The sequence below is a fragment of the Schistocerca serialis genome, chromosome 4 (assembly GCF_023864345.2).
Source record: "Schistocerca serialis cubense isolate TAMUIC-IGC-003099 chromosome 4, iqSchSeri2.2, whole genome shotgun sequence".
NCBI lineage: Eukaryota > Metazoa > Arthropoda > Insecta > Orthoptera > Acrididae > Schistocerca > Schistocerca serialis.
Genome location: NC_064641.1, coordinates 882,798,823 through 882,943,001, shown reverse-complemented (window position 1 = coordinate 882,943,001; position 144,179 = coordinate 882,798,823). Strand labels below are relative to the sequence as shown.

At 44.5% G+C, this 144,179-nt stretch overlaps 1 protein-coding gene across 1 annotated transcript; it reads right to left on the bottom strand.

The window, feature by feature from the left end:
* Positions 1-26,229: 26,229 nt before the first annotated feature.
* Positions 26,230-118,535, bottom strand: LOC126475026 (UDP-glucosyltransferase 2-like). Its single transcript, XM_050102567.1, has 7 exons — positions 118,452-118,535; positions 79,842-80,052; positions 72,747-72,934; positions 61,993-62,455; positions 43,374-43,596; positions 38,192-38,411; positions 26,230-26,778 (listed from the first exon to the last, which is right to left on the bottom strand). Exons 2-7 carry the CDS (start codon positions 80,031-80,033, stop codon positions 26,502-26,504), a joined length of 1,563 nt encoding a protein of 520 aa, XP_049958524.1. The 5' UTR covers positions 80,034-80,052; positions 118,452-118,535; the 3' UTR covers positions 26,230-26,501.
* Positions 118,536-144,179: the final 25,644 nt, after the last annotated feature.

Genomic DNA, 144,179 nt, shown 5'->3' with positions numbered 1-144,179 from the left:
AAAACAAGTGACAAGGATCTCAGTTAGTCATCATACAAGTACTTCAATCTTCTTACTGCTTCTGAACCGGGTATCTTCATTTTCTTTGTATATTTCCGACAACAGTCCCTCTTCTTTCGCCACTTCTGTTGAGTCCACACCAGTGCATAGCAAAAAAAAAAAAAAAAAAAAAAAAAAAAAAAAAAAAAAAAAATTACCATCAACTTCGAAATGTTTAACGTCGTTAAATAATGACTAAAAATTTATGATAATTTTATATATTTATCTCTTCGGCTTTAGGTATTTGGCCACTTGTTACTTAGTTGAGCTTTGGTGTGCATAGAGAACTGGCAGCTCAACAGCCAGCGACATAGTGAGAACAGTGTGCTGTGCGATTTCTGGCTGAGTGCGTGAAAAGTGTCTGCCTCAGTCCACAGGGAAGGAATGGAAGAACATTGCAAACGAATTCCAAACCAACGGGAATGTACCGAACTGCACAGGGGCAATCGATGGTAACCACGTACGGTTGGTGACGCCAAAAACGAGTGGGTTATTGTTTTACTATTACAAGGACTTCTTCTCCATTGTTCTTCCAGCAGTGGCCGACTCAGATTATAGATACGTTTTTGTCGATATTGGCTCGTTTGGAAAAGATTCAGGCGGAGAAGTGTCAAACAAATGGCTCCTGGTCGAGCGGTCAATGAACGTGAAATTCGATTCGCTGCTGGCATAATAAAACTACGTTGTGTTTTGCATAACTACGTATGTGAGAGACATGGGCACCAAGCTGAGGACGCATTTACTATGAAAGGATCAGAGTCTGCCACAAACATGGATGAAAGAAGTACAAATGTGTCAACAATAATAGACAGAGATGTAACTGCAAATTATATTGTAAGTGAGGCTAGTAAAGTGCTTTGATAAGACAGCAAAAAGGGCAATCATAAGCTTTTTCCTTTAAACGTACAATTTTGTTAATTTGATTGTTATTAGCGGTAGTTGTAACTCTAGGTTTTGCATTGTACCTCAGGCAAATTTAATCTGCTACTGTTGATTCTTTCTCACACCATCTAGAAATCCATTTTAGAGCAGCGCTTACTGAAAGTGGCACTTTTAATGTTCTACTTTTACTGATGCATGGCTTTCTCCAATAACCTGGTCCGCCTCCATAGCTAAGTGGCCTTCGGTCAGAGGGTTAATTACCCTCCATAATAAAAAAAAAAACCTGAGTTAATGAGTCAACGATGAGCTTGAACCAGCGTCATAGGATGTCCGCCCCGAAGAAATACAACGAACATTAACTAAAAATGCGATCAGTAAAAAAAAAAGTGGTTTGTGCGGCAGGATTCCAAGGGAGGGGTCCGGGTTCGATCCCCGTTCGGGGAGGGAATTTTTCTCCGGTCTCAGACTGGATGTTGCGGTGTCTTCATCATCTTTTCATCCTCATCTACACTCAAGCGTCAACTAAAAAAAAAAAAATTGCACCAAGTGACCGGTCTATTAGGCAGGAGGTCCTAGACACACGCTCATTTGATTTCATTTCCAATAACGTGATTGCCCAACGCGATTATGTGGCTTAATTGATCGGATGGAAAGGAATCGATATCATTACTGCCGATTCTTCACGAACCGAGAGTTGAAACAGTAACTTTAGCCACGACTTGTAAGAAACTGTAACGCATGCTGCCACCCATTCTTGTCATTGCATTTGCTGTGCATGCTTACAGTCAAATAATTAACAAGTTACATATTTGTCTTCATATCAACGTTATGTATATTAGTCACGTTTCCCTGTATCCAATCATCGATCAATAGCTCAGAAATCATATTATTGAGAATTTTCGTAAATACGAGGGTTGGAACTTTAATAGTGGCAACTACTTATTTACAGCTCGTACAAAATAGATAACGTGTTTAAAAGTTTTATTGACCTTCAAAGTAGTCACCAGCATTGTGTATAACCCGTTGCCAGCGATGTGGGAGTCGTAGGATACTCTTAGCAGTGCCAGTTGTGTTGACAGTTCGAGCGGCGCGGTCTATTGCCCGACGAATTTGTAGCAGTTCTGAAGCGAATGCCATGAAGTGTTCATTTTTGGAACACAACCTACGACCAGCTTAGAGACAGAAGTGATGACACTTTCTGCAGGACCTGACCATAATCTTGCACGACAATGCTCAAGCACGTACAGTGCAAGCTGTTACTGATTTGTTTGACTGATGGGGCTGCTAAGTGCTATACCTCCTACTGCACTCTCCAGACTTAAGCCCTCGTAAGTTGAACTCGATTTCTAAACTGAAGGAAACACTTCATGGCATTCGCTTCAGAACTGCTACAAATTCGTCGGGCAATAGACCGCGCCGCTCGAACTGTCAACACAACTGGCACTGCTAAGAGTATCCTGCGACTTACACATCGCTGGCAACGGGTTATACACAATGCTGGTGACTACTTAGAACGTCAGTAAAACTTTGAAAGACGTATCTATGTTGTACGAGCTGTAATTAAATAGTTGCCACTATTAAAGTTCCAACCCTCGTATTTTATCTATCTTTCCCTTAGATCCAATCACGTTTTAAACCTAGTTATTGGATTCCATCATAACTGCAATTCAATTAGTGTTTTTGCTAGACTGTGTCAGAAGAAGCAAGATAAGGCGATAATAAAAATTTAGTTTCTCAAAACTTTTCACTTTGATGAATTTCTAAATAAAAATGTGTTACCTATTTGGAGAAACTGTATCGCTAATTCTGTAGTAATTTCGACTGATCTTGTAACCCAGAGAATTAGTTAAGAATGAAAAGATGAAAGTAAATACCAACAGATCCTCTCTCTCTCAACTTGGCTCTGCGAAATCAAGAAGTAATTGACAGCAAATATCATGCTATGCCATATGTTTTTTGGTTTTATCTTTCTGTTCATCGATTCACATGTCCCAAATACAAGGCCTCTTCTATTCCTTCATTTTCAAAATCTTTTTGTCAGTTTTCTCAATGTTGTGTCGGCTGCTGTGGGTGTCAGCAAGGACACTAATAAGGAAGGGGAGAAGTTGAACATTAATTAATCACTTTATTTTTAAAAAGAAAATAAACGTAACTTAATTTGCTTACTGTGCCTCCTACATGCAAATACTTTTCCCTATTTCCTTTTTCCCTACTCACATAACGCAGGCTAAGTATCAGCTTCCTATTATTCACTACTGATGCTCTCGAAGTCTGCTACCGAACTGGGGCCGTCCAGAGCCCTATTCTACATTGTTCATACCGATCAGTGCAGTAGGTTAGTCTCAGTAGTAACGCCATCTTCAGTTCTTTATCCGAATTTCCTATTCAGTAAGCATCTGAGGCCTGATACCGATCAGTCCTCTGGCCGATTTTTCGACAACTATACGGAGAGGTTTTGGATTTCGGTATGGCCCTATCGCTTGGTTAGCTGTGGTTTATTTACCTATAGTTTGTTATTTTAAACATACTGAGCGGTTTTAGCTTTGGATTTAGTGATTGTGTTACTAAGGAATCACCACAGGACGCGTCCAGTTGGGAAGTGAGTCTATAATAGACTATTTTCCTTTGGTAGAAATATGGTTAGGTTAGGTTGTTACTGTGAATGATTACAACATCAAAAAAAAAAGTTTTCGGTCAATATTCTCTCAAAACACCTGTTATTTTATGTAGTTAAGAGTTTAAAGATCATTAAATATCAAGACATCGGCTCTGCTTATGTATATTACATGAGTGTTAGCTGAAATTACTAGTGACTTCGCCTACTGTTTTCCGCAAATGGTTTACTTATTAACTATCGAAACGCGTTTAAAACTTTTAAATAATAATGCAAAGGAATTTTGTGAAGCCTTATAGAGGAAACCTTCCAGAGTTTGATGGTTGGTTCAAATGGCTCTAGCACTATGGGACTTAACTTCTAAGGTCATCAGTCCCCTAGAACTTAGAACTACTTAAACCTAACTAACCTAAGGACATCACAAAAATCCATGCCCGAGGCAGGATTCGAACCTGCGACCGTAGCGGTCGCGCGTTTCCGGACTGTAGCGCCTAGAACCGCTCGGCCACCCCGGCCGGCCCAGAATTTGATGCATTTACGGCTTACACCCGCATCATTCAGCAACGTTGTCAGCCTGCGTCTCTCTCTCTGGGAATTACATAAAATAAAGCGACAGCAGGACACTAGCTGTAGTAGCGAAGTTGGTAGATGACGAATTTCGTGACTTCCACATGTTCAAGAAATGAAAGATGAAATTACTGTGTGTGAAACAACTAACAGTGACATTAATACTACTTCTTGTCACAAACGGTTCATTTATTTCGGAATACGTTGCGGTTTCCGAGACTATGGTCAGACAGGAATCTAATATCACAACGTAAGTTACTGCGAATGAGACTAGCAGCAATCGTCTTTATATTTTAGCTTGTCACATGTATTTATCTGCGAACGAATCGTTAACAACAGTAGACAAAGATGAAAGGTTCCTGCCACAATATTTTCAGACTATACTACCATGTATGAAACATTTTTATTCATCAGATGCATGTTACAAACTACAACGAACTTCTGTAGCTGCACTCGCCACACGCTCTCGAAAAGGCGATTTTTAAAATTTTGTTTTTATGAACCAAATCGTTGATGTATCATATAGGGAAGTAGGCTACTTCATCATTTGCATCACCTCTAGGAGCGAGCTACAACCACATTCTATGCGTCTTCTTATTCTTTGACACTCTCTTAAATAATTTTTCAGGCTCTTGGAGATGTGTTCCACCTATGCAACTAATTGAAGGCAGTTTATTCCGATACGCGTTTCGCTTCATTTATTTGTGAAGCATCATCATGAATAAAGGAAGCGAAACGCGTATGGCAATTAACAAACTGCCTTCAATTAGTTGGATAGACGGAACGTGCCTCCATGAATTTGAAAGGAACGACGAAAAACAGAATAAATGACGAATTTTTCGGATGTTTCTATTGATGTATTTGTACAATGTGGTACTACACTCCACTCCTAACTCATATTCCGAAACGTAAAATCCAAAACAATACGTCGATGTGAATGAGAATACAATGACATAATGTGACATTTATGACAGATTCCAGACCACAGTCAATATTCTATTGTTATCATGCATTGATGGAAGCCCGTGGTCAGCGAAATTTGAACAGTATCACTTACTCTAACCAAACTTTTCGGTACTGTGAAGAATGGCATGCCTGTGTCGGCTGCTAGCCGCCTCGAGTTCGTGCCGTTGTGGCGCTGCACTGCGCATGCCCGGATCTGAGGCAGTGTTTCGATTCGCTAGGACCCTTCGGCATCGCTTTCGAAATGCGTACTGAATAATGTTGGGTCTCTGTTTCGAAAACAAGAGCGTTCGGGCCGCTCGCGTACCGAACCGATCGGCAAAATGGCGGAAAGATACAGCATAGGGCGCCAGCGATGGGCGGCTGGATAAGTCATTGTTGACAGGGGGCAGCTGACGTTCCGCAAATACTCCGTTCGTGTGCCCCCAGCCTCACCACCGATGTTCGCTGGTCGAATGCGTCCACATTCACACTTGACAGACGACTGAAAAGCCGTTTCCTACAACGTGCTGCTTGTAAGAAATTTTGTCCAGTAGAGTGTAGTGGAACACAACCAGATTTTGCTGCCTAGCATTGCCTTAGCTCGCAGGAGGTCAAAGGTCTCCAAGCTCTCCGCTCACGCTTACATAGTCCTGTACTTTCTCGCTTTGGCGAAGGGCCTCGTTCTAGCAGTAAGGTGCGACGCATGACTGAATGTCTGTGAAGAAATAAGTGACTTACACCGAGAGTGCAGTAATTATGTGATACTCTAAAGCCGCCCATCCGCCCATTCCAAAGTGGCTTTGTCTTTTCCACTTTCCGCGCGGAGTGGCCGCGTGGTTAGAGGCGCCATATTACTAATCGTGCGGCCCCCTGGGCATGGGGTGAGTGTTGTCCTTAGCGTTAAGTTAGTTTGAGTAGGGTGTACGTCTAGGGAGCGGTGGTCTCAGCGGTTTGGTCCCTTAGGAATTCACACATATTTCAACATCTTCCCACTTTATTACGACGGTAATATAAATAAATACGATTTTTGAGTCGAAAATTAAGCATCATGTGACCTCCATTTGAAATGTATTTCATGTTCTGCTTGTGAGTAACGCAATTCCATAAGAAATACGATATTTCACTGTACTTCGTATATTCTCTGGAAGTTTGGCAAAATTATTCTCGCAGATAAAGCTGCCCATCAGCAGATGTGAGAAAGGTCTGCTATGTCATGTTGTATAGTTGTCTGAAGCCCCTCTTCACTGTATGAAGAGTGCATGTCCCTGGCTTTTAAGTGAGATTGTTTGACTGCCCTGTGAAGAAATCGACTTTTGAATATTTTATTTTGCTGTTCTTCTCTTAATATTTGACTGCAGTTACCACGTCACACTTTCTGCAGTTAGTAAACTATTTTATTTTTAGAAGGAAATTTTGATGCAGCAGTGTGCGCTAATGCGAAACTTTCTGGCAGGTTTAAATTGTGTCCGTACCGAGGCTAGAGCTTGGGCGTTTGGTAGGTAGGGGACGAGGTACTGGCGGAAGTGAAGCTGTGAGGAGAGCTCGGGCGTCGTGTTTGGGTAGCTCATTTCATTGATCACTTGCCCGCGGAAGTTCGAGTCTCGGTCCGGCACAGTGTTTTATTTTTCTCGCTGTATTTACAGATCTGGTGATATGCTTTGTCATCCTGGAGTAGCCAACATGGCTACAATTAAATATTTATACGTATCTAAATTACAAGTCAATATGAACAAGTTTTAAATTAGGTTAATATTTTGCGAGAGAGAGAGATCGCGATAATGTCTCTCTAAGTAGCTTTCGCCCTCAAAGTGGCGCCAGTTTCAGTTCTCACGCGTCTGCTTTTGTTCCTTCCGCTGCTTTAAACTTTTCTCCAAATCATTTTCGGTGAGGCAACACAAAAGACCGCCCTTTTTGCCTTTCTGCGCAGCAAAGGGATAGTGGGCAATAATCAGTTCGTCAATTGTCACTGAATGCAACACTGTTGATGAAACGTTATATCCTAAGCACATACATTTCAAAGTCGAAGAAAGGCGTGGACAAGTACGCACGGTTCTGTTGTGTTGCGGTAGTAGACCTTCTGTGACTCACACCGAAAAATTCGAAGTACTCACTTCGATATTCCCGTAGAAGTCGTTCGTCAGAAGTTTCCAGTATGCTGGGTCCATACATATATCAACAGAAACTGCACAATCTTTGCGCCTTCTCTGCGTCTTGCGAGTAAGTGTGAACTCGTTGAAAGTTAACACATATGCAGCAAGAGAGGAGGGGGGGGGGGGGGGAGAATAGGGACGAAGTATGGTTTATGGTTTGTAAGGGCAGTGCAGCACCGGTAAGTAGCTCTGACGAGATGTAGCAGCGTTAGTTTATTACCGGTCGAGTATTAATTTGTGCTGCATGAGGAAAGTTAGAATTCACCATTTCTTTAAATCTAGAGAAGATTAGGAAAGGAACAAAAACTCAAAATGTGACGAACATAATGACACTAAGGTTTGCTATTGTAGGTCATCGTGTGGTTCTATTACATACTTAGGAAATGGGAAGCTGATAAAAAGTATTATCGCTGGAAATCTGAACCGCAGCCAAATTCTGTAGGATTTATCAGTTTACTGTTGGCCTGGGAGGCATCTATCTAATATTTCACAAACCGAGTTAAGCATCCAGTTGCTAAGAAACAGAGAAAGTACATACTTCGAGATAAAAGAACAAACAAACATCATAGTACGACAAGCTTGAGAAAAATAATGAGACTGACAACATTGCGATCGATCTGGCAACGCTGTGTTGTTCTGCTTGTGTAGACCTGTGTGTTCATCTCTCTAGATGCTCAGTTCGAGAATCAGCTCCGTACAGCCATTATGTGATTTTTGAGAAGGCCATCGGGGAAGTTGTGTTTAGTTCAAATGGTTCAAATGGCTCTGAGCACTATGGGACTTAACATCTGGGGTCGTCAGTCCCCTAGAACTTAGAACTACTTAAACCTAACTAACCTAAGGACATCACACACATCCATGCCCGAGGCAGGATTCGAACTTGCGACCGTAGCGGTAGCGCGGTTCCAGACTGACGAGCCTAGAACCGCTCGGCCACACCGGCCGGCTGTGTTTAGTTGTGTGTTACGAAAATGGAGCAATCGAATTTAGAGCAAGGTTATGCAATCAAGTTTTGTGCTAAGCTTCAAAACTTGAAACAGGTCTTTGAGGAACATTCCTTATCATGAGCAATCATTTTTGGAAGGCCGAAAACACGTTGAAAATGAACTTAGCTCAGGGAGACCTACAACTTCAAAAATCTACGAAAATGTCGAACGTGTGCGTGCTCTTGTGAGATCAGACCGATGTTTAGTAGTTAAGATGATGGGTGATCTGTTAAAGATACTTTCACCGTACATCAAATTTTGACCGAAGATTTGCACATGCGACAAGTTTGTGCCAAAAAGGTGTCGAAAAACCCCACAATTGAGCAGCAGGTCACTTGAAGAAACGTGTGCTTTGATCTTCTTGAGAGGACTCCTAATGAGCACGAGCGGTTCAGTCGTGAGTTGTGTATTTTTGAGTCCGATTCTGAGGCAAAACGGAAAAGTGAGCAGTGGCTGACTGAGGCATCTCCTTGACCGAAAGAAGCTCGAATAACCAACTCAAATATCAAAATGATGTTGATTTCCTTTTTTGACATTAGGGGTATCGTGCGTGAGGAATTTGTTCCTCCAGGACAAACTATCAACCAAGCGTTTTACAAGGATGTCCCTGAAAGGCTCAGGAAGAAGGTGAATCGATGGAGACCGGAGTGGATGACAACCCCCCCATCTAACGCAGCCAATCACGGAATTTGTGACCTCAAAAGGCGTACCTGTTGTGCCACATCACCGCTAGTCACCTAATCTGAGTCTTTACGACGTTTTTCTTTTCCAGAAATTGAAAAATGTCTTAAAGCGACGTCATTTTGGGATACTGGAGAACATTCAACAGAATGTGACCGACATATTAAAGGCCCCACCAGCTGAAACTTCTCAGCGCTGCTACCAAGACTGGAAACAACGACTCCGACGATATACAGCTGCCGAAGGGAACTGCTTTGAAGGGGCAGTATTGTTGTTTGAAAAAGTAAAAACTTCGGTAGATAAAAATTCAGATTTATGTCTTTTCTCTCATATTAGTATTTTAAGAAATCGTGAATAAAATCTAAGGTTTTGATAGACGTCTAACGCTTTACTGCTGAAACAGCTGGTTTTCTTTTTAGATGGATTCGAGATATGTGAGAGTCGTCCAATAAGTAATTCACGACATATTTTTAAAAAAGCGATTAATATACGTAGACAGTCGTCCTTGTTGGTGCTCCACATTTGATGTTTGTTCTGTGCGCCGGTGAAGTTTCGAACCGTTCTGGCAGATGGCAGAGCCGTAGTACAGCGTCAAAATGGCGTCTACATACGACTCACGTTATAAGCAGCGTACTGTTATTGAATTCTTGTGCGCAGGAAAAGAAACCGTGGTGAACATCCATAAACAGTGTAAAGAAAGTTACAGCCTCAGGAAATGCAGAAACAAAGCTCCATGATCATTCACTCTCGGGACGTGCCGTCACAGCCACGTTCCAGACATGCTGAATCGTGCGGATGCCATTATTTGTGCTGACCGGCGCATCACAACTCGACAGTTGGCATTGGAAGCGCGTCTGCAATGATGGAACCCGGGTGCACACCACCAAATTGGGTTGGATGGTTCAAATGGCTCTGAGCACTATGGGACTTAACATCTATGGTGATCAGTCCCCTAGAACTTAGAACTACTTAAACCTAACTAACCTAATGACAGCACACAACAAATTGGGTTGGACATCATGGCCTCATCCACCCTACAGTCCAGACCTGGCACCCTCGGACTTCCATCTCTTTTGGCCCCTTGCAGATCCTCTGCACACTTTGAAGATGACGAGTGTGTCAGTCATGCAGTGAGAACATGGCTAAGCCTACAAGACAAGGGCTTTTACCAGCAGGGAATAGATGACCTTCCACAACGTTGGGTACGGCCGTGGGACGTGATGGTGACTACGTAGAAAAATAGGACATAGACAAGGCATATTGATGTATATAGTCACCAGATTCTGACTCTTAACAATAAATATGTTCTGACAGAAATATGTGGTGCATTACTTATTGAACTACCGTCGTAATTTAAAAACTGCTAAATACGGCACACAGCGTACGCTACAGAATGATAAAATCAAATATGGTGTCTTTTCAGTTAGTTCTCCATCAGCCAATAATCTCACAGATAACTGATATAGTTATGTATGACTGCTAAAGATTGTAGGTATCGAAACCTAATTTGGTCTGCGATAACTGATAGGCAAAATAACTTTTTCGTGTCTCTAGTCTGGACGTTTCCATAATCAAACAATGCTATCACGTAGAATACAATAATCCCTATGCGAGTCTTACTTCATTTAAATGTTGCACTTTTTCCACAATATGAAGCTGCTGTTATTACGTCAGTTTACACGTTATTAATTAAAAGTGTTCTATGGTTTAACACATTTCTGAATAGTAAATTCCTTCCAGTCACTGATAGTGCTGTTTTAATTACAGACTTACATACTAGATAACAGAACACGATTTGCTGTCCTTATTGGTTCGCTATGCTGTCGAAGTACGTCCTTTAGGGCCAAAATTAGGAACTAGTTAGTCTACCCCGTGAAGTATACGCAAAACAGAGTACTAAATAATGGAACTAGAGAAATGAAGAAAATAAACATGGTATCTTTACAAAATAAGCATCGGCCGTGAAATACGTAATGAAGAGAACCTTTGAAGCTCTGGCTGTCTTAAAAGGACGTCATTTTGGTATACTGGAGAACATTCAACAGAATGTGACCGACATCTTAAAGGCACCACCAGCTGAAGCCTCTCAGCGCTGCTGCTAAGAATGGTGGAATCTGGAAGGCACTAAACAAACCACCTACAGGCACCACAAGATAGAGAGATACTTGCAATAAATGCAGCTACCCCATAGACTCCAACCTCTTCGAATGTGCACTACTACAAACCACACTTCATATGTACACCTGACCACTGTAGGCTGCAAATTCCCTATAGAGGACCTTATGGCAGCAAAGCCAAATGCAATTGACGTCGCCAGTTTCTGGGTAAGAAATGTTTAGCTCGAACTTAAAATCACGATGTAGTTCCTATTTTTATATTCAATATACTGCCCTTTTTGGGCGTTTGTGTGACGGTAGGTCCTTTCAGACAGACGAACATGGAGGGATGCGGCGTACGCCAGATTTGGAGGACTCAGTTCTATATGATATTGAGACAATCCACCTAGCACAAGTTCCAACTCTGGTGTACGCACATTCCGCCGCTTCCCTCCACGTTTGACTGCTACGGTCGCAGGTTCGAATCCTGCCTCGGGCATGGATGTGTGTGATGTCCTTAGGTTAGTTAGGTTTAAGTAGTTCTAAGTTCTAGGGGACTGATGACCACAGATGTTAAGTCCCATAGTGCTCAGAGCCATTTGAACCATTTTGAACCTCCACGTTTGCCTGTCTGGAAGAACCCATGATCACACAAACGCCCAAAAAGGGCTGGAAACGTTGAGTGATGTTGTTGGCATCTGTGAGGGTACCTGGTTTTGTATAGCCGTACTGCCTCTTGACCGTTTCCGTCTGCTTAGTCGTACACAAACAGCATCCCGCTTGTTTCCGGCATGAATACCGGATTACTCTGCTTTCTGAACACACGCGTGTAGGACCCTTTTCCCCCATTTACAGTCCGGAGACTACACTGCAGTTTGCCGTTTCACTTCCAGTCACGAATCTGCCCCTGCAGTTACATATGAAGGGCTTATTTCAATAAAAATGGACTTGTACCACTATTGAAATAAGCCCTTCATATAAAGGGTGGGGCGGTTAAAGCTCTTTGTGGAAATATCTGGGACACTATAACAGAAATGAAAAAAGGTTCTAACAAAAGTTGTTCGTCTCGGAAGGGGACATCCAATGACACTAAATTCGAACCCCCTGCCACACCCCGATGGGTGGGATGGTGATCAGCTTTGAAATCTTCGATAGCAACCCAATTTTTATTGCGCATTCAGAGTCTGCTGCAAAATACGTAACTTTTGTATAGAACAGTTTTATTGTTGCGTGATAGATGGCGCTGTAATGGTTACAGATCAAAGTGAGTTACAAACCCTTGAAAAGTTGAAAGAACCCGTCGCTTATACTAAACCTCCAGAAACGTCACGGTCAGCAGGTGAATCCGTAGGTTGTGCTATAAGGGGCATACAGTATAACTGGCCACGCTTTCCCACCCGAGTTTTGCTGTAAGGACGCCAGTCCTTGCTTGAACTGGCTTAGTGAGCTGACACACAGGAATTCTTCCTGCCTGTTATGTGGAGGTGCTCTCGTAGTTTTGTGTCCCCTTGCAGAGTTGTAGCAGCGCCATCGGATTATGAAAGTGCAACACTACTGTCTATGTTTTGTGCAATAAAGCGGGATGAAGTTTTTTTGTGCAAATAATTTTTACACGGGATACCATTACGGTGCATTTATTTAAGGAACTTTTAAAATGAACTTCTTCACATTGATTGTAAGCTAACTATTAACGGTACGAGATCACGGTCTACCGCATAACTAGATCGAAAGGCAACCTGTTCACGACTGCCAACTATGGCGCACAGTCTGCAACTTGAGCACACACCCGCTATAGTCTGTACAAGATCGTACATCTCCGGTTATGCCAAAGTTATTGATTTATTTATTAATATCAACGTTTCCTGCCATTTTAAAATTACTGAAAGATAGTATTCATTACCCGTAGACTCCTTCTAATGTCTGAGTGGCAAAAGGGAGCTTTTGTCTGCAAATATTTATTAACAACAATTATTTGATTCGCGCCAGTATAAGTGTACTTTCCCTATGTATCTCTTTGCTGACGTCACAAGCTAGTTCTGCATCGGAACCTCATCCCACTGGCTCTGAAAGCACCAAATGGCCAACCAACTCTGCTAGGCAGCGTGGGAACACACTGCTCGCTCCTTACTCCGTACATACCGCAGTGCTGATACATTCACTTCGCGTATGCGAAATAGCAAAACTGGAAATAAAGTAAAATGCGCTCTTATCTGCAAATAAAGGGTACCTTACCAAGTGACAGGGGAATGCTCGATATGTTAACCATTATCTGCGATACAGCTTGTTCTATTGAAATAACCGTCTGTAATGAAACTTTCTGGCAGATTAAAACTGTGTGCCCAACCGAGACTCGAACTCCGGACCTTTGCCTTTCGCGGGTAAGTGCTCTACCATCTGAGCTACGGAAGCACGACTCACGCCCGGTACTCACAGCTTTACGTCTGCCAGTATCTCGTCTCCTACCTTCCAAACTTTACAGAAGCTCTCCTGCGAAACTTGCAGAACTAGCACTCCTGAAAGAATGGATATTGCGGAGACGTGGCTTAGCCACAGCCTGGGGGATGTTTCTGGAATGAAATTTTCATTCTACAGCGGAGTGTGCGCTGATATGAAACTTCCTGGCAGATTAAAACTGTGTGCCGGACCGGGACTCGAACTCGGTAGAGCAGTCGGTAGAGCACTTGCCCACGAAAGGCAAAGGTTCCGAGTTCGAGTCTCGGTCGGGCACACAGTTTTAATCTGCCAGGAAGTTTCATATCAGCGCACACTCCTCTGCAGAGTGAAAATCTCATTCTGGAACTGCATGCAATGCACAGAAGGGGAACATACGTCGCAGCCCGTGATCAGACCGTCGCTGTAGGTGCAACATGTCTAGGTGCAAGAATGTAGTAGTTCCATGGTGTCAAGAGTGACTGGCCGCACTGAAAACAGCGGACAAGGAAGTGACAGCATGAAGCGGTCACGGTTCACTTTACTGCAAACATTCAAACCACAGACATCGCTTCCTACGTGTGAACGATGTTGACGTTTGCAGAGAGAGCAGCTATCGTTGCTTCATACTTCGTGTTAACCAGGCTTGTACGAGGGGCATTCAAGTTCTAACGCCTCCGATTTTTTTTCTCCGGACTGGAAAGAGATAGAAACATGCGCATTGTTTTAAAATGAGGCCGCGTTCATTGTCAATACGTCCCGGAGATGGCAGCACCGTACAGCAGATGGAATTTTACCGCCAGCGGTGAGAATGAGAACTGTTTTAAATACTTAAAATGGCGACGTTTTCCTTACTTGGACAGCGTGCAATCATTCGTTTTCTGAATTTGCGTGGTGTGAAACCAATTGAAATTCATCGACAGTTGAAGGAGACATGTGGTGATGGAGTTATGGATGTGTCGAAAGTGCGTTCGTGGGTGCGACAGTTTAATGAAGGCAGAACATCGTGTGACAACAAACCGAAACAACCTCGGGCTCGCACAGGCCGGTCTGACGACATGATCGAGAAAGTGGAGAGAATTGTTTTGGGGGATCGCCGAATGACTGTTGAACAGATCGCCTCCAGAGTTGGCATTTCTATGGGGTCTGTGCACACAATCCTGGATGACGACCTGAAAATGCGAAAAGTGTCACCCAGGTGGGTGCCACGAATGCTGACGGACGACCACATGGCTGCCCGTGTGGCATGTTGCCGAGCAATGTTGATGCGCAATGACACCATGAATGGGACTTTCTTTTCGTCAGTTGTGACAATGGATGAGACATGGATGCCATTTTTCAATCCAGAAACAAAGCGCCAGTCAGCTCAATGGAAGCACACAGATTCACCACCACCAAAAAAATTTCGGGTAACCGCCAGTGCTGAAAAAATGATGGTGTCCGTGTTCTGGGACAGCGAGGGCGTAATCCTTACCCATTGCCTTACAAAGGGCACTACGGTAACAGGTGCAGCCTACGAAAATGTTTTGAAGAACAAATTCCTTCCTGCACTGCAACAAAAACGTCCAGGAAGGGCTGTGCGTGTGCTGTTTCACCAAGACAACGCACCCGCACATCGAGCTAACGCTACGCAACAGTTTCTTCGTGATAACAACTTTGAAGTGATTCCTCATGCTCCCTACTCACCTGACCTGGCTCCTAGTGACTTTTGGCTTTTTCCAACAATGAAAGACACTCTCCGTGGCCGCACATTCACCAGCCATGCTACTATTGCCTCAGCGATTTTCCAGTGGTCAAAACAGACTCCTAAAGAAGCCTTCGCCGCTGCCATGGAATCATGGCGTCAGCGTTGTGAAAAATGTGTACGTCTGCAGGGCGATTACGTCGAGAAGTAACACCAGTTTCATCGATTTCGGGTGAGTAGTTAATTAGAAAAAAAATCGGAGGCCTTAGAACTTTAATGCACATCGTAGGAGAAGCTCGTCGATGGAATTCGAACTTGTTCCCTCAGAGGAATGTTCCTTCTGCAACGAAGTTTTGCACCATTATCCAACTGTTTACTTCAACTGGATGTGTTCAGACAACAGGTGAATCGGCATAATAAGATACTGCTGAGCAGTGGGGAATCCCCACTGGTTAAGGCGAGTTGAGCTTCAACGCCTCTTGTGTGTCACTATTTGGTGCAGTGCGTCAGGTACCCTAATAACTATCCCATACTTCATAGACAGTAATGTGAATGTGTCGATGGACTGGATAAGGAGATCCTCATGAATGGGCTGTGCATTCGCTCAGTTTGACGCCTCCCAATTTTTTCTGTGGGGGACGCTGAAAGAGAGATGTTACATGGACATACCAACAACCCCTGCAAATATGTGGAGCGAATTATCACTGAATGTGCAAACAGCAAGGAGACACTTACAGATGTATGACCGTCTTTCAGAAATAGGGTTTCAATATGTACTGCAGCAATCGGGCACCATTTCGAACATTTGCTTCAGTACAACATGAAGATTGATGAGAGCCAAGGGGACGCACCTAAGACAAGCACCGCGATGGTGTGAGGAAAGGGGACTCACATTAAAATAACTATCCTGAAAGGAACAAACAACTAATACGTCCACATCATTGCCCCTTGGTAACGGAAAATGTAACAGTAAATGTAGTTGCTACTGCACTGATAAAGGAACCAATGACCTGTTCCAACCACTTTCCACTTTGGCTCCATCTGTGAAGGTAAATTTTACCAACAGTGTGGAAACCATAATGTGATATGGTCTCGAGAATAATGTTGGTTTGCTATAAAACAAAGATGTCGCATTACAGAAGGGCCATGAAGTAAAGTCTCCTCCTACGCACGGACTTGGGTTCAGAGTGGTATTCGTGACTCGAACTGAGCGGCGGATCGCTTATAAGACATCGCTAGTTGAACTAGATTTTTACCAGTATCAGTTGCAATGGCGTGATCGCTGCTAGGATGCCATAGAGCACAGCGAGTCGTTGTCAGCAGGTATGCCTGGGCAACGGTGTGCAAATGCTGCATTGCCAGCTGCAATCAGCAGGGCAGCCACAGCTGGCAGGGACCGCGCGCCGTGGCTGATGTACGACTGCGCCATCTAGGCTACTGGCCCGCCTCTGGTCATGGAATGGAACACGGGAAAGGATGGCACTCAAACCATGGCCGCTATAGACGCTACATGGCTGTTTTACGAGCTATTGCGAGGAAAGGGAGGTCTGGCTATCGTCCCCTAGCGGGAAAATCAGCAAGAAGATAACAAAGGGGTGTCCACAGGGCTCTGTTATGGGGCCACTCTTTTGGTACATAAATATGGAACCCCTTTTTTGGATAACTTACAGAACAGTAATGATGTGCTACAGGTCACAGCCTTCGCAGACGACCTCTTCCTGCTGGTTGGCGGTCAAAGCCACGAAGACTTAGAGCCGAAAATCGAAAGGGCTATATATCCATCCCGACTATGTGGTGCCGTGCGACAAAAATGACAATATCAACTAGCAAGTCCTCGAATTTACTACTTGAGGGACAACTCGTAAGGAACCCAACAGTAAGAATAGACGGCTCACCAGTTCTTCGGCGCCACAAGGCCCGATGTCTAGGTGTAGTCGTTGATGGGCGATGGAGCTATACATCACATATTGACACTGTAACGCAAAGAACCCTGGAAACACTTAACAGCTTGATTGGGATAGGACATACACGTTTCCACTTGCCACCAGAGTTTATAAAATTATCCATAACAGTATTCTAACATCAATCGTATGTTACGGGTCAGGAGTCTGGGCACACAGGCTCATGATGGGCATGACCACCATGGCCGTAAGAAGAGTGCAATGGAATATGTTCCTAAATTCTGCAGGGGCATATAGGACAATTCCAGGGGGAGCATTGTTAGCGCTAATGGGACTTTGTCGTCTTGAAGTAAAAATTAGAGAACAGGCAGCATGATACTGGGTGAAAAAGGAGAAAAGTGACAAAATAATTGAAATAATGGCGATTCGTGTAGGGGGCAAATCTGAAATTAAACGTACAGGGGAGGAGTTATGGCAGGAACAGTGGGATAACGACGATACATGTCGAAGAAGACACGAGCTGCTGCCAAACATCAAGGAGCGTTTGCAGCTCAAATACTTCAAGCCATCAGGAGGACTGCTACACTTTCTTACTTTACATGGACCCTACCCGGCGTCCCTATGCCGGTTTGGTTCAAAAATGGCTCTGAGCACTATGGGACTGAACTGCTGAGGTCATTAGTCCCCTAGAACTTAGAACTAGTTAAACCTAACTAACTTAAGGACATCACAAACATCCATGCCCGAGGCAGGATTCGAACCTGCGACCGTAGCGGTCTTGCGGTTCCAGACTGCAGCGCCTTTAACCGCACGGCCACTTCGGCCGGCGGATGCCGGTTTGGGAAGCGGGCTAAACCAATATGTGGCTATTGGGCTGTACAGGGCACCCCAGACCATGTGGTGTATGAGTGCCACCTCTTTGACGACGTACCAGAACAACTAAGACAACAACTACAAAACCTCGACACTTACCACCTGCTCAAGCAAGAGTGCCATTTTCAAATCCTAAATAAACTTGTTAGCGAAATGCCGAGCAAAGCTTTAAAAGAGTTTCTAAGGAAAAATCAACAATAAATAAAACCCGATTTAGACTCCGTGTGCCTATCCTGTTCCGCTGAGGCGTAGACTTGGCCAGCCGCTTCATGACTGTGATCCTCCACGTCTCGAACTAGGGGGAGGGAGCACATTCCAACCGGTCAAGACACGCACTGGAAATGACAGCCGGAATTAGAATTAGGTTAGATGTAGGATGGGATAGGATAATCCTACTAGCTTAAAACTGCAGTGATTCAAATATTTTGGGCCAACCCGGTGCCAGGGGCATGACCACTGGGATTAGGACGGTGGGCACGGCCGATAACGTAGGTTTATAACACGCTGGCACACCTGTAATGCTGCAGGTAGTGTGGATTAGTTCAGTGGATAAAGTAGCATATAGAGGAAAATACCAGCAATGAAGTATAAGTAACATAGCAATAAAAGAAACATGTATATTAAGATGCCAGTAGAATTAGTGATTTCCCTAGTAGGAGCAGAAGTAGTACTAACACTCCTGTAGTAACAAAATAAGATAAGCTGCAGTATTTGTAACATAAGTATAAATTAGGACCCACTTATGTATTAGGTGGTGGGCTAAACATTTATCATGTAGTTGATGAATAAAGAAATTAAAAAAGAGAGAAAAAAAAGAAAAAACCGTAACCCCTGGCGCCACTCGTAGGACCTGCCCCAAATACAAGATGCTGGAGCAGCGATTAATCTCTGGGATACGTTATGGTTGAGGGATCTGCGGGGTCCAGGATGCCAAAAAGAAAGTCCCCGAGCAAAAGGAGGAGAGGCGCCGCAAGGGCCAGTAAGTACAAGGAGTTCCTCGGGTTAACCACGGAAGATCGAGGCTGTTGAACGGAAACCGTGGATGTCGGTATTCAAACCGATCCCCAAAGTCTAACTGGATATTTCTCCTCCTATAGCTGGGGATATAGACCGACTGACGATCGGGAACGGCAAACAGGGTGTCTTGTGGTGGCTAACCAGTGGCAATGCAAAGGAATGAAACGCAGAACAGCCAATTACAGGACACTAAAATTAGTAGTTCTACACCAACAACCGCAGTTCAAGTCCCCCCCCCCCCCACCAGAGGGATGGTAACTAACACAGTAAGGGCACATCCCGGCATAGAGTTTTTGCAATGCAATGCGCCCGACTGCAGGAGCCAGCTGTCCTGGCCACTGCACTGCGGCATGTTGTCAGGTAGGACACAAGAACGGAAGAAAAGTCACCGTCTCGGCAATGGAGGCTGTAGAATCTCCCCGCTGACTTTGGAGCCTTGAGAGACCTTGTTAAGAAAGTATTTGAAAGACGAAACGAGACCTTAGACCTGGATGAGATTTACGCACAGTTAGCACTAACGAATCGGCGCATAGCGCTCGACTGGAAGAAGACGTGGCCTAACTGTAATGCCCACACTTACTTTCCATAAGATGGACGTAAGTGTAGGGCAACTAAATACAGACAACAGTAAACTAGTAATGCAAGAGATCCGTAAAACGGTGGAGGAGAGGAGACTGGATGTACTCTATCTACAGGAGCCATACTCCTTTGCTGGGCAGATCGCTTCACGGCAGGTAAGAAGCTTTGGTGATGAACCAAAAGCTCAGCTAGTTGTCACCAACAAAGACTGCGTATGTAAGGATAACTGATCATTTTATATCACATAAGTTGCTATGAAAAGTACAGTTCGGCCTTAGAAGTTGTTTAACAACTGAAAATGCTATATTCTCTTTTCCCTGTTAGGTACTGGATGGGTTAGACAAAAGGTTTCGAACGCTAGGCATATTTTTTTTTATTTAACTACGGCAGTTGATTGTGTTGATCATAAACTATTGTTCCAGAAGCTGGACCATTACAGAATAAAGGGTGCAGCTCACAATTGGTTCACCTCTTACTTTAACAACAGACAGCAAAAGGTCATTGTTCACATTGTAGAGAATGGCTGTGATGCGGGGTCTGAGTGGGGTAAGGATAAGTTGCGGGTGTCCCAGGGATCAGTGTTGGGGCCACTCCTCTTGCTTATTTATATAAATGATATGCCCTCTACTACTACAGGTAACTATAAAAGATTTCTGTTTGCTGATGACACTAGCTTGGTAGTAAAGGATGTTGTGTGCAACATTGGCTTGGTATCAAATAGTGCAGTTCATGACATAAGTTCATGGCTTGTAGGAAATAAATTAACACTAAATCACAGTAAGACTCAGTTTTTATAGTTTCTAACACACAATTAAACAAAAGCCGACGGTTTAATTTCACAGAATGGACATATTATTAGTGAAACTGAATAGCTCAAATTTCTAGGTGTTCAGATAGATAGTAAACTGTCGTGGAAAGCCCATGCTGAGGATCTTGTTCAAAGACTTAATGCTGCCATTTTTACTATTCGAACGGTATATGAAGTAAGTGACCGTTCGATACGAAAATTAATCTACTGTGGTTATTTTCATTCGCTTATGTCATATGGTATTATATTTTGGGATAGCTCTCCCTATTCTAAAAGGATTTTTTGGCTCAGAAACGGGCGGTTCGGGCAATAAGTGGTGTAAGTTCGTGAACCTCTTGTCGACCCCTGTTCACTACTCTGGGTATTTTGACATTGGCTTCTCTATATATGTATTCTTTACTTTCGTTTCTTGTTAACAATATCAGGTTATTCTCAAGAAAAAGCTGCTTTCACACACTTAATACTCGGCAGATATTCAAACAGCATTTGGATCGGACTTCCTAAATTCTTGTGCAGTAAGGTGGCCAGTATACTGCTGCATCCACTTTCAATAAGCTGCCACAAGAATTCAAAAATCTTACCAGTAATACAAGCGCTTTCAAATCGAAACTGAAGAGCTTCCTCATGGGTCACTCCTTCTATTGTGTTGAGGAGTTCATTCAAAAATTAAGCTGATTCTTATGTTATATTGTTAACTGCGTTTACTGAAACTTATGGCTTGATTTTTTTGGGTTCATAATCATTTTATTTTTATCTGTTATTACTTTTAGGTTGTGATTTCATGTAAAGCCCCTTTCCATGACTTTGGAGATTTGCTCCTCAATTTGGTCCTAAGGAACTTAACATGTAAACAAATAAATAAGTAAACGCGCGATATCTTTGTTACCTAAGTGGTGCCGGAAAGCCATGATGAAGACTGCTCCGAATAAGTCCACATATTTACTGCGAAAAGGCCAGCTTGTGAGAAACCCGACCGTCAGAATCGATAGCTCACCAATTCAAATGGCTCTGAGCACTTTGGGACTTAACATATAAGGTTATCAGTCCCCTAGACTTAGAGCTACTTAAACCTAACTAACCTAAGGAGATCACACACATCCATGCCCGAGGCAGGATTCGAATCTGCGACCATACCAGCAGCGCGGTTCCAGACTGTAGCGCCTAGAACCAGTCGGCCACAACGGCCGGCTCTCACCACTTCTATGGGGGTTGAGAGGCCCGATATCTGGGCGTCGTCATTGACAAGAGATGGAACTTTGCCACACATATTGAGACCGTAACTGAGAGATCGATGGAGGTACTGAACAGTCTTATTTGTATTGGAGATAAAAGATTTCGCCTTCCGGCCAATCCGATCCAACTGTATCACAACAGTATCCTCACCTCGATTGTGGGTTAAGGCTCCAGAGTCTGGACGCACAGGCTCACGAGGGACGCGCCCGCCGTGTCTGTGCAGAGAGTGCAGCAGAATATGCTGATGAGGTCAATTGGGGCATATAGAACCAGTCCAGGTGGGTCCCTGCTAGTGATAATGGGGCTCTGCCCCGTTGTCATTAAAATACGGCAACAGGCGCCCTAGTACAGGGTAAAGAGGGGGGAAATTAAAAAGACGGCAGAAATTATGGGGGTCCAGGTAGGGGATAAAATTTCGATCAGATGACAAGGGAGGGAATTATGGCAAGAGACCTTGGAGACTGACAGAACAGGACGCAGGGCATTTCAATTTTTTCCCAAGTAGCTCGGAACGACTGTAATTCACGTATTATCAACCAGGCAGATGTCTGTTGCACTTCCTCACAGGACACGGGCCCAATCCGACATACCTATGTCTGTCTGGAAAGCGTGGAAAGCGGGCGGTGCCTTCGAACAACTATGGAGCCTGAGGGAGCACATCAGACCACGTGGTCTATGAGTGCCCCCCATATGATGATGTGGCAGCCGACTTGTGGCGACAACTGAATCCGCCATCGTGGAATAGGAGGGAGATGCGTCTCAGACCAAAGGATATTGCACTATTTTATTAAAATAGTTAGTCATAGATGTAGTTTAATAGAAACAGACTTTTTGAAACTAACATTTCAGGATCCTGCAGCGATAGTAGAGTTTCTAGGGCCAACCCAGTGTCAGGGGCATACCCACTGGGGTTAGCTCGGTGGGCACAGCCACAAAAGTAGGTTTTTACTTGTGCTGGCACATCTGTTATGCTGCAGTAGTGTGTAGTATAGTAAAATAGTAGGAACGACTTGTAGTTCCCAGTAGAGCAAATAATGAACTCAGCTTGTCCATTAGAATTAAGAAACAGTACTGTATAATAAGCTACCTGCGTAATTGTAGTAAATTGTAGGACCCATTAATTAGTTTAGTGTTGGGTTGTGTTGTATGATGAACATTGTTACGAATAAAGAATTTTTTTTGAACCGCAGCCCTCCCCCCTCCTACAAGATGCTGGAGCAGCTTCTAATTTCAAGAACAGACTATGGCTGAGGGCCGGCCGCGGTGGTCTCGCGGTTAAGGCGCTCAGTCCGGAGCTGCGCGACTCCTACGGTCGCAGGTTCGAATCCTGCCTCGAGCATGGATGTGTGTGATGTCCTTAGGTTAGTTAGGTTTAAGTAGTTCTAAGTTCTAGGGGACTGATGACCACAGAAGTTAAGTCCCATAGTGCTCAGAGCCATTTGAACCATTTTTTTATGGTTGAGGACACTACCAGACCCAGGATGCCCAAAAGAAAATCCCTGAGTGAAAGAGGAAAGATGCCGCAAGAGCCAGCAAATTTAAGGAGTTTCTGAGGTTGGCCACCGAAGCTCAAACGTGTTAAGTTGAAACAGTGGATGTAGCTATCCAAACTGAGCTTCAAACTCCAACTGGAGCCCTCTTCTCTTCTCCCACAAATGGGGATACAGTCCAACAGATGACTGGGAACGGCAAACACGGCGTCCTGTGGTGGTAGGCTGGCTGTTGTGATGCAGAGAAATGAAGTACAGAATGGCCAATTTCAGGGCACTACGATCACAAGTACAAATCCAACAACTCCTGTGCAACTTGCGCGACTGGAGGGGCCGGCTGTTATGGCCACTATTTGCGGCACATGGTCCGGGCAGCTCACAAACACGGGAGGGAAGTCACCTTCTCGGCAATGGAGGCTGTAGATAGGATACTACTTTGGAGCTTTGAGGGACCTTGTCAAGAACGTTTTCTGAAAGGCGAAGTGAGTGCTGTGCGGGATGAGCGACAGGTAGTTCGGCTTTCGGCTGGGGCGATCGCGGTCTGACGACATTTCCATGGCGGCTGAGGTCTGTGGGTCAGCTCTGCACATCCTTGGCATCATGGTAGGTATGAGTGGCACTTTTGACTACTGTGGTAACCTTTTCTCTTCTCCTGCTTGCGGGGAAAGGACGCTAAAGATTGTCTGAGGAGGTATTGTGAGGGAAAGGAGGTCTAGCTGTCGTCCCCTCTTGGGGGGCGTCCGTAGGGGTCTGCCCTGCTGCCACTCTTTTGGGGTGTTGATGTGGAACCTTTACTGGAGAGTCTAAAAGGCAGTGACGATGTGCTAGATATGACAGCCTATGCAGATGACCTTCTCGCACTAGTGGGCGGCCGTAGCCGCGAGGACTTGGAACCTAAGATACAGCGAGCAATATCTCTGCTATCAGAATAGTGCTAAAAAGCTAAAATGAGGATAGTCCAAAATAAATCTACCTATTTGTTGTTACAGGGGCAGTTAATTAGAAACCCAACCATAAGGATCAGTGGCTTGCCAGTTCCTCAGCGTCGCGAGGGCTGATACCTGGCAGTCTCATGATGAGAAATGGAACTTCGCCACACACGTCGAGACAAAGACCAAGAGGTTGCTGGAAGTACTTAAACAATCTCACTGGAACTGGACATAAAACCTACCAGAGGCCTGTTGCACTTTCGCATGGGACATGGGCCCTATCCTACATACCTGTGGCCGTTTGGGAAGCGAGAATGTGTGACTGCGGAGCCTCAGAGGGCACTCCTGACCGTGTGATCTTTCAGTGCCCCATACATGACAACGTGGCAACCTCATTGAGATGTCAACTATCAAACCATGACACCAATCATCTGATAAGACATGAAAACCTTCGGGTTCCTCAACAGCTTGCCTAACGAGGTGTGGTGTCACCGCCAGACACCATACTTGCTAGGTGGTAGCCTTTAAATCGGCCGCGGTCCATTAGTATACGCCCGACCCGCGTGTCGCCACTGTCAGTAATTGCAGACCGAACGCCACCACACGGCAGGTCTAGAGAGACGTCCTGGCACTCGCCCCAGTTGTACAGCCGACTTTGTCCGAAGGGGATCACTGACAAATACGCTCTCATTTGCCGAGACGATAGTTAGCATAGCCTTCAGCTACGTCATTTGCTACGACCTAGCAAGGCGCCATAGCATTTGATATTACTATTGCTATTATACTTCTGTATCATCAAGAGCGATGTTCTACAATTATGAATTAAAGTTAAGTATTCCAGAAGCTATGTACTATTTTTGGCTACTATAATTCCCGTCATTGTTCCAGGCCTCACTGATTGTCGTGTGTAGGGGTGCAGACGTCCAGTTGTAGTGGACTGACCCGATAGCCAATCCACTAGGACGGGTAGCCGAATAGCACGCGTTAAGCTCACGCAGGATGGCGTGAGGTCTCGTACATGATTCACAATATTGTCTGTTCAGAAGACATATAGTAACTGAATGTGGCGCCTTGTTAGATCGTAGCAAATGTAACTGTCGTCTCTGTAAATGATAGCGTATGTAGACAGTGAACCATCGCTAGCAAAGGTGGCTGTACAACTGGGGCGAGTGCTAGGGAGTCTCTAGACTAGACCTGCCGTGTGGTGGCGCTCGGTCTGCAATTACTGACAGTGGCGACACGCGGGTTCGGCGTATACTAATGGACCGCGGCCGATTTAAAGGCTACCACCTAGCAAGTGTGGTGTCTGGCGGTGACATCACACGAGGTATCCGCTAAAATATGAAGGGAATACTTGAGGGATAACCAATGAAGGTAAAATTGACAAGAGAAGTTCCTAAACACTTGCCGTGTACTGCCAGGGTGCGGAATGGCTGACCGCCATTACGGTTGGAATCCTCCACGTCACGGACTAGAAGGGCGGCGCATTTTTCAGCAACGAAGGAAATTGTACTAACTTTTTAAGATAGTGAGTAATAGAGTAGTTTAGTTGAAATGGATATTTGAAAGCAGTAGCTAGTATCCCAGAGCGGGAGTCAAGTTCTTAGGGCCAGTGCAGTGCCAGTAGCACGCCCACTTGGGTTAGCTCTGTGGGCAGGGCCAAAATAATAGGCTTATAGTTTGCTGGCACACCTGTAACGCTGCAACCAGTGTACTGCAGTAGGAGAGTAGTTCAGTTGTAATTCTCAGCAGACTACGTAGCACAGTATCTTGCCCATTAGAATAAACTGTATTAGTAAAATGTTCAAATGTGTGTGAAATCTTATGGGACTTAACTGCTAAGGTCATCAGTCCCTAAGCTTACACACAACATAAATTTTCCTAAGGACAAACACACACACACACACCCATGCCCGAGGGAGGACTCGAACCTCCGCCGGGACCAGCCGCACAGTCCACGACTGCAGCGCCTTAGACCGCTTAGACAGTGAGAATACCCAACAGCTCTCATGAACAAGTAATGACTCCAGAGGACAACAGGGAATTAGTGGTTCAAATGGCGCGCGGTTCCAGACTGTAGCGCCTAGAACCGCTCGGCCGCTCCGGCCGGCTTTTAGATCCCATTGAATATTATCTGTACATCATTTCATTTTTCGTACACATTGAAAAGCGACGCCGCTGAATGAAAATTCTACATAGAAGGGATCTGTAAAGTAAATTGTCACATTCCAAAAAAATATTCTGAGAAAAATAACAATATATGGTACTGTTTGAATTTGAGGTAGGTTTAATTAAGTGATGAATCGCTGATCGCTTCGATGCATAAGGAAAAAATTTATTTGCGCATAAAGCTACTCTGTGTTTGATACTATTCTATGACTAGATTTATTTACTTCAGCGTGAACTACTGACACAGGTTTTCATATTATCACAGTGACGCGATAAATGAGAGCTCTCGGGTTTAGACCTTGTGCTATAACACACTTAAAACGCAGCATGTATACGAGAAATACACTACATGGAGCTGTAGACTGAGTCGACATCTTGATCCACTTTGGAAACTGCTCCGAATGATTGGATGAAGTTCGTTAAGAAACTTAGTGCTTCTTCACTTTTGGTGTTTTGGTGGCGAACGAAATGGCGTATCTGGCCAGAGCGTAGACGGCGTACGCGGCGGCCGCCGTCACGGCCAGCAGGAAGGCGAGCACGTCCAGCAGGAGCAGCTGGTACCAGCTGAGCTGTGAGGCTGCGCTCTGCAGGTGCGGCGCCCCGTTGTGCCGCAACAGGTACTCGATCCACCAGACGGCCCGCGGCAGAGACTCCGCCTGGTGCTCGCGGTACACCGCCGACAGCTTCTTCATGTTCTCCCGGTAGCTGCGGGCACCAACAGGCAGCCGGCTGTAACCGCTCTCAAGCGAACACCGTGATACAAGCTAAATGGACAAAGCATTGGTCGCCCCTTTAAAAGAGCATACAGGTCGCTTTGGAGAGCTAAGATGGAACAAAATTATTACCATGCGCTCAAACAGCCAACGTAAGTCGTGGCAGTTAAAATAAATCAAAAATATGGCATTTCTATGTCAAATATACCGGAGACTAGAAATCTACTCTGTAGGAATCACCATGGGTTTCCAAAAAGACGATCGTGTGAAACCCAGCTCGCGCTATTCGTCCACGAGACTCAGAGGGCCATAGACACGGGTTCCCAGGTAGATGACTTCCGCAAGGCATTCGATACAGTTCCCCACAGTCGTTTAATGAACAAAGTAAGAGCATATGGACTATCAGACCAATTCAGAACGCAGCATGTCAATGGAGAGAAGTCTTCCGAAGTAAGAGTGATTTCAGGTGTGCCGCAGGGGAATGTCGTAGGACCGTTGCTATTCACAATATACATAAATGACCTTGTGGATGACATCGGAAGTTCACTGAGGCTTTTTGCGGATGATGCTGTGGTACATCGAGGGGTTGTAACAATAGAAAATTGCACTGAAATGCAGGAGGATCTGCAGCGAATTGACGCATGGTGCAGGGAATGGCAATTGAATCTCAATGTAGACAAGTGTAATGTGCTGCGAATACATAGAAAGAAAGATACTTTATCATTTAGCTACAATACAGCAGGTCAGCAACTGGAAGCAGTTAATTCTATAAATTATCTGGGAGTAGGCATTAGGAGTGATTTAAAATGGAATGAGATCATATAAAGTTGATCGTCGGTAAAGCAGATGCCAGACTGAGATTCATTGGAATAATCCTAAGGAAATGCAATCCGAAAAGAAAGGAAGTAGGTTACAGAACACTTGTTCGCCCACTGCTTGAATACTGCTCACTGGTGTGGGATCAGTACCAGATAGGGTTGATAGAGGAGATAGAGAAGATCCAACGGAGAGCAGCGTGCTTCGTTACAGGATCATTTAGTAATCGCGAAAGCGTTATGGAGATGATAGACAAACTCCAGTGGAAGACTCTGCAGGAGAGACGCTCAGTAGCTCGGTACGGCCTTTTGTTGAAGTTTCGGGAACATACCTTCACCGAAGAGTCAAGCAGTATATTGCTCCCTCCTACGTATATCTCGCGAAGAGACCATGAGGATAAAATCAGAGAGATTAGAGCCCACACAGTGGCATATCGACAATCTTTCTGTCCACGAACAATACGAGACTGGAATAGAAGGGAGAACCGATAGAGGTACTCAAGGTACCCTCCGCCACACACCGTCAGGTGGCTTGCGGAGTATGGATGTAGATGTAGATGGTTATAATTAAAATTTCCCTGTTTAACACATTCTAACACGGAAACTAATTACCATACCCGGACCAAACTTCGTAGCATTGAAGTCTCAGTACTCTACTGCATTGACTCCTTACTTAGCTTGCATTTATCGCGAATCTCTTGCCCAACGTAAAGCCCTGAGCGACTGGAAAAAAGCGCAGGTGACACCTGTATATAACAAGGGTAGAAGGACGGATCCTCAAAATTACAGACCAATATCCTTAACATCGGTTTGTTGCAGGATTCTCGAACATATTCTCAGTTCGAATATAATGAATTTCCTTGAGACGGAGAAGTTTCTGTCCATGCATCAGCACGGCTTTAGAAAGCATCGCTCCTGCGAAACGCAACTCGCCCTTTTTTCACATGACATCTTGCGAACCATGGATGAAGGGTATCAGACGGATGCCATATTCCTTGACGTCCAGAAAGCGTTTGACTCGGTGCCCCACTGCAGACTCCTAACTAAGGTATGAGCATATGGGATTGGTTCCCAAATATGTGAGTGCTTCAAAGACTTCTCAAGTAATAGAACCCAGTACGTTGTCCTCGATGGCGAGTGTTAATCGGAGGGTATCATCTGGAGTGCCCCAGGGAAGTGTGATAGGTCCGCTGTTGTTTTCTATCTACATAAATGATCTTTTGGATAGGGTGGATAGCAATGTGCGGCTGTTTGCTGATGATGCTGTGGTGTACGGGAAGGTGTCGTCGTTGAGTGACTGTAGGAGGATACAAGATGACCTGGACAGGACTTGTGATTGGTGTAAATAATGGGAGCTAACTCTAAACATAGATACATGTAAATTAATGCAGATGAATAGGAAAAAGAATCCCGTAGTGTTTGAATACTCCATTAGTAGTGTAGCAGTTGATACAGTCGCGTCGATTAAATATTTGGGCGTAACATTGCAGAGCGATATTAAGTGAGACAAGCATGTAATGACAGTTGTGGGGAAGGCGGATAGTCTTCTTCGGTTCATTGGTAGAATTTTGGGAAGATGTGGTTCATCTGTAAAGGAGACCGCTTATAAAACACTAATACGACCTACTCTTGAGTACTGCTCGAGCGTTTGGGATCCGTATCAGGTCGGATTGAGGGAGGACATACACTCCTGGAAATGGAAAAAAGAACACATTGACACCGGTGTGTCAGACCCACCATACTTGCTCCGGACACTGCGAGAGGGCTGTACAAGCAATGATCACACGCACGGCACAGCGGACACACCAGGAACCGCGGTGTTGGCCGTCGAATGGCGCTAGCTGCGCAGCATTTGTGCACCGCCGCCGTCAGTGTCAGCCAGTTTGCCGTGGCATACGGAGCTCCAGCGCAGTCTTTAACACTGGTAGCATGCCGCGACAGCGTGGACGTGAACCGTATGTGCAGTTGACGGACTTTGAGCGAGGGCGTATAGTGGGCATGCGGGAGGCCGGGTGGACGTACCGCCGAATTGCTCAACACGTGGGGCGTGAGGTCTCCACAGTACATCGATGTTGTCGCCAGTGGTCGGCGGAAGGTGCACGTGCCCGTCGACCTGGGACCGGACCGCAGCGACGCACGGATGCACGCCAAGACCGTAGGATCCTACGCAGTGCCGTAGGGGACCGCACCGCCACTTCCCAGCAAATTAGGGACACTGTTGCTCCTGGGGTATCGGCGAGGACCATTCGCAACCGTCTCCATGAAGCTGGGCTACGGTCCCGCACACCGTTAGGCCGTCTTCCGCTCACGCCCCAACATCGTGCAGCCCGCCTCCAGTGGTGTCGCGACAGGCGTGAATGGAGGGACAAATGGAGACGTGTCGTCTTCAGCGATGAGAGTCGCTTCTGCCTTGGTGCCAATGATGGTCGTATGCGTGTTTGGCGCCGTGCAGGTGAGCGCCACAATCAGGACTGTATACGACCGAGGCACACAGGGCCAACACCCGGCATCATGGTGTGGGGAGCGATCTCCTACACTGGCCGTACACCACTGGTGATTGTCGAGGGGACACTGAATAGTGCACGGTACATCCAAACCGTCATCGAACCCATCGTTCTACCATTCCTAGACCGGCAAGGGAACTTGCTGTTCCAACAGGACAATGCACGTCCGCATGTATCCTGTGCCACCCAACGTGCTCTAGAAGGTGTAAGTCAACTACCCTGGCCAGCAAGATCTCCGGATCTGTCCCCCATTGAGCATGTTTGGGACTGGATGAAGCGTCGTCTCACGCGGTCTGCACGTCCAGCACGAACGCTGGTCCAACTGAGGCGCCAGGTAGAAATGGCATGGCAAGCCGTTCCACAGGACTACACCCAGCATCTCTACGATCGTCTCCATGGGAGAATAGCAGCCTGCATTGCTGCGAAAGGTGGATATACACTGTACTAGTGCCGACATTGTGCATGCTCTGTTGCCTGTGTCTATGTGCCTGTGGTTCTGTCAGTGTGATCATGTGATGTATCTGACCCCAGGAATGTGTCAATAAAGTTTCCCCTTCCTGGGACAATGAATTCACGGTGTTCTTATTTCAATTTCCAGGAGTGTAGAAGCAATTCAGAGGCGGGCTGCTAGATTTGTTACTGGTAGGTTTGATCATCACGCGAGTGTTACGGAAATGCTTCAGGAACTCGGGTGGGAGTCTCTGGAGGAAAGGAGGCGTTCTTTTCGTGAGTAGCTGCTGAGGAAATTTAGAGACCCAGCATTTGAGGCTGACTGCAGTACAATTTTACTGCCGCCAACTTATATTTCGCGGAAAGACCACGAAGATAAGATAAGAGAGATTAGGGCTCGTACAGAGGCATATAGGCAGTCATTTTTCCCTCGTTCTGTTTGGGAGTGCAACAGGGAGAGAAGATGCTAGTTCTAGTACGAGGTACCCTCCGCCACGCACCGTATGGTGGATTGCGGAGTATGTATGTAGATGTAGATGAACGACATGAGGAAGACAAATAATGCAAAACCAATTCGAGTGAAACACTTTTAATGTGGTCCTACGATACATCATACCATTACATACTGGTTTATTTGCTGCTACAAAAGGGGCTAAATGTGGCGCTCGCCAGTGTCCAAGAGAGTCTGAAAGCGCAGGATTGCATTCTGCATAGCAAAATGAAGCATGTCTGTAGGTATGCTGGTTACCCCTCTTGATATGCTGTGCTCCAGATTAGCACACGTGTGAATGTTCGCCTGGAAAACCCTGTCCTTCGGGTAGCTTCACAACCAGAAATCGCAGGGAGTGAGATCTCAGGTGATGGTGCCGGCCAAGTATTAGTAAATGATCGGCTGATAATCTGCTCGTTTCCAAACTTTACGAGCGATGCGCGGTGGGGCTCCATCTTGGATGAAAACTGTTGCGTTCAACGCGTCTCTGTCCTGTAGGGCGGGTATGACATGCAGTCGAAGAATATCGCAGTGACGATGGCCAGCACGTCTTTGGTCCTTGAGAACAGTCTGGTCAAAAAAGAATGGGCTAATGATGAACGCAGCCGTGAAGCCACACCGTACGGTGACAGAGGAACTTCATGCACAGTGACTGGAGACGAAGATCCCGACACTCGGTAATTCTGGCTGTTCACCTCACCCAACGAGAAAAATGAGTTTCGCCTGTCCATAGGATGGTCCAGGGCCAGCCCTCGTCGATCTTAATCCTTGCGAGAAAGTGGAGAGCAAAGGCAACAGGTCGTTCTCCGTCCTGTGGAGCAAGCTGCTGTACGATAGGGATCTTGTACGGATACCATTTGACAATGGTTCGAAGCACCTTCCATACAGTGGACCACGGGATGTTCAACTGTTGTGACACAGTACACGCACTGCCTGACAATCGCAAATTACTCACAGTGTTGTCTGCCATAGCAACAGCGATTTCGTCGGCCACCTATGATGTAACCGGTGGTCGGCCTCTTCCCGGATCTACGCCCAGTTCTCCAGTTGGTTCGAACTTCTTCACCATGCTCCGCACAGCAGCTGCAGAAAGAGGACCCTTTCGTAATCTTTTCAGCTGGCGATATTCTCGAAGTGCAGCTGCAGCATCACTGTTGTTTTGATAATAGAGCTTCACCAGTAATGCCATGCTCCTTTTGTCCAACCTCATGTTGACACGTCAACAAGTGCGCTATGACTGGTCACGTGTGTGAGACTACGAATCACGATGACTGATCACAGCACATAGTGGCCAGAGTTGGAACTGGACGGTGACGCTGTGATGCATGGAAATTATGCACTGCATACCCTGGACATTAATGCTACCAAGTTTGGTACTCGTACGGTAATTAGTTTCCATGTTATAATGCGTTAACTAGGGAAAGCTTAATTAAAACCACCCGGTAATTCGCGATACCATGGTCAGTTTACCGAAAACTGCGAACATATCTCTTCTTAGGGTTCCCAGCCTCGATCCGTAAATATGGAAAAATCGTTTTTTTGTCAGTCTGTTAGTCAGTCGGCCCGCCTGTTAAGAACCGCTTTTCTTGGGAACGGGTAGACTTATCATGTTGAAATTTATGTCACATTTGAGGTCTATGTCCGCAGCTCGTGCTCTCGCGGTGGCGTTCTCGCTTCCCGGGTTCGATTCCCGGCGCAGTTAGGGATTTTCACCTGCCCCGAGATGACTGGGTGTTTTTGAGTCGTCTTCATCATCCTCATTCATCCCCATCACGGTCGCAGGAAGGCAACAGCAAACCACCTCCACTAGGACCTTGCCTAGTACGGCGGTGCGGGTCTCCCGCATCGTCCCCTACGCTCTGTCAAGGAGTATGGGTCTTCATTTGCATTATTGAGGTCTCTATGGTCTCTAGGCGGTGTAAAAACTTTAAGCTTCTAAGTCAATGCAATCAAAAGATACGGTCATTTACGTCACATACTTTTAAATCCGTAAGCTCACTCATCGAAACGTATGAGATATTTCCCGTTGACCTAGACGCTGGATCGAAAGAGAGGAGCAGAAGATGAACTTCATCGCCGTTGGCCTCCCAGGTCTCCAGACCTCACACCTTGTGACATAATTTTGGGGTTACATAAAAGCCCGCGTTTTTATCCCCCCTTTTTCCGACACTCTTGAAAGTCTTGAGGCTGCGAATTCGATAACGAGAGACCAGCTGCTTCTTGTGTGGCAGGAAATGAGCCACCGTTTTGATATTGTCTTGTAACACATGGTGCTCACATTGAATGCATAAAAATTTGAAATTTTCTGTTTCGACGAACGTTGGAGTTGTGTTCAGCAAGACAAAAACGATAGAGCTCCTGCACAGTTTCGAGGTAGATGACGTAGAAAAATGTTTTTAACAATGGACTCTTATGGGATCCAGTTGAACGTATGTGACAGGTGCAATTGCCAGATGCGTTCAACTGGATCCCATAAGAGTCCACTGTTAAAAATATTTTTGCACGTCATCTACCTGGAAACTGTGCATGAGTTCCAGCGTTTTTGTCTTACTGTGAAACGTGTCAGCATACCATGCTCATGGTAGCATTTATTTAATTTTCGTCTTTATTTTGTCTATTTAATTATAGCTATACGTTTCTTAAAGTTGCTCAGAGATAACGTTGCCGGATGTCAATGGGCCAGTGAACCCAGAATAGCTAACTGGTGCAAATACTGTTTTTTTTAAAACTAAAAAAATAGTTAAAGAAACTGTCTAATACTTTGTGGAATTATTTGTCTAAAACTATGAAATAAAACAGATTACGAGGACCTTTAAATTATGTTCGAAATTATGCACACCAAATGAGGTAACGTTTGAGAATGTATTATTCCATTTCCTGATATTTAAAAGTTTCTCCATTGAAAAATTTTTGCCGCGCGGGATTAGCCGAGCGGTCTAAGGCGCTGCAGTCATGGACTGTGCGGCTGGTTCCGGCGGAGGTTCAAGTCCTCCCTCGAGCATGGGTGCTTAGGGACTGATGACCTTAGCAATAAAGTCCCATAAGATTTCACACACATTTGAACATGTTTTTATTTTTTTTTAAAGTTTTGAGGCTGAAAAATTGTTGACATTTCTTTCACACATACGAGCATACATGAAAAAATATGTCAAGGCCACACAACCGCAGCCTGCACGCTCAACATAATCCACCAGACAAATATTCTCTAATACTCTTTAAAATTCCAAGTTAAACATTGAGCTTTAAATTCTCAATTGGCACCTCATTTGCTGCAGTTTGTTTCTAACATCTTTAGGGGAGCACGTCGAATGTCTTTCAAATCTACTTTATTTGTTATTTTTAGACAAAGGTTTCCACAAAACATTTGATCGTTTGTTGTTTTTATTTTGTTGGTTTAAAATTTTTTCAGTAAGTATGGTCTTTTTGACACCTCATTTGCTTTCCTAGCGTCTTCTTTTCTCGAAACGCCTTGAATTTAGTACTCTATTTTAAGGAAGTCTCTTTGACAGTTAAACATCGCACCCATCCATGTTTTTGTGCGCGACACCGCTAGACCTTGAAGATATGAAATTTTTAACATCTCGCTTGCTTTCCTCGTGTCTCCTGTTCTTTAAATGGCCAAAATTTAGTACTTAATTTGAAGGAACCCTTTTGACAGTTAAATATCACACCTGACCAACTTATTATCCTCATATGTTTTTTGCAAAACCGGACCTCATATTGGCCAATTCGATACCCCGTTTGTCTATCTCCCACTTCTCATTTGAATACGAAAATTCGGACGATTTTTTTCTGAAATCATTAATTAAGTTTATCTTAATCACAATGATTACGTTCGAGCAAGTAAATCCCTTTTTGGATAATTAGACCTCACATTGGTCAATTTGATATCTCATTTGTCTATTTCTGACTCTTCGTTATGAAAACACGGACAGAAATCCATTGTATAATTTACAGGGAATCTCATTTTCGCTACGCTCAAGCCTTTGGATAAAAATGACAGTGGGAGCTGTGCAGAGTACGAGTTGCTGGAGCGTGAGGAGAAACTTGCCCCGGTTGCTTGGAAGAATTTTCGATATTAATTTATTACATTATTTAATTCATGGTGTATATTAGTCAGCGAAAGTAATCAATAATAATAATAGAGGACACGGTATGCTTATTTCTGTAGCCTTTTCGTACTTGGATCATCCTGAAGTTCGTCCCGGAAATAAATCTTCATTGTCAAGGTAAATTTCTGTTCACCATTCAAGCCGACAAATATCTTTAACCATCATCCCCATCCTCAAGATGCTCACACTGATTAGCATGGTCATAGATTTCAACGTTTTTTAATAATAACCGTGGTTATCATGATTTTAGGTACACGGATGACAGTCGATTGCTACAAACGTAAAAACACATCCTCAGTAAACAGGCCGTCGACTGCCTGCGAGTTTATCGATTTACAAAAATCGTTACGGTCAAAGGCTGAAAACCAGTCATTGACTAATAGGCCACAACAAGTAGTAACACGCGACAGTACATAGTTTTACAGTAGTGTGAGCATTCTCCTTTGATTTGTATCGTGGTAGAGACATTTCCCAAAGTTTCTTGGGAAACGCTAGGAACGTGGCTTGTATATATGTCCACTACATTATGTTCCAAGGACATCATCTCAATTTCTGCCTTAGTGCCAATGGTGGGAAAGGCCACAAAGCTATCTTCTCTGTTCATGTTCTACAGTACTGGCCATTGCAATTACTACACCAAGAAGAAATGCAGATGAAAAACGGGTATTCATTGGACAAATATATTATACTAGAACTGACATCTGATTACATTTTCACGCAATTTGGGTGCATAGACCCTGAGAAATCAGTGCCCAGAACAACCACCTCTGGCCGTAATAACGGCCTTGATACGCCTGGGCATTGAGTCAAACAGAGCTTGGATGGCATGTACAGGTAAAGCTGCCCATGCAGCTTCAACACGATACCACAGTTCATGAACAGTAGTGACTGGCGTATTGTGACGAAACATTTGCTCGGTCACCATTGACCAGATGTTTTCAATTGGTGAGAGATCTGGAGAATGTGCTGGCCAGGGCAGCAGTCGAACGTTTTCTGTATCCAGAAAGGCCCGTACAGGACCTGCAACATGCGGTCGTGCATTATCCTGCTGAAATGTAGGGTTTAGCGGGGATCTAGTGAAGGGTAGAGCCACGGGTCGCAACACATCTGAAACGTAACGTCCACTGTTCAAACTGCCGTCAGTGCGAACAATAGGTGACCGAAACGTGTAACCAATGACACCCTATACCATCACGCCGGGTGATACGCCAGTATGGCGATGACGAATTCACGCTTGCAATGTGCGTTCACCGCGATGTCGCCAAACATGGATGCGACCATCATGATGCTCTAAACAGAACCTGGATTGATCCGAAAAAAGACATTTTGCCATTCGTGGATCCAGGTTCGTCGTTGAGTACACCATCGCAGGCGCTCCTGTCTGTGATGCAGCGTCCAGGGTAACCGCAACCATGGTCTCAGGACTGATAGTCCATGCTGCTGCAAACGTCGTCGAACTGTTCGCGCAGATGGTTGTTGTCTTGCAAACGTCCCCATCTGTTGACTCAGGGATCGAGACGTGGCTGCACGATCCGTTACAGCCATGCGGATAAGATGCCTGTCATCTAGACTGCTAGTGATACGAGGCCGTTGGGATCCAGCACGGCGTTCCGTATTTCCCCTTCTGAACACACTGATTCCATATTCTGCTAACACTCATTGGATCTCGACCAACTCGAGCAGCAATGTCGCGATACGATAAACTGCAATCGCGATAGGCTACAAACCGACCTTTATCAAAGTCGGAAACGTCATGGTACGCATTTCTCCTCCTTACACGAGGCATCACAACAACGTTTCATCAGGCAACGCCGGTCAACTGCTATTTGTGCATGAGAAATCGGTTGGAAACTTTCCTCATGTCAGCACGTTGTAGGTTTGGCCACCGGCGCCAACCTCTGAGAAAGATATCATTTGCATATCACGGCATCTTCTTCCTGTCGGTTAAATTTCGCTTCTGTAGCACGTCATCTTCGTGGTGTAGCAATTTTAATGGCCACTAGTGTATCGGATTAGGGTACACGTGACCGATGTTTGTTTTTCTGTCTCGGTCTCTCTGACATCTGGCTCCTTACGACAAAAAGAATTCCTGTACACTCACCACGTACAAGGGAATCTCCCCATCGCACCCCCCTCAGATTTAGTTATGAGTTGGCACAGTGGATAGGCCTTGAAAAACTGAACACAGATCAATCGAGAAAACAGGAAGAAGTTGTGTGGAACTATGAAAAAATAAGCAAAATATACAAACTGAGTAGTCCATGTGCAAGATAGGCAACATCAAGGACAGTGTGAACCGAGGAGTGCCGTGGTCCCGTGTTTAGCGTGAGCAGCTGCGGAGTGAGAGGTCTTTGGTTCAAGTCTTCCCTCGAGTGAAAATTTTACTTTATTTATTTTCGCAAAGTTATGATCTGTCCGTTCGTTCATTGACGTCTCTGTTCACTGTAATAAGTTTAGTGTCTGTGCTTTGCGACCGCACCGCAAAAGCGTCTACTAATCGCACGGTCGCACGCTTTTGCCGTGCGGTCGCAAAGCACAGACACTAAACTTATTACAGTGAACAGAGACGTCAATGAACGAACGGACAGATCATAACTTTGCGAAAATAAATAAAGTAAAATTTTCACTCGAGGGAAGACATGAACCAAAGACCTCTCATTCCGCAGCTGCTCACGCTAACCACGGGACCACGGCACTCCTCGGCTCACACTGTCCTTGATGTTGCCTATCTTGCACATGGACTGCTCAGTTTGTATATTTTGCTTATTTTTTCATAGTTCCACACAACTTCTTGCTGTTTTTTTTATTGATCTGTGTTCAGTTTTTCAAGGCCTATCCACTGTGCCAACTTATAACTAAATCTGAGGGGGGTGCGATGGGGAGGTTCCCTTGTTAGTATCTATAGAATTTCAATACAACTAGTTTTACTGAAAACTTCGAAACTTGATAAGTGAGACTCGAACAAGTGCACTGACCCAGAGACAGCTTTCCGTCCAAAGCAAAACAAAAGAAAAACGGAAAGGGTTTTCCTTACCTTTTATCCTCGAGCACTGTCTTGATGGCTTTTAACGCAGTGTCTTTGGTGACGTGACGAAACTGCAGCTCGTAGCCGATGCCGGCGGCCACCATCTTGGCCACGTTGTGGTGCTGGTCGCCGTGGAACGGGATCCCTATCAGGGGGACGCCGTGGTAGGACGCCTCGTTGAAGCTCTGCAGGCCGCCTTGCGTGATGAAGAGCCTCACCTTCGGGTGCGCTGCAACACGCAAATCAGTCACGTTACTCCCATCACCTGTGTGAATTTATGCAACGTTGAATACGAGAAACAGCTGTAAAATCAAATTTATCCTCGTGAGCAACTAAACTACATATAGCTGCTGCAGTGTGGAGAGAGTTTGTCAGCACAGTAATGGTAAACAGTTCAATTACAAATAGCTGCTGCACTGCAGAGAGAGTTTCTGTCAGGACAGCAAATGAGGAACAGTTAAATTGCAGACGCTGCGTAGAACACAAAAAACCGTTGGACGTGACACCTGACTGAGATAACGTGAGGCCTAATGCTGACATATGGGTGGAGGACTGTTTAACAACACCACCACTTGCAAAGTAGGTTAGAAATCAGATTAATAATGTTGCTCACGCGGCATATGTTCGCTTTATCGGGCAACAACAAAGTTATTGACTGTGGATGGTATCGTCAGAATGGAAATAATGAAGTCACTGGAAAAAAAAAAAAAAGCCGCGCGGGATTGGCCGATCGGTCTTGAGCGCTGCAGTCATGGGGTGTGCGGCTGGTCCCGGCGGAGGTTCGAGTCCTCCCTCGGGCATGGGTGTGTATGTTTGTCCTTAGGATAATTTAGGTTAAATCGTGTGTAAGCTTAGAGACTGATGACCTTAGCAGTTAAGTCCCATAAGATATCACATTTTTTTTTTTTTTTGTAAAAAAATCAATAATTTTGGCACTTATCTTGCATCGATTCCCGCGTAGATTTCGTCGAAGTTGTTATGGCTCATCTGTTGATTCTAGGGTGATTCCACTTTGACTGCTAGAAGGTCCAGATCTGTATTTTAGCAATATTTGAAGACCTAACAAACGCATTTTTCAGGAAATTCTTAATGATCAAACAATCCCAGATCAGAATAACGGTATGGTAGAAATAATTTTTGACCTGGTGTTCACGATCCACATTTTTATTAAACTTCTTGTAAATTCACATATACTTCTTAATTGTCACATCATCAAGAAAACAGTTTTGTATCAATCTTCATATATTTAATTTCCACTTTAACCAAACTGTTCTTTTACAAAGCGAAATAACAACTTCACTTCTGCAGAGTGAAACAAAGACTGCTCTGTGCGCATTCGCGCCAAAACGGTTACAAGTAAGTCAAAGATTATGACAGTCTCTCAGAAATGAATAGATACAAGCACCATATCACTGTAACATATCGATACATCGGAGTACCTATACATTAATAAAACCAAATGTGTCTGTTACTTCGCAGAAAAGTAGTACGATATTACTGGTATCGAGAACTAGGGTTGGAGTGCCGTATTAGTCCCGTAAATAAAGAACAATTACAACTAGAAAGACTTGTGATGTCAGACCAGGGTATTCGAGCGTATGCTGATCGCGGTTGTCCGATGCATGGGTCCCTCTACCTGCGAGGTCATTCAGTCACCAGGGTTTACAATTGCCGCCATGTCTTGCCATAGCCGTGGGGAACTACCACTTCCGACGTGTCCATGTGGCCCCACGCAGCACCTCTGGAACTGTTCTCAGTGTTTATAGTAACGACATTCTCGTTGTATTTGTATACCTGTAGACTCTGGCCAGACATACGGGGCAGAACCTACAAAGCACTGCTAGTAACGGTTGCTGCAGTCTGCTTCAGAACGTTCTCGAAACTACAACACTGCGCAACACAGTTAGAGGGTGATCTTTTCGAAATCCCGTAGCTGTCTCCCATTATGATGCATAAGTTTGAAATTTACCTCGAAAGTGCCAAAGCCTTCTAGTCTAATGGACGACAAGCACAGCGCATTGTGACGTCACCTTCGGGCTCCGCGGCGCTTCTATCAGCAAGGTGTCGACACATGCAAAAAATTGGCCGCAGCTCAGAAGTTCACGTGATCTGTAAGGTGGGTTAATGATGTCACATTGTCACAATGTTCCTCATCAATTCAGCCCAAAGCCACCGTGGACGTGTCATACTATGGGAAGGTCGGCACACCCTCTCTTACTCACATTTCACCCCTTCTTTTGACATCTATGTGATCGAAGTCAGAACCGCGAAGCCCAGCTTTAAAATCGGTTTTCGTATGGGTGCCAGAGGAATACATTTCAGACACACAGCCTCTCAAGATCGACACGTATAGGCCTCAAAAGAGAGCCTTAAAGGGCGTCAATGAACCACCTCTTCCGCACAAATTTCGCGAAATCGCGAACAACTATGGTCCGGTGACAAAGCGCATTGTCATTCATAAAACTTCCATGGAGTTTGGGAACATGAATTTCATTAATGGCTGCAAATTGTAATCAAGTAGCCGAACATAAGCATTTCCAGTCAATGATCGGTTCAGTTGAACCAGAGGACCCAGTCCATTCCATGTAAACACCGCCCACCAGCTCGCACAGTCTCTTGTTGACAGCTTGAGTCCACGGCTTCGCGGAGTCTGCCCGACACTAGAACCCTGCCATCACCTCTTACCAGCTGAAATCAGCAATCAGAACAGGCCACGGTTTTCCAGTCGTCTAGGGTCCAACCGATATGGTAAAGAGCCCAGGACAGCGCTCAAGGCGATGTCGTGCTGTTAGCAAAGGCACTCGCGTCCGTCTTCTGCTGCCACAGCCCACCAACGCCAAATTTGATCACACTGTCTTAGCAGATGCGTTCGTCGTACGTCCCACATTGATTTCTGCGGTTCTAGGCGCTTCAAACTGGAACCTCGCGCTGCTGCTACGCTCGCAGGTTCGAATCCTGCCTCGGGCAAGAATGTGTGTGATGTCCTTAGGTTTAAGTGGTTCCAAGTTCTACGGGACTGATGGCCTCAGATGTTAAGTCCCATAGTGCTTTGAGCAATTTGAACCATTTTGATTTCTGCGGTTATTTCACGCAGTGCTGCTCGTCTGTTAGCACTCACAACTCTACGCAAATTCCGCTCCTCTCGGTCGTTAAGTGAAGGCCGTGAGCCATTGCGTTGTCCGTGGTGAGAGGAATCCCTGAAATCTGGTATCTCGGCACTCCTTGGCACTGTCATATCGATATACTGAATTCTCTAACGAATTCCTAAATGGAAAGTGCCAGTCCTCTAGTTCCAACTACCATAGCGCGTTCAGAGTCTGTGGTGCGGCCATAATCAGGTCGGATACCTGTTCACATGAATCATGTGAGTACAAATGACAGCTCCGCCGATGCACTACCCCTCTACTTTACGTGCGCGCTATTACCGCCATCTGTATATGTGCATATCGGTATCCCATTAATTCTGTCACTTTAGTGTAGTTACAGCAAAGCAGATTCGTTAAAAGACTGCGAAGAAAATATATTCAGCCACGAAATAAGTACCTTAAAAGATGCTGATTTACAAGTACACTACTGGCCATTAAAATTGCTACAACAAGAAGAAATGCAGATGATAAACGGGTATTCATTGGACAAATATATTATACTAGACTGACATGTGATTACATTTTCACGCAATTTGGGTGCATAGATCCTGAGAAATCAGTACCCACAACAACCACCTCTGGCCGTAATAACGGCCTTGATACGCCTGGCCATTGAGTCGAACAGAGCTTGGATGGCGTGTCCAGGTACAGCTGCCCATGCAGCTTCAACACGATACCATAGTTCATCAAGAGTAGTGACTGGCGTATTGTGACGAGCCAGTTGCTCGGCCACCATTGACCAGACGTTTTCAGTTGGTGAGAGATCTGGAGAATGTGCTGGCCAGGGCAGCAGTCGAACATTTTCTGTATCCAGAAAGGCCCGTACAGGGCCTACAACAAACGCTCGTGCATTATCCTGCTGAAATGTAGGGTTTTGCAGGGATCAAATGAAGGGTAGAGCTATGGGTCGTAACACATCTGAAATGTGTAACCAATGGCACCCCAAACCAACACGCCGGATGATACGCCAGTATGGCGATGACGAATACGCGCTTCCAATGTGCGTTCACCGTGATGTCGCCAAACACGGATGCTGTAAACAGAACCTGACGTTTTGCCATTCGTGCACACAGGTTCGTCGGCGAGTACACCATCGCAGGCGCTCCTGTCTGTGATGCAGTGTCAAGTGTAACCGCAGCCATGATCTCCCAGCTGATAGTCCGTGCTGCTAGAAACGTCTCGAACTGTTCGTGCAGATGGTTGTTGTCTTGAAAACGTCCCCATCTGTTAACTCCGGGATCGAGACGTGGCTGCTCGATCCGTTACAGCCATGCGGATAAGATGCCTGTCATCTCGACTGCTAGTGATACGAGGCCGTTGGGATCCAGCACGGCGTTCCGTAATACCCCCCTGAACCCACCGATTCCATATTCTGCTAACAGTCATTGGATCTCAACCAACGCGAGCAGCAGTGTCACAATACGATAAACCGCAATCGCGATAGGCTACAATCCGACCTTTATCAAAGTCACACGAGGCATCACAACAACGTTTTACCAGGCAACGCCGGTCAACTGCTGTTCGTGAATGAGAAATTGGCTGGAAACTTTCCTCATGTCAGGACGTTGTAGGTGTCGCCACTGGCGACAACATTGTGTGAATGCTCTGAGAAGCTAATCACTCGCATATCACAGCATCTTCTTCCTGTCGGTTAAATTTCGCGTCTGTAGCACGTCATATTCGTGGTGTAGCAATTGTAATGGCCAGTAGTGAAATAAAATGTAAATGTGTGACTAGAGCCTCCCGTCGGGTAGACCGTTCGCAGGTGCAAGTTTTTCGATTTTACGCCACTTCGGCGACTTGCTCGTCGACGGGGATGAAATGATGATGATTAGGACAACACGACACGCAGTCCCTGAGCGAAGAAAATCTCCGACCGAGCTGGGAATCGAACCCGGGCCCGTAGGATTGACAATCTGTCACGCTGACCACTCAGCTACCGGGGGCGGGCATTTGTAAGTACTGATTGTCAGTCTTGGATCCTTACCACGTATGAGTCATCACGGGTTGTTTTTGTGAAAAATCGAGCTGTAGAAACACCATACCTAAGACAGACTGCTGAGGCAGCCACTTGGAGGTTTTGACGTTGGCCGGGAGAACGGTCGCGTCGTCCTTCTCCCACTTCCAGAGCACCCTCTGTGGCAGCTCGGAGAAGGCGTCGAGGAAAGCCTGCCTCTTCTCTGGTGGCATCGTGCTTCCGATCACGTTGGTCCCCAGGCTGAAGTAGATAACACCCTCTTTCGCCCCGTCCAGCCACTCCTGTATATCCTGTGAACAAAGTTCATCATCTCGATTTTGTCACCTGACGCGTCGATTCAGTATTGAATAAGAGGAATTATTTGAGTAAGATCGTCTGCCGTTGATTTCATGCGATTTTTTACAGCATATATATATATACTCGTATATATATTCACAGATTTTATGTTTCTGAAACGTATTCTGCCAATAAATTGTTTTCTTACCACTAATAATTGTTTCTTGCGATGGATGTGGAAATATTTACGCGATATGTTCCCATCAGAAGATCGCAAGACTCATCTAGAACGTTCCGGAAATGAAAATAGCTCACGCCACACCCTGCTAGATCACGTTCGTTGACAGTAGTTCCAATGACGAATATTGCCTACTTCTACAGACAAGTAGCGATATTGGTGGTCACACAGCACCCTCGAACACTTCTTCAGCAAACGAAAAGGAACATAATACAATACGCTAATTTAAATTAGCGTCTGACAATTGTTAACCATTATTTGAAATTTGAAAGAATAAAATTTTGCAGAGTGTGTTTTGTTGTGCAACTGTATTGTGTTGCCAGTTGAGGTTTATGAAGAGGTTTGTATCTAGTGAGGTGGGAACAGAGAGGGTGACATTTTAGTGCCCTGTAAGTCAACATTTTCGAGATGGAACTCTCACCATGGGTACCATTCTTAATGGGACCACGTACACATGTAGCGGTTTGTCGATTGGCAGATTCGCTTTATTTTATTATGGCTTATTAGTAATGCCCAGAGTTTGTTAACATGTAAACGGTCTTTCCTTATCAGATATGCATTGTTTACAGTTACTAAAATCTCGAATATTCCGGCTATAGATATCAATCTTTAATTTTGTATTTTTCGTCATATAGATACTGTATCAACCATGAACCATGGACCTTGCCGTTGGTGGGGAGGCTTGCGTGCCTCAACGATGCAGATAGCCGTACCGTAGGTGCAACCACAACGGAGGGGTATCTGTTGAGAGGCCAGACAAACGTGTGGCTCCTGAAGAGGGGCAGCAGCCTTTGCAGTAGTTGCAGGGGCAATAGTCTGGACGATTGACTGATCTGGCCTTGTAACGATAACCAAAACGGCCTTGCTGTGATGGTACTGCGAACGGGTGAAAGCAAGGGGAAACTACGGCCGTAATTTTGCCCGAGGGCATGCAGCTTTACTGTATGGTTAAATGATGATGACGTCCTCTTGAGTAAAATACTCCGGAGGTAAAATAGTCCCCCATTCGGATCTCTGGGCGGAGACTACTCAAGAGGACGTCATTATCAGGATAAAGAAAACTGGCGTTCTACAGATCGGAGCGTGGAATATCAGATCCCTTAATCGGGCAGGTAGATTACAAAATTTAAAAAGGGAAATGGATAGGTTAAAGTTAGATATAGTGGGAATTAGCGAAGTTCGGTGGCAGGAGGAACAAGACTTTTGGTCAGGTGAATACAGGGTTATAAATACAAAATCAAATAGGGGTAATGCAGGAGTAGGTTTAATAATGAATAAAAAAATAGGAGGGCGGGTAAGCTACTACAAACAGCATTGTGAACGCATTATTGTGGCCAAGATAGACACGAAGCCCACGCCTACTACAGTAGTACAAGTTTATATGCCAACAAGCTCTGCATATGATGAAGAAATTGATGAAATGTATGATGAGATAAAAGAAATTATTTAGGCAGTGAAGGGAGACGAAAATTTAATAGTCATGGGTGACTGGAATTCCAGAGTAGGAAAAGGGAGAGAAGGAAACATAGTAGCTAAATATGGATTGGGGCTAAGAAATGAAAGAGGAAGCCGTCTGGTAGAGTTTTGCACAGAGCATAACTTAATCATAGCTAACGGTTCACGAATCATGAAAGAAGGTTGTACACATGGAAGTATCCGGTAGATATTAGAAGGTATCAAATAGATTATATAATGGAAAGACAGAGATTTAGGAACCATGTTTTAACTTGTAAGGCATTTCCAGGGGCAGATGTGGACTCTGACCACCATCTATTGGTTATGAACTGTAGATTAAAACTGAAGAAACTGCAAAAAGATGGGAATTTAAGAAGATGGGACCTGGATAAACTGAGTAACCAGAGGTTTTACAGAGTTTCAGGGAGAGCATAAGGGAACAATTGACAGGAATGGGGGAAAGAAATACAGTAGAAGAAGAATGGGTAGCTTTGAGGGATGAAGTAGTGAATGCAGCACAGGATCAAGTAGGTAAAAAGACGAGGGCTAGTAGAACTCCTTGGATAACAGAAGAAATACTGAATTTAATTGATGAAAGGAGAAAATATAAAAATGCAGTAAATGAAGCAGGCAGAAAGGAATACAAACGTCTCAAAAATGAGATCGACAGGAAGTGCAAAATGGCTAAGCAGGGATGGCTAGACGACAAATGTAAGGATGTAGAGGCTTATCTCACTAGGGGTAAGATAGATACTGCCTACAGGAAAATTAAAGAGACCTTTGGAGAAAAGAGAACCACTTGTATGAATATCAAGAGCTCAGATGGAAACCCAGTTCTAAGCAAAGAAGGTAAAGCAGAAAGGTGGTAGGAGTATATAGAGGGTCTATACAAGGGCTATGTACTTGAAGACAATATTATGGAAATGGAAGAGGATGTAGATGAAGATGAAATGGGAGGTACGATACTGCGTGAAGAGTTTGACAGAGCACTGAAAGACCTTTGTCGAAACAAGGCCCCAGAGTAGACATCATTCCATTAGAACTACTGATGGCCTTGGGAGAGCCAGTCCTGACAAAACTCTACCATCTGGTGAGCAAGATGTATGAGACAGGCGAAATTCCCTCGACTTCAAGAAGAATATAATAATTCCAATCCCAAAGAAAGCAGGTGTTGACAGATGTGAAAATTACCGAACTATCAGTTTAATAAGTCACAGCTGCAAAATACTAACACGAATTCTTTACAGACGAATGGAAAAACTGGTAGAAGCCGACCTCGGGGAAGATCAGTTTGGATTCCGTAGAAATATTGGAACACGTGAGGCAATACTGACCGTACGACTTATCTTAGAAGAAAGATTAAGGAAAGGCCAACATACGTTTCTAGCATTTGTAGACTTTTGACAATGTTGACTGGAATACTCTCTTTCAAATTCTAAAGGTGGCAGGGGTAAAATACAGGGAGCGAAAGGCTATTTACAATTTGTACAGAAACCAGATGGCAGTTATGAGAGTCGAGGGGCATGAAAGGGAAGCAGTGGTAGGGAAGGGAGTGAGACAGGGTTGTAGTCTGTCTCCTATGTTATTTAATCAGTATATTGAGCAAGCAGTAAAGAAACAAAAGAAAAGTTCAGAGTAGGTATTAAAATCAATGGAGAAGAAATAAAAAAATTGAGGTTCGCCGATGACATTGTAATTCTATCAGAGACAGCAAAGGACTTGGAAGAGCAGTTTAACGGAATGGACAGTGTCTTGAAAGGAGGATGTAAGATGAACATCAACAAAAGCAAAACGAGGATAATGGAATGTAGTCGAATTAAGTCGGGTGATGCTGAGGGTATTAGAGTAGGAAATGAGACGCTTAAAGTAGTAAAGGGGTTTTGCTTTTTGGGGAGCAAAATAACTGATGTTGGTCAAAGTAGAGAAGATATAAAATGTAGACTGGCAATGGCAGTGAAATCGTTTCTGAAGAAGAGGAATTTGTTAATATCGAGTATAGATTTAAGTGTCAGGAAGTCGTTTCTGAAACTATTTGTTTGGAGTGTAGCCATGTATGGAAGTGAAACATGGACGATAAATAGTTTGGACAAGAAGAGAATAGAAGCTTTCGAAAAGTGGTGCTACAGAAGAATGCTCAAGATTAGATGGGTAGATCACATAACTAGGCGCTACAGTCTGGAACCACGCGACCGCTACAGTCGCAGGTTCGAATCCTGACTCGGGCATGGGTGTGTGTGATGTCCTTAGGTTAGTTTGGTTTAAGTACTTCTAAGTTCTAGGGGACTGATGACCTCAAAAGTTAAGTCCCATAGTGCTCAGAGCTATTTGAACCATTTGATGAAGTATTGAATAGAATTGGGGAGAAGAGGAGTTTGTGGCACAACTTGACTAGAAGAAGGGATCGGTTGGTAGGACATATTCTGAGGCATCAAGGGATCACCAATTTAGTATTGGAGGGCAGCGTGGAGGGTAAAAATCGTAGAGGGAGACCAAGAGATGAATACACTAAGGAGATTCAGAATGATGTAGGCTGCAAGTAAGTTCTGGGAGATGAAGAAGCTTGCACAGAATAGGGTAGCATGGAGAGCTGCATCAAACCAGTCTCATGACTGAAGACCACAACAACAACAATCGTAGATTATTTTTCAAGGAATATATCATTTTTTTACGTCTGTATTTAACGTCCCTTAATGACTCAACTGATTCTTTTAATATGTAAAGAACGAACAATGGGCGTGCCTTCAGGAAAATCGCTTAAATGTTGCTCAAGAATGCATTTGTAAAAGTTAACAATAAACTGCTGGTTCATCTGATTATTCCCATTGTTGCCTCGCTTGCTGTTGTTAATTTCTACCACGTGTGGGTGTAGAAACAAAAATAAAGATACTTCGTAGGCAATACCTGTAAGAAGGATATATAACAATTTTGCACATCTTCAACGAACGAGATTTCTTGAAGAAAATTTTTAAATTTATCATCATTTTTTAATTTTAGTTCGATTCTTCTTTAAAGTTTTTCATTTCTCTAGTTAATCCTGTAATTCTGTTTACATATGTTTTATATCATATTTGCGTAATTTTACCGATATTTTCCGGTTATTTTAGTGGTAATTATACAGGTATTTTAAATCATACATAACTGACCCCTGTGGGTCAGTACATGAGATACGCCTCGTCACGGTTAGCTGAGGTTGATCCTCCGCGTTTCCACTTCACAACCACATCACCAGCAGTCGACCTGGGCAGCGTTACAAAGATGGAAATGTCTTTGATGGATCTGTTACTCGTCGGACATCGAATGACTAGTCGAAATCACTGAGCTCTCCCAATCGACCCATTCTACTGTTGACACTTATCTACTTACAAGAGGATACTCGCCGTCTCCTTCCGTACTGACAGGTCTGTCTACAGTGACTTCTAGGGGGCTGTTCCGTATTACGTAGGGTGTTGGATTCTTTTGATTAGGTAGTATATTTTACCAGTCCCGAATCTCCTCATATATTTTATCCATTTGACGGTGTGGTAGTGTTGTCGGTATTTAAGGGGAGTTGGAAAACCCTATCCTGACAATATTAAATTTAGTGACTTGGCTTCCCTGTATTTCAGGAACTACTGTAGCCATTGACATGAAACTTTTACAGAACGTTAAAGTGTATGATCTGAGTCTACTGAACCACAATAATTGCATTTCAGCCACTGCCTTCGGAAATAAATTTTTTTAATTACATGGTTAAAATTTGGTGTACTTTTTTGTACATTATCCTAAATAATTTTAATTATACGTAACATTATGTTCTTATTTTAGTTCAGTAATGTCAGAACATGCATCTTATTACTCAGTGAAAATTTGAACACTCTACTGGAAGTGGTTTCTGAAATTTAAAGAAAAATGCAACAGAAAATGTAAATTTTCAGGAACGGCTTCTTACGTTTCAAAAGACTGTAACTCAATATACGCTTAATTTTTTTTATTTTTAGTCACTCAGAAGCACCCTGCACCATACTGTACATCATCTTCTTGATCTTTTTCCAAGTTCTTTCTTCTTTTCTTCTTTCTGGACTCCTTAGTGGCCAACTGTACTCCATACTCTGCTTTATCAACCCGAACCTTGTCCATCCGTTCAAGTTCTCCACCAGAAAGTTTCTTGTCCCTCAAACTTTGTTTCAACTTCCTCAACCTGGTACCCATCCTCTTCTGGACATGACCAACACATTCCAGCCTTTTATATACAAAATTACCAATTTTACTAGATCTTGAAGTAATGCACGTAAGAATTTTAACATTTTCAACCAGTGTAGATTATATTTTTAAAAAATGAAATAAAATACTTCCCACGTCAGTTTGTAAGTGACGTATACATCATTTTATTTGGAAAATTGCAAATTTTACAATGAGATAATGTGGTAAGGTCTTATGGAACCAAACTGCTGAGGTTATCGCTTTCACACTACTTAATCTAACTTAAACTAACTTACGCTAAGGGCGACATAAACACCCATGCCCGACGGAGAACTCGAACTTCCGATGGGGGAAGCCGCACGGGCGGTGACAAGACGCCTTTCGACCGATCGGCTACCCCGCGCGGCTTGGTGGGTGAAGCACGGGATTTAAACATGGTATAACCATACATGGCATAGAAGGCTTAATCGACATCAGCAGCGTTTAACATATCCCGTAACAACCATAACTAAGAATGGGTGCATATGTTGTGATGTTGATGGTCGCAATTCAATATACCTGAATTCTGTCTGAAAGGTCACCATCAGCCACGAAGCTGCGAAGGCTACCATGAGATGTGGCCCAACCGCTGCAGCTGACTATTGCGGTCGATGTCCCTGTGCAGCTCGGAGATTGTCAACATCTCGGCCTCTTCGGTATCATCTGCGCTTGAGGTATGAGAGGGCAATGGTTATGGTGAGGCATTGTCCGTGATGGTACATTGTAGTATCAGATGTGGCTCTGGCAGGGGGTCAGCTGTGAGGTGCAGCTCGTTGGGTGGAGATGTTGCTGGGAGAGGGATGTCAGGTGCCTTGGCCTCCTTTTACAGAGTGTTGAACAATCCTGGAATGCACGTTGCTCTTGACAGCAGCAAGTGGTCCATCTTCGATGGGTGATGGTCGCACGAGACAGTCATCAAAGGATATCTGTCGTCAGTTCTCATCCCTCCACAGTGCGTGTTGCCTGCAGACATGTATCTCAGGTGGTGGGTCGCATCTCCCTCCAAAAGCAAAGGAGAGGACGGCAAAATCTTAGCATCTATTACCATTGCATCAAAAGATATTGCCAACATTGACTGCTGTCGAATGGTGTCTGTCTGTTCCACCACCAGCATGTCAGTGTTCAAATCTGTCTCCAGTGTGGGACACGATGTCTCAAGAGACAGTGTCTTCCGTCAGGCAAAGTTACTGGGCTCACTGCCACAGCATAATTGAGGGGAGGGTCGTGGCCGCACAATCCTGCGACTAATCGCCTAGTGGGAGTAGTATGAGGCGTTGTTGGAGGCTTGCTGACCTGACGTAGCCTTCCTGGTCACGTCCGGAACCGTCTGTGGCTGCCTGTCTGTCATACATTATTATTGCTAGGCAACCACCAATATATGACAGCACATGTTTAGTTAGCTCCAGCTTAATTTGCCTGACTCAATTAAGGGCGAAATACACTCCTGGAAATTGAAATAAGAACACCGTGAATTCATTGTCCCAGGAAGGAGAAACTTTATTGACACATTCCTGGGGTCAGATACATCACATGATCACACTGACAGAACCACAGGCACATAGACACAGGCAACAGAGCATGCACAATGTCGGCACTAGTACAGTGTATATCCGCCTTTCGCAGCAATGCAGGCTGCTATTCTCCCTTGGAGACGATCGTAGAGATGCTGGATGTAGTCCTGTGGAACGGCTTGCCATGCCATTTCCACCTGGCGCCTCAGTTGGACCAGCGTTCGTGCTGGACGTGCAGACCGCGTGAGACGATGCTTCATCCAGTCCCAAACATGCTCAATGGGGGACAGATCCGGAGATCTTGCTGGCCAGGGTAGTTGACTTACACCTTCTAGAGCACGTTGGGTGGCACGGGATACATGCGGACGTGCATTGTCCTGTTGGAACAGCAGGTTCCCTTGCCGGTCTAGGAATGGTAGAACGATGGGTTCGATGACGGTTTGGATGTACCGTGCACTATTCAGTGTCCCCTCGACGATCACCAGTGGTGTACGGCCAGTGTAGGAGATCGCTCCCCACACCATCATGCCAGGTGTTGGCCCTGTGTGCCTCGGTCGTATGCAGTCCTGATTGTGGCGCTCACCTGCACGGCGTCAAACACGCATACGACCATCATTGGCACCAAGGCAGAAGCGACTCTCATCGCTGAAGACGACACGTCTCCATTCGTCCCTCCATTCACGCCTGTCGCGACACCACTGGAGGCGGGCTGCACGATGTTGGGGCGTGAGCGGAAGACGGCCTAACGGTGTGCGGGACCGTAGCCCAGCTTCATGGAGACGGTTGCGAATGGTTCTCGCCGATACCCCAGGAGCAACAGTGTCCCAAATTTGCTGGGAAGTGGCGGTGCGGTCCCCTACGGCACTGCGTAGGATCCTACGGTCTTGGCGTGCATCCGTGCGTCGCTGCGGTCCGGTCCCAGGTCGACGGGCACGTGCACCTTCCGCCGACCACTGGCGACAACATCGATGTACTGTGGAGACCTCACGCCCCACGTGTTGAGCAATTCGGCGGTACGTCCACCCGGCCTCCCGCATGCCCACTATACGCCCTCGCTCAAAGTCCGTCAACTGCACATACGGTTCACGTCCACGCTGTCGCGGCATGCTACCAGTGTTAAAGACTGCGATGGAGCTCCGTATGCCACGGCAAACTGGCTGACACTGACGGCGGCGGTGCACAAATGCTGCGCAGCTAGCGCCATTCGACGGCCAACACCGCGGTTCCTGGTGTGTCCGCTGTGCCGTGCGTGTGATCATTGCTTGTACAGCCCTCTCGCAGTGTCCGGAGCAAGTATGGTGGGTCTGACACACCGGTGTCAATGTGTTGTTTTTTCCATTTCCAGGAGTGTATATTGTGAACGTATTCCATTTTTCAGCAAACTGATTGAGCCCTTTCCTGTATGGTCATAAGGCAGCAACAACAACAATATGTGGCACTTCAGAAGGAAGATCGAAGATCAGCACACAGCATTATTTGAGCCTAGCGTAACTGATGGTGACTGCTCCTACGTGTCCGTCGGCTATTTTAAGGCCGATGGCATTTCTGGACGCCATGTTATCACAGACGGTGTCACTTGTCAGTGTGAGATATACGTTACTAGTGGGGCTGTGACGAATTTATTCATGAAGAAAGGTTGCTAACAGCACGACATCGCCTGTAATGCCTCCCCTGGGCTCGGGATCGTAACAGTTGGACCCTATAAGACTCAAAAACCATGCTCTGATCAGATGAGCCCCAATTTCATTGGTAAGAGCTGATGGTAGGGTTCGAGTGTCACGCAGACTCCACGAAGCCATGGGCCCAAGTTCTCAACAAAGCACTGTGAATGCTGGTGGTGGCTCCATAATGGTGTGGGCTGTTTTTACATGGAATAGACTGGATCCTCTGGTCGAACTGAACCTATCATTGACTGGAAATGGTCATGTTTGGCTGCATGGAAACCATTTACAGCCATTCATGGACTTCACGTACCCAAACGACTATGGAATTTTTATGGATGACAATGAGTCATGCCTCCAGGTTTGAAGAACATTCTGGACAGTTCTAGCGAATGATTTGTCCACCCAGATCGACAGACATGAACCCCATCGAACATTTATGGTACATAATCGAGAGATCAATTCGTGTACAAAATCCTACGCTGGCAACACTTTCGCTGTTATGGACGGCTATAGACCTAGCATTGCTTGGTATTTCTGCAGTGGACTTCCAATGGCTAGATGGGTCCATGCCACGTCGAGTTGCTGCTTTACGTCGGGCAATAGGAGGTCCGACATGGTGTTAGGAAGTATTCCATGGCTTTCGTCAGCTCAGTGTATATTATATTAGAGAAAAATGTTTGTTTTATCGTCCCGTGCAGTCCCCAAGATTTTCTCTGTTTAAATAATTCCTCACCCTGTATAAGCGCAAGAATCAGCTCTGAGCAGGTGTCAGGCTGTTTCGAAGCATGCTGTAAGCTTTTGGGTGCTAGGGTGCGCGACCATGCTGGTAAGCTAATGACTAGCGAGGCCTGGTGGATACACGATCCTTAGGTTTTTACTGCAGTGCATGACGAAAAAAAATTCTCGGAACAGCGGCTTGGTCGTCTTGGCAAAGATGCCAAATACATTAACACGGCCACAGGAACGCTGGTATACAACTTGTTCCCATCGATGAACAAATACGCGGTCTTGGAGAGAATTCGTTTGTTGTTAATACTGTCTTCTCGAGGAACTCCTAGGATAGAACACAAGGATCCCGCGTCGAAAGTACTAAATAATCGCCCTTCTTTGGAGTAGCTGTTCCGTGTCTGCGGCGCCTGTAACGAACTGCTTAGGTTGCAAGGTGGTGTGATCTCCAGACCTTCATTTCTTACATGTTCCGTCATCACAATCGTATTCTGCACATCAAGACGCTTCATTCGAACCCAAACTCGATAAAGTCGAGTCAGTTTTGTATGAATTCATGTAAGCGATATGCAAATCTAATAAGTAAATCCCAAGTGCGCACCGGGGTTGAAAAAAGTCGAGGCTGGCGTACACAACATGACGGCCACAGGAATTTTCGTTCTAAAGAGGAAACCAGCCCGCTGGGAAGACCATCCCTTCAGAGGGTTGGGTCAACAACATACATACTTCGGCCGAAGCGACCGCCCAGAGAGAAGACAGCTTTTGCCAGAGCAAAGGGATAACGACTCCCGTGTTCGACTTAAAAGCAAATTCCGCTACATTTTGTGGGAGCACCCAGAAGACGCATTTTTTCATGGACCGATTACGTTGTATGGAGTTCTTACAGGAGAACATTATACGCCTAATGGAGATGCTACAGATTTCCGCATTGGTCAACTTAAATGAAACGTCATTCTACCATTTAAAAGAGCAACTCTGATTGGCGGAATATTTCTGACAAAAAGAGTCAGAGGAGTGAGGGAAGGCAGCGAATGATATAACCTTGCAACTTTTCCAGAAAAAGGGGCCGTTCCGTTGTTGCTCTTGGAGCGGGAACACGTAACGAGAGCGAGTGCACTCGTACGTGTATGCAAAGAGCGAGAAACAAAGTCTCTCCTCAGTATTTCACTGGGACAGCGCACCTCTGTCGTTAGCGAGTCGGAGTGACAGTCTATATTGAGTCGCTCGCGATTAAGTGTTGTTCACTGTGTTGGCCGTCACACTTATTGCGCGATGTGAACACGGACAGAGTACTAGTTAAATGCCTGCGAGCGAGTATTGAGTGCCAGCGCGGTGGACTAGTTATCTGACCAGTGTACCATGCCAATAGTTAGACTAGGGGCGGATAGGAGTCCTTGACTTCATCAAGGCGTAGGGAGAGTTTGATTGGTGAAGGTCAATCGAGATAGAAAGACACAGTTGTGCTATTTGTCAGCATCAAGTGACGCAGGCAGCAGTCATCGCAGCTCACGGTATTGTGCACTACAGCGTATGTGAGCCCCATATATCCTCCCTAACAGTACACTCCACTACATTTCTCACTCAACAGCCTTGACCGTACCTAGAAAAGTTATTCAAGTTGTGTAGGCGCGTCTCTCAGCCATTCTGCCAAGTAAATAACATTCTCAAAGAAAAGGGGGAAAAGAAACTTACCATACTTTGTAAAATAATAGCATTCCTATCCATAAGAGGCAATCTACTGTTCCGAAAAGAACCTATTATTATTTTATAAGAAAAAGTTTCACTTGACTTCTCAGAATTTTTCGATTGTTCAGTGTTTTTCTTACACTATCTAGCAATACTCCCGTACTCAAGCATTCCACTAGTTACATAAGAATATATAGAATATTTTTGTGTCTTTTCCTTACAGCGGACGACTCCAGAAGATATTTGTTGCTGAATGTTTTTCAAGCAGTTCTTGTTGGTACATTAGGAGCGTCTGTCTGACTTCTGTAGTAGTGTGAGGTGGAAACTGTTTTTTGCAGGAGCCAAAGGGTACTTGTTGGATCAATCCATTGCGCAACTTGACAAAATAAAACCCACACACTCAGAAGGTTGCCAGTCTGGTATAGGTGGATCTTGGTGGAAACTTTAAAGAAATAGTTTCTCCACTGTCGAGCAAAAAGCTTTTGTGTGACAACACTTGAGGAAAACGATGGTGGAAAAATAAGGGTTCAACTACTCGTCGACGAGTAGATTATTGGCCCACATTTTGAGTTAGACATAGGCGAGGAAAAAACTGTGCTGTATTCTTTTTATGGACTCATCACTACGTTGCTCGTAGTTGACTTAAGGAAACCACGCAAAACATACATCGGGAGGACGGTAGACTAATTTTGAACTTTACTCGTCATTAATGGGAATCTACTGACTTGACCGCTAAGCCACCTGTTTTTGATTTATTTTAGAACCCCCGTCCGGACTTGCTCGCCAATTTTGGCGGGTATTTTGCCTTTACCTCTGACCTTCACCGGCCTTTCCCACGGAAAATGAGCAGAAAAATGGTAACAAGTAGAACAGCTTCCTCGTTTCTGACAGTATATTTCTGCGAAACGCCCCTCTTTGCTACCGCACCTCCTTTATGATTAAAGATTTACTGGAAAAGTGAAATCCTTTAAATGAATTTCAGATTCTTCTGTAACTAAAATCTTCCAATCTTGCGGAAGGATACTTTTTTAACTAAATTTTAGAACGTAAAATACATCCAGGAATTAAAAATCTGTAGGAATAACGAAATTCTGCCAAAATGGAGCCATGCTTAATTTCATGGCCGTTCTTAAAAACGAACCGTCTTTACAATGCTGTTGTTTGAGAAAAGAAAACCATCACTGGGACAATGACATCCTCAAAAAAATTTAACTCTTCCTGTGTACTGAAAAAACATCATTTAACTCTTCTCCTTCCGAACAGGCCACGGAAGGTCCAACGGCACCGACCACCACAGTGTCTCCTGCAGCCTGAATGCTGATACGCAGAGGCATGAGTCAGCACACCGTTCTCCCACCTGCTGTCAGCTTTCGTGACCACAGCTGCTGCTTCTCAGTCAAGTACCTCCTCCACTTGCCTCACTAGGGAGGAGTGCACCCAGCTTGCCAACAGCGCTCTGCAGACCAAGTCGGTCGTGACATCCAAGTGCTAGCGACGCCCGACAGCACTTAACTTCGCTGATCTGGCGCGAAACGGTGTTATCACTGTGCCAAAGCCATTGGCAAAAAGAGCATTTGCTGGTAATAAAAATTCTGAAACTAAAATTTTCCTCCAAACCCCGCGTCGACTAGAGGCGTAACAATCGTTTCAACCGATGCTTTCGTTGTCCTTTTGCTCGCGTGTAGGCCAAAGGAGAGTTGGTAAATTCTGCGACATGAATATCCTGGTTGTGAACGGAATACGTAAAACTTCGTTACGTACAACTATCAGGCTTCTTATTACACTACTGCCCATTAAAATTGCTACACCAAGAACAAATGCAGATGATAAACGGGTATTCATTGGACAAATATATTATACCAGGATTAACATGTGATTACATTTTCACCCAATTTGAGTGCATAGATCCTGAGAAATCAGTACCTCTGGCCGTAATAACGGCCTCGACGGCCCTGGGCATTGCGTCAAACAGAGCTTGGATGGCGTGTACAGGTACAGCTGCCCATGCAGCTTCAACACGATACCACAGTTCATCAAGAGTAGTGACTGGCGTATTGTGACGAGCCAGTTGCTCGGCCACCATTGACCAGATGTTTTCAATTGGTGAGAGATCTGGAGAATGTGCTGGCCAGGACAGCAGTCGAACATTTTCTGTACACAGAAAGGCCCGTACAGGACCTGCAACATGCGGTCGTGCATTATCCTGCTGAAATGTAGGGTTTCGCAGGGATCGAATGAAGGGTAGAGCCACGGGTCGTAACACATCTGAAGTGTAACGTCCACTGTTCAAAGTGCCGTCAATGCGAACAAGAGGTGACCGAGACGTGTAACCCATGGCATCCCACACCATCACGCCGGGTGATACGCCAGTATGGCGATGACGAATACACGCTTCCAATGTGCGTTCACCGCGATGTCGCCAAACACGGATGCGACCATCATGATGCTGTAAACAGAACCTCGACTGATCCGAAAAAATGACGTTTTGCCATTCGTTCAGCCAGGTTCGTCGTAGGGTACACCATCGCAGGCGCTCCTGTCTGTGATGCAGCGTCAAGGGTAACCGCAGCCATGGTCTCTGAGCTGATAGTCCATGCTGCTGCAAACGTCGTCGAACTGTTCGTGCAGATGGTTGTTGTCTTGCAAATGTCCCTATCTGTTGACTCAGGGATCGAGACGTGGCTGCACGATCCGTTACAGCCATGCGGATAAGATGCCTGTCATCTCGACTGCTAGTGATACGAGGCCGTTGGGATCCAGCACGGCGTTCCGTATTACCCTCCTGAACCCACCGGCTCCATATTCTGCTAACAGTCATTGGATCTCGACCAACGCGGGCAGCAGTGTCGCGATATGATAAACCACAATCGCGTTAGGCCACAATCCGTCCTTTATCAAAGTCGGAAACGTGATGGTACGCATTTCTCCTCCTTACACGAGACATCACAGCAACGTTTCACCAGGCAACGCCGGTCAACTGCTGTTTGTGTGTGAGAAATCGGTTGGAAACTTTCCTCATGTCAGCACGTTGTAGGTGTCGCCACCGGCGCCAACCTTGTGTGAATGCTCTGAAAAGCTAATCATTTGCATACCACAGCATCTTCCGGTCGGTTAAATTTTGCGTCTTTAGCACGTCATGTTCGTGGTGTAGCAATTTTAATGGCCAATAGTGTACCTACGAAGGGCGTTCAATATGTAATGCAACATCTGTTTCCTCGGCCAATTTCGGTTGAAATAATACAGAATTTCTTTCGGGATATCATGGAATATTGCCGCTTTAGCCCCTAAAGTTCGATGAATTTCGAACGGGAGACGGCGTTATACGTATCCTTCAAAATGGCGTCCTTAACGGAGGTGCTTTTCAAGCAGAGAGCTGCCATTGAGTTTCTTTTGGCAGAAATCGAGAGCACCACAGATATTCGTAGGCACTTGCAGAATGCCTCCGAGGACCTGACAGTGAACAAAAGCTCGGCGAGTGGTTGGTCGACGCGTTTGTCATCATCGCGAGAAAACCGCGAAAATCTGTTCCATCTCCCGTGTGCCGGCCGCCTGCACAGAGCTGTGACTCCTACAGTGTTGAATACGAAGACATAGGAGGTCATCGAGAGGATACAGTCAAATAACTCGCTGTTCAACTGGCCATCTCTGTTAGTCTGTACACCCGACAGGAACTCAGAAAACTTCATTGGACTGTTCTTCCTCATCCACCCTACAGCCCGGATCTCACACCTCCCGACTTCCATCTGTTTCGTCCAATGAAGGATGCACTCCACGGGAAGCACTAGTGGATGACGGGGGGATTATTGATGCAACAAGACGTTGGTTTCGACGTCGACGATAGAGTGGTACCATGCAAGCATACAGTCCCTTCCAGTTACGTGGAATAAGGTCATCGCATTGAACGCAGATTGTGTTGAAAAATAGGGTTTTGTAACCAAAAGAGTGGAGAGAATAATACGGTCTACTGGAATTCTGAACAAAATGAAATTGCTTTCAGAAAAAAAAGTGTTGCTTTACTCACTGTATACCGTCCGTATGTTTTGAGAAACTATATAACGGTTGCAAATTAACTATTAAATCGTAACTATTAAATCGTAAGTAATAGTGTCAGAATCGTGTCACGTAACCACTTCTGCAATGATTTAGAACTCATGGATTCTGCTGATCACATCTCGGTAGAGACTGTTATTATCACTGAGGCTTATATTGTATATACTTTCTCTAGCACTTCTAATGTTATGTGAGCCTCACTGCCCTTTTTAAAACTAATTTGTGTCTGACTTTATTCTGAGAAGCTCAGTAATGTATGTAATTACCGTAAATGTAAATGTGATTCAAAAAGTACTTGAAGTGAAGTGAAGCGAAGCGCAAATGGACAGGAAGAAACTCTTTAGCGCGCAGTCCCCGCAACGATAGCATTAGAGAATCTTTGAGTATGGACTCTAAAAAGAAAAAAAGACAATTGACTTTATTAAAAAAAAAGAGGACTGTTAATCTGTATCTTGTGGAAAGAGGACGTGTTGCTAGGCCGTCGCTCAGAATGTATTGTTACATTTAATGAAAATTGATATTTTAGTGATAAAATCGAGTGAAGTATGTGTATCAGTTGCCAAACATTTATGTATACAAATTTTATGGAAGTGAAGAATAGAAATATCTTGCTTTTGGAAAAGGAAGTGAACTTCATTGTCGTTGCCGTCTATCAATCGACAGAACTGTAAGTGTACAAAGTTCACTAAAATACAGGAAAAGAAATGCATTCTCTATAGTTTTCGTTCAATAAGCAACAACCTCTCATAATTTCTTAATTACAGTAATTGGCTAATGTTCTTGTACAATAGTATGGTGCTAAACTCCACTGACCAATTTGGATGTAGCAGGACGTATAGTCTGAAGGAAGTTTGTGTGTCAAGCAATCTCCTTTTCTCACGGAAAGCAGATTGCTGTTTGATCTTACTTACTTACAATAGTGGTCCCTTAGGTATGAAAAGCTAGGAAAAATTGGGCTCAAAGCTATCCGCAATACGGCCAAGTAACCAACAGAGTCGTATTCTAAACCTTAAAGAGCAGTAACTTCCTCCAAATCGCAATACGTCAACAACTGGTGCAGAAGCTGATCATTCAAGGAGGCAGCAACTAAAATTCAGGTACCAGTTACGACTTAAAGTAAAAATCTCAATCAAAAACCGATCTCTCTCTCTCTCTCTCTCTCTCTCTCTCTCTCTCTCTCTCTCTCTCCAAACACATATACAGGGTGTTACAAAAAGGTACGGCCAAACTTTCATGAAACATTCCTCACACACAAATAAAGAAAAGATGTTATGTGGACATGTGTCCGGGAACGCTTAATTTCCATGTTAGAGCTCATTTCAGTTTCGTCAGTATGAACTGTGCTTCCTCGATTCACCGCCAGTTGCCCCAATAGAAGGAAGGGAATGTTTACTTCGGTGCTTGTGTTCACATGCGACTCATTCCTCTACAGTACTAGCATCAAGCACATCAGTACGTAGCATCAACAGGTTAGTGTTCATCACGAACGTGGGTTTGCAGTCAGTGCAATGTTTACAAATGTGGAGTTGACAGAAGCCCATTTGATGTATGGATTAGCACGGGTTAATAGCCGTGGCGCGGTACGTTTGTATCGAGACAGATTTCCAGAACGAAGGTGTCCCGACAGGAAGAGGTTCGAAGCAATTGATCGGCGTATTGGGGAGCACGGAACATTCTAGATGACTCGCGATTGGGGAAGACCTAGAACGACGAGGACACCTGCAATGGACGAGGCAATTCTTCGTGCAGTTGACCTAATGTCAGCGTCAGAGAAGTTGTTGCTGTACAAGGTAACGTTGACCACGTCACTGTATGGAGAGTGCTACGCGAGAACCAGTTGTTTCCGTACCATGTACAGCGTGTGCCGGCACTATCAGCAGCTGATTGGCCTCCACAGGTACACTTCTGCGAATGGTTCATCCAACAATGTGTCAATCCTCATTTCAGTGCAAATGTTCTCTTTACGGATGGGGCTTCATTCCAACGTGATCAAATAGTAAATTTTCGCAATCAACATGTGTGGGCTGACGAGAATCCGCACGCAATTGTGCAATCACGTCATCAACACAGATTTTCTGTGAACGTTTGGGCAGGCATTGTTGGTGATGTCTTGATTGGGCCCCATGTTCTTCCACCTACGCTCAATGGAGCACGTTATCATGATTTCATACGGGATACTCTACCTGTGCTGCTAGAACATGTGCCTTTACAAGTACGACACAACATGTGGTTCATGCACGATGGAGCTCCTGCACATTTCAGTCGAAGTGTTCGTACGCTTCTCAGCAACAGATTCGGTGACCGATGGTTTGGTAGACGCGGACCAATTCCATGGCCTCCACGCTCTCCTGACCTCAACCCTCATGACTTTCATTTATGGCGGCATTTGAAAGTTCTTGTCTACGCAACCCCGATACCAAATGTAGAGACTCTTCGTGCTCGTATTGTGGACGGCTGTGATACAATACGCCATTCTCCAGGGCTGCATCAGCGCATCAGGGATTCCATGCGACGGAGGGTGGATGCATGTATCCTCGCTAACGGAGGACATTTTGAACATTTCCTGTAACAAAGTGTTTGGAGTCACGCTTTTAACAAAGTGCTTGGAGTCACGTTGGTACGTTCTGTTGCTGTGTGTTTCCATTCCATGACTAATGTGATTAGTAATAAAATGAGCTCTAACATGGAAAGTAAGCATTTCCGGACACAAGTCCACATAACATATTTTCTTTCTTTTTGTGTGAGGAATGTTTCCTGAAAGTTTGGCCGTACCTTTTTGTAACACCCTGTATAAATATTGATATTATTATTAAAAAAGTCATTTTTATACACTGCTATGGATTTGTATGAGTCATACTGTACCTTCGGAAGAGGCTCCAGTTCCGGTTTCACATGGAGTCCAGTCAGTTCGATGAAATTTGGCAGGTTCGGCCTGGGGTAGTTTTCGATGAAATGATTGGAGAGAATCATGAAACTGAAATTTCTCTCGAGTTCATAGATGGACGGAACCTCGGGCCCAAAGTACTGCTTTTGGAGTTTGTCGTGCCGCGGCAGCACGACGTAGAACCAGACGTAGTTGAGGTAGAGCCAGAAGTAGGTGCTGTAGAGGCGCTGCCAGAAGGTCATGTGGTCGGAGTAGGGCAGCACCCAGCTGGGCAGGTAGGCCGGGTTGTCGGGGCTGCCGTGGCTCCAGTGGGTGTAGGGGTAGGCGCCCAGCGACACGAAGCCGACCAGCGGCGGCGAGCCGGCGAGGTGCTGCAGCGCGTAGAAGCACGGCGTCAGCAGGCGCTCCACGATCACCAGGTCGTACCGCTGCTTGTTGGACCTGCGACAGAGGGAAGCGTCAGCTGCGTCTCAGCCGTCCGGCGGCATCACCAAGCGAAGCTTCCACAGTATCTGATGAAAAGTGTCCTAACATTCCTCTGTAATGCGGCAGTGACTGTAAGATCTCGCGAGAGGTGGATCAGCCATTATAAAAGGAGATTACTGTGCCGTACCGCTGTAACATATACACTACTGGCCATTAAAATTGCTACACCACGATGATGACGTGCTACACACGAGAAATTTAACGGACAGGAAGAAGATGCTGTGGTATGCAAATGATTAGCTTTTCAGAGCATTCACACAAGGTTGGCTCCGGTGGCCACACCTACAACGTGCTGACATGAGGAAAGTTTCCAACCGATTTCTCATACACAAACAGCAGTAGACCGGCGTTGCCTGGTAAAACGTTGTTGTGATGCCTCGTGTAAGGAGGAGAAATACGTACCATCACGTTTCCGACTTTGATAAAGGTCGGATTGTAGACTAACGCGATTGCGGTTTACCGTATCGCGACATTGCTGCTCGCGTTTGTCGAAATCCAATGACTGTTAGCAGAATATGGAATCGGTTGGTTCAGGAGGGTAATACGGAACGCCGTGCTGGATCCCAACGGCCTCGTATCACTAGCAGTCGAGATGACAGGCATCTTATCCGCATGGCTGTAACGGATCGTGCAGCCACGTCTCGATCCCTGAGTCAACAGATGGAGACGTTTGCAAGACAACCATCTGCACGAACAGTTCGACGACGTTTGCAGCAGCATGGACTATCAGCTGGGAGACCATGGCTGCGTTTACCCTTGACTCTGCATCACAAACAGGAGCGCCTACGATGGTGTACTCAACGACGAACCTGGGTGCACGAATGGCAAAATGTCATTTTTTCGGATGAATCCAGGTTCTGTTTACAGCAGAAGTTTGTTCACACGTGAGCTAGGTTATGTCTCTAAAGGACCATTACTCACAGACTGCTCTCAACCACAATGTCTTATAACGCACGTGCCGGTTCGCTGAAATTGCATTCATTACGCTCTATATTTCAGGAAATTGTACTCTTCGTCGCCTAAGTAACATAAGGTCATGTTTCCGGAGAAACCTAGGCTGGTCAGCTTCACAGCAGGGTGGCAACTCAGGTATGAGTGAGCGCCACAATATTTGAACCTTCTCTCTCTCTCCGTTGCAAGATACATATCACAAAGGCGCCTAGCACTTTTATTTGTATCTTCTACAAATATTATAAAAGCCCCAGCCGTCCTTTTCTATCTCTATGTCATGGCTTATCTCTGGAACTAATGTAGGGATTTTGATACAGTTTTTACTAACACGTTGATTCTAGAGGAAAGTTTGTATACTATACATCACTACATATTAGAAGCAATTAGCCAGGCCTTAGTAACTTAGTGCTCCCCGTAGGAATCCTGGGTGGATTTACATACATCAAAATTTTTTTGCATCAACTCGGTTCATAGAGTTCCGGAACCTGTACAGAAAATTGGAATAGGTATCAACATAAACATCATTTCCGCCATTTTTATTGCCCAGGAAAACGGCACATAGCACGTTGTACCACCATACAGCGAGACCTTCAGAGGTGGTGGTCCAGATTGCTGTACACACTGGTAACTATAATACCCAGTAACACGTCCTCTTGCACTGATGCATGCCTGTATTCGTCGTGTCATACTACCCACAAGTTCATCCAGGCACTGTTGGTCCACATTGTGCCACTCCTCAAAGGCGATTCGGCGTGGATTCCTCAGAGTGGTGGGTGGCTCACGTCGCCCATAAACAGCCCTTTTTAATCCATCCCAGGCATGTTCGATAGGATTCATGCTCGCCACTCTAGCCGAGCGATGTCGTTATCCTGAAGGAAGTCATTCACACGATGTGCACGATGGGGGCGCGAATTGTTGTCCACCGACACCAGCGGCGTACGTCGGCCCCACATAATGCCACCCCAAAACAGCAGGGAACCTCCACCTTGATGCACTCGCAGGACTGTGTATCTAACGCGTTCAGCCTGACTGGGTTGACTCCAAACACGTCTCTGACGATTGTCTGGTTGAAGGCATATGCGACACTTATCGGTGAAGAGAACGTGATGCCAATCCTAAGCGGTCCATTCGGCATGTTGTTGGGCCCATCTGTACCGCGCTGGATTGTGTCGCGGTTGCAAAGACGGACCTCGCTATGCACGTCTGAAATTGCGCACCATGCAGTCTACTGCGCACAGTTTGAGTCGTAACACGACGTCCTGTGGCTGCACGAAAAGCATTATTCAACATGGTGGCGTTGCTGTGAGGGTTCCTCCGAGCTATAATCCGGAGGTAGCGGTCATCCACTGCAGTAGTAGCCCTTGAGCGGCCTGAGCGAGGAATGTCATCGACCAGAATGGGATTTTCGCTTTTTTGCCCAATAACATTTATCCGTTTTCGAGATAGACTATGATGGTTTAAAATCGAGCTAAATGTTACGCTTAAAATTCGTTATCACGTGAACTGAATTAGCGGAAACGGTTTGGATTCGAATAAATAAAAAATGCTTTCTTAGGATAAAACTGGAAACCAACTTCCAAAAATCTATTCTGATTCGCATTTTACGTGCAAAAAATATATGTTTGTGAGTCTTTTTACGCCCGTCACTGTTGTTTCAAATTTGCGCCGGTCGGTTCAAATTTTCTGAGAAGGTAGACAAAGATAAGTAATTAATGGTTAAGTAATTAATGGTCGTCCTCTTGTTTTGTGAAAGCTTTGTCCGTTGACTCGGTATAAGCAACATGTTTCTAAAGGCAATAAAAACACCTATACCGGATCAGTCATCGTCAAGTCAAGAAGGCGTTCTAAAGTCAAAATTATGGTACAGTAAAACTTGGGAACCACAACGAAAAATGCTCCTATCGTACCACAAAAAAATGTGAATATGTCCTGGGCAGAGTCATGGATGCAGAAGAATGGAACTAGTTTTCCGATTTACCTGGCAGGTTCAAAGACGTTTAAATCAAAACGTCTTGGTATATTCACGCTTTGTTACGAGTTAACCTCACTTCCCCAGCATAGTGAACTCTCTCAGGCCACTCCCTGTTACATGTATGGTGAGGGGTTTAAGGACACACAGACATAAATTTATGTCGTTCTAGAAAATGGGATGTATCTAAAACAGGAAGTATCAGAAAGTTGGGGTCGCATCTATAATAGTAAGTACCCCATAATGCGGATGCATGCATCCTATACTTTAATGACACGTTGTGTCGTATTGCACATCATGACAGATGCCATGTTGGATGACATGATGGCATGTGCCATTGAGCCAGATCGCTGGTCGATCAACAGCGACCGGCTTGTTATCTTTGGCACGTCCCCGGGCATGAGCATCTTTGCGTTTTCGGCTGGGGTGCGCGGGACGGCGAGAGGCAGTTGGTTTGGGGCGGCCGGTGAGAGTGGGTCGGGCGTAAGCACATGTGTGATGTCTGTTGCGCTGGGGCTGTTTGATAATCTTGAAACTCCTGCGGCGGTTACTGGTTGCCTGGAAGGAATTTCATATAAACTGTGCCAAGCCCCGCAGTAAGAGAGGGGAGTGCGGAGTTGGTGTTGGCCGAGATGTTTATACAAACACGGCGTGAGAAGCACGGCGTGGGCCTGTTGGTTGCTTCGTCCTTCTGGCAGCCACCGCAAGCGGATGTTCGGCCGGAATGTTTACAGTTTGTGGTGAGCATAGTGTGAACAAGTTCTCGTACGATGTGCTCCCAGCCTGACTCTTAGTCTGTGTTATTTGTGGGTGCCGACCCCTTGTCTGTTACTGCTTCCGGGTGTCCTGTAAGATTTCACATAAAAACTGTGTTTTTGTGGCATTCTGTGTTTCTGGCTCAGCCTCCGCCTAGAAAGGGAAAAGATTTGTGCCTCAACTGAAAGGGGGGGGGGGGGAGGTTCGATTGGACATCTTTTGGAATTCTTTAATGCTGTAATTTAAACATATAAAAAAATTGTTACTTTCAGAATAAGCGCCTGTTCCTTTGGGACACTGCAGTTCAAACAGGAATGGCGTAATGTTAATGAATATTTGTTATTCATCAAATGAAGTGTATTTAATGTCTTGCAGTTTTCTGGGGCACGCAGCTGTGTTATTGACTCATTTTGAAGTGTTCTGTCGGGTGAATGTCTGCTCCCCACTTCAGTGTATTCTTTTGAGTAGTATTGTAAGGTTTTTTGGATATTTGTCAGTGGGGTGTATTGATTCAATTTTGTTTTTCCCTTTCTTTTGAATTACGGAGAATTGTTTATTTTATCTGGTTTTTTAGCTTAACTCGCGCTTCACGCACTAAATCAGCTGATATTGAAATTTTTTTTTAATTCCTGTTTAATGTCAGGCAGATTCAAATGTAACTTCATTTATGTTATTTGAAATAAATGTGTTGGATTGACCTTAATGAATTATGTGCAATCGAAGAAAGGGACCCAATCCTTCATTAGTGCTTAACAGTGGCGTGCAGTTCGGGTTGTGAGCCCAGTGCTCGGACCAGTCATGTTGTAGGACATGACATCACGTATCATGTCATCTCGTGGAATCGGGTGTACTGCCCATGGTCTGCGACTTTCCATCACAATATTTCGACGTCGTAACCCGCTGTCGTGATCAGACGTTTCCTGCGACTGGTCGACAAGCTGACCGTGCCCCGTATTTATGCCTGGGTGGTGTCTGGTGTTCCCTAAACCGTCAGCGCCCACTGCGGCCGTTTCTGGCAACTCTATTTATCTCTAGGCGTTCCGTCTTCTGTCCGCGCCCGTTTCCGCTGTTTTCCCCGGCGGCGGCCGCGCAAACGAAATCTCTCGTGGGAAGACGCAGACCACAGCCAGTACACCCGATTCTACGAGATGACTCCGAATTACTGGGAAAGTCTAAAAAATTATCATGTTACTTTAGTTGACGCGATGCATTATGTTTGCATGACAAGAGTACTAACGAGTTAAAAAGCGCGAATACGTGAAGATTTTTTGATGTAAATGTTTGCCAGATAAGTGGAAAAGCTAGTTCCTTTCTTTTATATCCCTAATAATGCACAGGACCTATCTGCCTTTTTTGTGCTGTGACAGGAGCATTTTTATTCTGATTCACAATTGTGTTATCTTTAGTAGAGCAATAACAATAGTGTAGGTCGTCGGTCAGGATCTGAACCAGTCACTGGATATCACATGAATAACAGATCCATCAGGGACATTTCAATCCTTCTAAAGCTGCCCAAGTAGATTGTTCGTGATGTGACTGTGAAGTGAAAACACGTAGGAACAACCACAGTTAAAACAAGATCAGGTAGACCTCATGTACTGAGGACAGGGACTGTCAAGCACTGCGGTTGGCGGTTGTAAGAATCGCATGAAACCAGCACGTGTAAATAATTGCGAGGTACAGGGCGCTTCCAGCAGTCCAGCTGGCACAGTTACTGTGCGTTAAGGAGCTAAGTGTGGCACACAACGGTCAAGCACCGCCTCCTAAGCCACTTATCTCTATATTTCGTGCTAAGTGACACTTGATGTGCTTTAAACTAACATGGCACTGGGCAGTGGATGACTGGAAACTAGTCATCTGCAGTGATGAATTACATTATACCTTTTGTCAATCCGATAGAAGGGATTGGGTTCCGCAAGTACCTGGAGAACATAACCTGCTATCATGTGTAGCCCCAACAGTGAAGTAACAAGATGGTGGTGTTACGGTATGGGGGTGTTCCTTCGTGGTTACAGTGTGGTACCCCTACTGGGCTTAAAGAAGCGCTGAAAGCGGGAGTACATCATAACATTTTTAGAACATTGTGTATTGCGTAATGTAGAGGAACAGCTCAGAGATGATGAATGATCGTATCAGGGTGACGGTGCACGCTGTCAAGCGACGTCTGTGAGGCAACTGTTTGAGGACAGTGTCATTCCTGAAATGGACTGGCCTCCCCCAGTCCCGACCTCAGCCCTGTAGAACATGTTTGGGATGAAAGGTTAGTTCTTACAAAGAAGAAAACAGAAACCAGCCAATATTAATACTGCTGTGTATTTAGGTAAATAGCGCCGTTACCGGTTTCGAACTGGCAAGTTCAAATGATTTTCAAGATACACATTACATTATCGTCCGTTTTCTATTTTTATTATTCCACTGTGGCGAAGTATTTTTGGCGTGTTGTTGCCCTACGTTAGAAAAACAGTGTTAGAAGCGCTCTATGCGAAAATAACTAACCTCCAAACGATGAACTACAGCGTAAATGAATATGTGAGGTTAAATGGTTATGGTACTTACGTCGAAAATTCCGCGCGATTTTGTTGCGAAGTTGCAGGATTGTATTTTTCGCATATTCCTAAATATATCCAGCACTTACGTAACTTGTACATCACCATATTGTGCAAAGCACCACACACACACAATTACCAGAAATAATTTGCCACATGTGAAGTTATCACAGAGATTGCAGATTTACAAACACAACAGTGTCAGGCACATCACAATATACAGGTTGCGTTGATTTCACAGAATGACTGTTTTTAAAGAATAACATAACTTAATGAAAATTAAAACACAAAGATAAACCTTACATTATGCGCGTATAATATTACAAATGAAGTTGACAGATGTAGTAAGCAGCTTGTGTGAATGCTAATTATATGGTATTATGTAAATACTGTGCTATATACAAGGAGCAACATAGAGGTGAGACAAATGAATAATATGACAGTAACAATTGTATTAACATCTATCTATGGTGCATTGAAATTTTGAATCAAGTATAGTAGCAGTAAATATTTTTTTTTCAAGAATCAAGGTAGCATTACAAGTGCATTACAAGTATTTATAATATGGTATTCTTTGTAATATAAATACTTGTAATGTACTTGTAATGCTACCATGATTCTTGAAAAAAAAGTTACTGCTACTATACTTGATTCAAAATTTCAATGCATCATAGATAAATGTTAACACAACTGTTACTGTCATATTATTCATTTATCTCTTATCTCACCTCTATGTTGCTCCTTGTACGATAATCATAAAATATATAATTATAAAAATAAAAATATATAATTATCCCGTGATAAGGGACCCACACCCATATATATATATATATATATATATATATATATATATATATATATATATATATATATATATATATACCGCGATAGTCGCTGCGCTGTAGAGCTCGCCGACGCTCTGTAATTGCCTCAGCGACTTCCGGTGACCACCAAGGGTCTGTCTTTTATCGGGGGCACCCTAAAGAGCGAGGGATCGCGTTTTCTGCAACAGAAACGATTGTGGTAGTCACCTGCTCAACCATCACATCGATGTTACCATGTGGGGCAGAGTCGACGATGACATCAGAGGTGAAAGTTTCCCAGTCCGCCTTGCTTAAAGCCCATCTGGGCAGGCGTTCGTGAGCCTGACGCTGGGGCAGTGACAGGGGATCGGGTAGTGGTCACTTCCACACAGGCAGCCATGTGCTCTCCAGTGGATAGATGGGAGAAGTCCTGCGCTGCAAATTGATAAATCCATGGCCGAGCAACTACCTCGAGCCGCACTGAAATGTGTAGCGGCCCCAGTATTTAAGAAGCAGAGGCTGAACTGAGACAGTAAAGTTTCGACATCTCTGCCTCGGCCAGTAAGCACGGTGCCACCCTACAAGGGGTTATGGGCGTTAAAATCTCCCAAAAGTAGGAAAGGTTTAGGGAGTTGATCAATCAGTGCAGCTAATACATTCAGGGGTACTGCACCATCTGCAGGAAGATATACATTGCAGACAGTTATTTCCTGTGTCGTCCATATTCTGACAACCACAGCTTCAAGAGGGGTTTGAAAGGGCACAGTTTCACTATACAGACTGAGTTTAGGACATAAATGCAAACTCCACCTGGCACTCGATTATAGTCACTACAGTTCCTGTAATATCCCTTATAGCCGCAGAGGGCAGGGGTCTCCATTGCTGGGAACCAGGTTTGCTGGAGGGCAACGCAGAAAGCAGGTGTAAAGCTTAACAGTTGCCGTAGCTCAGACAGGTGGTGGAAAAAAACTGCCGCAATTCCATTGGAGGATGACGTCGTCGTGAGACTGGGGAGGCATGGAACATTCAATGAGGCAGTTTACGCCTCTAGGTCACCTGCTGCCACCGACTTTTTGCCTCAGCAGTCTGTGTCTGAGGGTCTGACGAGATCCGGGTCCTCAGTGGATGCCAGAATCTCCACCCCATCCTCAGACACAGAGCTTGTAGGTAACGGTGGTGTGGGTGCCACCGCAATTTCCTTGGTCTTGAGGGTCTTCTTTTTAGATTTCTCTCGTTGCTCCTTGGGTTTCCCTGACTGGGAGGACTCCACTGAATCAGTCTCCAGGATTGAGGATGAGCGTGAAGGCCTATGACAAGCTGCTTTTGGGCTCTTCAGCTGCTGGGAGGTGTCATCTTTCCCACTAGCAGCAACCTGTGAAGGGAGTAACCCAAGGGACCCCTCCCTAGCATTCCCAATGGTTGGGGGGGGGGGAGGAAGGGTGTTTCTCCTGAAGTAGGTGGTGCAAGAGCAACAGGGAGGTAAGTGCCTCCTCCCCCCTTCCCCCCCCCCCCCCGCCACCCACCATCAAGGGGGCATGTGTAGTCTCCCAGTTCTGAGAGGCGACAGGAATTCGAGGAACTGATGGGGCGACAAATGCACTCGTAGCGGCGGCGTGTGAGGAGGTCGTAGCCATAGGATGTAGGTGCTCAAATTTCCTCAGTGTAGGTCAGTGAGTCCAGGGTGTTACAGTCCATGATTTTCCTCTCTTTCTGTAAAATCCTGCAGTCTGGCGAGCAAGGTGAATGATGCTCTCCGCTGTTGACACAGATGGGAGGCGGGGCACATGGAGTATTGCGATGCGATGGACGTCCACAATCTCGACAGATGGGGCTGAATGTACAGCGGGAAGACATATGGCCAAACTCCCAGCAATTAAGGCACCGCATCAGGGGAGGGATAAATGGTTTGACGTCACAGCGGTAGACCATCAACTTGACCTTCTCTGGAAATGTGTCACCCTCGAAGGCCAAGATGAAGGCACTGGTGGCAACCTGATTATCCCTCAGACCCCTATGGACGCGCCGGACGAAATAAACACCTCGCCACTCTAAACTGGCGCACAGCTCGTCGTCAGACTGCAAAGGAAGGTCCCTGTGGAATATAATACCCTCGACCATATTTAAGCTCTTATGAGGCATGATGGTAACAGAAACATCCCCGAACTTGTCAGGAGCAAGTAATGCTCGTGACTGGGCAGGGGATGCTGTTTCTGTCAAAACCACATTTTGGACAAGCCCTCCACCTCCCCGAACTTGTCCTCGAAATGCTCCTCAAAAACTGAGGCTTCATGAACATGAAAGTTTCCCCATCAACCCTCGTACATACGAGGTACCGGGGCAAAGAAGCTTTACTGCCATCCTTAGCCTAGCGTTCCTCCCATGTTGTGACCAGGGAGGGGAAGGACTTGGGGTCATATTTCTTAGCGTTGAAGTTGGACTTTGGCCGCTTAGAGACTGTTGGCGGTGGACCACCAGCAAGAGATGACGTACTACGTTTCATCGCGTGTCATCTGCCCTGACGCCAACCACTCCAGGGCCTCACGGGCGCCACCCAGCTGCACCAAAGGCCACCTGGCAGGATGGCCATTGCCAAGAGTTCTGATGCCCCAGGGTGACGGGCATCTACTCCTTGGCATACGTGAGGAGTGAATGGCGCAGGCATCAGCAGAGCGATCCCTGTGTTGTCAGGGGTCTACAACCAACAGGGTAAATGGTGACTCCACCACAAGGGACTGGTTACTGTGCTGGAAATGGGGTGCAAAGAAGTCCATGGTCATCGTCGGCACAGAAAGTGACACTGCATAGTGCTTAGTGGAAAACGCATCCAAATAGTTCGCTCTTCGGGAAAATTTTCAAAAATGGAGGTCAAACCCTACAGGGGACCATCACATAAAGGCCGAAACGGGTGAGACTCCTTTTAGTCGCCTCTTACGACAGGCAGGAATACCTCGGGCCTATTCTAACCCCCGGACACGCAGGGGGCTAAATGACAAGTCAGAAAATGTTCCAGCTTGACGCTGCCTGTCTCAACGGTTCAGGTTGTGGGTCAAATTATGTCAAGTGGTTGTAGTGTCAGCAGTTTCCGCTAAAAAAAATTCGTTGCCGTATTTTTTTATCACACCTTGCAATAAGTGTCTGGATACTTTCGATCAGATAGCGTATTTATTCTGCTCTGCACTGGTTCACTATGAAGATAAAACAGATATGTGGTTTACACATACTTTAGGAACTTGAGCATTTCCGGACTCTTGAGGCCATCCTCACAGATGGGACCTGCCATGTCCTCCATGCCCCATAACATCTCGACTGGGTCCCAAGCATGTTTCGCCATTTCCATCCAATCGAAGGTCTTCCTCAGGTACCTGTACGCAGGAGATATGTCAATCTCCGTGTAATTTGCGATGTTTTTCTGCAAATAAGAAAAGTGATATGAAAGAAATCCGTACACTACATCAAGTACACAATGAAGATTTACTTCATAAAACATAAACATACGTAAATAGAGCAGAGTTCAAGCAATGGAATGAAAAACATATCATCAAATATGAGTCGCAGGTGTTTATAGTTGAAGGGTTAGACACTTCCTTATTGCAGCACACACCTTTCCTTCATTCTTCTTCTCCCTTTAGGTCTGCTTTCTATGATACTGAGAGAGAATCGTTGGCGAATCACCCTGTTACTGTGTTCATTCCATTTTTCTCTGTTTTCGTGAATTTTATGCATAATTTATAAATATTCAATTCATTCCTAATGTCAGTCGTTATTATTTCTGTCCAATGTACATACTCATAATGCTCATAGAAAGCTCATTTGTACCGCCTGAATTCTACTCTCTTGATGTTCATGTGCGACCCATGACTCACTTCCGTGCGATAAAGTAGGAACAGCCGGTTGACTTACAAAGTTTTGGTTATATCTGTTTCCGTGTTTTGTTTTTCAGGCAGCTACTGACTGTTTGGCTGTGCCCCATGGAAACACATCAAAAAAGGTTTGAAAGTCACCAGAACTCTTGAAGATAGACGCTGACTGTGAATATTATATCACAAACACAGTCCCTTTGACTGTTCAGAGATGTCACTAAACCCGCACAAAGACGTAAACAACCATGCATGAGCAGCGCGTATTAGACGGAGGGGGTCTGACAGCCGATCAGTTCAAGTCATTTCACCAGGAAGTAGGTACACGGCTCGTGTTGTCTGTAGTTCAACCATGCATGGACGGTCAATACCACGGTTCGATCGCGTCCGCATTGCTACTTTGTGCCAGGCAGGGCTCTCAACAGGAGAAGTGTCCAGGCGTCTCGGAGCGGACCAAAGCGATGTTGTTCGGACATGAAGGAGGTACAGAGAGACATGAACTGTCGATGACATGCCTCGCTCAGGCCGCCCAAGGACTACTACTGCAGTGGATGACCGCTACCTACGGATTATGGCGCCGAGGAACCCTGACAGCAACGCTACCTTGTTGAATAATGCTTTTCGTACAGACACAGGACGTCGTGTTACGACTCAAACTGTGCGCAATAGGATGCATGATGCGTAACTTCACTACCGACGTCCATGGCGAGGTCCATCTTTGCATCCACGACACTTTGCAGCGCGGTACAGACGGGCCCAACAACATGCCGAATAGACCGCTCAGGATTGGCACCACGTTCTCTTCACCGATGAGTGCCGCATATGCCTTCAACCAGACAATCTTCGGAGACGTGTTTTGAGGCAACCCAGTCAGGCTAAACGCCTTAGACACACTCTCCTGCGAGTGCAGCAAGGTGTAGGTTCCCTGCTGTTTTGGGGTGGCATTATGTAGGGCCAACGTACGCCGCTGGTGGTCACAGAAGGCGCCGTGACGGGTGTACGATACGTGAATGATATGCTCCGACCGATAGTGCAACCATCTCGGCAGCATATTGACGAGGTATTCGTTTTCATAGACGACAATTCGAACCCCCATCGTGCACATCTTGTGAACGACTTCCTACAGGATAACGACATCGCTCGACGAGGGTGGCCAACATGTTCTCCAGACATGAATCCTATCGAACATGCCTGGGATAGATTGAAAAGGGCTGTTTACGGACGACGTGATGCACCAATCACTCTGAGGGACCTACACCGATTCGCCGTTGAGGAGTGGGACAATCTGTACCAAAACTGCCTTGGTGAACTTGTGGATAGTATGCCACGACGAATACAGGCATGCATCATTGCAAGAGGACGTGCTACTGGGTATTAGAGGTACCAGTGTGTACAGCAATCTGGACCACCACCTCTGAAGATAATTTGTGGTTTTCATGATCAATGAAAAGGCCGAAAATGACGTTTATGTTGATTTCCATTCCTTTTTTTCTGTACAGGTTCCATAACTCTCGGAACCGAAGTGATGCAAAACTCTTTTTCTTGTGTGTATGTGAGACTTTTACTCGTTTCTGCTGTGTGCGCTTATCATGTTCAAATGTAATGTTAAATACATTAACTGAGTCTGATATTTCGTTATTCACAACAATTTTTGATCTTTTGCGTCTTTTCCCTTGGAAACCACGATTTTCAATTTCCTTGTTGATGTCTGCAGGTTATATTGTTTACGTATACTGTCCAACAAATAAATTCCTTTTTATAGGTCATCTTTGTTTTCCGCCAAAAGAGTGGCAGCGTCAGCATGTGTGTTACAGTATGACAGATTGTTCTGTCTAACTACCTCTTTCCATTCTCGTTCACATACGTGTTAAAAAATGTGGGTAATATACTAGGCCCTTTTCCCAGTTCTTTGTTTGTCAGTGCGACCTGGGGCATTTTACCATTTAAAGCTACAGTGATGGATATATTTTTGTACAGACGCCTCAGAACGTCTGTCAAATGTAATGGATAACCTATTTTTTCATTATTCCCCACAGATGTTCTATATTATCACTGTCAAAAATCTTTATAAAGCCTACGAATACTTAGTGAGTCTATATACGTACCTAAAAAATAGCCTACGGTCGCAAGTTCGAATCCTGCCTCGGGGATGGATGTGTGTGATGTCCTTAGGTTAGTTAGGTTTATGTAGTTCTAAGTTCTAGGGGACTGATGCCCTCAGATATTAAGTCCCATAGTGCTCAGAGCCATTTGTACCATTTTTAAAAATGGTCTTAATCCTCAACAACCTTGTAAAGATCACTAACAGAGTTTGCATCTATCCTGCATATTATCCAATTCCATAAAACAGAGATTAGGGAAGAAATACATGTCCTCGCTACAGGAAGACAAGCCACAGCACTGGAGGATAGAAAATTTTTCAAAGAGTGATATGTGAAACTTGGTATTTGTGATTAAAATTTTTATGTCTGAAATAATCAGGAAGTACACGAGAAGTGCACCACAGAATAACAAACAGAATTCGCACCTTTAGTAGTAGTCGCAGTAGAAAAAAGGGATATGAAAATGTGGAGTTCGGAGAAAGAGAGAAATCTGCAGGTGCGAAAAGGACTTGCGCTCTACGTGGTCCGTAAAAGCTTAATTATGTATACACAAAGTTCATCCATTCTGGAAATCGAGAATTTTGACGATTTTGCCTGTTATCAACATTGATACTGGCAAGATATCGGTCCCGGGAATTCCAAGACTTCCGAGAACGTTTTAGTAAGTTTGAAGTCGGATAACAAATGAAAAAAGAAACATTTTTGAATGATACAGTTGCACATTACCGTATCCTGACGTTTCCTTTGCTTGTACCGCTAAACCTCGCTTCCTTCCAAATTTCATGATTCTAGGTCAACGGGATATATCCTATAGGTTTTAATGAGTGAGTTGCGGGTATCACACTATGTGATACAATAAATGGGCGTACCTTTCGACTGAAGTTACTTAGAAGGCAAATATTTTTATAGTGCCAAGGATCCGTAGACCTTAGTATGTGACTTAAATTTCAATTTGACAGGTCTGCTCTTTCCTGAGAGAAAGGGCCTTAACAGACGGCCGAAAAGACAGACAATCGGACAACAAATGACAATAAAAATATCTTTATCGCGTGAGATAGGCACAAATTAAAATTTTTCGGATTTTTTCTTGACTTTTACTGTTAAACCATGCTTCTTGCCAAATTTCATGATTCTAGGTCAATGGGAAGTAACTCACAGGTTTTGAGTGACTTTGCGAGTACCTAAGTATGTGATATAAACGACCGTATCTTTTTATTGCACTGACTTACAAGCTTACATTTGTTACACCACCAAGGGACCTTAGATCTCAGTATGTGACATAAATTTCGATACGTCTATCCGTTCCTGAGAAAAAGGAGTTTCAACAGACGGACAGATAGAAAATCGGATAGAAATGAACAAAAATTTGTTTAGTTTGGTATAATTACGAATTAACAATATTCAGCTATTTTCCTTTACTTTTACTGGGAAAGTTTGCTGCTTGCCAAATTTCCTTGCTTCTTCGTTAACGAGAAGTACCTACATATTTTGATGAAAGAGACTGTGAGCATCAAAATTTGTAACATAACATACACTGAAGAGCCAAAGGAACTGGTACACCTGCCTAATATTGTGTAGGGCCCCAGCGAGAACGCAGAAGTGCCGCAAAACGACGTGGGTTGGACTCGACTAATGTCTGAAGTAGTGCTGTGGGGAGTTGACACAAGGCTGTCCATAAATCCGTAATAGTGCGAGTGGTGGAGAGCTCTTCTGAACAACATGTTGCAAGGCATTCCAGATATGCTCAATAATGGTCATATCTGGGGAGTGTTTAAACTAAAAAGACTCCTCCTGGATACTCTGTAGCAATTCTGGACGTGTAGGCTGTCGCATTGTCCTGCTGGAACTGCTCAAGTGCGCCGTAATGCACAATGGACATGAATGGACGCAGGTGATCAGACAGTATGCTTACATACGTGTCACCCGACAGAGTCGTATCTAAATGTATCAGGGTCCCATACCACTCCAACTGCAATGCCTCCACCAGCGTGAACAGACCCCTGCTGACATGCAGGGTCCAAGGATTCATGAGGATGTCTCTATATCCGTACACGTCCAACCGCTCGATACAATTTGAAACGAGATGCGTCCTATCAGGCAACAAGTTTCTAGTCATCAACAGTCTGATGTCGGTGCTCACGGGCATAGGTGAGACGTAAAACTTTCTATCAAGCAGTCATCAAAGGTACATGAGTGGGCCTTCGGCTCCGAAAGCCCATATCGATGATGTTTCACTGAATGGTTCGCACGCTGACACTTGTTGCTGGCCTAGCACTGAAATCTGCAGCAATTTGCGCACGGGTTGCACTTCTATCACGTTGAACGATTCTCTTCAGTTGTGGTTGGTCCCGTTCTTGCAGGATATTTTTCCGGCCTCAGCAATGTCGGGGATTTGATGTTTTACCGGATTCCTGATATTCACGGCACTCTTGTTAAATGGTCGTACGGGAAAATCCCCACTTCATCGCTACCTCAGAGATGCTGTGTCCCAACGCTCGTGCGCCAACTATAACATAACTCTGAAACTCACCTAAATCTCTATAACCCGCCATTGTAGCAGCTGTAACCGATCTAACAACTGCGCCAAACACTTGCTGCCTTATGTAGGCTTTGGCGACCGCAGCACCGTATTATGTCTGTTTACATATGTCTGTATTTGAATAAGCATGCCTATAGCAGTTTCTTTGGCGCATCAGTGGACATACACTACTGGCGATTAAAATAGCTACACCACGAAGATGACGTGCTACACACGAGAAATTTAACCGACAGGAAGAAGATGCTGTGATATGCAAATGATTAGCTTTTCTGAGCATTCACACAAGGTTGGCGCCGGTGGCGACACCTACAACGTGCTGACATGAGGAAAGTTTCCAACCGATTTCTCATACACAAACACCAATTGACCGGGGTTGCCTGGTGAAACGTTGTTGTGATGCCTCGTGTAACGAGGAGAAATGCGTACCGTCACGTTTCCGACTTTGATAAAGGTCGGATTGTAGCCTATCGCGACTTCGGTTTATCGTATCGCGAAATTGCTGCTCGCGTTGGTCGAGATCCAGACTGTTAGCAGAATATGGAATCGGTGGGTTCAGAAGGGTAATACGGAACGCAGTGCTGGATCCCAACGGCCTCGTATCACTAGCAGTCGAGATGACAGGCATCTTATCCGCATGGCTGTAACGGATCGTGGAGGTACGTCTCGATCCCTGAGTCAGCAGTTGGGGACGTTTGCAAGACAACAAACAATCTGCATGAACAGTTCGCCGACGTTTGCAGCAGCATGGACTATTCGCTTAGAGACCATGTCTGCGGTTACCCTTGACGCTGCATCACAGACAGGAGCGCCTGCGATGGTGTACTCAACGACGAACCTGGGTGCACGAATGGCAAAACGTCATTTTTTAGGGATGAATCCAGGTTCTGATACAGCATCATGATGGTCGCATCCTTGTTTGGCGACATCGCGGTGAGCGCACATTGGAAGCGTGTATTCGTCATCGCCATACTGGCGTATCGCTTTGATGGTATGGGGTGCCATTGGTTACTCGTCTCGATCACCCCTTGTTCGCATTGACGGTACTTTGAACAGTGGACGTTACATTTCAGATGTGTTACGACCCGTAGCTCTACCCTCCATTCGATCCCTGCGAAACCGTAAATTTCAGCGGGATAGTGCACGACCGCATGTTGCAGGTCCTGTACGGGCCTTTCTGGATACAGAAAATGTTCGACTGATGCCCTGGCAGCACATTCTCCAGATCTCTCACCAACTGAAAACGTCTGGTCAATGATGGCCGAGCAACTGGCTGGTGACAATACGCCAGTCACTACTCTTGATGAACTGTGGTATGGTGTTGAAGCTGCATGGGCAACTATACCTGTACACGCCATCCAAGCTCTGTTTGACTCAATGCCCAGGCGTATCGAGGCCGTTATTACGGCCAGAGGTGGTGGTTCTGGGTACTGATTTCTCAGGATCTATGCAGCCAAATTGCGTGAAAATGTAGTCACATGTCAGTTCTACTATATTAGTCCAATGGATACCCATTTATCATCTGCATTTCTTCTTGGTGTAGCAATTTTAATGGCCAGTAGTGTAAATGACCGTATCATTTCACTGCAATTTTTTAGAGCGCCAAGGGATCGTAGATGCTGGTATGTGGCATGAACTTCAACGTGATACTTTTACCCGTTCCTGGGAGAAGGGTTTCAAGCAGTCGGACAGAGAGACGGAGGGGGAACAAAGTAATCCTAAGGTTCCGTTTCCACTGATTGAGGTACGCAACTTTAAATATGAAAGCAAAGGTGTGTGCTCTGAGGCTGGCGTGGTGTAGAAGTGAATGTAAGTTCGTACCTTGATGGGGTCCGTGGTGATGAAGGTGACTTCGTGGCCGCGCTTGACCAGCTCGAGGACGATCATCCGCAGGGGGTACTGGTGGCTGACGCTGGGGAACGGCACCGCGGCCAGGATCCTGGCGCCGTCCGCGCACCCCCCAGCCAGCAGGGCAGGCAGCAGCACCAGCAGCAGCAGGCGGGCGCTCCCCATGCCGGAAAGTTGGTACCACCTGCGCAGCGTGTAAACTTCAGTCGTACCGCGTTATCAGCAAAAATCTCGTGGAAGAAATAGAGAGATTGTTACGTCGCACTAACGACTAAATGAATTGGAATAGTGGTTTTGTCCGGTCATTATGGCGAATGGAATAGTCCTTTTGTTATGTCACAGGTACGTCATTACATCTTGTACTACAGTCAACATGATAGTCGAGTCCATGAAGCGTAAGACGCACAGTACGGCTGAGTTTGATCATAGATACGAGCGGAAAAGTGCTCCTATCGGAGCACAAAAATGCAAATATGTTTCTGTTTAGTGAGGTACCAGCTGCCTCATTCTACATTCCCCAGCACCTTTAATACTTTCTACATCTACATCTACATGATTACTCTGCAAGTCACATTTAAGTGCTTGGCAGAGGGTTCATCGAACCACAATCATACTATCTCTCTACCATTCCACTCCCGGACAACGCGCGGGAAAAACGAACACCTAAACCTTTCTCGTCGAGCTCTGATTTCTCTTATTTTATTTTGATGATCATTCCTACCTATGTAGGTTGGGCTCAACAAAATATTTTCGCATTCGGAACAGAAAGTTGGTGACTGAAATTTCGTAAATACACTCCTGGAAATTGAAATAAGAACACCGTGAATTCATTGTCCCAGGAAGGGGAAACTTTATTGACACATTCCTGGGGTCAGATACATCACACGATCACACTGACAGAACCACAGGCACATAGCCACAGGCAACAGAGCATGCACAATGTCGGCACTAGTACAGTGTATATCCACCTTTCGCAGCAATGCAGGCTGCTATTCTCCCATGGAGACGATCATAGAGATGCTGGGTGTAGTCCTGTGGAACGGCTTGCCATGCCATTTCCACCTGGCGCCTCAGTTGGACCAGCGTTCGTGCTGGACGTGCAGACCGCGTGAGACGACGCTTCATCCAGTCCCAAACATGCTCAATGGGGGACAGATCCGGAGATCTTGCTGGCCAGGGTAGTTGACTTACACCTTCTAGAGCACGTTGGGTGGCACGGGATACATGCGGACGTGCATTGTCCTGTTGGAACAGCAAGTTCCCTTGCCGGTCTAGGAATGGTAGAACGATGGGTTCGATGACGGTTTGGATGTACCGTGCACTATTCAGTGTCCCCTCGACGATCACCAGTGGTGTACGGCCAGTGTAGGAGATCGCTCCCACACCATGATGCCGGGTGTTGGCCCTGTGTGCCTCGGTCGTATGCAGTCCTGATTGTGGCGCTCACCTGCACGGCGCCAAACACGCATACGACTATCATTGGCACCAAGGCAGAAGCGACTCTCATCGCTGAAGACGACACGTCTCCATTCGTCCCTCCATTCACGCCTGTCGCGACACCACTGGAGGCGGGCTGCACGATGTTGGGGCGTGAGCGGAAGACGGCCTAACGGTGTGCGGGACCGTAGCCCAGCTTCATGGAGACGGTTGCGAATGGTCCTCGCCGATACCCCAGGAGCAACAGTGTCCCTAATTTGCTGGGAAGTGGCGGTGCGGTCCCCTACGGCACTGCGTAGGATCCTACGGTCTTGGCGTGCATCCGTGCGTCGCTGCGGTCCGGTCCCAGGTCGACAGGCACGTGCACATTCCGCCGACCACTGCCGACAACATCGATGTACTGTGGAGACCTCACGCCCCACGTGTTGAGCAATTCGGCGGTACGTCCACCCGGCCTCCCGCATGCCCACTATACGCCCTCGCTCAAAGTCCGTCAACTGCACATACGGTTCACGTCCACGCTGTCGCGGCATGCTACCAGTGTTAAAGACTGCGATGGAGCTCCGTATGCCACGGCAAACTGGCTGACACTGACGGCGGCGGTGCACAAATGCTGCGCAGCTAGCGCCATTCGACGGCCAACACCGCGGTTCCTGGTGTGTCCGCTGTGCCGTGCGTGTGATCATTGCTTGTACAGCCCTCTCGCAGTGTCCGGAGCAAGTATGGTGGGTCTGACACACCGGTGTCAATGTGTTCTTTTTTCCATTTCCAGGAGTGTAGATCTCGCCGCGACGGAAAACGTCTTTGCTTTAATGACTTCCATCCCAACTCGCGTGTCATATCTGCCACACTCTCTCCCCTATTACGTGATAATACAAAACGAGCTGCCCTTTTTTGCACCCTTTCGATGTCCTCCGTCAATCCCACCTGGTAAGAATCCCACACCGTGCAGCAATATTCTAACAGAGGACGAACGAGTGTAGTGTAAGCTGTCTCTTTAGTGGACTTGTTGCATCTTCTAAGTGTCCTGCCAATGAAACGCAACCTTTGGCTCGCCTTCCCCACAATATTATCTATGTGGTCTTTGCAACTGAAGTTGTTCGTAATTTTAACACCCAGATACTTAGTTGAATTGACGGCCTTGAGAATTGTACTATTTATCGAGTAATCGAATTCCAACGGATTTCTTTTGGAACTCATGCGGATCACCTCACACTTTTCGTTATTTAGCGTCAATTGCCACCTGCCACACCATACACCTTTTTTTTCTAAATGGCTTTGCAACTGATACTGGTCTTCGGATGACCTTACTAGACGGTAAATTACAGCATCATCTGCGAACAACCTAAGAGAACTGCTCAGATTGTCAGCCAGGTCATTTATATAGATCAGGAACAGCAGAGGTCCCAGGACGCTTCCCTGGGAAACACCTGATATCACTTCAGTTTTACTCGATGATTTGCCGTCTATTACTACGAACTGCGACCTTCCTGACAGGAAATCACGAATCTAGTCGCACAATTGAGACGATACCCCATAGACCCGCAGCTTGATTAGAAGTCTTTTGTGAGGAACGGTGTCAAAAGCTTTCTGGAAATCTAGAAATACGGAATCAACTTGAGATCCCCTGTCGATAGCGGCCATTATTTTGTGCGAATAAATAGCTAGCTGCGTTGCACAAGAACGATGTTTTCTGAAACCATGTCGATTACGTATCAATAGATCGTTCCCTTCGAGGTGATTCATAATGTTTGAATACAGTATATGCTCCAAAACCCTACTGCAAACCGACGTCAATGATATAGGTCCTTAGTTCGATGGATTACTCCTACTACCCTTCTTAAACACTGGTGCGACTTGCGCAATTTTCCAATCTGTAGGTACAGATCTATCGGTGAGCGAGCGGTTGTATATGATTGCTAAGTAGGGAGCTATTGTATCAGCGTAAACTGAAAGGAACCTAATCGGTATACAATCTGGACCTGAAGACTTGCCCGTATCAAGCGATTTGAGTTGCTTCGCAACCACTAAGGTATCTACTTCTAAGAAACTCATACTAGCAGCTGTTCGTGTTTCAAATTCTGGAATTTTCCCAGAAATCTAGGCATTCGAAAATATTAACGCTTTTTTTCTTACCATGCAGCTCACTTCGAACTCCTCTAACTGTAACTCAATCACACCCCCTAATCCACCGCTGTAAGTAGCTCACCCCCAACCGCTCCCAGCTGCCCTTTCTCAATCACCCATTCAGCCCAACACACTGTCACTATGTCTTTGCGTCTCTCTCTCATTGTTTTCTGTTCCACAGTCATAACCACTTTCGTACTACCCTACTACTACAGTCTACCCTCACTGTCATTGACCCCCTCTTCCTCTCTAAATGGTTCAAATGGCTCTGAGCACTATGGGACTCAACTGCTGAGGTCATTAGTCCCCTAGAACTTAGAACTAGTTAAACCTAACTAACCTAAGGACATCACAAACATCCATGCCCGAGGCAGGATTCAAACCTGCGACCGTAGCGGTCTTGCGGTTCCAGACTGCAGCGCCTTTAACCGCACGGCCACTTCGGCCGGCTTCCTCTCTCATACAGCTAATATCTCGTTCCTTCCTTCCTACTGCTGCTGTATCTTCTCCTGTCACTGTCTCTCTCTTCGTTGTCATTGTCATGTACTCTGTCTCTCATTATCACTGGCTCTCACCCACATTCACCTTCTCTTTCACTTTATTCTTCAGTTACAAAACTGACTTTAGATCTCTATTGTACACCCTTAAAATTGTTTCATGTATTTTTTAAGTAAAAAACTTGCACCCAGAGAACACTGCGCGACATCGATGGACTTGGAGTTAAAACAAAATTTCAAAAACTGCGTTGAAGTTGACGATGTTGTATAACGTAGTCTGTAGGGATATTTCATAAAATGGTTGCTAACAAACTGGCGGCACTCCGAAATAGAAGACAATTTTTTCGACAAAAAGTCATTAAAAACGTGCACGAAAAATCGAAATTGAAGTGTATCGCAAAAATCCTACGCACTAGAAAAACGCCGACTCAGAAGTTACAAAACAGTATAATGTAATTGCATGTGTATGAACTTCAAAAATGTTGTTTTGGAAAAGTAAGCGTTTAAAGTTTCAGCCTGTGTTTTTTAATATTGTAAATGAACAAACCTTTAATCGGCAATGTCAGCACCATATAGTTGGCCTGTCATTTTCACGAAAGTATATATTGATTAACTGGCTTCCGCTTACTAATGGAAGCGTTTTTCGCACGAGTAAGACTACTTTTCGGACCTTTCCCATGAATGTAAATAAGTTTGTTTGTTATTTTCAAGTACTCAAGTTTTACTTCGCATAAAAAAAATGGAAATGACAAGTTGAGCAGACGCGATACAAGTACGTGGCTTCAGGCTTTTTACCACAAACGAATCACGTCAGGAAGTGAAATCTTGTTGAGAATACTATTTTAGTTGATACTAATGCTGCCTGCGACACTATCCGAAACTAACAGGACTGCTATTCTGTCGTAACTACTGCGTTATTACAATCGTTGCATTCGAGGCTTCGGATGCAGCAGACCCCCACGCACTAAATTGGGGTTTTGGCATATTTTAACATTTATGGCAGGCTAAATATGAGTGAATCTTAAAAATGAGCTCTCTAAAGAACATTTTAAGCTAATAAAAAACTACTCAAAAAATTTTCTACCTTGGTCCACCCCGTACTTTCATAGGTGGTCTCATGAAGAAAATAAACTAATGGAACTTTTATATCACTTCAACTCCATTCTTAAAAATATCGAGTTCACTATGGGATTATATAAAGACGGTTTGGTTAGCCGGAAGAATGATGGAGCTCTCTGGGACACTGAGTTTATCGTAAACCTGTATATAATGACTTGTGTTTATAATCACTGACCTGTCACACCAATCGATAAAAAACAGAACTCGCATAGTCTCACTCTCAGATAGTTCGCCTAAAGAGCACGCTCACCTGGAGACAGTGTTTAGGGAAAATGGATACTCTGCCAAACAGATTAACAGGGCAGTGTCACTTGAAATCATGCACCAGCAAGCGGATGAAGAGGAGAGCACGTCGGCAGGATCTCACGATTTCCTTTCCTTTATCGGAAATACACTGATGGAAAAAAAATTGCAGCATCAAGAAGGATTTGTGTGACATAATTGAAAGTTGGTAAGCGTGTTTCTACATCTGAAAGATGATGTGTACTCAAATTTCGCGCCAGTCAGATAACAGTGGCACTAGTAGTGCCACTATGACGATGAAAATCATGTTTGATTTACGAGGGTCACTCCAAAAGATGTGCACACTATTTTCGTAAAAATACAGTTTTCATTCTACATGTGTGAAAGTTTTACAGTGTGTAGATACATCGTTGCCGCTTGTTTTCAAACTTAGTTCAACCTGTTCCCGTGAGTGGCGCCGTCACATCATGTCTTCAAGATGGCTGCTACACTTGACGTTCGTCAGAAGCAACGTGCTGTCATAGAATTCCTGTGCTGTGAAAACGAGACAGTGGGAAACATCCACAAGAGGTTCAAAAAGGTGTATGGAGATGCTGCTGTCGATAGCTGTACAGTTAGTCGCTGGGCAAGCAGGTTATGTGATGAAAGCTGGCACGGCAATATTGAAGATTGTCCTTGCAGTGGCAGGCCTCGTACTGCACACACTCCAGACAATGTGCAGAGAGTTAACGAATGGGTGACTGCTGACAGAAGCATCACAGTGAACGAAGTGTCACGCTACGTTGGGATAGGGGAAGGAAGTGTTTGCAGAATACTGAAAGTGTTGGCGTTAAAAAAAGGTTTGTTCCAAGTGGGTTCCCGGGATGTTGACAGTGGCTCACAAAGAAACAAAAAAAAAAAAAAAAAAAAAACAAAAAAAAACGGTATACAGCGAACTTTTGGAACAGTACGAGAATGGTGGAGATTAATTTCTTGGAAGAACTGTGACAAGTGATGAAACATGGTTCCATCATTTTGCACCAGAGACGAAGAGGCAATCAATGGAGTGTCATCATGCTAATTCACCCAAAAAAATCAGAACCACACCTTCCGCTGGAAAAGTTATGGCTACAGCGTTTTTCGATTCTGAAGGACTCTTGCTTGTGGACATCATGCCAAGTGGAACCACCATAAATTCTGATGCATATGTGACAACACTGAAGAAACTTCAAGCTCGACTGAGTCGTGTTCGACCACATCGGCAAAAGCAGGATGTTTTGCTGTTGCACGACAATGCACGGCCACATGTCAGTCAAAAAACCACGGAAGCGATCACAAAACTCGGATGGACAACACTGAAACACCCGCCTTACTGTCCTAACCTGGCTCCATGTGCCTATCATCTCTTTGGGAAACTGAAAGACTCTCTTCATGGAACAAGGTTTGAAGATGATGATTCCCTTGTGCACGGTGGCAAACAGTGGCTCGAACAGGTTGGTCCAGAATTTTACTGTGCGGGTATGTAGGCGCTCGTTCCAAGATGGCGTAAGGCAGTTGAGAGGGATGGAAATTATGTGGAGAAATGAAAATATTGTTCCTAAATGATGTATGTACACACTGTAAAACTTTCAAACATGTAGAATAAAAGATGGATTAAAAAAAATAGTGTGCATTTCTTTTGGAGTGACCCTTGTAAATACACGCTGTAACCATCATAAGCATTAGTTACCTTTGACATTGAATGTGGTTGGTTTATGTTAGTCAAGGATGCCTTTAAGGCGACAAAATACCCTTATAAACACCCCACTGAGTTTGAACGAGATAGTTTAGTAGGGCTACGAAAAGCTGGAAGTTCCTTCTGCGATATTGCAGAAAGAGTTGGCAGGAATGTAGTTACTATTCATGATTCCCTGCGACAGGTGGTGAGACTGAACGGTTGCAAGAAGACCGGGCTATGGACGACCACGTGGCACTACCGAGAGGGAAGAACACCATGTGCGGTCTACGGCTCTGGTGCATCCTACTGCATCTGCAGCAACAACTTGAGCAGTAGGCACCGCAGTGACACAACGAACTGTTATAGACAGGTTACTTCAAGAACAGCTCCGGGCTAGATGTCCTGTAACGTGTATTCAACCGACCCCAAACCACCGCCATTTACGACTTCAGTGGTGTTGAAACGTCCCCTTAGAAAAATTTATGAATGGCTGTGCTGATAAACGTCTTACATTATTTGCTTTTCAAACAGCTGAGCAAAACTGAACGTACTCAGACATTACTCTCTTTACTTATTCTGATCAAAACTAAATTGAAACACAATATTTTTAGCACAACGCAATCTGACTTTCAAAAATCCCTACAATGGCCCTGACTAACAATAACCTATACCTTTCATGAATCAGTTACCTAAAAAAAATCTTCGTTACTCAAACTACTGCAATACAGCGAGCGTCACTACTGCCAGCTAAATAAAAGATTCAGACTACTGAAGGCACTAACTACTGATAGGCATAGTTAGCAAATGAAAGATTTTGATAGAGAACAAACAATGAATTTACCTTAATAGTGCTCAAAAATCATAATATATATCAGTTCATGACATCCAATCTTATAAATTTAATGTCTCTGGTGGACACACATCCAGAACATCCGCTCTCAAAACTCCGCCATCTCTCTCCTCACATCCACCACTGCTGGAGGCTCACCTCCAACTGCGCAACGCTACGCGCTGTTAACACCCAACTGTCCAACACTCGAATAGCATATGCTCCAACAATGCAAACCAACCACAGCCTTCACACAGCAGTCAGTGATTTTCATATAGAGCGATACGTGGCGTTTCACGCATAAAAACCTAAACAGCCTACTTACAGGGTTACTCAAGAGGTCATTGGAGTGCGGGGTGAGGTCCGTTGTGTTTTCTGATGAATGCTCGTTCTGCCTCGGTGCGAATGATGACTGTGTGTTGGTTAGAAGGAGCCCAGCTGAGGACCTGCAGCAAATCTGTCTGCGTGCTAGTCACACTTGGTCTACACCTGAAGTTATGGTCTGGGGGGAGGGGGAGCGGTTTCATACGACAGTAGGAACACTCCCGTGCGTATCCCATTCACCCCGCTGCAAATTTTTGCATCAGTGTGGTGATTTGACATGTCGTGCTGCCATTCATGAGCAGCATTCCAGGGTGTGTTTTCCAACAGGATACCCTGTAGATTAAAACTGAAGAAACTGCAAAAAGGTGGGAATTTAAGGAGATTGGACCTGGATAAACTTAATAAACCAGAGGTTGTTCAGAGTTTCAGGGAGAGCATAATGGAAAAATTGACAGCAATGGGGGAAACAAATACAGTAGAAGTAGAATGGGTAGCTTTGAGGGTTGAAGTAGTGAAGGCAGCAGAGGATCACGTAGGTAACAAGACGAGAGCTAGTAGACATCCTTCGGTAACAGAAGAGATACTGAATGTAATTGATGAAAGGAGAAAATACAAAAATGCAGTAAGTCAAGCAGGCAAAGAGGAATACAAACATCTCAAAAATGAGGTCGACAGTAAGTGCAAAATAGCTAAGCAGGGATGGCTAGAGGACAAATGTAAGGATGTAGAGGCTTATCTCACTAGGGGTAAGATAGATACTGCCTACAGGAAAATTAAAGAGACCTCTGGAGAAAAGAGAACCACTTGCATGAATACCAAGAGCTCAGATGGCAACCCAGCTCTAAGCGAAGAAGGGAAAGCAGAAAGGTGGAAGGAGTATATAGAGCGTCTATATAGGGACGATGTTCTTGAGGACAATATTATGGAAATGGAAGAGGAGGTAGATGAAGATGCAATGGGAGATATGATACTGCGTGAAGAGTTTGACGGAGCACTGGAAGACCTGAGTCGAAACAAGGCCCCGGGAGTAGACAACATTCCATTAGAACTACTGACAAAACTCTACCATCTGGTGAGCAAGATGTATGAGACAGGCGAAATACCCTCAGACTTCAAGAAGAATATAATAGTTCCAATCCCAACGACAGCAGGTGTTGACAGATGTGAAAATTACCGAACTATCAGTTTAATAAGTCACGGCTGCAAAATACTAACGCAAATTCCTTACAGACGCATGGAAAAACTACTAGAAGCCGACCTCGGGGAAGATCAGTTTGGATTCCGTAGAAATATCGGAACTCGTTAGGTAATACTGACCCTACGACTTATCTTAGAAGCTAGATTAAGGAAATGCAAACCTACGTTTCTAGCGTTTGTAGACTTAGAGAAAGCTTTCGACAATGTTGACTGGAATTCGCTCTTTCAAACTCTGAAGGTGGCAGGGGTAAAATACAGGGAGCGAAAGGCTATTTACAATGTGTACAGAAACCAGATGGCAGTTATAAGAGTCGAGGGGCATGAAAGGGAAGCAGTGGTTGGGAAGGGAGTGAGACAGGGTTGTAGCCTCTCCCCGGTGTTATTCAATCTGTGTATTGAGGAAACATTGAAGGAAACAAAAGAAAAATTCGGAGTAGGTATTAAAATCCGTGGAGAAGAAAAAAAACTTTGAGGTTCGCCGACGACATTGTAATTCTGTCAGAGACAGCAAAGGTCTTGGAAGAGCAGTTGAACGGAATGGATAGTGTCTTGAAGGGAGGATATAAGATGAACATCAACAAAAGCAAAACGAGGATAATGGAATGTAGTCGAATTAAGTCGGGTGATGCTGAAGGAATTAGATTAGGAAATGAGACATTTAAAGTAGTAAATGAGTTTTGCTATTTGGGGAGCAAAATATCTGATTATGGTCGAAGTAGAGAGGATATAAAATGTAGACTGGCAATTGCAAGGAAAGCGTTTCTGAAGAAGAGAAATTTGTTAATATCGAGTACAGATTTAAGTGTCAGGAAGTCATTTCTGAAAGTATTTGTATGGAGCGTAGCCATGTATGGAAGTCAACATGGACGATAAATAGTTTGGACAAGAAGAGAATAGAAGCTTTCTAAATGTGGTGCTACAGAAGAATGCTCAAGATTTGATGGGTAGATCACATAACTAATGAGGAAGTATTGAATAGGATTGGGGAGAAGAGGAATTTGTAGCACAACTTGACTAGAAGAATGGACCGGTTGGTAGGACATGTTCTGAGGCTTAAAGGGATTACAAATTTAGTATTGGAGGGCAGCGTGGAGGGTAAAAATCGTAGAGGGAGACCAAGAGATGAATACACTAAGCAAATTCAGAAGGATGTAGGTTGCAGTAGGTACTGGGAGATGAAGAAGCTTGCACAGGATAGAGTAGCATGGAGAGCTGCATCAAACCAGTCTCAGGACTGAAGACCACAACAACAACAACAACAACGCTTGGCCACATACCGATGGTGTAAACCAACATGCTCTACAGAGTGTCGACATGTTGCAAGGGCCTGCTCCATCACCAGATCTGTCTCTAATGGAGCACATATGGGACATCATCGGATAACAACTCCAGCGTTATCCACAAGTAGCATTATCCATTACTGTACTAAACGACCAGGTGCAGCATGTCTGGTCACCATGCCAGAAACTGATAGCCGGTACCTGTACAACTCACTTCATGCACGTTTGCATGCTAGCATTCAACATTCTGGCGGCTATTAATGTACCAGCCTTTCATATTTGCAGTCACTTATCTGGCAACTAATTACCCTATGACCTTAAAGATGTTACCTAGACAACAGAATTCCCGCATTTTCATTACTCTACATTAATTATTATTTGGTGTTGCAAATTTTTCCATCATTGAATTTAGCTAAAAATTGCAAGAATCCTCCGCAGTTTTCAGGTGAAAGTAATTTTCCGTGCACCATCCAATATTGCCAACCTGCTCGAATAAGTGCAGGTCAATTTGTTATTGCGGTTTGGAATTCACAAACTGCTTTGCCAGCTTGGTCTGGCTTATGCGGGCTAGATCAGACACACTGTGGAAGAACGCTTCACTAAGTTTCCTTTAATTTACGTCTATCGTCACAATCTTTTCTGTTTAACAGATTACCGGTTTCGGTCTTTAATGACCATCATCAGATCTGCAGCAAAAATGGGAAAATATAAATACAAAAAATGGTTCGAATGGCTCTGAGCACTATGGGACTTAACTTCTTTGGTCATCAGTCCCCTAGAACTTAGAACTACTTAAACCTAACTAACCTAAGGACATCACACACATCCATGCCCGAGGCAGGATTCGAACCTGCGACCGTAGCGGTCGCGCGGTTCCAAACTGTAGCGCCTACAACCGCTCGGCCACTCCGGCCGGCAAAATATAAATACACTCGCAAACTGTATACAGCTTAAGAACAATACATAGAGCATATTGAAAAGTAGTACTGACAAAATTTTCATTTGTGCGCTTTAAATGTGAAGAGGCATACCTGTCTCATAAAAACAAAGTCCTAATGCACTGCAGCCATAGTGGCATAGTCAACTGTTCTCATTCTTTGCTTGTAGCGAAGTACCGCAGGATACGTGGGGCCCTCTGCCGGTCACGTTCCTCCAACCACTTCCCGCCTGTGCGGTATTCTAGAGTTAGCGCTAACAGAGGGCGCTGATTATGTGCTGCACTATATTTCCTTTCATTTCTGGCTCCTTTAGCGATTTGTTTTATGTTGTTTATATTACCCGGTGCAATATCAACGGTGTTTAATATTTATGTCATTGCCTAGAATATTGGCACTAGAGCAAATGTCAACCACTGTTCTTTAACTCTTCGTCTTTTTAACAATATTACCTTTGTCGTGTTCTTCTTTTTATTGTTTTTTATTACTGTAACACTTCTTATACTTTATAAACTTATTACAGGCTTTAACTATTGTATCCCCCTTTTATTTTCGCTCTTTCAATTAATTATTGAAAACTAGTGTATGCTGACATTAGCGACATCTGGTCAACTTACTACACAAACATCTTGCGGCTACTGTGCGGCAGCTTGTTTTAAACAGTAGTTTTACTGACAACATAACTCGTGCATGTGATGTTATTTATATGTAATTGACGGTGCTGGTGCTGATTCCGCATTTAACATTTGACGATGCCACTATGGCTGCAGTGCATTAGGACTTTGTTTTTATGAGACAGGTACGCCTCTTCACATTTAAAGCGCACAAACGTAAATTTTGTCAGTACTACTTTTCAATACGTTCTATGTATTGTTCTTAAGCTGTATACAGTTTGCGAGTGTATTTAAATTTTCCCATTTTGCTGCAGATCTGATGATGGTCATTGAAGACCGAAACCGGTAATCCGTTAAGCAGAAAAGATTGTGACCATAGACGTAAATTAAAGGAAACTTATTGCATATACGGGTCACTGTGTTTTTTCGCGACGATGTCGCAGGTTGTGAAACGCTTCACTGACCATCAACGCTGCACTCGTTTTTTACAACCATGCAATTCTGCTATTGGCGAACAGTGCATCTCCACCGGACATTCAAAGGAGTATAATAAAAAATATTTTTGGCCACTGTAATATTTGTTCTCGGACTCCAGTATTAAAGAATCCATGGAATATCTGTTTAACCGTAACAGCGGCTACCAGATGGATAATGCGTGCGATCTCCAGGATTTGCTGAATCGGGGTGAATCACCTAAAACTTTCACCACAGATTTGCGAAAACGGAAAGTGCTATTGGTGTGCTGTTTTCACAGAATGGCTTGGTAGTCTGCGACTCGTACTGCTAGCCAGTCAACAGATTGTAATGACACATGACAGTGTATTTTTTTGCAAACAAACACTTGAGTGGAAAAATGCATATTGATGTAAACAAACCTTATGTAGGGTAATCTACAACGACAGTGGTGCTTTTTGCAGGATTCTAGTGCGAGTCGTTTACGATATATCGTATTTTGAAAAGTTTACACACCGACACTTGTTTGTGTCATTGAAGCCGGCCGGTGTGGCCGTGAGGTTCTAGGCGCTTCAGTCTGGAACCGCGTGACCGCTACGGTCGCAGGTTCGAATCCTGCCTCGGGCATGGATGTGTGTAATGTCCTTAGGTTGGTTAGGTTTAAGTAGTTGTAAGTTCTAGGGGACTGATTACCACAGATGTTAAGTCTCATAGTGCTCAGAGTCATTTGAACCATTTTTGTGTCATTCAACCCGCGTAGTTGCTAGATTCGATGTTGTCATGTTTGCTTCTGTGACTGTGTGTTTCTTGAGTGCACTGCGACTTACTAAACAGTGTGTGAGCCCAATCTGCAGGTCGTGAGTGGACGATAGGATTTATCAATGCAGATAGAGCCGACACGTCATGATGTATGGAGAGTGTACGAAGAACGCAGCTCGCTTTTGTACGGTGTGTGCGACAAGAAATTCCAGTAGACATCAACCATCTCGGCAGTTATTCATCAACCTCTTCAACTGTTACGTGAATGTGGTAGTGTAGCACCTAGACAACGTAACAGAAAGAGACAAGTGACGACAGAACAGGCAGAATTAATGATCTTGATGCAACAGCAGTTGATTCGCAAGTTGGCTCCTGCGCAGTCGCACGAGGAGGTGGCATGAGTCAGGCAAGTGTCCTATGCATTCTCCATCGATGTACAGGGTGTTACAAAAAGGTGCGGCCAAACTTTCAGGAAACATTCCTCACACACAAGTAAAGAAAAGATGTTATGTGGACATGTGTCCGGAAACGCTTAATTTCCATGTTAGAGCTCATTTTAGTTTCGTCAGTATGTACTGTACTTCCTCGATTCATCGCCAGTTGGCCCAATTGAAGGAAGGTAATGTTGACTTCCGTGCTTGTGTTGACATGCGACTCATTGCACTACAGTACTAGCATCAAGCACATCAGTACGTAGCATCAACAGGTTAGTGTTCATCACGAACGTGGTTTTGCAGTCAGTGCAGTGTTTACAAATTCGGAGTTGGCAGATGCCCATTTGATGTATGGATTAGCACGGGGCAATAGCCGTGGCGCGGTACGTTTGTATCGAGACAGATTTCCAGAACGAAGGTGTCCCGACAGGAAGACGTTCGAAGCAATTGGTCTGTGTCTTAGGGAGCACGGAACATTCCAGCCTATGACTCGCGACTGGGGAAGACCTAGAACGACGAGGACACCTGCAATGGACGAGGCAATTCTTCGTGCAGTTGACGATAACCCTAATGTCAGCGTCAGAGAAGTTGCTGCTGTACAAGGTAACGTTGACCACGTCACTGTATAGAGTGTGCTACGGGAGAACCAGTTGTTTCCGTACCGTGTACAGCGTGTGCAGGCACTATCAGCAGCTGATTGGCCGCCACGGGTACACTTCTGCGAATGGTTCATCCAACAATGTGTCAATCCTCATTTCAGTGCAAATGTTCTCTTTACGGATGAGGCTTCATTCCAACATGATCAAATTGTAAATTTTCACAATCAACATGTGTGGGCTGACGAGAATTCGCACGCAATTGTGCAATCACGTCATCAACACAGATTTTCTGTGAACGATTGGGCAGGCATTGTTGGTGATGTCTTGATTGGACCCCATCCTCTTCCACCTACGGTCAATGGAACACGTTATCATGATTTCATACGGGATACTCTACCTGTGCTGCTAGAACATGTGCCTTTACAAGTACGACGCAACATGTGGTTCATGCACGATGGAGCTCCTGCACATTTCAGTCAAAGTTTTCGTACGCTTCTCAACAACAGATTCGGTGACCGATGGATTGGTAGAGGCGGACCAATTCCATGGCCTCCATGCTCTCCTGACCTCAACCCTTTGGACTATCATTTATGGGGGCATTTGAAAGCTTTGTCTACGCAACCCCGGTACCAAATGTAGAGACTCTTTGTGCTCGTATTGTGGACGGCTGTGATACAAGGCTGCATCAGGGATTCCATGCGACGGAGGGTGGATGCATGTATCCTCGCTAACGGAGGACATTTTGAACATTTCCTGTAACAAAGTGTTTGAAGTCACGCTGGTACGTTCTGTTGCTGTGTGTTTCCATTCCATGATTAATATGATTTGAAGAGAAGTAATAAAATTAGCTCTAACATGGAAAGTAAGCGTTTCCGGACACATGTCCACATAACATATTTTCTTTCTCTGTGTGCGAGGAAAGTTTCCTGAAAGTTTGGCCGTACCTTTTTGTAACACCTTGTAGATTCCATCCCTACCACGTCTCTCTCGACAAACAGCTGCATGCAAATTATTATGGAAATCGCGTTAATTTTTGTACATGGAAATTAAGACAGGATACTCCAGAAGTATCGTGTATCTTGTTTAGTGATGAGGCCACATTTACCAATCATGGCCAGGGAAGTCGCCGAAATATGCACTATTCGTCTGTTGTCAAACCCTATTGGCTTCGTCAGGTGTAACAGCAACGCTCATGGAGTGTAAACGTGTGGTGGCTCATAGGCCCACATTTCGTAGATGGAACACTGAATGGGCGCAAGGATCCCAGCCTCCTAACAGACCATTTTCCATGGAGGCTAGAACTAGGTGGAACCTGTGTCCAGCTCAAAGTGCACGAAGTACTACAGCATGTCTTTACGAATTGTTTCCAAATCGTTGGTTTGGATGCAGAGGACCTGAACCTCAGCCAGCCCGTTCTCTGGATTTGAAGCCTATAGACCTCTTTCTCTGGGAAAAACTGGAAGACGATGTTTACAATGACTTACGAACTACACCCTATTATATGCAACGACGTATTATTGCAGCCTGCAAAGACACCTCCGCTGAAATGCTAGCATGCGCGCAGCAGTCGTTTTATACCAGACTGGAAGCGTGTACTGCCGCTGGCGGTGGTCATTTTGAACGCAACCCGTGATGGTCAACTGTCTCGTTACTGGTCAGAATCCACACAACCAGTGCATGCATTGGTGTTGTTCTTTAATGTGTACTACCACACGTACTGCACAAGTGTTGGTGTGGGAACTTTTCAAAATACGGTATATCGTAAACGACTTTCAGCAGAATCTTGCAACAAATGCCACTGACATTCTAATGTACCCTACATTTAGTATTTAATGTCAGTAGGCACTGCTCCATTTAAAAACTGTATGTTTGCGCAAAAGATACACTTTATAAGTATTATTGCATCTGTTGATTGGCTAAAAATACGAGCTCCTGACTAGCAATAAATTCTTTGAAACCAGACATCAAAGCACTTTCTATTTCGCAATATTTACGGCGAAAGTTCTAGGTGATTCGCTGTGTGTATTGTGGAACGGAGAACGTCAAATGGTTCAAACGGTTCTGAACACTATGGGACTTAACTGCTGAGGTCATCAGTCCCCTAGAACTAAGAACTACTTAAACCTAACTAACCTAAGGACATCACACACATCCATGCCCGAGACAGGATTCGAACCTGTGACCGTAGCGGGCGCGCGGGTCCAGACTGTAGCGCCTAGAACCGCTCGGCCGCTCCGGCCGGCCGGAGAACGTCATCATCTGTTTTCGATGGCTCGCACGAGGATGACTGCGAGGTCTCAATTGAAATATCGTGGAGTGTAGTTTACGATGACTGGCCAGCTCCAAGCCTGAAGTTTCTTCTAACTACTAAACTACTATGGTGTATGCAGGATGGGCCACTATCCCATTTTCTACAGATCGGGTCATAGCACCTCACTGCAACTTTTCGTGGGCGCCGGCCGGTGTGACTGAGCGGTTCTAGGCGCTTCAGTCCGGAACCGCGCTGCTGCAACGGTCGCAGGTTCGAATCCTGCCTCTGGCGTGGATGTGTGTGATGTTCTTTGGTTAGTTAGGTTTAAGTAGTCTGGGGACTGATGACCTCAGACGTTAAGTCTCATAGTGCTTAGAGCCATTTGAACCTTTTATTATTATTATTATTTTGTGGGCGAGGTTCAGTAGGCTGGCCTTCCCAGTCACCGAACCTGAATATATTGATATTTTGGCTATAGGGACATTTAAAGGTAGAGGTTAATGCCCAACCCATGGACGATTCGCGGATGTTACAGGAGCTTGTGACGAATGCATGTGGCGCAGTCAGCAAACAGCCAAGTCTATCTCAAAGGATGCGTTATTCACTGCGAAAAGAGGCCTTGTCAGAATGCGTGGTAACCGCATGCAGCACTGCCCTACTCTACTTCCACGTAACAGGCAAATGGGAAAGACAGACTGGTCCGTCTCTCGACAGGTACTGGTTTCTCAACAGATTATTATAGGAAGACGGGAGACCCATGCGAAGCTTTCGTACTTTTATAGTTTTAAATAAGGACAGTGTCTGGAAGAAGTATAGTCGTTGGGATAAGGGTAGTTGTGTGAATGAAGAGAAAACATCTTTAAAACTGAACCGAAGGACGCGAAATAATAATCACGATTTTATGACACATCCTTGTATGCAAAAATATGTTTTTCATTCGGAATGTTTGTCCCAGTTTGTACGACGGGCAGAGATCAGGAACTGTCAGTAGAGCTACATAATCTGTAACTTTAAATCAACAAACATTTTCCGTTACAGTAAGGCTGTATTAGCAATAGGTAAGTTACAATTCAAGGCGACAAAGAAAAATACGTTTGCTGTTTCGGAAGGTATATACGTTCACAAAAGTCAGCTTGTACGACGGGTAGAGATAATGGACTACCGCCGTAGTCACGATTATCACCTATAACAATGCTGTGTGCAAAGTACTCAGTTAATAAGTACTTTAAAATGTAACTTGTACTTGTAACAAAATATGAAAAGGGAGTCCCTTACTTGTCACTAGCTTCGTAAAATACAAGTATGAATCTGGGCATCCGTGACGCTCTTCTGCCTTTGATAGTTCTTTCTTATATGTTAAAATTTTCTTCAAATAATACGTTTTAGTGCACAGTCGGTTTGCAATGTCAGAAGCCAGTTTAAAAACCTTTCTAACGGCACCTAATCGATCCCTGTACGATTAATGTTGAGTGTTGACTCGAGACATATCATACACGGTGATTCAGATGCCCATATCGCTGGGTTTTATACAACCTGCAACGTCTTCAAATATCACACGCAAGGTTTCTATATTCTTTCGTTCGCTACATGCAGACTATTAGTCCTACAGAAAAAATGAGTCGGACTTTTTTGTAGGAAATTTAATGTAGTTAAACTTTGTGTTGGGGTACATTTCCGACAGAGCTGCAGTTTTCGAGTTATTCAAGAAAGACGTACAAAACTGACCTTCAAACGCGTTTTTCTTGAACAACTCGAAAACCATGGTCCCTAGCAAAAACGTATTCCAGTACAAAATTAAATTCTATACAAAACAAATTCTATACAAAAAAGGATCCTGTTCACTTTTTCTGTACCACTAATAGTATGTGCATAATGAGCAAGAGAATATGGAAATCTAGTGTGCGGTTTTTGAAAGTGTTAGAGGCTGCATATAACCCATAGACAGGGGCAGCTAAATCACCTTGTATATGATTTTCTTCTAGTTTCGATCAATATTCCCTCCTGTAGGCATGTGTGACAGTTTTTTTACACAAACTGTATATTATTCCTGGTGCCTGGTAGCTCGTCTGCCTGGCTATTATGGATTGAGATTCAGTTCCATTGTGTGGGGATGAGGCTTTCGTCTAACCTGGAGATGATACGTCAGTCTTTCCATAATCCTTCTCAATGGATCGTGTAGCGAGCTACTACACTTGCTAAAGACACAGTGGCTTCCTCATTATGGCAGCTGTGTCCCAGAAACTGTTGAAAACAAATTTCTGGAAAGCTCTGGCAGGAAGCAGCACTTTGCAAAGGAGTTCTATCAGCGTGAACAGGAAATGGCCAATGAAACTGCCTGTGCTCTGCTCCTGGCTGTGAACAGTCAAAGGCCTGGACGTAAACAGTTCCAAAAAGCAGTTTGAGATCTCCGGGTGGAGAGAGCAAGTCCTGTGTCCAGTGTGGCGGTGGTGGTGTTTTAAAGCCTCTAACATGTATAAGTTTGCAGCCAATAATCCTTTATGATCAACAAAGTTACTTTTTTCAGTGTGGAAATCCTACCAGTATCTGAACGAGCGATCTCTTACAAGGGTGAGCGTTCTGCTTAATTAGCTTCCGGTATCGTAGCTGGGCTGGAGATGTGTCATATCGGAGCACGGAGCCATCCGTTAGCTAATTGTTGGTGTTAAATGGACGAGAATGACATGCTGAGATCTAATTAAAGCTAATGCCAAGTTGCCTGCACTCGCTGCTCGCCTAGCTTCTTGCAGACGGTCGACGGAGTATTTGTATGATGGTGATATCTCAAAATTTGCTTTTAACTTTATATAAGGTAACGAGACTTCTTAACTCATGATACTGACACAACTTTTTGGTGATTTCTTATGAAGACTGTTGGCGATGTAACCTGATGATTTTCGTTCGAAGACACCACTATTTTCCATCGAGAGATCATTGTTTCTGAAGAACAAGGCAAAATGATGTAGGAAAAGAAGATTTTGGGGGCCTGAATTGTAAGGTAATGAGTGATACTTCAGAGTTATTCGTGAGCACGAACCCGAAGAGCCTTCTTAGGTTATTGTCGAATTTCTCGATTATCAGATTGACGGAGTATTTCGGTGGTACCCTAGTGAAGAGGCACACTACGTCACTAACAAGTCGTTATCCTGGAGCCAAAGTTCTACATCTACATCTACATTTATACTCCGCAAGCCACTCAACGGTGTGTGGTGGAGGGCACTTTACGTGCCACTGTCATTACCTCCGTTTCCTGTTCCAGTCGCGTATGGTTCGCGGAAAGAACTACTGCCGGAAAGCCTCCATGCGCGCTCGAATCTCTCTAATTTTACACTCTTGGTCTCCTCGGGGGGTATAAGTAGGGGGAAGCTCAAATGGTTCAAATGGCTCTGAGCGCTATGGGACTCAACTGCTGAGGTCATTAGTCCCCTAGAACTTAGAACTAGTTAAACCTAACCAACCTAAGGACACCACAAACATCCATGCCCGAGGCAGGACTCGAACCTGCGACCGTAGGTCTTGCGGTTCCAGACTGCAGCGCCTTTAACCGCACGGCCACTTCGGCCGGCAGGGGGAAGCAATATAATCGATACCTCATCCAGAAACACACCCTCTCGAAACCTGGACAGCAAGCTACACCGCGATGCAGAGCGCCTCTCTTGCAGAGTCTGCCACTTGAGTTTGCTAAACGTCTCCGTAACGCTATCACGCTTACCAAATAACCCTGTGACGAAACGCGTCGCTCTTCTTTGGATCTTCTCTATCCCTTCTGTCAACCCGACCTGGTACACGATCCCACGCTGATGAGCAATACTCAAGTATAGGTCGAACGAGTGTTTTGTAAGCCACCTCCTTTGTTGATGGACTACATTTTCTAAGCACTCTCCCAATGAGTCTCAACCTGGTACCCGCCTTACCAACAATTAATTTTATATGATCATTCCACTTCAAATCGTTCCGCACGCATACTCCCAGATATTTTACAGAAGTAACTGCTACCAGTGTTTGTTCCGCTATCATATAATCATACAATAAAGGATCCTTCTTTCCATGTATTCGCAATACATTACATTTGTCTATGTTAAGGGTCAGTTGCCACTCCCTGCACCAAGTGCCTATCCGCTGCAGATCTTCCTGCATTTCGCTGCAATTTTCTAACGCTGCAACGTCTCTGTATACTACAGCGTCATCCGCGGAAAGCCGCATGGAACTTCCGACACCATCTAGTAGGTCATTTATATATATCATGAAAAGCAATGGTCCCACGCCAGAGGTTACTTTAACGTCTGTAGACGTCTCTCCATTGAGAACAACATGCTGTCTTCTGTTTGCTAAAAACTCTTCAATCCAGCCACACAGCTGGTCTGATATTCCGTAGGCTCTTACTTTGTTTATCAGGCGACAGTGCGGAACTGTATCGAACGCCTTCCGGAAGTCAAGGAAAATGGCATCTACCTGGGAGCCGGTATCTAATATTTTTCTGGGTCTCATGAACAAATAAAGCGATTTGGGGCTCACACGATCGCTGTTTCCGGAATCCATGCTGATTCCTACAGAGTAGATTCTGGGTTTCCAGAAACGACATGATACGCGAGCAAAAAACATGTTCTAAAATTCTACAACAGATCGACGTCAGATATATAGGTCTATAGTTTTGCGCATCTGCTCGACGACCCTTCTTGAAGACTGGGACTACCTGTGCTCTTTTCCAATCATTTGGAACCTACCGTTCCTCTAGAGACTTGCGGTACACGGCTGTTAGAAGGGGGGCAAGCTCTTTCGCGTACTCTGTCCAGTGGACTTTCCTCTGTTGAGTGATTCCAGTTGCTTTTGTTCTGTATACGTTGCACAAAGTGGATGGAATTGCGGATGTGGTGTTCGCATTTTCCCACAAATGGACTAAGGAGACCCGTCAGGTGTTGGGCCATTTCATAGGTTGCTGCTCCTATGTTGCTGACTATTGGACGCATAGGTGTCCCATCCTTGTGGACCTTTGGTAGCCCTTAGGGTCGTGGCGGTGCAGCCGCTCGTGGTCGATGTTTCTTGACAGTTTCTCCATCAAAGGTACTGCGAAGAAGTTCAACGGTTCTTCTTTGAAGGCGACTTGTAGGGTACCCTTCCATCCCTTTGAAGTTGGAACTGTAAGCAGTAGATACGTGTTCGATCAGGCAGTGTTAACTGATGGTTCGTGCCGCCTTGTGGTGTCTACGCTACTGTGTCACAAACCATAATGAAGGAACATATCTAAATCAGATGTTCAAAACATTCTCCAGAATGATTTGAAGAAGAGAAAGATACGTGCTAAGATTTTCCCGCGCTTGACTCCCGAAGAAGACCAACATCGCTTGGATGCCTCCCGCGACTTGACTGTTTGTAAAACGCGGACAGTTCTTTTCTGAAAAATAGAGAACCGTTACGAGTGATCCGACTTGGTGCCATCAATACCAACCTACCACAAAACGATAAAGCGCAGAATTTCACATGAGGCGTCAACATTTTGATGACATAACCGACATTCCAGCCAATGCTGAACAACAAAGAATGATTTCTATGATTTTCACATGGTTGTATGAACGTTCTGTTCATTGTACTCAAGTGGGGGGGGGGGGGGGGGGAGGGAACTATGTAGAACATCTGAAGCATTAAACCCGCCGTTTTAACTTCTCTCTATTCCTATTCCTTCTTTTTAATAGATTACATTTTGGACTGCCTTAGTTATCACCCAAAATGTCTAATATAACAGTGATAGATTAGCCATGTAATTACAAAAAAAATGTTGAAATGTGTGTGAAATCTTATGGGACTTAACTGCTAAGGTCATCAGTCCCTAACCTTACACACTACCTAACCTAAATTATCCTAAGGACAAACACACACACCCATGCCCGAGGGAGGACTCGAACCTCCGCCGGGACCAGCCGCACAGTCGATGAATGCAGCGCCTTAGACCGCTTGTAATTAGAGCTACCATGAACGTAAGCTACGAGAATGATCAGATCCTTGGTATATTTTTTTAATTTTAACCGGCGTCCGTTTACTACAGAGGAAATTTATTGTGGCTTTCATTCTTAATAAAAATAAGCGCGAAACTCGGTCTTATTCACACCGTTCTACCTGATGCAAGCATCTAATGACTTTAACGCGTTTCTCATGTTCACAGTTGCACCTTTGGGAGCTTCAGCAGTTTTCTACTAGTTATGTTTCTTTTCCCTTTGCATGTGTGACATGGATCTTTTGGATCCCAGAAGCACTTACGATATCTATATTCTTCTGGCTGCTGACATTACATTCTCTTCAGATCACTCCACAGTTCACGTAACTCACGGCAATGACAAAATTACACAGGACTTCCGACGAATTTCCTTTCATGGTTTGCAAAACCAGCGGAGCACCAGGAAACACTAGCGCAATCGAGTCGAATACGACCGGATGCAGTTAGCTCGTGCTTGCCTACTGTTAGAGAACTCTCGTTCCTTGTGTTCGCTCCGGTGCAACACTGGACTGAAGTGCGCATGGGTTCCAGCCGAGGCTGCGAATGGATCTTCGCACGACACCACGGAACTCTCAAGAAATATTGATCAAGTGATAGCGAACGCATTGCATTTCCTTAGAAACTTGCCAATCAATACTATAGCCCGATTAAAATTACTTGACATTTGACACTTCACGTGTTGGAACTGGTTTCCTCCAATCAGAGCGCTCTAGGTCACGCCCAAAACCGCTCGCCGTTGCCAAACTGCCACAACAATTAATGAGTTCACTCCCAATTCCTTGTCCGGCTTTCTTTGTTGATGTGCGTGAATCCCGAATCCTGTGTCTGGCCATTATGTTCACACATGATAACCACACCAAAAACGGCACAAACACATAACGATGCTACAGAAATACCTAAGTTCCATACATAGTATTAACTAAACACTACTGGATCCTTCCAAATAAGACGCGATTCAGCATCACATACACCGTTATTATAATCACTGAACTCAGATTACATTAGATGAGCTTCGCACAACATTGCGTGATACCCAATATTTGAAAGTTGGCAATTAGTCGTTGTGATTGGGTCATTTGAGTCAGAAGACCAATAGCCTTTTTCAGTGTAATGGTATAGCGTAGCACGGAAACCTGACTTGTGGGAGATCGTAGGTTCGAATCTCATCGAAATTTTTTGTTTTTGTAAATATGATCAAGAGTCTTTTATTATTTTATTCAATTGATTGGTTTAAATGCATTTTCTTTATTTCCAATACTATGCCGTATCATTTTCATAATTGTATTGACTTTTTAATTTGCTCTTATTTTTCTTCCTATCATTCTTTTTTCTTTTGGAATCTGTTTGTGTCGCCTATAATCTGGTGCCAAGTGTAAACCAGAACTGCTCATCAGTTGGTAACGGGGCATCCCGTGTAGCCAGTGTGAGTATAGTTTCAGGTAACCAATGAAGCGAGAAGTAATTTGATTTGAACGCTGAAACTGAGTAGAGGTTAGCCTCAAATGCCGTGAGCAAAGCGCTCGTGATTTTAGTTCTACCGCAGCTCTGCGTTTTCTCGTATAGTTTGCACATTATGAGGTTGTGGTTAATTTAGGACATCAATTTAAATTCAGGGCTACGACATGCTGTCGTCTGCTGCAGTTCAGTCACTGGTCACTTAAAACGAACTGCCGACAGAGCAGCTACCATCTCCGCCATACCTGCCAGCCGCGACTTCCAACATTGATACATTAACAGCACCTGTGAAGTGGCAAACCGTGTACAATACTGGCCATTAAAATTGCTACACCACGAAGATGTGCTACAGACGCGAAATTTAACCGACAGGAAGAAGATGCTGTGATATGCAGATGATTAGCTTTTCAGAGCATTTACACAAGGTTGGCGCTCGTGGGGAGACCTACAACGTGCTGACATGAGGAAAGTTTCCAGTCGATTTCTCATACACAAACAGCAGTTGACCGGCGTTGCCTGGTGAAACGTTGTTGTGTTGCCTCGTGTAAGGAGGAGAAACGCGTACCATCACATTTCCGACTTTGATAAAGGTCGGGTTGTAGACTATCGCGATTGCGGTTTATCGTATCGCGACATTGCTGCTTGCGTTGGTCGAGATCCAATGACTGTTAGCACAATATGGAACTGGTGGATTCACGCCGTCCTGGATCCCAACGGCCTCGTATCACTAGCAGTCGAAATGACAGGCATCTTATACGCATGGCTGTAACGGATCGTGCAGTCACGTCTCAATCCCTGAGTCAACAGATGGGGACGTTTGCAAGACAACAACCATCTGCACGAACAGTTCGACGACGTTTGCAGCAGCATGGACTATCAGCTCGGAGACCGTGGCTGCGGTTACCCTTGACGCTGCATCACAGACAGGAGCGCCTGCGATGGTGTACTCAACGACGAACCTGGGTGCACGAATGGGAAAACGTCATTTTTTCGGATGAATCCAGGTTCGCTTTACAGCATCATGATGGTCGCACCCGTGTTTGTCGACATCGCGGTGAACGCACATTGCAAACGTGTATTCGTCGTTGCCATACTGGCGTATCACCCGGCGTGATGGTATGGGGTGCCATTGGTTACACGTCTCGGCCACCTCTTCTTCGCATTGACGGCGCTTTGAAGAGTGGACGTTACATTTCAGATGTGCTACGATCCCTGGCTGTACCCTTCATTCGATCCCTACGAAACCCTACCTTTCAGCAGGATAATGCACGACCGCACATTGCAGGTTCTGTACGGGCCTTTCTGGATACAGAGAAAGTTCGACTGCTGCCCTGGCCAGCACATTCTCCAGATCTCTCACCAATTGAAAACGTCTGGTCAATGGTGGCCGAGCAACTGGCTCGTCACAATACGCCAGTCACTAGTCTTGATGAACTGTGGTATCGTGTTGAAGCTGCATGGGCAGCTGTACCTGTACACGCTATCCAAGCTCTGTTTCACCCAATGCCCAGGCGTATCAAGGCCGTTATTACGGCGAGAGGTAGTTGTTCTGGATACTGATTTCTCAGGATCTATGCACCCAAATTGCGCGAAAATGTAATCACATGTCAGTTCTAGTATAATACATTTGTCCAATGAATAACCGTTTATCATCTGCATTTGTTCTTCGTGTAGCAATTTTAATGGCCAGTAGTGTATGTGTCAGCTATAACCTAGCGGTAGCCGGCAGCAGATGTGGCAACACTGCAGAGGGAAAGTGACAGACGTCAGCTATCAAGTAATTTTAATTGCACCACAGGTATTAAGCACAGGACAGCCCTCCACTTTTAACGACACTTGAGTGTACGTTGATGTTACTGCTGTATTTTTCTTTTTTGTGGTGTATACACGACAGCGTTAGGTGACCAGGCTGGGAAAATGAGTTGAGATGAAATGAAACACGTACATACGCTGCGCTGACAGTGTTGCTCCGCTGTACGGCTGACGCGCTGGTGTCACACGTGTGCCTGCGGCTGCCTGCAGCGCGGCGTAGCACTGACACACGCCCCGGGACTTGGCGCGTCTTTTTACAAGCGGTCTGCCACGTGAGGCGTTGATGCACTCCGAGTCACGCAGGCTGTTATCTCATAACGACTGTGGGTTACACGATGCTTGATTTGCTCACATGGTGCAATATTACAGGATGCGAACTCGGGAAATTCCAGGCCATGTCAGAGGTGCCATTTTATTGGCGAATCCCTTCCGACGCATCTGCTCCCAAAATCAGCGTAGGATATCGCAAATTGCGCTGGCTTTCCACACTTTTGGAGACCCAAAGGTCGCACCTATGGTACGAACAAGGAAGTTAACCTGCTGAGATACGTTATCTGTTTGACGTGCACAGGGCGTGAGTCTCGCGGCCTTTCTAAGGAATATGGGACAATCTCATTTGTGTTTGATGCTGCAGAACATGTAATCACGCCAGGTAGAATTCTCTAGAGAAAAGTGGATTCTTCTCAACGTGAACAATATACTTTCGCATCTTTGCGATGATGAATTTTTGGTATGTGGGGCGCTCAACGGCGTGGTTGTCAGCGCCCGTTCACATTCCCAATTTTTTCACTGTCCAGTCTCGCCATTTTCTTGAATGATGATGAAACGATGGGAACAACACATACACCCAGTCACTGGACATAAAGTCCCTGCCGACGCCGGTACTCGACCACAGGACCTCGTGATCCAGAGGCAGTAATACTGGCCACTCGACCACGAGCTGCAGACCTCTGCACAACTATGCATGCTTTATGTGGTGGTGTAGTTGCATTCAATCTAATCTTGGAATCAGCTAATTTATTGATTTTTCTACACGCAGTCCTTCAAGAAATCATTTTGACCCTTTGCCCCGTTGACACAATACAGAGGTTCTCCATCCTTTCTTATATGTAAATCAGGATACATTCTAAAATATTGGGAAGGATGAGGGTTCAACTTTTTTTCCAATGTAACATTTTAACAGACATAATTATTTTTAAGGTTCCATATCTCAGTTGTTAAAAATGGAACGTATATAGGATCACTTCGCTGTCCAGTCGTCTGTCTGTTAATCTGCTATCCAACATTTAAAAACTCTTTTCCTCAGAAACGGGACGACGTGTGAAGTTGAAATTTACTTCACATACTTAGGTCCATGGTTCTTTAGTAGTGTGAAAAGGTTAATTTTCTAAATCAATGCAATAAAAAGATACGGTCATTTATATCACGTATATTGATACTCGCAAACTCACTCACTAAAACCTATATGGCACCTCCCATTGGCCTAGAATCATGAAATTTGACAAGAAGCAAAGTTTCATAGTACAATCAAAGAAAAACCCGAAATCTGTTTTTTGTCATTTGTTACCGATTTCAAACTTGAAATTAAAACATTCCCTAGTATGAAGTTTTTACTTCATACTAGTTACTACCCACCTTCCACACGGAGTGCGTCCATATCTCACCACTGACTTCCAGAACAAGCTGCACGCATTTGACGTCAACAAGTGTATGGGCCTGAAGATTACGTTGTTGAAACGTTGAAACTAGTTGCCAAAATAAAATCGACACCTTAAATACAGCTGGAGGAATTTCTTCATTTTTAATATACAGGGTGATTCAAAAAGAATACCACAACTTTAGGAATTTAAAACTCTGCAACGACAAAAGGCAGAGCTAAGCACTATCTGTCGGCGAATTAAGGGAGCTATAAAGTTTCATTTAGTTGTACATTTGTTCGCTTGAGGCGCTGTTGACTAGGCGTCAGCGTCAGTTGATGCTAAGATGGCGACCGCTCAACAGAAAGCTTTTTGTGTTATTGAGTACGGAAGACGTGAATCGACGACAGTTGTTCAGCGTGCATTTCGAACGAAGTATGGTGTTAAACCTCCTGATAGGTGGTGTATTAAACGTTGGTATAAACAGTTTACAGAGAATGGGTGTTTGTGCAAAGGGAAAAGTTCTGGACGGCCGAGAACGAGTGATGAAAATGTAGCACGCATCCAGCAAGCATTTGTTCGCAGCCCATGAAAATCGACTCGCAGAGCTAGCAGAGAGCTGCAAATTCCACAATCAACTGTATGGAGAGTCCTACGAAAAAGGTTAGTTATGAAACCTTATCGTCTGAAATTGGTTCAACGCAGGCAGCCCGTGACAGAGCACTTCATCACTGGCCTCCAAGAAGCCCTGATCTTACCCCCTGCGATTTTTTCTTATGGGGGTATGTTAAGGATATGGTGTTTCGGCCACCTCTCCCAGCCACCACTGATGATTTGAAACGAGAAATAACAGCAGCTATCCAAACTGTTACGCCTGATATGCTACAGAGAGTGTGGAACGAGTTGGAGTATCGGGTTGATATTGCTCGAGTGTCTGGAGGGGGCCATATTGAACATCTCTGAACTTGTTTTTGAGTGTAAAAAAACCTTTTTAAATACTCTTTGTAATGATGTATAACAGAAGGTTATATTATGTTTCTTTCATTAAATACACATTTTTAAAGTTGTGGTATTCTTTTTGAATCACCCTGTAAATGTCAATAAAATGACATTAACGAAATTTGAAATAGTGATAGGTTACTTGATAAAAACTGGTGTGCATCGCCCACTCAAAAAGACCAAAAACTGATTTTATTTTGGCGTGTAAGCGACGTCAGCGCAGTAGCTAGTGTGGCGGCTTGGAGCAAGGACTGTAAGCGTCATGCGTTAGACCAGTGAGTTGTGAGGAGGTAGTGTTTAGCAGTGGTAGTGCGGCTGTAGTGGGTCACTTTGTCATGTCACAAATCACCATAGAGGAACATCTCTAAATAAAGTGCTCAAGAGATTCTGCAGAATGTTTTGAAGAAGAGAAAAGTATCTGGTAAGTCCGTCCTTCACTTGACTCCCGAAAAAAAGCAACGACGGGCGGATGCTTTGTGCGTCATGATTGTTTCTAAAACGCGGACAGCTCTTTCTTTGGGAAAAAAGATACGAGTGATGAGACTTGGTGCCATCAACAGAACCTGCTGCCACGAAACCACAAAGTGCACAAATTCACATGAAGCGTCAAAGCTCTGATGATATAACCGACACTGCAGACAATGTAACGTTTGAGTTGCGCAGTATCCCAGAGCACTATTTTTCTAATAGTTTGACATCACTGTATGAACGTTCTGTGCGTTGTACTCAAGTGAGGGTGGGGGGAAACATCTGAAGCATTAAACCCACCATCTTAACTGTCCTTTATCTTTCTATTCATACAATCTCGAAATTTTACGCATTGACTGTGTATAGTTTATTGTGTGTCAAAACTCTGATGATATAACCGACATAGAAGACAATGTGTGAGGGCTTTTCGGAAAGCAAGTACCATTTTTGTTGTTGTTGTTGTGGTCTTCAGTCCTGAGACTGGTTTGATGCAGCTCTCCATGCTACTGTATCCTGTGCAAGCTGCTTCATCTCCCAGTACGTACTGCAGCCTAATCTTTCTGAATCTGCTTATTGTATTCATCTCTTGGCCTCCCTCTACGATTTTTACCCTCCACGCTGCCCTCCAATACTAAATTGGCGATCCCTTAATGCCTCACAACATGTCCTACCAACCGATCCCTTCTTCTAGTCAAATTGTGCCCCAAACTCCTCTTCTCCTCAATTCTATTCAATACCTCCTCGTTAGTTATGTGATCTACCCATCTAATCTTCAGCATTTTTCTGTAGCTACACATTTCGAAAGCTTCTATTCTCTTCTTGTCCAAACTACTTATCGTCCATGTTTCACTTCCATACATGCCTACACTTTATACAAATACTTTCATAAACGACTTCCTGACAGATAAATCTACACTCGATGTTAAGAAATTTCTCTTCTTCAGAAACGCTTTCCTTGCCACTGCCAGTCTGCATTTTATATCCTCTCTACTTCGACCATCATCAGTTATTTTGGTCCCCAAATAGCAAAACTTCTTTACTACTTTAAGTGTCTCATTTCCTAATCTAATTCCCTCAGCATCACCCGACTTAATTCGACTACATTCCATTATCCTCGTTTTACTTTTGTTGATTTTCATCTTATATCCTCCTTTCAAGACACTGCCTATTCCATTCAACTGCTCTTCCAAGTCCTTTGCTGTCTCTGACAGAATTACAATGTCATCGGCGAACCTTAAAGTTTTAATTTCTTCTCCGTGGATTTTGATACCTACTCCGAATTTTTCTTTTGTTTCCTTTACTGCTTGGTCAATATACAGATTGAATAGCATCGGGGAGAGCGTACAATCCTGTCTCACTCCCTGCGCAACCACTTCTTCCCTTTCATGCCCCTCGACTCTTATAACTGCCATCTGGTTTCTGTACAAATTGTAAATAGCCTTTCGCTCCCTGTATTTTACCCCTGCCACCTTCAGAATTTGGAAGAGAGTATTCCAGTCAACATTGTCAAAAGCTTTCTCTAAGTCTACAAATGCTAGAAACGTAGGTTTGCCTTTCCTTAATCTTTCTTCTAAGATAAGCCGTAGGGTCAGTATTGCCTCACGTATTCCAACATTTCTACGGAATCCAGATTGATCTTCCCCGAGGTCGGCTTCTACCACTTGTTCTATTTGTCTGTAAAGAATTGGCGTTAGTATTTTGCAGCCGTGGCTTATTAAACTGATAGTTCGGTAATTTTCACATCTGTCAACACCTGATTTCTTTGGGATTGGAATTATTATATTGTGCTTGAAGTCTGATGGTATTTCGTATGTCTCATATATTTTGCTCCCCAGATGGTAGAGTTTTGTCAGGACTGACTATCCCAAGGCTGTCAGTAGTTCTAATAGAATGTTGTCTACTCCCGGGGCCCTGTTTCGACTTAGGTCTTTCAGTGCTCTGTCAAACTCTTCACGCAGTATCCTATCTGCCATTTCATCTTGGATCGGTCGGGAAATCGAAACAACGGTGAAAAACAAAATCGTTTGCTTTGCAACAGTCAGCTACAGCTTCCAGTTACTAGTCTACATAGTCTTCGCTGCGGCTTAGCCATCTGTCGTAGCGCTGCACTAACTTTCCAATACCCTCGTCATAGGAGGCAGCCTTCTGTGCCTTCCAACAATTTTCCACGCTGGACTGCAGCTCGTTGTCTGTGTCAAAAAGTTGTCTTTACAGCCAGCGGTTCATCAGAGCAGAAATGAAAATCGTAGGGAGCCAAGCCCGGGCTCTGTGGTGGGCGATCAAACACTTCCAGATTGCCCCTGGAGTGTGCGGTCGAGAACTGTCACCGAGATACGTGACGTGGGGTTGTGTGAAATCAGGCGAAATCTCTCGCCAGGCTCTCATACTTGGCGAGATACACTATTTTCTAGGCATCTTTACGCGCCCACTATGCGCTCGGAACTGAGAAGAGGGACGTGACGCTATCTACGGGCATACTAGAGACACTACTCAACACATCTGTGAAAAGTTTCAGGAGTATTTTCACTGTGATTTCCATTTCACGACTGATCGTCCCCTACTTTCCGAATGGCCTTCGTGTTTTTATTACTAAAAATCAGTACCATAACAATGATACATCGGCCGTGTAAGTAGAGCTATCTTGAACTTATGCTACGAGAAGTATCAGGTTCTTCGTATATTTTTAATTTTAATCGGCACGATAGATACATGTTCGCACTTGTTTACTACAAAAAAAATTTATTTTGCTTTTCGCTTTTAATAAAAAGAAACACAAAGCTTCGGCTTACTCACACTGTTCCGCCGATACACGCATTGAATTGAGTGGTTCAGCCATTTCTCACCAATCATATTTCTTTTCTTCTGCATTTGCGCCGTGCATCTCTTGCAGCCGAGAAGCACTTATGATGTCTACATCATTCTGTCAGCGACATTACATGCTCTCCAGACCACTCCATAGATCTAGCAACTTTTGGCAACAAGGCTGCAGACGAAAGCTTTCCGTGCAGCTCGCGCCGAAGCGGAGAAAACGCGAACTTCTTTGATGATCTGTTAAAAGACCGACATATAGCGGAACACGAGGGAACACTAGCGAAAGCGAACCGAATACGTCAGAATGCAGTTATCTCGCATTTGCTAACCGTTTGAGACAATTCTCTTTGCTTTTGTTCGCTCTGTACAACGCCGGCCTGAGGTGTGCGTGGGTTGTAGCCGAGAGTGCCAATGGGTCATCCAGCGAAGCGGCGGAAGCACTGTAGATATGTCAGCCAAGTGATAGCGTGCACGCTGAATTTCCGTAGGTAACTGTCGCTCAACGTTCAGCTGATGCTAGATAGCGGTTAGTTACGATTGAAGTACAGCTACTCACAGAGATCCAATGTGGTCTGTAATTATTGTATGGCAGCGAAATTTGTTAAATTGTCTAATGCGTTAATGTAGAACTAATTTAGGATGGAAAAAAATTAGTTCCAATTTTTGCCACCAGGAACAACTGTGAATGCAAAAAAGATGTATGGAAATGTTTCCATGTGTATTGGATGAGGAATGAGATGTGGGCAGAAAAGGTCAAATGGGTGAGAAAGACATAATGTTGATTATATTATTTTTGTTGTTGTGGTCTACAGTCCTGGGACTGGTTTGATGCAGCTCTCCATGCTACTCTATCCTGTGTAAGCTCCTTCATCTCCCAGTACCTACTGCAATTTACATCCTTCTGAATCTGCTTATTGTATTCATCTCTTGGTCTCCCTCTACGATTTTTACCCTCCACGCTGCCCTCCAATGCCAAATTTGTGATCGCTTGATGCCTCAGGACATGTCCTACCAACAGATTCCTTCTTCTAGTCAAGTTGTGCCACAAGCTCCTCTTCTCCCCAATCCTATTCAATACCTCCTCATTAGTTACGTGACCTACGCACCTAATCCTCAACATTCTTCTGTAGCACCACATTTCGAAAGCTTCTATTCTCTTCTTGTCCAAATTATTTATTGTCCATGTTTCACTTCCATACATGGCTACACTCCATACAAATACTTTCAGAAACGACTTCCTGACACTTAAACCTATACTAGATGTTAACAAATTTCTCTTCTTCAGAAATGCTTTCCTTGCCGTTGCCAGTCTACATTTTAATCCTCTCTACTTCGACCATCATCAGTTATTTTGCTCCCCAAACAGCAAAACTCCTTTACTACTTTAAGTGTCTCAATTCTTAATCTAATTCCCTCAGCATCACCCGACTTAATTCGACTACATTCCATTATCTTCGTTTCACTTTTGTTGATTTTCATCTTATATCCTCCTTTCAAGACAGTGTCCATTCCGTTAAACTGCTCTTCCAAGTCCTTTGCTGTCTCTGGCAGAATTACAATGTCATCGGCGAACCTCAAAGTTTTCATTTCTTCTCCCTGGATTTTAATACCAACTCCAAATTTTTCTTTTGTTTCCCTTACTGCTTGCTCAATATACAGATTGAATAACATCGGGGAGAGGCTACAGCCCTGTCTCACTCCCTTCCCAACCACTGCTTCCCTTTCATGCCCCTCAACTCTTATAACTGCCATCTGGTTACCCCTGCCACCTTCAGAATTTATAAGAGTATTCCAGTCAACATTGTCAAAAGCTTTCTCTAAGTCTACAAATGCTACAGACGTAGGTTTGCCTTTCCTTAATCTAGCTTCTAAGATAAGTCGTAAGGTCAGTATTGCCTCACGTGTTCCAACATTTCTACGGAATCCAAACTGATCTTCCTCGAGGTCGGCTTCTACCAGTTTTTCCATTCGTCTGTAAATTATTCGCGTTAGTATTTTGCAGTTGTGGCTTATTAAACTGATAGTTCGGTAATTTTCACATCTGATTTCTTTGGGATTGGAATTATTATATTTTTCTTGAAGTCTGAGGGTATTTCGCCTGTCTCGTACATCTTGCTCACCAGATGGAAGAGTTTTGTCAGGACTGGCTCTCCCAAGGTAGTCAGTAGTTCTAATGGAATGTTGTCTACTCCCAGGCCCTTGTTTCGACTTAGGTCTTTCAGTGCTCTGTCAAACTCTTCACGCAGTATCGTACCTCCCATTTCATCTTCATCTACCTCCTCTTCCATTTCCATAATATTGTCCTCAAGAACATCGCCCTTGTATAGACCCTCTATATACTGCTTCCACCTTTCTGCTTTACCTTCTTTGCTTAGAACTGGGTTTCCATCTGAGCTCTTTATATTCATACAAGTGGCTCTCTTTTCTCCAAAGGTCTCTTTAATTTTCCTGTAGGCAGTATCTATCTTAACTCTAGTGAGATATGCCTCCACATCCTTACATTTGTCCTCTAGCCATGCCTGCTTAGCCATTTTGCACTTCCTGTCGATCTCATTTTTGAGACGTTTGTATTCCTTTTTGCCTGCTTCATTTACTGCATTTTTATATTTTCTCGTTTCGTCAATTAAATTCAATATTTCTTCTGTTACCCAAGGATTTCTATTATCCCTCGTCTTTTTAACTACTTGATCCTCTGCTGCCTTCACTCCTTCATCCCTCAGAGCTACCCATTCGTCTTCTACTGCATTTCTTTCCCCCCTTCCTGTCAATTGTTCCCTTATGCTGTCCCTGAAACTCTGTACAACCTCTGGTTCTTTCAGTTTATCCAAGTCCCATCACCTTAAATTCCCACCTTTTTGCAATTTCTTTAGTTTTAATCTACAGTTCATAACCAATAGATTGTGGTCAGAGTCCATATCTGCCCCTGGAAATGTCCTACAATTAAAAACCTGGTTCCTAAATCTCTGTCTTACCATTATATAATCTATCTGATACCTTTTAGTATCTCCAGGATTCTTCCACGTATACAACCTTCTTTTAGGATTCTCGAACCGTGTTAGGTATGATTAAGTTATGCTCTGTGCCAAATTCTACCAGACGGCTTCCTCTTTCATTTCTTAGCCCCAATCCATATTCACCTACTATGTTTCTTTCTCTCCCTTTTCCTACTCTCGAATTCCAGTCACCCACGACTATTAAATTTTCGTCTCCCTTCACTACCTGAATAATTTCTTTTATCTCATCATACATTACTGTAGTAGGCATGGGCTTTGTGTCTATCTTGGCCACTATAATACGTTCACTATGCTGTTTGTAGTAGCTTACCCGCACTCCTATTTTTTTTATTCATTATTAAATCTGCTCTTGCATTACCCCTATTTGATTTTGTATTTATAACCCTGTATTCACCTGACCAGAAGTCATGTTCCTCCTGCCAGCGAACTTCACTAATTCCCACTATATCTAACTTTAACCTATTCATTTCCCTTTTTAAATTTTCTAACCTACCTGCCCGATTAAGGGATCTGACATTCCACGCTCCGATCCGTAGAATGCCAGTTTTCTTTCTCCTGATAACAACGTCCTCTTGAGTAGTCCCCGCCCGGTGATCCGAATGGGGGACTATTTTACCTCCGGAATATTTTACCCAAGAGGACGCCATCATCATTTAATCATACAGTAAAGCTGCCTGCCCTCGGTAAAAATTACGGCTGTAGTTTCCCCTCGCTTTCAGCCGTTCGCAGTACCACAACAGCAAGGCCGTTTTGGTTAATGTTACAAGGCCAGATCAGTCAATCATCCAGACTGTTGCCCCTGCAACTACTGGAAAGGCTGCTGCCCCTCTTCAGGAACCACACGTTTGTTTGGCCTCTCAACAGATACCCCTCCGTTGTGGTTGCACCTACGGTACGGCTATCTGCATCGTTGAGGCACGCAAGCCTCCCCACCAACAGCAAGGTCCATGGTTCATGGGGGGGGATTATATTATTAAGCACTCCTTACCCAATTTGTTCACTGTGAGCAGCGGAGGCGTCAACGAGATGCTGCATCTGCAGACTCATATGATCAAGACTTGCTCTCAGCAGTTCCAATGGCATATAAAATATTTTTTTTTATTTTTAACGTAGAAAAGCTTTTAATGCCTAGATCGCAATCACAACTGAAATAGGATAACTAGTTTTGGTTGCTATCTGCAACCATCTTATGATCGTTCAAAATGCGAAAAAGTGCCGAATAAGCATTGGAAAGCATCATTAGCTGTAGTCATGCAAATACCATGCATTCATAACTACCAAAACATTAACAGTACGCAGTTGAAGAACATCACCGCGAACAAGCCAGGTTGTAAATCGTAAGCTCGCAGGATGGCGGTAATACAGGAAAATGTCCAGGTGAATGAGTAAAAGTTGAATCAGAAGCTCATTATTTGCAGTAGTGTAGGAGGTATTATAGTGAGAACATTATATGAAACGGTTCCAAAAATTATCAGCTATTACGTAACCTGGCTTACCGAAAAATGATCCTGTGAGATTAGGGTCTGCAATCAGATTAGGGTCTGCAATCTGGCTTGCTCAGGGTGATGTTTTTAAACAACGTACTGTTAATGTTTTGGTATTTACGAATGCGTGTTATTGCATGACAACACTAATGACGCTGTTCAATGCTTATCATCACATTTTGAACAATTTAAAGATGATTGCGAATAACAAACGAAAGTAGTTATCGTGTTTTCACTCTCGTAAGAAAATTGCCGTCTAGGCATTGAAAGTCTTTTTTTTTATTAAAAAATTATTCAATAAACCACATTTAGACCGCCGTCTCCTCCCTTACAATGTCAGGTTTCATTAAATTCCAGTGGAATCCGAGCAGCGTGTTCCTTAATATCGGTCTTCAGATCGGACAGAGACCGACCGTGTCCCTGGTACATGTTTTTTAGATATTCGCAGAGACAAACGTGGATCACACTAGATGCTCTTTCAGGCCATGCATCTGGAAAGTCTCTGGAGATAACATGTGATGTGTTGGCAGAAGAGCCAACACCGTGTTGCTAGAGGAGGCCGAAATGCACGCGTTTAAGCTCATGCAGACTGGCGTGAGGTCTGGAACAAGGTAAAGTAATTATCCCATCAAGAAAAGAACGTAGTTGCTTGAATACTTAACTTTAATCCATAATTGGAGAACATCGCTCTTGATGATACATTAATTACAATCTCAATATAAACTGGTAATGGCGCCTTGCTAGGTCGTAGCAAATGACGTAGCTGAAGGCTATGCTAACTATAGTCTCGGCAAATGAGAGCGTATTTGTCATTGATTCATCTCTGGCAAAGTCTGCTGTACAACTGGGGAGAGTGCTAGGAAGTCTCTCTAGACCTGCCGTGTGGCGGCGCTCGGTCTGCAATCACTGACAGTGGCGACAAGCGGGTCCGACGTATACTACCGGACCGCGGCCGATTTAAAAGCTACCACCTAGCAAGTGTGGTGTCTGGCGGTGACACCTCAACATGACCGTAGAGGGTCGCATTAAGCAGATCTTTGACTGAGCGAGCGACATGTGTTGCCCCATCTTGCACGAAATAGTAGTTTCCACACAGCTGCGCTCTTCCAAAGCAGGAATCCCGTGTTGTACAAAGAGGTATCACAGTAAACCTGACAGGCCCTCTGGGTGTCTTCTCTTCAACGGATAGAGAAAAAGGTGCATGAGAATCCACAGCACAATGTCGTATCAAGGCGAGTCCGATGGCAGTTCTGTCTCTTCACTGTACCTGTAGCGTAAAATGTGCCTCGTCCCTCCATAGAATATTGACTGACTACATCTCAACAACTTCGATCTGTGCCAGAAACCGTAGAGCAAATTCGGAACGTTGTTGCGGATTATGAAGTTTCAGTTGCTGCACCGCCTGGATTGTGTACAGGTACCAGTGTAAAACAGACCGTAAAATTTTCCATACTCGTGACACTGCCCGAGCGCTAGTACTACTCAGATGATGAGCGGCATGGTCAGTTGCACCAACAGCAACCACGTCAATAACTTCTACTGGGATAGGACGCCTTCCTCTTCCAGGTGCCACACCAAGATCACCCGTATTTTACAATTTTATTGTCATCTTCACTATACCAAGAAATGACATTGGGGCTCTCCTAAGACCTTTCAGTCGGCGGTACTCTCTCAGTGCAGCGCTGTAATTGCTGCCGTTCACATAAAGCAGTTTCACTAACAGAGCACCCTCTCTTTCCTCGATAGCCGTACTGTTCGCTCACGTTACGGCTCGTCAGATGACAGTGTGGATATCATACCGTAGCATAAACAGAGTACAGCGCCAGATTTCCACGTGGTGGCCACAGTTGGAAATAATTTGTTTTACAGCGTAAATCGCTGTCGCTTTACCATATCTACGAAGTATCGCTGCCACACGATAATTACGGCGCACACTGGACCTAAATGAGTAGCTGCACTTTAATTATAACAGCACGGTATTCAGCGCACGACAGCTCTGCACTTTTAAGAAAACTTGAGTGCACGGTGAAGCTGCTGCCATCTCTCTTTCTCGGGTGTAAACATGGCAGCGTTACCAACCAGAATGGGAGAAAAGGTTGAGACGAAATAAAAGATATACGTACGTTGTGCTAGAGAGTGTTGCTGCTCTGGACGGCCAGCTCGCCGCTGCACGTTGTGTCTGCGGCCTTTCACACCGCGGCTCAGCACGGCACTGACCCACGGCACGGGCACTTTGCACGTCTTATAAAGCGGTCTGACACGCGTGGCCTTGAAGCGCGTCGAGTTACGCAAGCGATGACGCCCGCTCACTGGCTTCCCGCGCGCTGTTGTCACAACAATACAACTCTCCTCCAGCACTGAAGGTACAGCCACATCTGCATTGACATACCGGTACACACTTCTCAAGCCACCATACGGTACGTGGCGGAGGGTTTCCTGCGCCACTACAAAGAATTAGTATCGACGGTATTTGAGGGACTCATACCAGTTGAATTAATAATAGGTGTTACTGATCCACTTTGGTACACAAGACAGGCCGGAACACTACTGCAGAAGCAACGAAAAAAAGCATGAAAAATATAAAAGGACGCAAAATCTACAAGATTGGCGAAATTTTACAGAAGTTCGAACTCAATGCGAGATGGTTTTAAGAGTTTCCACAACGAAACTCTGTCTCGAAATATGGCATAAAATCCAAAGAGATTCTGTTCGTACACTACTGGCCATTAAAATGCTACACCACGAAGATGACGTGCTACAGACGCGAAATTTAACCGACAGGAAGAAGATACTGTGATATGCAAACGGTTAGCTTTTCAGAGCATTCACACAAGGTTGGCGCCGGTGGCGACACCTACAAGATGCTGACGTGAGGAAAGTTTCCAACCGATTTGTCATACTCAAACAGCAGTTGACTGGTGTTGCCTGGTGAAACGTTGTTGTGATCCCTCGTGTAAGGAGGAGAAATGCGTACCATCACATTTCCGACTTTGATAAAGGTCGGATTGTAGGCTATCGCGATTGCGGTTTATCGTATCGCGACACTGCTGCTCGCGTTGGTCCAGGTCCAATGACTGTTAGCAGAATATGGAATCGGTGGGTTCAGGAGCATAATACGGAACGCCGTGCTGGATCCCAACGGCCTCATATCACTAGCAGTCGAGATGACAGGCATCTTATTCGGATGGCTGTAACGCATCGTGCAGCCACGTCTGGATCCCTGAGTCAACAGATGGGGACGTTTGCAAGACAACAACAATCTGCACGAACAGTTCGACGACGTTTGCAGCAGCATGGACTATCAGCTCGGAGACCACGGCTGCAGTTACCCTTCACGCTGCATCACAGACTCGAGCGCCTGCGTTGGTGTACTCAATGACGAACCTGGGTGCGCGAATGGCAAAACGTCATTTCTTCGGATGAATCCAGGTTCTGTTTACAACATCACGATGGTCGCATCCGTGTTTGGCGACATCGTGGTGAACGCATATTCGAAGCATTTATTCGTCATCGCCATAGTGGCGTATCACACGGCGTGATGGTATGGGATGCCATTGGTTACACATCTCGGTCACCTCTTGTTCGCATTGACGGCACTTTGAACAGTGGACGTCACATTTCAGATGTCTGGAACCGCGCGCTGCGGAATTTGAATCCGCGCCAGACGTCAGGGACGTCGAAGACCCATAGAGGTCTTTGCACCATCGCGCCGCAAGGTGTGGCGGCGCGCGCCTCCTGGCCCGCTTTTAGAGTGGGGGCACCACAGTGGAACACGTGGTCCAAGCGGCCAATAGAGGCGCCCCCGACAGCGTACTTAAGTGCCTGCCTCTCGCTCATCCAGTCTCTCCCGCATCCCCCGTATCCAATTTGGCCAACGTGCAACCCTCACCCCCTACAACACCCCGTCCTCTCCCCGTCAGTCTCAACCTCCTCGACGTCCGCTGACCTTCTCCACTGTGATCACGAAGGTTAGCTCCGTGATCACAGAGGCTGAGGTGTTGGCGGAACTCAACTCCCGGCCTGACATTGAAATCCGCTCGGCCCGTCGTATCTTCAATGATGCCGGGCCGACTTTTCTCATGCGGATCTTCACCGAATCCTCCTCCTCCATTGACCGCCTCCTCACCGAGGGAGTCCTCATCTACAATCGCCGTCATAAGGTGGACCCCTCCCGTTCCCCAGTCCAATCCTACCGGTGTCAACGCTGCCTCACATACAATGGCCACGTTACCTCTGCCTGCAAGAACCCCCCTACTTGTCCCCACTGCAAAGCTTCACACTTCCTCAAGAATTGCCCCAACCTCACCTCTCCCCCCTCTTGCAGCACCTGTAACGAACCACATCCTACCTACTTCTTGAAGTGTAAAGCAAAACCACCTCCAGTCACCCCTGATCTCACCGTCCCTGTCCGTCCTGTTGATGACCCCATCCACCCCAACAACTCGCTCCACCCTCCACCTATTGCAGAGGACATCATCTGTTTCATAACCATTGTGCTCCAAAACATCCACCACTTCCAGCGCTCCCACATCCTTTACCAAATCGCCCTTGCTGCCCGTTCCATCTTCCATCTTACCGCCTCTGCCACATACTCCCACAACCAGGCCTACTTCACCTTCACCCCCATCACCACCCTCGTCTAACTCTCCCCTCCCATGGTACAACAACCCTACCGTATCCTGTACCACAACATTTGCTCCCTGCCCACCCACAAACTTCTCTTCCTCCACACCTTCCGTCAGCACCGCGTGGATGCCTTCGTCCTAAATGAAACCTTCCTTCAACCCCGTATCTCCATCTCCACGGCTCCTTACACCCTTCACCGCACCGATAACCCGTACCCTCTGGCGCGTGGCAGAGTTGCTATAGGCCACCTCAAGCACCTCCCTGTCCGGCCCCAACCTTTCCTTAACAATCCTGCTGAGCATCTCACCCACAGCCTCTTCTTCCCCACCCTTACCATCACCCGTGCCACCATTTATGTTCGCCCTCGCACACCCATCCCATACGATTTCCTGGCCCACATTGACCGCACCTTCTCCACCTACGTGATTGCCGTCGACCTCCATATCCACAGCCGTGATCCTGCCGACCTCCAGTGGTGGCATCAGTTTCTTACCACCCTCCAGGGAGACCTGGTTCCCCTGCCTCAGCACACCCAACCCGAATCCAACACCACTCCCGATGTGTTCCTTGCCTCTCCCAACCTCCTTGGGCGTATCACCGCAGATGTCCTTGACCTCATTGGCAGTGACCATGCTCCTGTTCTCCTCACTATCTCTAATAGTCGCCATCCCCGCAACGATCCTCGGCCTGACATCCCTCCTAAACTTTTCCATGATTACTCCCGTGCCAACTGGGATGCCTACCGGGACTCCATTCACACCCAGGTTGACGGCCACGACCTTACCCCCCAATCTCCTGATGACATCTCTCGCACTGCTGCCTTCCTGCACCAGACCTTCTCTGACGCCATCGCCACCCATATCCCCACCAAAGCCATCCACCCTCACCGCCCCGCCCTGCCTCCACAGGCTGTCCTGCTCCTTCGAGAGCCCCACCGCCTCTACCGCTCTTTTCTCCGCACTCGTGACCGGGATACGCTTACCCGCCACCGGCAATTACAACGACACATCTGCAACCTGCTTACTGCGAAGAAACGCCGTGCCTGGCGCCAGACATGTACACAACTCAACACCACGCTCCCCATAAACTCTTCCAAGTATTGGTCTGATTTCCACCGCCTTCCTGGGAACTGCCCCACCCCCCAGTACCCTCTCCTCCTTGATGACCGTCCCTTTCCTGACAACCTCAGTAAGGCCAACCAATTTGCCTCTCACCTCTCCGATGTTTTTTCCATCCCAGATGATCGCCACTTTGATTATTCCCTCTTCCCTGACGTCATGGACCATATGAATACCTCCGTTCCTCCCCTTGCTCCTAGCCTCCGGTACTTGGGCCACACACCACCATCTGAACTTAACACTCCCATCACTACACAGGACATCAGCCTCACACTCGACACTAAACGCAACACTGCTCCCGACCACGACTGCATTACCTACCGTCACTTCAAACACTGCCCTCCCTCCTTCCTTTCAGTCCTTGCCACCCTCTACAATGGCATCCTTGCCACTGGCTTCTATCCCGACCTGTGGAAAACCTCCCATATCCTGATGTTCTCCAAACCCAACAAGCCTCCATCTGATGCCTCTTCCTATCGTCCTATCTGTCTCACATCGGTGTTCAGCAACTCTTGGAATCCATCCTTTACCGGCGTATCCATCACCACCTCTGCCAAAGCCACCTCCTCCCCATCACCCAATGTGGCTTTCGACCTTCCTTCTCTGCTGATGACCAACTCCTCCACCTCACTCATCTCATCTCCCTCCAGCTTAATTCCCGTCGCTCCATCATTTTTGTCTCACTTTATCTCGAAAAGGCCTACGACCGTGTCTGGCATCCTGGTCTCCTGTTTAAACTCCAAATCTAAGCCCTTCCTATCAACTACATCCGTCTGATGGCCTCCTTCCTCTCCCACCGCCCCTCCTATTTTACCATCCATAATGCCAATTCCCACACCTTCTACCCCTCTGCAGGTGTGCCCCAGGGATCTGTCCTCTCCCCTCTCCTGTATCTCCTGTACACAGCAGATATGCCCCAACCCCCCCCCCCCCACTCCAGTACACCTCTTGCAATATGCTGATGATACCGCATTCCTCGCCCTCGCTCCTACCCTCCAACGATCCCAACACCTTCTCCAGAATCACCTTGACCTTTTTGCTGCATGGTGTAGCCAGTGGCTCCTGAAAATCAATCCTTCCAGGACCTAGGCAATCATCGTAGGTCGTCCCACTCGCTCCTTGCGGCTTCTGTATTTCTCCCTTACTGTCTGCGCCCGTCCTGTCTGCCTCACCCCCACCTTCACCTACCTTGGTCTCAGCATTGACCGTCACCTCACCTGGATCCCTCATCTCCGCTTCATCCAATCCAAAGCCCACAACTGCCTCTGACTCCTCAAACTCCTCTCTGGCCGGACATGAGGGTTGCACCCCTCTACCATCCTCCACACCTAGAAATCCTTAATCTGTCCCATCATCTGTTATGCCAGTCCTGCCTGGATATCTGCCCTCCCCCCCAAGTCCCTCCAGATTCTTGAGCATCATGCTCCCTGCCTCACCTTCTGTATACGCCTCCCGTCCCCCATGCGGATTCTCTATGACCTCATTCCTTTCCCCCATCTGCTCCTATTCCTCGAACATATCCACATCCTCTACACCTCACGCCGCCTTGATCCCCCTCACCCCCTGGTTGCTCCTATCCCCTCCTATCCCCACCCCCTGCCACGTCTTCACTGTTGTGTCCCCCCTACCCTCCATCTCTACACCATCTCCTTTCCCAAGGTGGCTTCCATCAACTCCCCCTCACAGATGATACCCTCTCTCCCTCCATTTATCCCTCCTATCAACTCTGATCCTCACTCCCCCTCCTTTCCTCTGACCTTTTCCCGGGCTCCCTCTCCCCCCTTCCATCCTCTTTTTTCCCCACCTCCCCTCTCTCTGCCCCCTTCTCTCCCCCGAGTCCTTTTGCATTTCCCTCCTCTGCCTCCTCTCATTCCCTCTCGCGTCTGCCCTGCCGCTCCCCCCCTTTATTAGTCCTCTCCCTCCTTGGTTCCCCCCCTTTTCGTTTTCTTTCCTTCCTCCCTCCTTGTACTTCCCTCTCCTCCAGGTCCCACCTCCCATCTGCCTTTGGCTCAGGAGTGTAATCTTTGTGCCGCCCTTTTCGTGCTGTGTTTTACAGTGAGTGTTCCGTGTTGTGTTTTTTTGGGAAGTGTTGCGAACGGCCATCATACTGTCGCTGGGTGTGCTTTTTATCTCTTGCGAACAGAAACCAGACTGTCACCGTGTTTTTTAATTGTGTGTGTACTATGTTACTTGTCTGATTCCTGTGTCTTTTATTAACATTGCCAACCCCTTTTGCTTTCTGTTTTCACTTTCCGCATTTTTCCGCCATTTTACACTTTGTCACCGTTTTATTGCCTGTTTTTCTTGTTTCTTTTCTTCTTCCATTTTTTAAAATAAAAGTCTATAGGCTGTAGAGCAGCGTACTAAGCTACTGCCAGCCCACCCCCTTCGGGGGGAATTGAAAATCAATAAAGGAAAAAAAAACCAGCTCAGCCAGTCAGTCTAATCTGGCTTTCGTCGGTTTACACCGCGCTTTGCGCTCGACTGCTTACTTCCTGGTTCGTGTACGAGTTTGTTTCCTTGTGTCTCTGTTGTTCGGTCTTGTATTCGTTCTGTCCTACGTTGGTCATGTCCGTCCTCTTCCGTTGTGTTGTTGTTCGCGGGCCTGTACTCGGGTCCCGCAGCGCCTTCCGTCGTTGCTACCCCGCGACCGTCCTGGTCGCAGTTACAGCAAGATGTGTTACGACCAGTGCCTCTACCCTTCATTCGATCCCTGCGAAGCCCTACATTTCAGCAGGATAATGCACGACCGCATGTTGCAGGTCCTGTACGGGCCTTTCTGGATACAGAAAATGTTCGACTGCTGCCCTGGCCAGCACATTCTCCAGATCTCTCACCAATTGAAAACGTCTGGTCAATGGTGGCCGAGCAACTGGCTCGTCAGAATTCGCCAGTCAGTACTCTTGATGAACTGTGGTATCGTGTTGAAGCTACATGGGTAGCTGTACCTGTACACGCCATCCAAGCTCTGTTTCACTCAATGCCCAGGCGTATCAAGGCCGTTATTACGGCCAGAGGTAGTTGTTCTGGGTACTGATTTCTGAGGATTTATGCACCCAAATTGTGTGAAAATGTAATCACGTCAGTTCTAGTATAATATATTTGTCCAATGAATACTCGTTTATAATCTGCATTTCTTCTTGGTGTAGCAATTTTAATGGCCAGTCGTTTATGTAAAGAACAACATTGGCAATACGCAATCAATACCTTCACCGCCGCGATAACAATGGTGATGTTATTGATGACAGTCCCACTAAAGCAGTTACTGAACACGGTTTTCTGAAATTCTTTCACAAAAGACGAAGTACATATTCCAGAATTCTAATCAAGAACAATTGCCAGCGTGAGTAACTTAGGAGCGGTGCACCGAAGGAATATAAAACATTCAGCAAAGGCACGACTTCCTGTCTACATTGTATATCAGTCAGATTCGTTTCAGAGTAAGCGTTTACAATAGTTCCATACTTAGCAATCATATACAACGGCTCACTCGTAGAAACATCCGTACCCAAAGACTGGAAAGTTGCACAAGTCACACCAACACCCAAAAATGGAAATAACAATAATCTACTGATTTACAGACTCGTATCACTAACGAGAATTTGTAGTAAAATTTTGGAACATATAGTGTCTTCGAACATTACGAATTACATCGAAGGAAACAGCCAACACAGATTCAGTCAATATCGTACTTGCGAAACAGGACTAGCTCTTTATTTTCTCACGAATGAATAACTGCTATCGACTGGGGACGTCAGATCGTTTCCATATTTTTGGATTTCCTGAAGGCCCGTTACACTGTTCCTCACAAGCGACTTATGATTAAATTGTGTGCCTGTGAAGTTTCGTCTCAGTTGTGTGGCTGGATTCCTGATTTCCTGTCAGTAACGTCACAGTTCATAATAACTGACGTAAAGTCATCGAGTGAAACAGAAGTAATATGTAGCGTTCCCCAAGAAAGTATTATGGACCCTCTGTTGTTCCTGATTTACTTGAAAGGTTTAGGAGACAATTTGCGCAGCCTTATTAGATTGCTTGCGGCTGATGCTGTTATTTACCGCCATGTAAAGCCATCAGATGGTCAAAATTAATTGCAAACTGATTTAGACAAGATATTTGTGTGCTGCAAAAAGTGGTAATTGATTCTAAATCATAAAGTGTGTAAAATCGCCCTCATGAGCACTAAAAAGAATCCACTAAATTTCAGTTACCTATAAATTACACAAATATAAAAGCTGTAAGCTCATCTAAATACTTAGTGATTATTATTATTACGAATAATTTGGAACGAACACATAGGTAATGTCGTGGGGAAAGCAAACCAAAGACTGCGTTTTTTTGGCAGAACTCTTAGAAAATGTAACAGGTCTACTAAAGACAGTGCTTACACCATGCTTGGTCGCGCTATTCTGAAGTATTGCTTTGGAGAGTGGGATTCGCATCAGATAGGATTAACGGAGTACCTCGAAAAAGTTCAAAGAAGGGCTGCTCGTTTTGTGTTGTTATGAAATGGGGGGAAGAGTGCCACGGATACGATTCACGAATTGGGGTGACAGTCATTAAAACAAAGGCGTTTTTCGATGCGGCTGGACCTTCTCATCAAATTTAAATCATCAACTTTCTCTTCAGAGTGTGAAAATATTTTGTTGGCACCTACCTATATAAGGAGAAACGATTATAGTAATAAAATAAGAGAAATCGGAGGTCACACGGGAAGACTTAAGTGTTCGTTTTTCCCTCGCGCTTTTCGAGAGTGGAAAGTAGAGAAGAGGCTTGAAGGAGGTTCGATGAACCTTCTGCCAGACACTTAATTGTGAATTGCAGAGTAATCATGTAGAAGTAGATGTAGATTTAGATGCAGTCATATCATTTCCTGTTCCATTCGAACATACAGCGAGGAAAAACGAGTGCCTCTACGCACCCGTAACCTAGCCGTAATGTATCTCAACTTTGTGGACCCTACGCCAAAGGTATGTTGGCGGCTGTAGTACCCTTCTGCAGACATCTTCAAATGCCGGTTCTCCAAATTTTCTCAACTGCACTCCTCGAAAAGAACATCACCTTCCGTTCAGGGATTCCCATTTCAGTTGCAGAAGCATCTCCGTAATACTTCTGTGTTGTTCGAACCTACCGGTAACATGTCTAGCATCCCGCCTTGAGGAAAACGTACTGGGTGCTATTACTTAAGAAGTCTTAGAGATACTAGCATATTAGTTAATACCTCCGTTAACTGTCTGCAGTGGAGCACCGTGTCAAATGCTTTTCGGAAATCTACACTATGTGATCAAAAGTATCCGGACACCTGGCTGAGAATGACTTACAAGTTCGTGGCACCCTCTGTCTATAACGCTGGAATTCAATACGATGTTGGCCCACCGTTAACCTTGATGACAGCTTCCACTCTCGCAGGCATACGTTCAGTCAGGTGCTGGAAGGTTTCTTAGGGAATGGCAGCCCACTGTTTACGGAGTGCTGCACTGAGGAGAGGTATCGACGTCGGTTGGTGAGGCCTGGCACGAAGTCGGCGTTCCAAAACATCGCAAAGGTGTTCTACAGCATTCGAGTCAGGACTCTGTACAGGCCACTCCATTACAGGGATGTTATTGTCGTGCAGCCACTCCGCCACAGGCCGTGCATTATGAACAGGTGCTCCATCGTGTTGAAAGATGGAATCGCCATCACCGAATTGCTCTTCAACAGTGGGAAGCAAGAAGTTGCTTAAAACATCAATGTAGGCCTGTGCTGTGATAGTGCCACGCAAAACAACAAGGGGTGCAAGCCCCCTCCATGAAAATCACGACCACACCATAACACCACCGCCTACACACACTGGCAGATGACGTTCATTGGGCATTCGCCATACCCACACCCTTTCATCGGATCGCCACATTGTGTACCATGATTCGTCACTCCACACAACGTTTTTCCACTGCTCAATCGTCCAGTGTTTACTCCCCTTACACCAAACGAGGCGTCGTTTGGCATTTACTGGCGTGATATGTGATTTATGAGCAGCCGCTCGTCCATAAAATCCAAGGTTTTTCACCTCCCGCCTAAATGTCATAGTACTTGCAGTGTATCTTGATGTGATGGTCTGGATAGATGTCTGTCTATTACACATTACGTTGCATGGGGGCTTAATTAAATATAATGAAAATACTTTTTAAATTTTTAGTAGCTGTTTGTCCGATTACGCTGTGTCTCGTAAACGGTTGGCCCTGACTAGTATTATTACGCAATCTGAGTGCATAGAACAACAACAAAGAATAAAATGAAAATTTCCTGTTAACACAATTAGTTAATTAAGTCCCCAGCAACTATAAGACCTACGAAACCAAAGCACAAGTGTAATAGTTCTGTGTGTGGGAGTGTGACTCAACGTACACATCTGGCACGGTTCTTCTTCAACAAGACAAGAAATTTTAAATATCATTTAAGTTGTTATATCCTAGCCAGTAATGCCACCCGAGCCCGCTGCCAAAAGGTTGGCAGCATCAAAGTCCGGACGCTGTCCGCATAAGCAGCGCCAGCGAGACAGGAAATCGCCGCAAGTCTGCGCGCGCCAACGCTGGCTTCTGGCTTCTTAAGCGCTGGAGTCGCGAGCGCTAGGACAGTTCTGTATTCGCCGCTCAGTTGTATACTCGCCACCGAATTGTGTACTTGCTAGTCAGTTGTGTGTTCATCGCAGCAGAGTTGTTGTTTGTCGTCAGCCGACGCTGACCTAGCCGCTCCGACTCGAACTAGACTGATCTCTGTAGACACGGAGTTCACTACGGTGTTTCTGTATCTTCTATAATAAAGATAAGTACCGACTTTTATTTAATCAGAGTGTTTGGGTTTTCATCTTTCTGTTCACTGTTCCAGCGGACCGGTCGGCCCGCTATTAAAAGTGTGGCGGTGACTTCGTAAGCCGTTCTACAGCGAATTGTTTGTCGCTACGAACACCGCCACAAAAGACGTAATTAAAAAATAGAAATACTATAATTGCGTAAGAAAACCAGAATTACGCTCTAATACAAGAACACACGCCAGATGCTTTGTTGACTGAACCTGTAATGCTGCATTATTTAAGACATTGTGATAATAAAAAGAAAAGAAAAAAAACCTTTTTTTTTACCTTCATATATTGACGAAAATCACTCTAATCATTACAATATATCTCCACACCGACTCTCTACTACCACATCTCAACAAGAATTTTTCAGTATCGCATCTCAGGAAGCACTCTCTGCTACGAGTTCTCGACCAGCACTTTTCACTAGCACATCTCAACAAGCACTGACCACCACGAGTTCTCCCCAAGCACTGCCTCCGCTACTTCTCAATAATCACTGCCAGTGGAGGCGGCGAAACAAAACTCTCTGGCGCTGTGGCTCAGTGTAGCCACCTTTCATATGCCCTTCCTCCACGGGCCAGAATTTGATGGTATTTTTGCCAGCATTGGTGGTGAAAATACCACCAAATTCGTCCACAAAAATACAGACAAAAATAAAAGATAATATTAATACCTAAATATCACAAAATTAGTTAAAATTTTGGCTTTGCACTGACCTTTCAATAACCTAATATATAAAATACAGTAGGCAATACAAATTCTTTCATACATGTGGCTTTACATAATAGTTTACACAATACACAAAAAATCAGTTTATACAAATGTTCACATAAAATGATTTTAATGATTCAAAAAAAAAAAGTTGTTGATAGTTCCAGCAGTAGCACCCAGCAATGGTCAACAGGTGCAAATACCAACAAGTGACATCATTTTAGTAAAAGCAGTTCCATCAGTGGCACCCAGCAATGTTGAACAGGTGCAGACACCAACAAGTGACATTATTTCAATAGATGCAGTCCATCAGTGGCACCCAGCAATGTTGAACAGGTGCAGACACCAACAAGTGACATCATTTCAGTAGAAGCAGTCCATCAGTGGCATCCAGCAATGTTGAACAGGTGCAGACAGCAACAAGTGACATTATTGCAGTAGAAACAGTTCATCAGTGGCACCCAGTAATGTTGAGCAGGTGCAGACACCAACAAGTGACATTATCTCAGTAGAAGCAGTTCCATCTGTGGTACCCAACATTGTTGAACAGGTGCAGACACCAACAAGTGACATTATTTCAGTAGAAGCAGTTCCATCTGTGGTACCCAACATTGTTGAGCAGGTGCAGACACCAACAAGTGACATTATCTCAGTAGAAGCAGTTCCATCTGTGGTACCCAACATTGTTGAACAGGTGCAGACACCAACAAGTGACATTATTTCAGTAGAAGCAGTTCCATCTGTGGTACCCAACATTGTTGAACAGGTGCAGACACCAACAAGTGACATTATTTCAGTAGAAGCAGTTCATCAGTTGCACCTAGCAATGATGAGCAGGTGCAGACAGCAGTCCATGATATTCACTATCACTGATCACACTGTTCATCAGAGTTTATTAGCAGAAATTAAACATGTCCTAGTGGCACCAATCATGTAGAAAAAGTACAAGTAACAGTCCATAATATTTACTATCACTGATCACACAGTTCATCAGCAGAAATTAAACATTTCTAAGTGGCACCCATTATGTTGAAAAAGTGCAGGTAACAGTCCTTAATATTCACTATCACTAATCACACAGTTCATCAGCAGAAATTAAACATTTCTAAGTGTCACACATCAATGTTGAACAAGTGCAGGTAACAGTTACATACAAATTCTAATAAACACACAAATGATATCAGATAATTGTCATATTAACTATTACAAATACTCAAATATCAGTAAACCTATAATATTTATGGGTGTCAGTGCAAGCCACTACATACAAATAAAATAATATTTAGGAGATAGGTGGGTAGGATTAGGAAAGGAAAACACACAAAACACACTCACTCATCTTTCATCCACATTAAGTACTACTGTGTAATTGAATAGTGTTAACTGTGTAAATGCAATTCTGTCAAAATTTGATGTTCATCATGTGTATCAAGTAGTAGTGGCATAGTGTATAACAGTCAATAATAGTTAGTCAACGTCATAGTCATCATGTCAACACCAGTGTTTGCCAAGCCAAATCAAAATGTACGGTTGCTGAACAACTGTCAGTGAGCCAAGATATGCAATTACTTCCTCTCTCCAAAAAAAAGTGTATACTGCTTAGTGATTTAACAAAGTGTGTGTAGACAATCTTCCTTCCACTTTAGTGTTCTAGTCTGCTATCTTCATCCTCCTTGTTCCATATAGACCAACAAAAAAAAAATGCTCCTCACTTACTTTACCTCTTATACACCATAACTCCAATAATCATCAACATCACATAATCTCAATACTTCAATAATACCTCTTACGTCGATACATATAAATCTTATCATCAATATCATTTACCTTACCTCTTGTCCACAAAAACTCCAATAATCATCAACTTCATATAATCTCAATAATACCTCAATAATACCTCTTCAATACGTCGATACATATAAACCTTATTACCAATATCATTTCACTTCCGTAACAACTCTTTCCTCTAGTCAGTCTCCTCGAACAAGTACAGATAAAATTCTAATGCAAATCTCATCATCCTATACCATCCGAAGACACATTGTCAACACACAACCTCTGTGTAATCCTTCTGATCCAAATCTTCTACTCATTATGAATTATAAACAAAAGAAATGCATACATGACCTCTAACAGACTTAGTTCGAATAACTCTCAGTAATTAAGTACGATTACGGAGTGTGAATGATCATAATATTTCACAGTGTGTACACCACTTCAAGAATTATGGCAAACAGAAGCAAACATGTGGAGTATTTCTTGTTTCAAGTGTCACTTCCTATTTCAATTGCTCACGAAAAATGCAGTGTAATAACTGTCAATGGTCTAAACCTAGTTTTGCTATGTCATGTCGTTAGCTTCCTTCCTATTAGCATACATTTATACAGCTTTCATAAAACCTCCAGCTCATGTGGCTTCTATAAAGTTTCTTGTACCAATGTCGTTCGTCGAATTATAGCAGTTCATTTTCTTAAAAATATAAGGCACTGAGCGTAAGACAAACAAACAATAGCGAGTAAATATACCAGTAGAGAACAGAATGTCAACAAGTGGATGCAGCACAAATCCTACAACGAGGCTCTGCCAAGCGAACAATCTATAATTAATACAATAGTGTGACCTAAAATCTATGTTTGTACACAGTATATCAGCATTTCTATATACCAAATTAAAGAGTAGTTGTGACGACAAACAGAAATGTATAAATATGCAATCCATACGCATAGCAGTAAACATATATCTTACGTAATAAACAGGTCATTAGCATCATATCAGCATAAGCAAATAAATGTTCATATGTAATCTTAATAAGTAAACATGAAGGCGCAAGCAGATAAATCACAAAGTATAACTTACATACCTAACCACATCAGCACAATTAATCAGGTGACAATTATAATTTAAATAAAGAAGCACAGCAGGCACATAATAAAAAAATATGACATCAGTGAAAAAGCAGTGCAGCCAAGCGATGCATAATATACACAAGTTACAACCCAGTTCATTAATAATCATTGTCAAAATCAGTTAACGTACGCAAGCACGTCGCTTCACAACTAATTTCATAGAACATGAAATTAGCACCAAGTATGAATCACGTAATCGCGAGCAGCAAATTACGTCTAAAGTACGTACCCAAGTGGAAATATGTTACCTGAAAAATAAACTCAATTAATAGTTACCTTTTTTAGTTTATTAGTTTCTTCTTCGAAATTACATTCTTTCTGAAATTTTCTCGATAGCAAGTCGTCTTAACGTCGGACACGCACAGAATTTACCTGAAGTTCTTAAATATTTTATAGAACCGTATCCTGAAAAATACTGAATGTTAATAACATAATTCATCAAGTCACTATAGCTTTATACTGAATTTAATCGGAGAAATTAGACTGTGTATTTGTTTTCGGCTGTCAGTGCATTCGCACTGAGCGCTCGATCAGCTGTAGGCGCGTGACGTAGGAAGCAATTGTTTGCGGTCAACGACTGCCTTGTGCGGCGCGCAGACTTGACGGTTGCTTTGAGTATATGCCGCCGCCAAAACACAGCGCGGTATCCTTGTACTCTCCGCATGTTTACATCTAGCTGTTAGTTTCTCAAAAGTATGTCATTCCACAAAAATTTTAACGTTAGATATATGATGTATTCCCTTAGAGCGTCGAGATTTAAGAGTTTCTACTTCAACAGTGTTATCATGTATAATTTTGCGAACTCTATATGGACCGTTATAAAGCAGAAAAAATTTGCGACACAAGCCCTTTCCCTTGTGAGACAAACGATGAGACTTAATTAATACCTTTTGGCCAACTGACAAGATTTTTAAACGACCAGGACGCTTAGCTGATTTCTCTCTTCTAGCAGCCGCAGATACAATATTTTGTAGAGCCATGTTCACAACTTCAGAATGCCGCAGTTTCCGTGAAGGCGGAAAAGGAACGATTTCAGAAATGCGATTTGTCGGTGCTTTGTTTTTTAATATCAGTATAGGCGGTAAAGAAGTTGAGTCATCAGGAAGTTCATTCAGGACGTTTTGAAAAATATGAAGGTACTGATCCCACGTTCTGTGATTCTGATGACAATAAAGACGACACAATTTATTGATTTCCGTCATCCATCTCTCTGAAGCGTTAGATTGAGGGTGAAAAAGTGAAATGAAAATTGGTTTAATTTTACGACGCCGTAGAGTACGAAGCCAAATTTTAGAACGAAACTGTGATCCATTATCTGATATTACCTTATCAACATGACCAACTTCTTTAAGAAAATGGTTAATGAAAGCATTAGATACTGAACGAGCTGTTGCTTTGCGTAACGGTGTAAAACACACATATTTTGATGTCAACTCCACTGCTACGAAAATGTACGCAAAACCATTAGTAGAACGAACCACTGGACCGAACAAATCAACTGCAGCCATCTCCTTTAATTTCGCTGGAATGATAGAAAACAACGATGCTCTGTGAGAAGTTGTTGGCGGCTTAGCCTTTTGACATAATTTGCACTTGGCAAGAACAGATCGAATATGTTTTTCCATATTACTGAAGTAGCAATTTCCCGTAATTTATGAAAGCATTTTCTGGGACCAAAGTGTGCATAACTGAAATGCGTATACCAAATCAGCTTACTAACCCACTCATCTGGAATACAAACTAACCAAACAGAGTTGTCGACCGATTTTCGTTTAAAAGGAACTTTCCAGATAGATCGCAAATTCGAGGTGTGGCCAAATCGTCCAATCTAACAAAGCGTCTAAGAAAATTACAGACACCAAGAAAACTACGAACATCACGTTTTGTGGTAAGAACAGCATAATTACGAATAGCGTCTAGTTTCTCTGGATCAGGAAGAATACCTTCTGTAGAAATAATGTGACCGAGAAATTTCACCTGAGAACGACCAAATTCAGATTTTTCCAAGTTCACTGTAATGCCAACTCTTGCAAAAATACGTAATAATGAATCCAAAATTTTGTTGTGCTCACTCCAAGAACGTTTAGCAATAAGAATATCGTCAACGTATGAAGTAATATTGTCACGAAGATAAACAGGTAAAATTTCGTTTAAGCTACGAATGAATGCTGCTGAAGATACAGTAAGTCCAAATGGTAATTTCCGAAATCACTTTTAGGTAAAATAGTCATATCTGGTTATTCTTTAACGATTCTCTAGATAGATTGATAGTAAAAGAGTTGTTTTTGACAGATGCAAAGAATAGTAAAAGAGTATGCAGCGGTGCAGAAAACTAAAAGGGAAATAGCACCACTACAGCTCGGGGCCCTATGCACGCTACGGCACATATTCACTTAGTGTAGTGAATCCCCTGAGGACTTTAATAGCCGCACTTAATTTCCAGTTTGTGACTTAGTGGCAAATTTGGCGGGAGTGCGTACATAAATTGATCTAGCCATGAACATGGATGTATGTCATTCTTAGAATTGCGGAAGATCTTAAATTTCCGAACAGTCAAAAAGTGTTTATAGCCAAAGTTTTCGCCTCGTGGCGACAAAGACCTACCGCGTCTGTCCCAGTCACAATGACGATTATTGTTAAATTCACGCGCCTGGCGCTCTCTTGTTGCATCCCGTACATGATACAAATTACTTTCTTCAAACCCCTCTGCTATCTGTGATTCTAAATTTCTTCTACTGTCTTTTCCTACAATTTCGCCTTCGATTTGTTTGACTTGCTTTCGTAATGCCTCAAATTCCCTTTTAACGCGTTCATTAAATTTTCCCTGATTTTCAACATGCTTATTTATGTTCTGGTACTCTTCGGTTTCTGCAAATGGCAATGGAGCTATATCATCTGACTCTCTGTCCCAGTTTAAACTAAGACTTGTCAATCTATCTGAAATCTCCTCAACTCTTTCCGATGAGTCACCTATTTTTTCTTTCTGTTTATTTACGTCTTCCGTAAGTGTCGCGACTCGGGTTTCAGTATTGTCACATTTAGTAGTTAACTGTTCATACTGTTGCGTTAAATTATTTATTCTGTCATTTGGTATGGATTCCTCGATTCTTTCAAGTATTTCTTCCTTATCGTGTGCACGTTGTAAATTTAACTCTGAAAATTTCTGTACTATCACGCGATCTCTTTCTTCCTGTTCTCTATCCTGTTCCCTTCGTCTAATCTCTACTGCAACTAATCTATTATTGTGAGCATTCAAAATCGGTTGTACTTCTTCTCTGATTTCTTTCTTTAATTCATCTTTCATATTTTTGAAACATGTCCCTATTCGTGAATCTAACCGTGTTTCCATTGTTTCCATCTCTGTTTCTAAACGTGTTGCCACTGTTTTTAATTCAGATCCTAACCGTGTTTCCATTGTTCCCATCTCAGTTTTAATTGTTCCTATCTCTGTTTTAAATTCAGATCGAAAATTTAATATTACACTCATCAACTGCTCCATATTAACTGTTTCAAAATTCTTTTCACCCCTAACATTTCCCGCGAAATCAGTTTCCTTCGTCATAGCTGTAAAGCTATCTGAGTTCGATACTATTCCAGAATCTTCTGTCGTTAATCTCGGATTCTGAAAATTTTTTGATTGTGAAAAATTTTGAAATGGTTCCGGACTATTTTCCCGACTTATTAAATTGTTTTCCACTTCATTATTCATCATACTGTTTTCCCCTGTTGGCGAGTTCACCATGTTAACAATTTCGTCATTCTCACTATTCATCATTTTTGCCTTTTTCATCGATCGCGTAATCATTTACAAAAATATACAAAACTCGTCACTGTACGAAAATTATACACAATGACTCTTTATCTCCATCAATACCATTTACATGAAATGTTTCTCTCAAACACGATTAATCGAACAATTGAAATAATTGCACTAAATTGTCAAACGCATATACAAGGCAACAAATCAAATTCTGAGAAAAAAATACCATTAGAAGAATGACAATTACCAAATCTACACATGCAAAATAAACTACAATTAGTAAACTACAAATTACTACAACAATACTACTGTCTATTATTTTTACAGTCAGAAGATTCCAAGGGAGGATCCGAAGCAGCGGTCGCCACGTGCATGGGGGCTTAATTAAATATAATGAAAATACTTTTTAAATTTTTAGTAGCTGTTTGTCCGATTACGCTGTGTCTCGTAAACGGTTGGCCCTGACTAGTATTATTACGCAATCTGACTGCATAGAACAACAACAAAGAATAAAATGAAAATTTCCTGTTAACACAATTAATTAATTAAGTCCCCAGCAACTATAAGACCTACGAAACCAAAGCACAAGTGTAATAGTTCTGTGTGTGGGAGTGTGACTCAACGTACACATCTGGCACGGTTCTTCTTCAACAAGACAAGAAATTTTAAATATCATTTATACTGAAGTAATTAAAAAATAGAAATACGATAATTGCGTAAGAAAACCAGAATTACACTCTAATACAAGAACACACGCCAGATGCTTTGTTGACTGAACCTGTAATGCTGCATTATTTAAGACATTGTGATAATAAAAAGAAAAGAAAAAAAACCTTTTTTTTTACCTTCATATATTGACGAAAATCACTCTAATCATTACAATATATCTCCACACCGACTCTCTACTACCACATCTCAACAAGAATTTTTCAGTATCGCATCTCAGGAAGCACTCTCTGCTACGAGTTCTCGACCAGCACTTTTCACTAGCACATCTCAACAAGCACTGACCACCACGAGTTCTCCCCAAGCACTGCCTCCGCTACTTCTCAATAATCACTGCCAGTGGAGGCGTCGAAACAAAACTCTCTGGCGCTGTGGCTCAGTGTAGCCACCTTTCAACGTCCCTCTTCAACTGTCGGCGGTCTCTGTCAGTCAACAGACAAGGTCGGCCTGTACGCTTTGGTGCTGTACGTGTCCCTTCACGTTTTCACTTCACTATCACATCGGAAACAGTGGACCTAGGGATGTTTATGAGTGTGTAAATCTCGCGTACAGACATACGACATAAGTGATACCCAGTCACCTGACCACGTTCGAATTCGTGAGTTCCGCGGAGCGCCCCATTCTGCTCTCTCACGACGTCTAATGACTACTGAGGTCGCTGATATGGAGTACCCGGCAGTAGCCGGCATCGCAATGCACCTAATATGAAAAACGTATGTTTTTGGGGGTGTCCGGATACTTTTGATCACATAGTGTAGGAATATGGAATCCGCCTGTTGTCCTACATCTGTAGTCCGCCGAATATCGTGTGAGAAGAGGGCAAGCTGAGTTTCACAAGAGGGATGCTTTCTAAAACCATGCTGATTTGTGAACAGAAGTTTTCCCCTCCCAAGGAAATTTATTAGATTCGAACTGAGAATATGTTCAGTGATTCTGCAGGAAAACGATGTTGTAAATTTTATCTGCAATTTTTCAGGTCCTTTCTTTTACCCTTCTTATATATAGGAGTCACTTGCGCTTATTTCCAGTCGCTTGGGAGTTTGTGATGGGCGGGAAATTCGCGGTAAATGCAAGGTAAGTAAGGCGCCAATGCTGTGGAGTATTCTTTGTAAAGCGGGGCTGGTATTCCATCTGGACGAGGTGACTTATTTGTTTGCAACTCATTCAGTTGTTTCTCTACACCACCCATGCTTATTACTATGTCCTCCACACCGGAGTCTGTGTGATGGTCAAACGACGGTATACTTGTTCAATTCTCCTGCGTGAACGATTTCTTAAATGCGAAATTTAGAACTTCGGCTTCCCTTGTCATGTTCTAGCACCAAACCAGTCCTGTCGAAGGGTGACTGGTTAATGCCTTAGGACCAGAATTTTCTCGTGTTATCGGTGGCAACGTCTTTTGCCAAGGTATGATGGTGGTAGTAGTTGTATGCTTCGCGCATCGATCTTTTTACAGCCGCCCGAATTTCTACTGAATTTCGTCCGTCGTTATTTACGCGTTTTGTTAACGTAGATAGTTCAGTGTAGTTGCAAGTTTCCATTAGATCTACCTGAGTGCCTTCTGTAGTCTGTTAACTGCAAGCTGCCCAGTCTACTTCCTACTCCTGAATCGGTAGACTCCGATGGTTATCATTTGTTTTTTGGTTGCGGCCATCGTTACCAAACTGACGGTACGGTTTGACGTAGCAATTGTTATCTACAGTGTTAATGTTTTGTACTTCACTCCTTTCTGAACTGTTTCCTTTCCTTATGATAATTGTTGCAGTTACTATCGTGTTATACATGTCAGTACACAAGACGTGTGTTAGTTTTCTGCATGTGCCGCTGATTCCTAACATTGTGGTTCAACGGTCCCTAATCCTATGCCAGCCGGCATCATGGCACCTGGTGACAGATCTTCGTTTTTGCCCACCTTTTAATACCACCATATAAAAAAGATCCAACGGAACAGGATCTGTAAACGCTAACACCAAACTGGTTATGTGGCTCTCGCCAGTAGAAGAGAGAGAATTTCAAAATTCTTGTTGAGATAGTTGTCCTGTTTGCACCTAACGTCCTGATGCTACATTAATCCTAAATGCAACGTAATATTTACATCCAAAAATTATGTCTCATTATATGATCCGTTAAGAGAAAAATGTTCAGATGTGTGTGAAATCTTATGGGACTTAACTGCTAAGGTCATCAGACCCTCAGCTTACACACTACGTAACCTAAATTATCCTAAGGATAAACACACACACCCCGTTAAGAGAAACCAGTCCTCAGTTTTTATTGAGATGTAAATGAATGATCTGAGTGAGAGAGTCGGCCGTTGTGGCCCAGCGGTTCTAGGCGTTTCAGTCCGGGACCGCGCTGCTGTACGGTCGCAGGTTCGAATCCTGCTTCAGGCACGGATGTGTGTGATGTCCTTAGGTTAGTTAGGTTTAAGTAGTTCTAAGTCTAGGGGACTCATGACCTCATATGTTAAGTCCCATAGTGCTTAGAGCCATTTGAACCACTTTTGAGTGAGACCCATTTGTAGACAGAAAAAAGTCAACAAATCAATAAGTACATTTAAACACGTCACAAATATGAACTTAGTAGACCACCAAATATAATCGTTTAAAAAAAGGAAGCAAAATTATTTTACATTTAAATTTGTCACAGTTGAAGGTAGAAGTTAAGAATCGTTTCTCAGTTCAATAGAATTGTGTGAATCTTTATTTCCAACAAAGACTATCTCAAAATCAAAGTACAGATTTCGACTTACTGATGAAGTCCTGGAGAATTGGTTACAGGCCCGAATATCATTATAGTCTCACAGTTTCACGTGTAATCTAGTGTAAAAATTAAAGTGAATTTTTGTTTTTAATTTATCGTAAAGAAGTTTTATACCATCTTAACTTTTTTATGTTATTGTTATCATTTATTTTACATAAGAATGTAAAAAAAATGGTCAGGTGTAAGTAGGATTCACGCTTTGAGGGTTCCGACTTAATTAGGTATATAGACAGTTCACTCATTCCGGGAATGAAGAACTGTTACGGTGTAAAGTCAAACACCGGCACGTCAGTCCGAAACGAGGGAGCAGAGAGTGCCGTGAAGAAGACGCCACCCAATCGCACGCTGACCGACCCCCCTCCAGGACGACAACGCGACGGCAATGCCCTCTTTGCGAAGAGGGCATAAGCACCGCACTGACTGGTCGCCGTGCTCTTCTACAGCAGCATCAGGATTAGGCACTTCAATTCCAGCGACTTAGGAATTGTATATACTGAAGAACGTTGTCTATTTTGTCTGTCTCCTTTGCTTTCGACACATCTGTTTAACACAAAGTTAAGTATTGTAATCATTTCCTTTTGTAATAAAATTAATTAATACAATTTGCTTGAATTGTTGTCTAGCGATCCAAAAAGCAGGTTTCCTAGACACCCCACGCGACCGCTACGGTCGCAGGTTCGAATCCTGCCTCAGGCATGGATGTGTGTGATGTCCTTAGGTTATTTAGGTTTAAGTAGTTCTAAGTTCTAGGGGACTGATGACCTCACAAGTTAAGTCCCATGATGCTCAGAGCCATTTGAACCTAGACACCCCATGTTTGACAACTAGGCAGGATTCAACAAGAACCTTGACGATTTTTACCTTTTGTCGACAGTGTTACTGTATGATATCGGTCGCAAGGAATCCAAGACATCTGAGAATGTTTAATTTCAAGTCGGATAACGAATGACAAAAGAAATATTTTCTCATGTGATGTAATTAACAATTTTCTGATTATTTTTCCTTTACTTGTGCTGTGAAACCTTTGTTGTTGCCAAATTTCATGATTCTATGTCAATGGAGTAGTACGCCATAGGCTTTAGTGAATGAGTTAGCAAGTATCAAAATATGTGACATAAGTGGCTGTATCATTTGATTACATGGACTTAGAAGCCTAACGTCTTTACATCACCAAAGAATCATTGACCTCAGTATGTGAGAAACTTCAACTTGATACATCTTCATGTTTCTAAGAAACAGGTGAAAGTTTTCCGTCTGGTTATGTATCGTTACCTTTGTATCTCTCCCCCTCTCTTTCCTCACACCGGACGTGTGTGCGGCCAAGGCGCCTCATATACACGTGCTTACCCGCTTGGTTCAATGCTCGGAATGACTGAATTTAAGGGGGCCGGCCCGACGCCTACTTATTATGTTAAAATTGCGCAACGAATAACGCGGGGGAGGGCTCAAGCAACCAAGTGGCTAGTAAGTAAATGCCACGCTCTAACATGATCTATAAGGACTCCACTTTGCTGATAACATTGCTCTCTACACAGGACTGCGGTTTGTAATGACCACTAAATCCATGACATCGAGTTTATAAGACATTTATTATCTATATTCCCAGAAACTTTACAAACTTAATAATTGCAGCAAACAAAGTCAAGTCAAATAACTTGCAGTTTTGTCTCGCACTGAAGGTGCTTAAACTAATAGGCATCTCGTTGCTACTTAAGCACTGGGAAAGAGGATGGGATTACGTTGCTGCCCTTGTGGTCCGTCTGCTGTGACAGTGATCGAAATTCGCACCCAAGATCACTACTTGGACCGAATAACAAAAATTCTTTTGACTGGAAAACGGGGGACAAATCAGACACAGACATCTCTCCATATACACAAAAGAAAGCAAATTCTTAAAAAAGAAAACATCCTGTGAAATATGGCACAAACAAATAAACAATTAACAGCACACGCAAGCATCCTCACCTCCAAGAACGAACTGGTAGTTCGCTGGCAGTGCAATTCGACACCACGTGAGTGACCGATACCAACAGCTAATTTCTTTGTACTCACCCTTCTGTTCGTTCTTGCTTTCCACTCTATACAATTATTCACACGCTCAACCTATCCTTTAGCAAAGTAGTTAGGACGTGCTGCTTGCAAAGGGGTTAAAAGGATCCGTGAACAAGATTTATGAGATGGCCTAAAAAATTACGTCACACGCTTAGAACCTTAAGTAACTCACACGAAACACACGCATCTCCTACCAGGTTTCACACGGAATCGTCATCTAAATTATTCATCAGCTGTTACGACCACGCGTTAACTTAACTAGGCGGGGTGAGGCCCCAGATTACTTTAACATTGCAAAACGCTGCTTCTAAAAGTGAAACAATACGACTTTTTTTAGAGCTATTGCTGCTCTCGTGTGCTGAAGGCACCCAGTGATTGCAGCACTATAAAGGGATAACGCGAGCCCCCATGCTCACCTCTGGAAAAGAAACCCTAACTGAAAACTGTAATTTTACAGGCAAAATTTCTCAAAAAATGAATGAATGGCCGTAACGACACGCCAACTAATTCAGTCCTGAAAAAGAGCGGATTAATAACAGTGTAACACATGATACCTCATCCCACAGTGAAATTGGCGGCAAAGACGGAGATCGCCATCGATTCCGTCCGCTCAGTTCAGCTACTTCCCCAAGAGTGACTATCATGGCGGCTCTCAACGGCCGTTCCCCTTACATGGAGGGGAGTGGGACCTGTTACTAACCCCGAACTATCCCCTGGCAAACAGGTGTATCATCTCTGTCTTTACTCCAGGCTTAGGTTGGCACTAAACCGACCTACAGGGTGACCCCATCTCTGCCTTGGCACTACCAGCAGACGAACTCTTAATACAAACCCCAAAGTTAATTAACCCAAGGCAACGTAGAGGGATTAAGAAAAGGAAGTGCATTTATGTAATTATGAATTAAATAAACAGGCAGTCCATTTCTTCAGTCGAGTTAAACTAAAAAAAAATGTTGAAAGTGTATTCAATATAATGCAACAAAAAAATAATTGTAAAGAGATGGAACAAATTATTCCCTCTCAAAGGGGTCCTAACAAACGGAAGGATAAACCGAGAGTCGCTCAGTAAATGACAAAAATTTTTTTCCCTGTGATATAATTACAAACGAACAATTTCGGATTTTTTTCTTTACTTTTACTGTGAAACCTTTCTTTTTGCCATATTTCATGATTCTATGAAACATTTGTTCTTGTCAAATTTCGTGATTTCAGACCAACTGAAAATATCTTATTCTTTTTGATGAGTGAGTTTGCAAGTATCAAAATATGTGGCGTATGTGGTCGTATCTTATGACTGCAATCCACCGCGAAGGGACTGTATGCCTTAGTAAGCGACATAAATTTCATCTTGGTACGTGTACCTGTTCCTGAGAAAAAGGGGCGTTAACAGACGGAAGGACTGACAGACAGTCCGATAGCAACTGGCATTTTTTTCGTGTCTTATAATTACAAATTAACAACTTATGACTTTTCCCTTTGGCTGTACTGCGAAACCTTGCTTCTTACCAGTTTCATGATTCGATACCAACGGAAAGTAGTAATTTTTGAGAACATGTCTCTCTGGAGTATAGCGGTTTATTTATTATTAAAAATGAATATGAACAGTTACAACCACAATAAACTTCTTTTTTTATGTAAGGTTACCAGTTTCGGTCTGTTTTAGACCATCTTCAGACTCACACCATGTTGGTAGACGGTGGCTATGAACGGAGCAGGCGCTTCACTTCCATGAACGCTAACTGCCAAACCTTATTTTAAAAAAAAAGTTCATTGCGGTTGTGACTGTTCATACTCATTTTCACCGGGAAGTACCCTATAGGGTTTGATGGATGAGCGAGTGTGTAAGAATGAAAATACGTTACATATTTTGACTGCATGGACTTTGACGTTTCAATTTTTTACTTCGACAAGGGACCTTAGACCGTAGTAAGATACATAAATTCCAACTTCATACATCGACTCGTTCCTGAAAAGAAGGGTTTCTAAAAGTCGGACAGCCAGGTAGATGGACAAAAAAGTGATCCTATAATGGTTTCTTTTTACCGATTGAGGCATGGAACGCCAAAAAGAATTTATATGTGTTCAAATTACACCTTTCTTTTTTTTTCTTGCGCATTTGTTCTGCATATGCGTAGGGTTGGTATGGCTGTGAATGGATTTGGCACGGTTAATCCAAAGGATGGCCGGATGCCCTTCCTATCGCCACATCATTACCCCTGGGAACGAATCTGTGTACCCCGACTGTCTGTATGTAGTGTTTGTTATTCATGTGAAAGTGTGTGAAACTTTTCTGTATGTTTACGAAACATATAACTGAGGCTGGACTTGAGTACCAGCCTGAAATTCACCTCGTT

Excerpts from the sequence above, each read along its gene's own strand:
- LOC126475026 (XM_050102567.1), bottom strand. The coding sequence starts at position 80,033 with ATGGGGAGCGCCCGCCTGCTGCTGCTGGTGCTGCTGCCTGCCCTGCTG. Across the intron at positions 62,456-72,746 it reads GAAATGCTCAAGTTCCTAAA|GTCCAACAAGCAGCGGTACG; the intron begins GTATGTGTAAAC and ends CCTCTGTCGCAG. Across the intron at positions 43,597-61,992 it reads AACTGGAGCCTCTTCCGAAG|GATATACAGGAGTGGCTGGA; the intron begins GTACAGTATGAC and ends CTTTGTTCACAG.